Source organism: Alosa pseudoharengus, unplaced genomic scaffold, assembly GCF_046254945.1.
Source record: "Alosa pseudoharengus isolate Yale_2024_CS ecotype anadromous, Long Island Sound unplaced genomic scaffold, YU_APseudo_1.1 YU_APseudo_1.1_scf_9, whole genome shotgun sequence".
Taxonomy (NCBI): Eukaryota; Metazoa; Chordata; class Actinopteri; order Clupeiformes; family Clupeidae; genus Alosa; species Alosa pseudoharengus.
Genome location: NW_027468881.1, coordinates 36,741,964 through 36,886,142, shown reverse-complemented (window position 1 = coordinate 36,886,142; position 144,179 = coordinate 36,741,964). Strand labels below are relative to the sequence as shown.

Here is a 144,179-nt window from a genome sequence, read left to right as displayed (position 1 = left end):
TGCCTGCTTAGGAGCCTTGCTCAAGAGTACTTCAGACATTCCTACTGGTCGGGGTTCGAACCAGCAACCCTCCGGTTAGTCCGAAGCGCTAACCAGTAGGCCACGACTGCCCCAAGACGAGACAGTCCTGACCTCTACAGAATGTCCATCCTTAACTGGAAGTAAAAGTTGCCAATTATTCCAGGTACACTTCCACTGACAACTTAGCTGTTGTAACATATAGTGTTATGGTCTGGCTTTTTGATAGTACAGCTATAACAACTCTTAATTCTGAACACCAATTAATGAATACAACGTCCTTCAGTTTATCCCACAGATCTGGAAGAAGACCCTGCCAAATCCATCCTACATCACTGCAACTCCTACTATGCAAATCCATCCTACATCACTGCAACTCCTACTATGCAAATCCATCCTACATCACTGCAACTCCTACTATGCAAACATCACTGCAGCTCCTACTATGCAAATCTATCCTACATCACTGCAGCTCCTACTGTGCAAATCCATCCTACATTATTGTGAAGAGACAAAAAGCTGGCGACAGCTGGTACATTACCATAATCATCATTAATATTCATTATCAAATAAATATTATTATCTACTGCAACCTTTCTGTGTGTGAGGATGTTTGTGTGTGTGTGTGTGTGTGTGTGTGTGTGTGTGTGTGTGTGTGTGTGTATGTTTGTGTGTGTGTGTGTGTGTGTGTGTGTGTGTGTGTGTGTCTATAAAGGCCCATATTAAAGACAACAAAAAACACAAAAACACAAACCTGACAAAACCTGCATTCACAATGAGACTCTTATAGTAGAGCAGAGCTACTGACCAGCCACAGGGCTGAACAAATCACTTCATGTGTACATGACTGTGCCTCACTGGACATTGCTCCTGGGGGTTGCCACAACATATCTATAGTGTAGTATAAATGATGTAGCATATCTATAGTATAGTATAACATATCTATAGTATAGTATAAATGATATTCAAGCATCACAATAAATCTAAAAGAACCTTCTTTTTCTCACTTATACTGACTGATCAGATCGCAATACTGCAATAACAGCAACCTATTAAGCTACTGTAATTTTACACAACATGTTTTTGATGTATATTTTATTTGAACTCATTTAAGCAATCATGAAAACTAGCCTAATATAAACATTTATTTAAGCAAATATAGGCTACTGTTCATCCATTATGAAATGTTCACATAAGAAAAACAAAATAGATGCAGTAGTATGGAGGATGGTGTGCAGATATAGTGGACACACAAACTCTGGTTTTGTGATTTGTGAAATTAATTGATTGCTGAATTCAAATAGGCTCAACAGCCTATGCCCAGAACAGCACACTACCTCTAACCTTTACCAGTGAAATAAACACAACAAATGAACAAGAGACTTAAAAACATATAACTTATGCACAGTATGCTCACTGGCTAGAATTCCTGCCACACGGTAACTGTGAATCTTGTGCACAAAATCAATGCACAGCACCATACAGTATGATAAGTCCGTTGGTAATGAACATTTCACCAATGAATGCCATATTAATGTCATGCTATCCGGTAAGATCCAGCCATTACGGTCAGTTCAATCTACTTGCTTCTCCTCAATCCTATCCTATCTGGATCCCACATACTAGTAATTGTCTACTCCATGGGGTTCCAGTCTAGACTTTCTCAAGGTCTGCAGGTTCAAGCCTTGGTCATTTACAGTTCAACTTGAGTTCCAGTTTTAGCTGTCTCGTGGTGCAGCTGGGTCCTCTTCAGCTTCCTATGACACATAAAGCTCTGACCTCTGCCACCGCAGCAAGTTTAACTGCTAAGATCTCAAAGCCAAAACTGCTAAGCAAGTGCTAAGCAAACTTAATACAAATCTAAAGTTTACAAGATTGTTGAAAAACAAATATGTTAATGTAGGCTATGTGTGAATTATCAGAATGGCATAGTGACACTGTGTACTTTTGAGCTGCTGGTGTCTGGTTTTCTTTGTGACAAGGGACTGAAAACAGAATGATTTTCAATTCAGTTTGTTCTGAGTAATTATTTTTTGTGCCTGTTCCAGTGTTCTAAGGCCTCTCCTCTAAATGGTAACCGGTTAGAACGTTATAGAACAACGGTTAATAACGTTCCTTTAAAAATAACATTGTCTTTACAAATTGATTTATGGCCTGTGGTACAATACTAACAGCCTTAACGCTTAAATCAAAGCACATTAGATATCAAGGCCAACTGTTAAAAAAATGTGCTTGTATTCAGGAGTGGGGCAAGATTTAAAAGTAGGCAAGGAGGCCTATAATAATAGATCTTAAATGTCTGATAGGCACAGAAAATGCCCTTGCTATAAGCCCTGTAATAGCCTAACCTATGTGGGGTGCTACCAACTGCATGACAGGCCTATAGATATGTTCCTAGTGTCTCTGGTAGCCTATGTTATTTCACACAATGTTTCAGTAAATTAGGCTACAAACCGGTACTTGGAAAAGGCAGTTAGATAGTGTTGGATATGAAAATCCTTTTTTATCAATTAGTTCTAGCCTATTATACAGGGGAGACTAAATTCAACCTATAAGGGGTCTGGGGAACACTTCGTGTGCTTTTCAAGCCTATGGACTTTTGAATAATATTCAAACAAAGTTATAATCGGGAATTGAAAAAAAAAATAATAAAACTGAAATTAATGTTTTTACTCCGGAACAAGTAAAATTGGTTTTGTTGACGTTTTTGGTTAAGTTCATCCAAAAATTGTGTTTGTTTTCTGGTTTTTTGTTTTCGTTATTTGAACTGTTTCTAATCCCTGTTTGTGACGTCTAAGCATTTCTCAAAAGACGTCTTTAAACATTTCACTGAATTGTTCCAATTTCATTGCCGCCATTTGGGACACCTGCAGTCTGAGGTAAAATGGAAGAGACTGTTACCCACAGTCACAAAGCTATTACAGGAAACTCTTTTTAACAGTGTAGTATTATTGTGCATTCACACACACACACACACACACACACACACACACACACAGCTTCTCCTGGCATCTGACATCGTTCTTACTAAAACGAAACAGAAGAGCAGGAAATTAGAGAGGAAGGGAAAAGAAGGAGAGGAATAGAGTAGGAGCAGAAGAGAGGAATCTCCACACCCCGTGCTCCTAAATAACACAGATCAACCAAAAGAAATCCAACGACAACTTATCAAATATCAGCGTGCACAAAGACTTCCATTTAAACACGTGCACACATGTATATGCCTTCTTTTCAAGCTTTTTGTGTACTTTCCCGTGCATGGAAATACCTGACAAGCACAAGCTGCGCACACACACATACACACACACACACACACACACACACACACACACACACACACACACAGTTTCCTGAAACCTAGCACTGCTTGCTATAAAAAAGTCCCAAAGTCTGGAGGACAGCACTCTCTCTGTCCTCACACTCTCATCACTAAATGATCCTTCACTCTACAGTACATGTGTCACCCTCTCTCACCTACCTACCCATGCACACGCACACGCACCATCCTATGGCCCTGACACACTTGTGAGCTAACAGGAAATATGCTGCAATATCTACTGCAGACAAAATAGCACTGACCTCCTCCTTCTCCACACACACAACTCATTCATCACACACACACACACACACACATACACAAAACACACTTCTATTGTGAGACTGACGAGATGGCACTGTGTAAACATGCTGCTTCAGTTGAATCATTAATCAGAGAGGAAATGGGAGTTAAGACATGCTGACACACCCTTCACACACACACACACACACACACACACACACACACACACACACACACACACACACACACACACACACACACACACACACACACCCTTCACACACACACACACACACACACACACACACACACACACACACACTTCCATGGAAACCCACCCTGGCCTTAGCACAGGTGACTAGGTTCGTTGCTCTTGTATCGGACTCACATATTGAATCAGACTCGCCCCGGCACACATACCACTCTTTGGTGCTTATTACACGTTTTCATAGCCTCCATTTCTGGACAGCCACATGTCCTCTGTGTGTCCAGGCAGGTGGAGGGTTCCAGGTAACTTAGTGACCAACCAAGTTAGTCACTCAAATCAACCTTATCATTATCCTTTGCATTACTGAGTGCACTATGCTGTTTTGAAAGTTAGGGGCCTCCCTGGTACACCCAAAAGTGATCTGATTCCTCAAAATCCCTTTTTTTTTTTGTTGTGAAACATAGCTTAGTTGTAAGTATGCTAAGAGATGAGGACATTGATTAAAAATCATTTCTGGATCTGTGTGTGACGCAGGGGTGAGACACCATGCATGTGTCTCAGAAGCGTGAGATAGAGGGTGGGGGAAAACCAAGGAAGGAATTTCATAAAAAGGGCCTTCCCACACTCCCTGTATGAACACAAAGATCCTGTCATGGCACTGCGGTCCACTTTAGCACACACACTTTCTGACACACACACACACACACACATTCACGCACATATACACATGCACACAAAGAGGCTAGCTTATTCATTCATTCAAAAACATTACTGGTGAAAAATGAGAGACTTCAACATTTTTAGGTTATGAATTACTTCTGTCCAGAAGCGCCTTATCCTAGATGTGAAAGCATCAAAAAGCACATATCACTCAACTGAAGGGGAAGTACTGCAGTCGCAGAAATAAAATATACATATTCATGATTGACTTGATCAAAAAATTCTAAATTTGCTGAACATGCAAATATAAAAATTGCTGACCATATTTTGCATTTACATTTTCCCAAGTAGACCTACATGTGGTGGATATTTGGCAGATGCTTCAGTATAAAAATTGAGTTAGGTCTAAGTTCATTTAAGAAAGATGACCTAGAAAAGATGTGTTCTTTTTTGCTTTAAAGTAAACTCTGAACTGCGTAGGAGTTAGAAGATCAAATGAATGTACCACACACATAGCTCAAGACAAGACTGAGCACACAAGCCCTCCGCTGCACACCAACTTCACTGGAGCCTCACCCTGTCCTCCTTTCATCCTTCCCTCTCTCTGAGCGGCCTCTGTCTCCCTCGGCCTCTCTGAAGGTTAAAAGATGCACCTGTTTCTACAATGCTAGCAAAGAAAAACAGCAGCCTTATTGAAAGGCATTGAGCAGATACCCCCTCTTCACTCACACACGCACACACAAAGCAATATTCCTATTTTCCATTGCGTACAGTCATAATTCATCAGTCAGCGCTAAAGAACAGAGGGCACATCTGAGAACGGAACACACAGAGAGAACACACCCCTGGAGCTTCCTCCCAGCACACACTGTGATGGATCTGCTGCCATAGTAGTCATTTGTTACCCTACGTTCCTTGTACGTACCAAATCCGTCCACACTCAGTGAGGACTTCTGAACCAAATGTAAACCCATAAGATGGTAGCGATGCCTTTAATGTTAGTGTTCAGACATTAGTGGTCTTTGAAGCATGTCGCTCTTGTCTGCATAGTCTTGCCTGAGAGATGCCTACAGTCATGTCTAAACAGGCCCAGGGTCATTGACCAGTCTCTAGGATGCCCAACCCTTAAAGGTCAAATTGGCTGCCTTTTGCTCCACTGCAGTAGCACTTTACGAAGAGCTAGGTTTCTTCAGGGGACCTATTGTGTGGTTCAGCCTGGAATGGAGCCATCTCCATTCATTGGCTGTGTTTGACTATTGCAGCCTTCCTAGACCTCAAATCAGAATTAAATTCTAACCAATCCGATTTTTGGAGGTGACTAACTACATTTGATAAATGGCAGTTGAGGCTTTTCAAAAAAGGCAAAGAAATATAGCTGGGGCACTATACCAGAAAGACCCCAACATCTCACACAAGTAGACTTGCTAACTAAGATCTATTCAGACCACAACCTGGTGCTAACCACTAAGGTCAGTTCATAATGTTGCTAAATGGACAAGTGTCAAACTCATACACTAACCCAGTACAACGACTCTTTGTGCTCTTACTGTGCCTCCATAGGATCCCACTGTCCACTTAACCAGCTTTCCCACCAAGAGATGGACAGTCCACACACACACACACACGCAATGACTTCACCCCACATCCGCTGGCCACATCACCGTGACCTCACCAGGGTCTGGCTGGAACAGTGTGAGACAGGAGAGCGCCTGCCCACAGTATTCTATTCCTCACAGAATGAGTCTTTCTCTCCTTCCGCCTCCTCTGTCGCTCTCTCTTTCTCTTTGGGTACAACTGTTCCGTTTTTTTATCTTTAGAGATAAATGAATTCTTGGTGGGTTAGCAGACAGTGGGACACAATGGGACTTGTTTATTGTGTGAGAATAAAGGCACCCAAGATGCACTGAGTCAAGAGAAGAACAAAACAGGAAGAAAAGATGGAGCGCACAGAGTCCTTGGTTCAGACTCCCCCAGAAGACTTATCATGGAAAGGCAAAAGGAAACAATCTCTGACCTGCTTTTTTCCTCTCTCATCTAAGCCAACGCTAAGAGGTCAAAGCTATAACTTGGGGTAACTAAATCTGGCTAGACTAACCCTAGGCCTAGAGAGGAGGAGGTGAGAGTTAAGCTAAAATGTATTGGGTAATTGGCTATTGAGCCCCTTAGACTGTCACTGACATACAAAGCCTTGGATAAATGCTATTATTTCTTTTAGGTCATCAGTTAGAATACCTTAGTTTTAGTGTAAAGCCTGTGATAGCAGTTGCTTGTCCACACTGTTTCTGCCATCATGTGGCCAGTTGGTGTATTACGGTCACCATCTGACTCCAGCTATGTAGTTTCTGAACACACACACACACACACAAATCTACATTCAATAGTCTTTTATATTTGTTCAATAAAAGCCAACTAAATTATTAATGATAAAGGCCTATTTTGTTATAAATGCCAGGCATATAACACTATAGATAGTTAATCATAAATGTCTTTATAATTTTTTGGCTCTGATCATATCAATTACAAAATTGGCAGTTCTAAGAAGAATTATGGCTACAATAACTTTCCTTATAGTATACAGTATGTTAAGGCTTTTTGCCCTCATTCAGACAGGGCCGTGAAGAGTGGCACTCAAAGAAAGTAGGGGGAGAGAGCCCACAATAACGTTGCAAGTGTGTTCACAGCAGTATACCCATTGTTACCTTGCCTTAACCAGACACAGTGCCTGAACCCTTCTAGCACACCACCAAAGCCAGGTCCATGTCTCGCAAGGCAACCTTTTCCAGTATTTTCTTGGACATTTAATGTCATTAAAAAAAAAATTAAAAAAAATGAACAGCTTTCAAAACATTCCATTCTTCTTAAGACTTTCATGTGCTTTCATAGACCAAACCTTAAATCCAAACCTGTTGGGAGCTGCTGTTCAGGCTCATTGTTGTGTTGAAGTGTGTGGCTTTAACACTCGTCTCCTGACTAGTGCATTTCCCCTTGGTTCCCTCAAAAAACATCTACAGAAACAGAGGCATGTTATCCTATGCATCTATTCTCTACAAAACCGAATCAGCAGAAGTGACAGATGTGGATAGAAAGGGCATACTAACTAACGGAGCATAACAAACTCTTTGGACCTGAGGGGTACCCCAGACAGTGTGATAAGCTAGCCTGGCATAAACCCCTGATCTTGTGGATGAGTGAATCTGTCACAACTTGCTCGGAGTTAAATTACCATTAGCCATAGTTATATTCAGAGTGTAGGTGTCCATGGGCACCATCCTAGCCCGTATAGGCTTACCACTTACAGCAAGTCAACATTACAGGTTAGTGACTAAAGCAGCTTTCTGAAATACCCCTCTGGTTTGTATGAAGTCCATCCGCATTGAAATATTCCAAAAGGAAGCGTTGAGAGTGTGAGAGCTACAGGTCAACTAAGTGTTGGAACAAATGAATGGATGGTGGATCAGGGTGTGAAAGAACAACACTTTCAAAGCCTCTGCATTTGCTAACAAGTTTTATTTTATAGTAAATGAGAAGTGTGCCAGTCAGAGGTGGCATGGACAGGGGGGTCCAAGTGCTGATTATCTGGAGCCAATGAAAGTGAAGGAGGCACCAGGTAAGGGTGTGGTCAGGTAGAGGCGTTGGGGACGGGCTTATGCAGGTAAGGTTGTGGTCAGGTAGAGGCGTTGGGGATGGGCTTATGTCTTTGGTCCATACTTGGTGGAAATGGGACAGGGTGGGTGAAAAGTAGGGGACAAGAAGGCACTTGAGTTTACAGTTGTCTCAGGAAAAAAAAAAGATGATCTGAACCACAGAGGAAAGAGTTGATCTAAACTACTTCTGTAAGGTCCAGAGTTCAATGGGCCTGATGACACAGCTTCATACATAAATTAGCCACCAGGGGGCAACCAAACAAACGTACAGTTACATATGTACACACTTCAGGAGACGAGAGAAGATGAGAGCAGTGAGCAGTAAATATCATTAACCTGTTGTTCATTCTGGTTTTCCCCGGTCAGAGGACAACTGTTTAAAAAGACTAGAACTAAAAGCTTCAAAAAGGCAGTACAAATGAAAAAGAACATAACAGTCTCTTTGGTGAACACCTTTACAGAAAGAGAATAAATGTCCAAAAACAGACAAAAACACTGAAGAATTTGAGAGGGAGAAAAAAAACCCTACAAAACAACAGGCAAGCTGAAAATCAGTCTCGAACCTTGTGAGAGAAGGCTGCTCTGCTGAACATGTCTGTGGAGGACGGTGTGGGGTGTAAGGCTACATTGGCAGTGCAAATGTGGGCCGAGGCATGAGTGAGTCCAAGTTATGACTGACCGCTAAACGAGCCCTGCACAAACAGCTGGACACAGAGCTCTGTGGGAAGCAGCTCCAGTTAAGTCATTTCACTGAAAGCTCTCATTGCTTTTAAGAAACGTGTGGGCCAAATCCTTCATCGGGTCAAATCCACCATCCTACACCTAACGCTGACCGTTAGCACTAGCCCACGCCTATCCTGCACCAGTGGGGATGAGAATGAGTACATGGTTCTCACTGCTTTTAGGAAATACTGGGGTGGGGGGGGCGTGGAATCTAAAGGGAAAGAAAAACTACGGCCGTCCATAAGAAAAGGAGTTGAAAGCATTTGAACTGAAGAGCACAGTTTAGGAGTTCAGGGTTGTTTTCAGAAGAAGCCATGTCGGCATGTAGTGAATTCTGCACAGGCGTAAACGGCATGGTAGTGTTTGAAGTGACCGGCTCTCTTCACCGAGGTCCAGACGATTGAGGAGATAGCACTCCTGATAGCACTCACTGCCTTTGGGGGGTGGTCTCATGGCTGGAGGTGATAGAAGCTCAAATGCCCCCATGGAATTTGACTCTCCCCAGGTTGGCCAGCGGTTGGGGGAAACTGCCGCAGCAAGGTGGCTACAATGAGGTATATGGCCTAGAGTTTGTTCAGACATTAAAGATGTACATTAATGTGGAGGATTCTCTTCAGCACCTCTTCAGAACATGCGCAGACACACACACACACACACACACACACAGAAAAAACATGGAGGAGAGGTGGAGGCTGAGAACTTATTCCCAAAGGGGGCTACATCGAGGAAGAATGTCAACCTGTGTGTGGGTACATGTGAGGCTTGCTCAGAACGGACTGCACACACAGTGCTCACTCCATGCTCTGTGACGCATGTTACACATATCCAGATTTTGGAACAGCAATAGATCCTTTCAGTTCTACATGCATGTGGACAACTCACAGTGCGGGTGTGGCTACACCTCCACAATGAAGACCAGCGGGAAAGTTAACACATCTGAGAAACGCCAATCTGGTCTCTAGCTCTCTAAATTCATGCAGACACACAGACAAACACGCATACACACACACGGTAAGAAGTCAGATGATTTTGTTTGTGCAGCCACGCACATCTGCACAGACAGCTGGACGGTGTAAGAAGAGAGAACACACACACACACACACACACACACACACACACACACACACACACACACACACACACACACACACACACACACACACACACACACACACACACACACACACACACACACAGATGAGCGGCCCTTGTGGATCCACGTGGCAGAGGAGGAGGAAGAAGAGGAGGAGGGATCTTGGCTGTGTGAGAGCATCTGAGCCAGGAAGAGTGAGGGTTTGGCAGCTCAGCCTGTTAGCCCATCCCAGCCACAACGGCAGAACTTGGGCTCCAGTTCTACACAGCCCAAATCAGAAAACCAGATCAACGACTTCAAAAAACTAACTAAAACAGTCAAGAAATCAGAAATCAAGAGGAATATAGAACACAAATTAAACAGATTTTTTAAAAACAAAAACAAATTCTCAAATTAAAGCTTACACATATTGTTGATGCCCTTACATAGTGCACTAACACAAATACAAATTTAGACTAGATGGTTTGCTAATAGTCTCTGGAATGAACGTATAGGTGTGCGAACGACACCAAAAAAATGTAAAAGTTTAAAACAAAAAAGGAGGCATTTGGAAAGCGCCTGGGTAACGGGGAGAAAAGGATGGATGGAGAGTTCTAGTGAAGGAGAGAGAGAGAACGTCCACAAAGCGCCTGGGTAACGGGGAGAAAAGGATGGATGGAGAGTTCTAGTGAAGGAGAAAGAGAGAACGTCCACATTCCTTCATGAGCGGCCCGAGAGAAACAGGGCAGGGGAGCTTGTACAGATGGCACTGGAGCTCAGCAGAGAACATGTAAACTTGAGTTTGATTCTTCATGGACAAGGGGATGTAGGGGCAAATAGGGGATGTAGGCGTGGGCAAATAGGGCAACGAGTGGTGAAGGGGAGAGGGGTGGGGGTGGGTGGGAGGGGGACTGCGGAGACCCGACTGGCCAATCATGACACATTACAGTGGCCTGGTCCTTCTCTAATGTGCGCCGGCTGTACTGCTCAGCTGCTCTGAGGACTTCAGCTAGTTTTAACGCTGTGTGCCACTGGTGTGTGTGTGTGTGTGTGAGTGTGTGAGTGAGTGTGTGTACAAGATGGCCAGGCTTGGGGTGGTGGGAGGGCGAGGCGGGAGGCTATGTGCTGTGACCGTGCACGGTGTGCGTGTGTCAGGGGCAGTGGGTTCGGGGGGGCCTCTGAGGAAGGCCGTTATGAGCTGGATGAGCTGGATGAGCTGGAAGAGTTGGATGAGCTGGACCATCGTGACGACTGTAAGAGGAAGAGTAGGCCGGGCCCCGGCTGTGGGCAGAGTTAGTGCCGTCGCCGTGATGGCGGTCGCCATGGTAGCGTTCACCCTGGTACCGATCTCCTTGGTAACGATAGCCACCACGCCCAGGGTTCCTGTCGTGGTAGGAGCCATTAAACCGCTGACCTCCGCGCCTGTTACCCTGGTAAACCTGAGCAAGAACACACAAAACAAACAAACAAATAAACAATAGATCACCCTACTCGTACCAAGGTAAGATGGGGTCAGCCCTCTATCAGTCGAACAACATACACTGCCGTTGGGTGTTACTTAGAAATGTCCATTCCACTCCATTATAGACAGAATACCAGCTGAGATCAGTTGCATTGTTTTTTTAATCAGGGCAGCAGTTTTCAGATTATATTATGCGCTTACATAATTGCAAGAGGGTTCTCCAATGTTTTCTCAGTTAGCCTTTTAAAATGATATCAGATTAGTAAACAGAATGTGCCTCTGGATCATTGGATGAAGGGCTGCTGATAATGGGCAATGTAGATATTGCATTAAAGATCAGCCATTTCTTTCTACAACAGTCATTTACAACATTAATGACGAAAACAAGGACATTTGTAAGTGACTCCAAACTTTTGAACGGTAGTTGTGTTGTATGCACAAATCAGCACACGGGTCCTCAGTGAGCTGGAGCTGAGGCTCTGGGGGGCGTTGCCCTGCCTAGCTGTCTGTGTGGCGTTGCCCTGCTCACCTGTCTGTGTGGTGTTGCCCTGCTCACCTGTCTGTGTGGTGTTGCCCTGCTCACCTGTCTGTGTGGTGTTGCCCTGCTCACCTGTCTGTGTGGTGTTGCCCTGCTCACCTGTCTGTGTGGTGTTGCCCTGCTCACCTGTCTGTGTGGCTGGTTGGGGGGCGTTGCCCTGCTCACCTGTCTGTGCGGCTGGTTGGGGCGACCTCCGGGGGGCGGAGCCTGGGTCTGGGGGGCGCTAGCAGAAGCTGCTGACGGAGCCGACACTGCTGGGCCAATCAGGGAGGAGGAGGAGGAGCTACAGCGAGAGCGGCTAGAATAGCCCGTCTGAGGGTGGTACACTGGCAACAGAGAAACACACACAGTTTACCTTGCGCTCAATACAGCCGGCCATCACAGAGCTCAATACAGCCGGCCATCACAGAGCTCAGTGCAGACAGGACTGCGCGCACGCACGCACGCGCACGCGCACGCGCACACACACACACACACACACACACACACACACACACACGAGTGTCCTCACCATCTCCAAAAGACGTGATGTTGGCCTTGAGGGGCTCCAGTTCGTAGGTGAACTTCACAGCTTTCCCCAAATCCTCGTCATACTTGCGCTCGCTAACAAAGTGCTGTGCGCCAGAACACATCCATTAGAGCACATTCCTCAGTGTGACAGCGTATGAAGATACAGTGGGATGCAATCACATGAGATGGGCACATGTGTGGTACCTTTATGTCTGCGCGGAGTTCGCTCAGCTGGTCTTCAGACATGGAGGCTGACTTATCGGTCAAGCGTCGGAGTTCTTCTGCTCGCTTCTGCCTGCCATCCAGAATAGCCACTGCAACACAAGGCAGTTCCATCAAAACACAGGCACACTCACATGCACACTCACAGAGCATGAAATCACTGCACAGAGGAGACTGGGGTTGGGGGGGGGGGGGGGGGTATCTATGACTTAGAATTGCGAATAACCAATATTTGGCCGATATTCTGAGCCTATATTCATTGATCTGTTGCAATAACAACATTACATACTGAATTTGATTTGAATACCGGTACTTCTATGAGACAAAAGGGCAAAATACAGAGTTAAGGATGGTTTATTGAGTAAATGTTTATCCTTTTACATCTTAAACGTACTAATAGTAGGCTACAAATACAGGCTGATACGGGTTAGGCTTCTAGGCTATTCTCCACACTGACAGGCTGCAGAGAAGAGGCATGCACTCTCTGGGAAACACGCACAACCTTGAATGCTCACAGCTGACTCGTTTTGTAAGAGAAGTGCAGGAAATGGCGTGAGAAACATCAATGTAATGCTACTGCAAGTATTCAAATTAGGCTACGAAACAAACAAGTAATTTATAAAAAATAAAAATGAGTCACAGTAAATTTGAACCAGCTGCATGTTGGATTAAACACAAAAAGGCACATTTGGACAAATATCGGCAAAACCGTTGGCCGATATCGATATGCACCGATAAGTTTAAAAATGGCAGAGATATCGTCTAGAGCAGTGTTTCCCAAACTTCCCAAACTTTTTAAAAATGACAGACCATCGCGACCCATATTGTTTTAGGCCACAGGTTCTCAAACTTTTAAATAGCATATAGCACATAACTCAAGTCGTTATATTAGCCTATTTCTGGAGGTTTCTTTGGAAAGTCGAATACATATTTTTCTCTGGAGTTAAACGTTTGCTTGTTTGTAGGCCTTATACTAAGGCTGTGTATTGATGTTGTGACAATTGGCTATGTTGTAAGAATGTGAAATGAATAAATATCAAAACAAGAGGCTTTTGCGCAATAGCCAAAAGATAATGTGCCTTTACTGTAGCCTAGTATAGTTTGCGAAGTGGAAAACGAGAGGAAATAATAGCTTTTAAAATGTCAATTTAAATTGTAGCCTAATAATTGTAGCCGTGGCCCACTGGTTAGCACTCTGGACTTGTAACCGGAGGGTTGCCGGTTCGAGCCCCGACCAGTGGGCCGCGGCTGAAGTGCCCTTGAGCAAGGCACCTAACCCCTCACTGCTCCCAGAGCGCCGCCGTTGTAGCAGGCAGCTCACTGCGCCGGGATTAGTGTGTGCTTCACCTCACTGTGTGTACACTGTGTGCTGTTTGTGTTTCACTAATTCACCGATTGGGTTAAATGCAGAGACCAAATTTCCCCTCACGGGATCAAAAAAGTATATATACTTATATTAAGTATACTTATACTTAATATAATGCACTGTTGTACGTTTTAAATCCGAAATAATAAGGAATGTGAGGAAGTTGCTGTTAACTTTAAAGAGTGCATCTCGAAACTATACAGCCTATGACTCAAATTGAATATGTCCAGTAGGCTACACAGATGTCTGCTTGACAGCACGGTAACTAGATTTTAAATCAGTCAACGGAAGCAGCTGTCCGTTAATGTTCGTGCTGATTCATGTCCCTTGCATTTTGCAACTGCGAGGTCCATGGCAGGTGCCCCACAGAAATGTTCCATTTTGCGAGTGAGATGTCCATGCTGTCCCCTCTGCGATGCGTTCGCCCCCCCCCCCCAGTTTCAGAGCTATTCTAAGTGCAAAATTGCACATAGGCCCTTTCCTGGTCAAATGGTATAAGCTAGGCCTATTAGACAACATAAATTGTGCTGGAGACCCAAATAAAATCTCCTGCGACCCACCTGTGGGTCGCGACCCAGTCTTTGGGAACCAATGGTCTAGAGGAGACTCTTCTGCAATGTCATCTGCAATGCTGTACATGAAAAGCCATCACCTCCATTATCTCAAATTAACTGTAATGGCAGTTACAGAATGTAATATGCTCATGCTATTCAGTGATTATTATATCAATAGCATTATCACTACTACCTTGTTATGGCTTCACCATAAAGCCATCCCTTCAAACCTAAGTCGGTCAGCTTGATTTGGAGGTCTGTATTCCTGAAGCCTGTACACTGTGTGACTGAGCCGAAGTGGCAACTTTGAGCCTCAGGAGTTTCCAAGAGACTCCAGTCAAGCAAGTGAACGCAGAAAAAGCTTAGATTCAGAGTCCCCGTTTTAGATCAACTATGCAGACCAGTGACCAGACAACACAAACCAAACTTGGGACAAGTTTATCACTGAGGCTAGTGTTTCAGACCAAACCTGAGTCATGTCAGCCTTGAAACTGTGACGCAAGTGGCTTTCATATAGAGTAAGTATCATAAGCATACACAGTAAATACATTGATAATAGGAGGAAAGTAGTGTCCCTCTTCCAACAGGCAGATGCTACCATTTACTTATTTGGTAAGTGCTTGTTTTTGTCTTTTTAGAGGAAAGCAGGAATTTTTGGAATTTCTTGGTCTCGATGTTGCTCTACTGTGTTCTCAAACACACACAGAACTACATGCACTCAAACAGGACAAAGGTCTCATTCAAGGATGGGACAAATTTGATACTCTTCCACCCTTAAGACAGACACACAGAGGTATTCATACTCACTGGCTTCAGCTTTCACTTTATCCATCTCACCCAACAGTGCCACCTCTCTGTCCATTAGACTAGAGAGAGAGAGAGAGAGAGAGAGAGAGAGAGAGAGAGAGAGAGAGAGAGAGAGAGAGAGAGAGAGAGAGAGAGAGTTACTCAACACGTATTAGGGAACAGAGACCACATCCTGACTGCCGGTGTGGTGTAAACATGATCCATGTCCCACATTTTGTGAGCTCTGCAGGAAGAAAGGTGGGAGAAGGGGAGCGCGAGTACCAGCTCTGAAGCTCCGCAAACGTCTGCTTCATGCGCTTGATGGAGGTGTCCATCTCATCCTTCACCAGTACGCGGTAGCGCGTCAGAGACGCCGTGCACCTCTGCAGGTCCTTCACCGAGCGGTCGATATTGGAAGCTGAGACAAACAAACAAAAAACGTGAGAAAAAAAAAGTGTACATCTCAGAGACTAGAGTAGATATACACACAACGTGAAACACATCTCAGAGACTAGAGTAGATATACACACAACGTGAAACACATCTCAGAGACTGGAGTAGATATATATACACACAACGTGAAACACATCTCAGAGACTGGAGTAGATATATATACACGGTGAAACACATCTCAGAGACTGGAGTAGATATAGACAAGGTGAAAACACATCCCAAGAGACTGGAGAAGGCTACACACTTCTGCACAATCTGTATGAGGTTAGCAAAGCTTAGATGTTGAGATGGGTTCAGGCATGTGTGTATTTCTCATAGAGGATTCCAGGTCATTCAGCTGGTTCTAATTCACCTCAGATCAACCGAGTGCATCCCTTCAGTGACTTAACTCCATCTGCTCTTTATTTCTCTTCAGAAGCTCACGCTATACTGCAAGCCGTTAGGCCCCGACACACACACACACAGACACACACTCTCTTTAAGGAGGGTGGAAACATCACACACACGTGGAGGACTTTATTAATGACATGTTGGCAGCGGATTGTAAAATGGCTGCGTTGGCCTTGCTCCAGGGGACACTTTGCAGAGCGCACCCTTGTCCTTCCTGTTGGCTGGGTGCTGGGAGCCTTGATGACGTGCTGGGATCTGACACAGCACTTTTATTTATTCATCCCCTGACCCGGGCTTCCTCCTCACGTGGCTGCAGGCCTGTCGTGTCACTACTGCCCTGCCTCAAGCACTGGGGAGAGGAAGTACTCATTCTCAGAAGAGGGTCGGTTGCACGGTTGCTGGAAGTCATAGCAATTTAACAGGCTCATTTTGAGCAGTGTGAAATGTCAAAAGATATTTTTGCGCTTTGCCATCCTGGCCCATTGGTCGCCCACAAGTATGCGAAAAACAAACAACAAAAACAAACAAACAACAAAAACAAACAAACAACAAAAACAAACAAACAACAAAGGTGATTCCAACCATACTGTCCACCTAACAATGACCGACTCTGTTAGTTCTTCTCATCTAATGCTGTTATGATACTGAGGTGGGTGAGGGGTTGTAGAAGCCAAGATTTAGGAAAATCTCACCAATTTTTTTTGCACCTGTGTGGTCATTTGGGTGTGACGAGCTGGAGCTGGAACCAGGTCTGGGACGCGACTTGTTGCTACGGGAACCATGTTGATGGAGTCCAGGGCTTAAAGAATGTTGCTCTGCTTCAGGTGCTAAATTCAGATAGAGACACACACAGACACACACATTACCTTCTGTACAAAGTAGAAATGTATCACATGGAGAGAAGTTCACATGAGATATGTATACAACAAAATTGAGGCCACATTTAGAATATGGTTATAGAATGTGGCAAGTGAAACAGAGAGTGGTTAGTGGTGTAATCCAACACACACACACACACACACTTGCTTTTGACACAGAAGGGAGGAGCAGTCAGGCAGAAGGGAGTGTAACTTTACATATCTCTACTTTCAATTCCATCTTTTGACTACTTGTGGCAGAACACTGTATGTTTGAGCACTGGGGGAAATACAATACGCTCTTACGGCTTAAGTATCCATTACTACACTGGTGGCTTTGGGCTGGGGTTGCAAGCAGAGCTTAACCAAACTACTAATTAGTGGACACTGACCTAACAGACACAACACATAAAGAACGGAAGTGGAGGGACATGATCAAATGAGCACATGCCTTGTGCTATACGCGAGAGCAAAAGATAATTGTCAGCTTTGTGTGTTAATAAAGTCACATGTATGGCTCCACAGATATCCTGTTAAAATCCCCCACTTCATACCGATCAGGTAAGTATTGACTGTAATGCCAATCAGGTCTGGGTTGGAAGCCATCAATAAGAAGCAGCATGTTTGGTTGGCATGAGAGTGTGGTTGTATGAGAGAGTGGTTGTGACAGAAGCCTCTGAGCGCCGTCACCTGTGAGGTCGGCATGAGTGTGGTTGTGACAGAAGTGTCTGAGCGCCGTTACCTGTGAGGTCGGGCAGGTCTGGCGTGGCGGGCTCGGAATCCAGCTCGGCGTCCAGTGACACAGAGTCTAGCTGCTCGCTCAGGGAGTCCAGAGACTCACCCTCAGCGGCCAGCGAACCGTTGGCATGGAAACCGTTGTGCGCGTCGGGCTCCTCGGGAAGCAGGGTGGACTCAGATGGGGTGGGCTCAGGCTCGGGGTCTGCCTCCTTGACCTGGGGTTTAGGCTTCTTCTTTTTTTTGGGCTGGAGGGAGAGGAGAGGAGAGGAGAGAAGAGGAGGAGAGGAGAGGAGAGGAGAGATGAGGTGAAGGACCAAGCAGAGGAGGACAAATGAACATCACCACCAGCACTGACGCTAAAGTCATTTCCAATGCTGAGACGGGATATGAATGTGGCTACGCTTGCCAAAAGGGCCATTAAAAATCATTTCTCCAATTTGGCACAATTTTGCCTTCAGATGAACCATTTCAGTCAGTCCAACTGTCTGCTCCAGAGAGCTTGGTGGCAGGGTGAGGAGTAAGAGGACAGCTGCACAAGTCTCAACTCAAAGTATGTCATGTATAGACCCTTTCAGAGGAGTTCCATTATCAGCATCATAGTTGGCCCCACAAGGCTTCCGTTTTAACATTCCATATGTTATCTTAATGCAAAGTAGATTGGAAACCAAATAGAACGTTCAAGCATTGTTTTTGTTTTTATTGTTGAAAGGGTCAAAGGGTGAAAGGGTTGGTGAAGGGGCCCATGGGGCCGGGGAACATGTTGAGGCATGCCATAGCTCGAGGGCCTGGATCATTCCACAAAGAGACTTCAAGTCCTGAGGTAGATTTTTGTGATATTGAGGAAATACAGCTTACTATTAGAACCCTGGAACACTATTTGTGTTTCAGGTTTCACATTTAGAATAATAATGCCAACCTGCACCACCCCATGATCTAATGATGACACTGCAGGATTTACAGTAGAATCAGCACAACTAAAAAAAAAACACTCTGGTTTAAAACACTCATACAACCATTACTATTGTAAGTGGAATTCTTCACCATGTACTGTAGGTGCCTAAGAACAATATGCTGCAGAGCGGTTTTAAATCATTCGTGTTCAGGCAAGCTTCCTGTGGCTAAAATCATAGAGCTGAACCTGATTGATTTGGCACAAAAAGTGGTGACAGAAAATATGTGCGTGTGTGTGTGTGTGTGTGTGTGTGTTAGGGCTGCAACAATTAATCGATTTGTTGTCAACTATTAAATTGCCAACTATTTTGGTAATCGGTTAAATTTCTGATTGCAGCTTCTTAAACTTGAATATCTTCAGCTTTACTTATTTAGGAGTAACAATAGGACTAAGGTTATTTGAGGCCATAATTTTAGGCTTTGGTAAACAATGATCAACATTTTTTTTTCTTCAATATTTTAGCGATCAATCAAGTACATAATCTACAGTTCCTCAAACAATGAAAATAATAGTTAGTTAGTATTGTAAGTGGAATTCTTCACCATGTACTGTAGATGCCATATCTTAGAACAATATGTTGCAGAGCTGTTTTAAATCATTCGTGTTCAGGCAAGCTCCCTGTGGCTAAAATCAGAGCTGAACCTGATTGATTTGGCACAAAAAGTGGAGAGAGAGAAAGAGAAAATGTGTGTGTGTGTGTGTGTGTATGTATGTGTTAGGGCTGCAACAATTAATCGATTCGTTGTCAACTATTAAATTGCCAACTATTTTGGTAATTGGTAAAAATTCTGATGGCAGCTTCTTAAACTTGAATATGTTCAGTTCCTTCAATTTAGGAGTAACAATAGGACTAAGATTATTTGAGGCCATAATTTTAGGCTTTGGTAAACAATGATCAACATTTGTGTGTGCACAAAAGTCTGTGGAATGCAGCACTTCAGACAACAATTTTGATCAGGAATGTGACACCCAGAGGAAGTGTCAATCATCTTGGAGCATACCTTTTTTTTCCCAGTGACATTCCATTCCTTCAGGATCTCCACAGCACTTCCTGCCAGAGTTCAAAAGCAGTCGGTCAGTCAGGGAGGGCAAACACAGGCCACTTGCTTGCATGCACGCACGTACACACACACACAAACTCACTCACTAAGCATACAAGCCCCACTTCATTGGGCAACATCTGTGAAGAGGCCCATCCAGAGTGCTCTGCAGCTACATTGTGACGTCTGTCTGTACGTGTGCCACCTGGGGGTGTTTACAGAGGCTCAATCAACCATTCTAGCGTGTGTGTGTGTGTGTGTGTGTGTGTCACATTCAACTAGAGACTAGCTGAACAATCTCATGAGTGTAGTAATCTCCCAGTTGTGGTAAGCTGGCAAACATGCAACCATAACAACAGAAATGTACCAGAGCACAAAAGTGCACTTTAGCTTGGCACACACACACACACACACACACACACACACACACACACACGTAGGTCCAAACATGCAGAGGCACATACACCCACACACACCCCTGTGCCTCCAAACTAACCATGCACTCCTCCCCTTGTTCACACATGTGTACGTGTGCTTAAATGAGTGCTTTTCTGGTCTGGCATCCACTTGTACTACCGTACCTTCCACAAACGCGTGCACAGCGCGGTCCACGCAGTTCTCAAAGTGCTGCAGCACCAGGGCAATCTCGTTGTTGCTCTTGTTGGGGACCACCGCACGCACAGCGTTTATCTGCACAGACCAGACCAAGGAGGGGAGAGAGGGAAAGAGGGCAAAAAAAAAAGAGAGAGAGAGAGAGAGAGAGAGAAAGAGGCAGTCAATCTGGAAAAGATCTTAACCAAAGTCAGCCAAAGCACCCCAACCCACTCTCCCCGCACCTCACCTTCCCTCTGGATGTTTACGATGGTAGTATGAAGCCCAGTTAAACATACTAGTCAAGAAAAAAAAATTCTACCAGAATGGCAGACTGCACAGTATAATAACAGTGTGGCTTCATACTTCAGATAGGAAGACATTAAGTTGGCATGCATGAGAATTAAGCCTGGATAAATACGCTTAGAAATCCGAGAAGAAAAATGCAAAGTGGCCCACCTTCTCCTTCATCCGATCAAATGTTCCTCCCTGGGACATCACCATTTTGGAATGAGTGTCAAAAACGACACCCGACGTATCTGTAAGTGATAATGACAAAGCAGAAAAGAAAATCTTAAACCCACAAGCTTGGGAAAGAGAGCTTGCTGTCTGAGAGGCACTAAGGTAGAGCGCTGCTCTGAAGCACCAGGAGATTGGGCTGCTTTCTGTGGAGCTGGCAGGAGCCTCAGGAGGACCTCCCCCTAAAATGTAGGTCAAGAGGAACTCATCCAAACTGGAAAGGGGGGTGTCCTACAGCAGAGGCCCATGCACTGCTCATTTTTTTCCCCCTTCGTCTTCCTTCTCTTCTTGCTGTGGTATGCCACATATGTCAGCTGGGATGGTTGGCCTGTCTCTCTCTCGCTCTCTCTCTGTGACAAGGGATGCCAACTACTTTTGAAAAGAAAGAGTTGAAGATGACCAGAAACATCGGTTGGTTGTTCTTTATTTAACAAAACTCCATAACGTTGTTTTATGTACACCCGTAAATAAATTACATTTCTGGGGGAGGAAATCTGTAGCCTAACTTAGCAGAGTTTATGTCTTCAACCGCAGAAGTTAGCCTATCTGTGACACCAGCATGTTCGATATCTATCTTGTTAATACGCTGTCATTATAGCAGTCACATGATGATCACATTGCTACCTACAAAAAATTATCTCCTGAAATATATTCAAATTAATCTTTCCTTTACACGATTTAGACAAATCAACATGCCAAACTCAGAAGTTTACTATAGGCTACATCAGGGCATTAGAAGTTTACCATAGGCTAAATCGGGGCATTAGAAGTCTTCTACTGGAAGCCAAATGCCCCATTTTTAGGCATCACGCTGGTGTATGCAAATAAGAGGTCTAGTAAACGGCCTATAGTACAACATACTAATAATTAGGGCTGCACGATATTAGGAAAACATGCGATATGCGATACCATTATTGAGTACTGCGATAACGATATAATTTGCGATATTTAAATATACTGCTCAATAAAGGTTTTCCACACATATTTTGAAACCTTCCACCCTTTTCTCCATTCTCAAACTACATTCACAGAATGTCTGACAGTTCTTGCAAAATAAAACACTCGCCTCAAAAGTTTTACTTGTGCTCAGAACCAAACAGTGACAGAGTGATTCAGTGTATGATTGAAGTGTTCCCTTGAGCAGTATATTTAATGTTTTTTTTTTCATTCTGCTTGCTGCAAACATACACTGTAGGGTTGGGGGGGGGGGGGGGTAAATGTATAATTACAGAAATAAATGTATAATTTTTAAATAATATAAAATATCATGTAGCCTATATGGCCTGATGAAAGTGGACAGCTAAGAGACCTACTGACTAGGCTATCGAAGTTGTGTGGAAGATCGATCTGCTCCTAATCCTCATAAAAGACGGGTGGACAGCCAATCTGAACACTTGTGCACCAACCAGCGGAATATTCCACATTGCCAGCCTTCGATGGGCCTAGCAAAGAAGCTAGGCCTACTTAAGCTATATCGCGGCAATCATCTCAGTCTGTAACCTCATACAGTACGCTGCGCATCCCACGTTATTAGGCTACCGGCATGCCGACTACGAGGGCAGCGGAAAGTGAAAGTAATTGGGCTGCAATCGCACAGTCCAGAAGTAGGTTAAACAACTTTTACAAATAACGAATCCTGATTACCTCTGTGCTGCTGTCTGGGGCTTTTGCTAAATGCAAATCATGAAATACAAGTCTTACAGACAGTGAAAGACAACTTCTGATATAACGATAACGAAAGAAATTGTTTATTTTAACACGGTGGAGAAGGACGCATTTGCGCTGTGTTTGTAACACGGCATCCTTCATAAAACCAAAATATTCCCATATAACAGACGTGCTTTTCCTTTTAGTCACTAATTCCTCTTCACCCAAGTGTAGCCTACCTCGCTCGACTCACTATTTTCAGCCATCACGACTTAGCTCCCGCTTTAACACCTAAAACACCACACACCTAAACTGGTAGGGGACGGGCTTCTTGGGCTGCATGACCGCATCAGTTTGGTAAAATATTTTGACATTCAGAATGTGAATACACCATAGACTGTATGGAATGCGCACGGCACAGAAAATGTATCGAATTTATCGAAAATTAAGTAATCTTTGCGGTATGTCCATCGCAAGTGTTGATATCGCGATAACGATAGATTTTAGATATATCGTGCAGCCCTACTAATAATCTCTTTAATTATTAATTTTATGGAGGGGTGAAATATATGCGTTATTTTTTGATCATATCTGAACTCCTCATCAGAGTTTTGCGAGTGTGACCTTTTTGCATTCGGCTCATCATCATTCATATTCCGATCACCTTTCATATAATGGAGATAGCGCTTTGAAACCAAACTCTTCAAATATTTGATCTTAATTTGATGTCAAAGTTCATTCGACTGATGCTTTTACTTAGTTAGCCGAGTTACAAACTTCCCTTTTCTCATTGACAAAGTATGACCACTACTTGACTTGAGCCTATATGACTTGTTCATCAGATTTTTATGAAACTCTCTCATATTGACAATTACACTCCATGCTAAAAGGCCCTTTGTTCTCAACAACCATTACAAAGTTTACTGCCCATCTCATTATTCCAGGTAGTCCCTCTGTCTATTTGAAATGCAAATACAGTCATCCTCGACACACATGCTTGTGTAAACATACTTATACATGTGCAAACACATGCACATGCCAAAATAGAAGGATGGGGCGGGGAGCAAACATGTTTGTCTACTTCTCCACGCATGCTGCTTTTCCATGGCCTAGTAAAGTCCCAGGGCAGTGACTCAGGAGCCCTGGGACCTGTGGCAGTGCTGGCACAGATATAAACACTCACACCCTGGAGGACAACAGAGGCGCCACAAGAAGAAACAGCTCAACGTGGCCAGCACACAGCCGGGAGCTCACAAGCTGACGCCCTGGCTCTGGGCTTGGTAAGACGACAAAGACGGGTACATCTAGGACGCCCAAAATAATGTGAAGCGTCGGACTAACTCCACAACTAAGCCAGCTCAGATGGTCCCAAATCATTTGGTTTGCAAAACCTGGCCACACAGATTCCAGCTCAACAACACACATCTACTGGTTCCCTGAGAGGGATAAATTATTCAGAGAGGTGATTGTTCACTGTTAGGCCACTAATAGGCCAAAAGCACAAGCTCATCTTTGAGCTGAAATAAAAATCGTTAAGGCCTTACAAATGTGTCACCTGTTTCACAAACCAAACGGTGGTTCAGATCAGCTGCTATTCCTTGGCCTATGTCAAAGATCTTCAGTCATTCCATATATTTAAAACGTCAAAACATGACACCATACAGTGTTACAAAGTTAACATTGTTTGTTCTTTTCCATATAGTTGAACAAATTATGAATTCCAAGTAGTTGATTCAAACATTAGTCATCACCTTTCTCAAATACTGCCCTGAAGCTACTTGGGTGATTTCTATTAAAGGAACTAAGCTAGAGCAGTTAATAGAAGAAGGAATCTTGCCAGTCAGCAATCCCCAACAGCAAAAAGAGTTACAGAAATAGCCCAACAGGTTACACAAGCATCTCAGAACTGACGTCACAACACGTCGTACAAATACAATTAGGTGATACGGCTAGGTGACACTGGCTCTGTGCAAATTGAGCCAGACACTCTTGAACTCTGGATCAAGTTCACTAAGACAGGCAAGAGTGATAAGGAAGTTGTGCAGCCTAGCAACTCATTGATTCCATAAAGCAATACAAACATTCTAGCACATACAGCTGTTCTGTTACTGGGTCAAATGCCATCAAGAGAGAGAGTGTGTACACAGTAGGCCTACACAATTATTTGACCATTTCAAGGTTTACAATTAATACATATAATAATTTTCAAAATACACTGTTTAGAAACATATTCCTAAAAAGTTACCAAAATATCTGGGATTATCCATAACCAGTCTCTCACACTATTCAAAGCTCAAAACAAACATGATACTTTGTTCATCACCTGCTCGTCACCACACCTGTGCTCTAGGAAATTTTTAGAAACTGAAACCAATCTGTTCTTCTTCAACTATTTCATTAAATTGTAGGCTATTATTTGTTCGCTCCTTTCCCAATGTTCTCACATTTGATGATTATCAAAGAAAATGGGGTTCAACTCTTACTTCAATTTTACTTAACTGTCTGAGCAAAGATAAAGCTAACCTTGACACTCATTTAGACTTTAGACCAAGGCTAAACGCTCATAGTGTGCAAGTGCCTTAGGCTTGCGTTACGGACACAACTCATGTGGCGGCATCAGACTAGAAGACACAACGATGCAGACTTTCCTTAACAAAACAGCACAACAGTAGGCAAAGCGGCCACAGGGCCAGGTGTTTGAACCTTTAGCTCGCATCCACACCCTCCCAGCCCATATGATGGCATCTATGCAAACTGCACCAATCCCAACTCCCTTTTAGCACAAGCCTCATTAGTCGGGCAGGTTGCTATGTCTACAGCCAGAGCAAAATACCAACACACCCAAAATTACGCGCTGTGCGATTAACATTCAAAGACAATCAGAGAAAAAAAAGCACATCTTCTCTTTCATCAGCCTGTATGTTTATGCCGAGTATGCTTCTCATAATGCCAGTTCAATTTTGAGGCAGATGCTGTGCACTGTACCTCACATAGATTTGTTTGAACAAAGCATACAGTAGCCTACAGCCGGCACTAAGATGTACTAGATGGACAATGGGATTCTTCAAAATGGCTACTGCAACGTTAAAACATTAATACTTTCTTCACAAACATTACATACATTTCAATGTATTAGGTTAACACTTTTACCTCCTTAAAAAAATTCAAACGAGTTCACTACTTTCACATTAAGTCCTAAGTACTGTCTGGATAATTCTACTACGAACACACTACTTAGAATTCTTTACTAGTGCGGATGCAGTACTGTCGGTCATACTGCCCAGCCTAAATGTGCCTTCATTAACTGATAATACATGATAAGGTTTGCATGAATAATCTGAGTCGGGGTTTAAGAGCAAATCATTTTATAAAAAGAGGCACATCCCAAGTCCTGCTCCTCCCATTTGATCTTGGAGGAGCACGTTTGTGGCGGAGTGTGTCCATGGGTGTGTGTGACCGTGCAGACGTGGCCACGCAGGCGCAAGAGCAGAGTTTGGGATGGAGGAACGCCAGAGCGGCCTCTCTCCTCTCCCCGGGGCCACATGTGTTTCAAGCAAACACTTTCATACTAAAGAAGGCAATAAATACAGGATTATGTCCATAAAGTTATGCAGCATGCGCAACTCAACCAGCTATCCATTTCCGTCTAAATGTGTGTGTATGTGTGTGTGTATAGCGCAGAATTTAACAACCATGTGGTGATTCAGGAAAAGGTGGAACTTTAGGTACTAATGACACACCTCACTGGTATCCCATTCTTTCTCCCGCAAAGAACAAAAGGCTTTTAGACACAGATTTTTTTTATTAGTCGAACGCCCCTAATTCAAACCTTACTAATACTTCACTAGATGTAAAATGTGGTGTATTATCACTCCAATGACTGAGGGAGACCACAATAATGCAAGTGGCGGCCAATGATATGGCTGGTGTGGCCTGAGGTGAGGTTTGGCAGACTGGATAACTTGTGGTGAGTGAGGTAAGATGGTTTACAGTGGGCATAACTCAGGGGATTTGCCTGACAGCAGTTAGGTACGTGTGCCGTGATGGATGGGATGTGTATGGAGAGAAGTGAGTGGGGCCAGGAGTGAACAAGAGAAGATGGTGGGTGTGTGTGTGTGTGTGTGTGTGTGTGTGTGTGTGTGTGTAGGGCTTACCTTTAGGGATGTTTTTCCGGGCCATGCTGTAGTCCACTTGTTGCTTGTCCTAGGTGAAGACTCAGCTCTTACCTTTGTTCAGAAACTAGAGTGGGTGACAGGTAGAGAAACAGGGAAAGAGAGGGTGAGATAAAGAGGAAAAAAAGATCAGCAAAATCTCAGCGTGCTAGGTCCCTCAGCCTAGTGGATGAAGTCTGTTCTTAAGCAGTTTCTGCTGTCTCTATAAGCTCTGTCTGCTCCTGCTGGAGGAGGCCAGCAACGGCTCAGATGACAGCCTGGGGAGGTGCAGGAGCCGGGTCAGCCCAGGACAAACCGAGTGGAGGAAAGCCCAGCATCCACATGTGCACATAAACGCTCTCCCCTCCTCTCACAACTCAGTCATTCTCTCCCCTCCCTCCCTCCCCACCCACTCGACACTTAAAAAGCTTTTCCGTCAATTAATTAGTCTTCTCTCCCTTTCCTACACCTAAACAAATATACTTCACATGAAAACTTCACGGCCCACCTTGTGACTTCCATCAAGCCAAGCCTTTCAAACGGCAGTATGAGAGTCCAAAGTGCCTAGCAATGCATTGGTCTTCACAATTACTACAACCCTCAAAAACAAATGGTTGGACAACATCCATGACCTCCATGTAATGGCCTCTCCAGATGTAGGCCTACACCACACAGAAAAACTTAAGTCACATTGGTTGAGAGTATTCTAGTCCCATTCCCTCTTCAAACCTAACAGTTTGGTGGTGGGGGCAATATGTTCTGAAGAGTTTTCTGTTCAGTACTGCACATCCCTTATGCTTATGAAGCCCATTTCCTCTGCTCATAAACTCATCTGATGAAAAACACATTTGGATGAATGAACATCTGTCTGGCATACAGTTGCAGAATCTGCATTCAATATTGGGCTTGGCGGCGGCGACGACGGCCTGGCCAGGACTGGACTGCGGATCACGGCTCACAGGAGCCATTCCTGCTGATGCAGCTCCACTCCTGTACTTCACTGCCCGTTTTTCTCCAGTTGGAAAAAGGCAACCTGATATACGGACAACCACTCTCCGCTCAAGACGCACTAATCCTACCTTTGCAACTGCAGAAGTGGCGGAACAACAATGCCACATTGTCACAGATGAGGACAGCCACACGTAAAATGAACATACCCTAATCAAATCTGCAGTTCTAGTGATCACCACACTGCCAATCTCAGACACTTCATTCCAGTCAGTTCTCTCCTTAGCCTGCAGTTTGTTGTGGAAAGTACAACATACCCAAGTCCTGTCTGCTCTATTGTGCTGGCTGTCAGCAGGACAAACTACGTCAAACCCCACACAGTTTCTTAACAGCTGACGCACAGATCCTTCAGGGCTTAGAAATACGTTCCAGCTGTTTGCCAAAGAGGAGGGAGAACCTTCAACCCTGTGCTCTTGTCAAGCAGGTTGGGCGTTGTTCAAGTCAATCTCAACAATGCTTGAATATGCCCCACGGGCTCCATTCATATAGGTATGATATCGGTAGAAATCTCATCTTGAACCATTCTTGAAATAGGATACATCTAGGGCCTATCTTTGTCACAGCACATGTCAGAGCCATTGTAGTGAAATCATAGAAAGGGAATTAAGCATGGGGCCAACATATGAATGTATGATTTTATGGGGTGATCCAGCTATGGCCAACAGTAGTGATCGGTGAGGCAGTAAATCTTTGAAAGTCCTGTTGAATTCCACAGAGGAAGGCAGAGCGAGGACTATTGCTCAGTAGATAATAGTCATCTGCCTGGCCAATATGTAGTTTTAAGCTGTTCACCGAATTCAAACTCGCACTGAGCTGCCAACCAATTTTACCTCAGAATATAGTTCTAATTCATTCATTCGAACTCACACAACAGGGGAATTCTACACAAACAGGTGGTGTTTCAAGATATCTTGCAAGCGGACTAAATGCCTGACGGACTGCATGAAGGAATGGGTGGAAATAAGCAGGCAAACATTACTTGAACATTCGGGTTTTAACTGTAGCTTTTAAACTTGACATACGTGTCATACAAATAAAACAATGAAACACGTAAGGGATAATGTATAGAACGCCGGTCATTATTGGGAAAATAAGTCCCGACAGGGTGAACCGGACCCCGACACGCAGCGGAGGGGTCTTGTTCCGCCCTGAAGGGACTTATTTTCCCATAATGACTGGCGTTCTATACATTATCCCGCTTATTATACGGCTACTTGCCAAAACGAAAAAATAAACTCCACGATATGTCTCTTTACACTTATTTGTTACCGTTTCGTCGTGGCTTTTGCTGAGAAACAAATAGTTCGCAACACACACTGAACTTGAATCAAACATTCTTTAAACACAGCTGATCAACCGTCTGCTTTCACTTTTGAATGAAGTTCCAATGCAAGAAGTGACTGGAATACTTGCGGAGTGATATGATCAGCAGCACAAAACCAGTTGCCATTGACATTGGTAATTATATGTTTGCAGCCGAAATCACATTCAAGTCAATGGAGCGTTCTACTAGCATTGTGAAGAGCCGTATAATAATGTTACATAATGTTCTATACTAATTGTACATCAGTTAGCTACATTGAGCTGTTTAAGCAGTTTTGCTGGAGCTGCACGTTCATGGTCTATCAACATCAATTAAACCATGTTAACCTAACAACCAACATGATTACCATAGCAACCACCACTTTCCCCTACAACAGCCTAGCAACCATCTTAATTACCCTCACAACCACCACTATAATATCAACCTAGCAACCACCATAGTAACCAACATTATTACCCTAGCAAACAGCATCGCAACCGCTTTATTCAGCATAGCAACCACCATATGTACCCTAGCAACAACCTAGCAACCATCTTAATTACCCTAGCAACAACCTAGCAACCACCACTACAATGTCAACCTAGCAACCACCATAGCAACTAACTACCCTAGCAATAGTCTAGCAACCATCTTAATTACCCTAGCAACAACCACTACGATGTTAACCTAGCAACCACCACAGCAACCAACATGATTACAACTACAACTACATGATTACAACTATGTCTACCTCTTTGTTTAAGAGGTGTCTAAAGACATTCCTGTTCAACATGCACTTAGTTGTTTAAGCGCTTCTTATGCGTTATGGTTTGTATAATATTGTTTTATTTTCATTAGGCTGTTGATTAATTTGACATTATTGTTTATTATTGATATTCTCCTTAATGTAGCCTTACCATGTCATTGTTTTTATATTATTGATTGAATGGACATTATTGTTTCATTATTGCTTTTTCCCTAATTTTCATTGCTTATTTTATTAGGCTATTGATGGAATTGATATTGTTGTTTATTATTACTATTCTCCTTATTTTAGTTTGACCAACATTCTAATCTGTATTTGTGTGTCGCTTTGGACAAAGGCGTCTGCCAAATCCAGAACCATAACCATAACAAGCAAAACCATTGTAACCATCTTTAATTGATCTGTTTTAACGCTGTATATTTTACATCATATGCATTGCATTTTCATGCAGTGGTCCTTGGAATTGAATTTCTAGTTCATATCCATTGTATTGCTCCCTCTTGTACCTCAGTCACAAACTATAGTGATACCCGAAACTTAATAACACTAACGTGTCAAATCATTGGGGCAAATTATTCTTCAGTTAAACATCTTTATAACCTTTATTTCACTTTCCACTTCCACACTTTTTATTTCAACGAACGGTCTCTCCAGATAGCTGCCTTAACTTGATGCGAATAGCCCATCTAATGCCAGCTGGCTAACGTAAAGATCAAAGGCCACTCATTCACTGGGTCGGACAAGAGTGCATTCCTAAGATAAATGTACCTGATGACAAACCACTGTAAAGTTATCCAATAAGGTTTTTTAGTAAGTAACTTGATTGCTAACCAACTGTTATATGAATGGCAAGCGCCGGTAACATTAACGTTAACGTTACGACTTAGAAGGACTGTGGTTTAACGTTAACGTTAGTATCGTAACTCCCCCTATTACCGTCGGTCCCGTATTTCCACCGTCTTGCGTATATGTGTCACTTAATATCCATTTCTATACAAACCAAGACAGCGGAGTCCTAAAGAAACGCAACCACCCACACCATAGGTGTATCTAAATTAGCTATGTACCAAAAATGACATTTTACCGTGACTCGAAGAGCTGTAAACAGTGTTGTAAGGCTGCGTGTACACAACCGCTTGGAGCTCCAGAGGAATTTTAATTTCATGACGAGAATTCTCGGTCTAACCGTTCATGTGCCGTTGAAACGGTGTAAATAGGCGACCAATCAGGCCAGCACTATAACTCCGAGCGTGGTAAACAAAATCGGATATTTCAGGCAGTAAATGCTCCCGTTAAGAACCAAACCAGATTTGTTTCAAATCTACACATCTATGGCTAATGAAAAATGTAAGGTTAATTTAGTAAATGTTATTTTGAAGTGTTAAAAAACATCGTTGTTTTAGAATTTCTGAACAAAAGTGGTGATAATTGGGGGTGTTGATAGCACTATCGCTAACTGGGATAAATTAACGGTAACGGTAACCAAGTTTGCCGACAACAAATTTCAATGGAAAGATTGCATCTAACTTACCCCGAGAACTTGCAGCCTTTACCACAGTCATATCTAATGACCACGGGATCCATCTAACGCGAACGTTAACGGGCACGTTACACTAACGTTATCTAATGATAGTTTCATTTCATTTCAAGTGAAAGTTAACGTTGCTACCTGGCATTGGATTATTCACTTAACGTTAGCGTTAGATGTTTAAAATCACACCTTCATGCACGATCTGGCTAGCTATTTATAACACCAACTTTCTATCTACAGCTAACGTGATCGAATATGCAAACATTTAACGTATTAATAAACACAAACAGCCTAGAAGCTAGGTTGTTACGAGAGAGACGTCTGGTTAGGAATGCTAACGTAACACTGGATAACGTAGCTGAACAAAAGATCACTAACTTTAACGTTAAAAATCAGGGTTGCCTATCGCACACACAGCCGTAATGATGCCTGCAAAATTGCACATGACGTCAAAGACAACTCATGAGTTATTCTCGACATTTCGTCTCCAATGCTTATAATAATATGATAACTAGTGATCCAACTTGCATGCTGAAGCTTGGGCTTTATAGCTAGCTAACTTCGCATGATGTATGTGGCAGTATCTTAGCAACGCTCAATAGCTAGCCAGCTAGATAGGTAATGTTAGCTTCGCAAGCTAACAGTGGCGACACCTACTAAGGGTTGACTTAACTTGTTCAATTACATATGGTGGTCTGAAATATTAACGTTAGCTGTATAGTTGGTCACCTTCTTTAAATACACCAATGCAAGTAGAATGCTAATGCATGCAATACAATGACAGGAAGACAAACTAACACTATGGCTTTACGTAGAGGTACTCTATTACAATATTAGCTTAGTTAACGTTAGCTAAATGCGCACAAATTCTCCCATATATTTCTGATTTGGATAGGTTGACTAGCCAGCATGAACATTAGCTAACGTTATTTCACTAACGTTAGATTCTAGCTGTTGGGTGGCTAGCTGGAAATTATACTATCTTCATTGCACGTACCGTGCACTTCACTGCCCAACCTGTTCACTATGAGTCAAATTTGAGTTAAATTCCAATATCGTTTCTTCTCCTTTTCTTTAGTAAAAACCCAATGTTGATGCATCTGAGGCTCACCTGTGCCTGTAGGGAAGTCCGCTGAATAACGTTACCGTATGAACTGAGCGCTCTGTCCAGCCAGCGTCTCTCAAGCTCTCAACCCGGTTTTAAGTGATATGGCGTCACTTCCGAGCAACATAGCAAACCTGCGATGCGATGCAGTGGCGATGTCAAACGCATGCAAGTGCTGTTGTGCAACACTTGATAATAAAGGCCCTGTTTTGAAACTATTTAATGTAACGTTACATCGGACTAGCTGTTTCACACTTTGTCAGTTATACTTCACTATGTTTATGCTATGTGATGTTCCGATTTATGATGAGTGGAATGACCCAACATTCAACACTTTCTGTGGCAATTATTAATAGGATTTAGAGACCAACATTAAGCTTCCTTTTTGACACGACTGAGATGAGTTGAGGTTGCTGGATGGGCTTGTATCACATCATGTGGTCCATGGCTAAAAATTAGGCTACTGATAGGATTTGAGATAGTATAGGCCCTAGGCTATCAGATACACAGGCAAAGGAAGAAGATTAACAAAAAAAACCTGTTCTGTCGTCAAATATTAATTACAGCAAGTTTCATGTAGAATAAGTTGTTGGTTTTGTGGGTAGAGAACCCATCATGAGTGATGACGGGGGTGGGTCTAGGCCGCCAGACACCAGATGACACCAGATGACTGAAAGGGCTAATGAAACAAGGAAGGTGCCTGCTTGATAACCCCCAGTGAAATGCTCTGGGCTGCTTTGTTGGTCCATATTGCTTTGTCTATATTTGGGGGCCAAGCAGCGAAGCTGCGAAGGCACCCATTGAGTTACTAGCTTTTCCTATTATACTTCTGCCATTGGAGTCTATGGCAGCCCATAGAACGCCTGGCTAAAAAGTGCTGAAATTTGGCAGAAAGTTTCGGGACACTCCACTGACCACTCACACTCATTTACGGATCTCTAAACCCAGCCATCTAGCGCCACCAACAGGTCAAAATTTGGCCGAAAATTGAACCGCTGGGTCTAAAGTTATGAAATTTGGTACACTGATTCAGCACTGTCCCATGGTCACTCTCACCAATTTACAGAACTCTATGCCCAACACTCTAGCGCCACCAATGGGTCGAACCTGGATTGCATTCACACATGTGACAATTGAACGGTGCGTCCGATTTTCACATATCAGGCACTGTTGGAATCCCTGGACTTTCAATGACCCCTACTACGTCACTTTTCGCCATATTGGACCTCCACACTTGGTACAGGGACTTGGTATCTGATTGTGAGGACGCACTACAAAATTGGCATCATGTGGCCTCTATAGGGGGCGCTGTAATACAGGAAATGAGCTTGTATCTCAGCAACGCTTTGGTGTAAAAAGTCCAAACTTGGTATAAGGACCTGTTACCTGATTATGATGACGCACTAGGAAATTGGAATCATTTGGCATCTATAGGGGGCGCTGCAATACAGGAAGTGAGCTCCTATCTTAGCAACGCTTTGATGTATGAAGTCCAAACTTGGTACAGGGACTTGGTACCTCATTGTGAGGACACAGTAGGAAATTGGCATCATTTGGCCTCTATAGGGGGCGCTGTAATACAAGAAGTAGGCTCATACCTCAGCAACGCTTAGTTGTATGAAGTCCAAACTTGATACATGGACATATTAGCTGATTGTGAGGACATGCAAGGAAAGTGGTCTCATTTGACCTCTAGGGGTGCTGTAATAAAGAAAGTGAGCTCATATCTCAGCAACACTTTGGTGTATGAAGTCCAAACTTGGTAGAGGGACATGGTAGCTTAATGTGATAACGCACAAGGACATTGGTGTAATTTGGCCTCTAGGGGCGCTGTAACAAAGTAAATGAGCTTATTTCTCAGTCATTCTTTATCCAATTGCAATCAAACTTGCTGTGAGTGCTTGCTCATGGCATGGCAATGCCATTCCTGCTATAGCGCACTGCTTGGCCCCCGCATTGCTGCTTGCAGCTATACTTACCTATAGTGTTTGGGAGCCACAATTGTAAGTAATGTAAGCCATTCAATTCAGTCATTACGAATGAGAGTAATATGAAGGAAATGTAGGATTTCCCTGTCTGGTCTGCAAACAAGGAAGATGCAAGGAAAGACTTACACCCGTGTTGCCTTGTCATGTCAAAGGAGGCCAGGTAAGTGGACCACTGAGGTGCTAATGTAGAGTGCTAGACGACACACAGAAATGTGCTGAAAACTCAGCTTTACAAGACCACTATCTGAATTGAGTCTGAGAATATCCTCACAGACAGGACAAGGAAAACACTCACAACACTATACTCTTATACATAGCCTATGTGTACTTGCCAAATAAAACCTTGGGGCAATTTCAAGCTGAAATTCATAGTGTTTTTCTTGCTCTGTATGAGTCATATAAGCTACTGGGTGCCTAAATGTCCCTCAGAATAAACAGTATATCTATCTATCTATCTATCTATCTATCTATCTATCTATACAGTGCCTATAAAAAGAGTATTTCACACCCCCCCCCCCCCCTTGGATATTTCCACTTTTACTGCTTTTAGAAATGGAATCTTGATCAATTTAATTTTGCCTTTTTTACAATAATTTACTAGCCTGAAAAATCTTTTTGAAAATATCACTGCATGCAATTGAATAACACTACGACCAATGTTTACTGACTGATTCTGGACTTCGACGTTGCAACGCTGTCGTCATCTGTTTAGCTCGCCTCTGGCCTGCCTATATCAGATACACCGATGTGATTGATGCAGCTCAGCTCCATGTGCATATGAGCATCATTAGAAGATTTCTGTCATAGTAGTGTGTTCTACTGTAGTGCTTACACTGTTTGTTCTACTGTAGTGCTTACACAGTTTGTTCTACTGTAGTGCTTACACAGTTTGTTCTACTGTAGTGCTTACACTGTTTGGTCTACTGTAGTGCTTACACAGTTTGTTCTACTGTAGTGCTTACACTGTGTGTTCTACTGTAGTGCTTACACTGTTTGGTCTACTGTAGTGCTTACACTGTTTGTTCTACTGTAGTGCTTACACTGTGTGTTCTACTGTAGTGCTTACACTGTTTGGTCTACTGTAGTGCTTACACAGTTTGGTCTACTGTAGTGCTTACACTGTTTGGTCTACTGTAGTGCTTACACTGTTTGTTCTACTGTAGTGCTTACACTGTTTGTTCTACTGTAGTGCTTACACTGTGTGTTCTACTGTAGTGCTTACACTGTGTGTTCTACTGTAGTGCTTACACTGTTTGGTCTACTGTAGTGCTTACACTGTTTGTTCTACTGTAGTGCTTACACTGTTTGGTCTACTGTAGTGCTTACACTGTGTGTTCTACTGTAGTGCTTACACTGTGTGTTCTACTGTAGTGCTTACACTGTGTGTTCTACTGTAGTGCTTACACTGTTTGGTCTACTGTAGTGCTTACACTGTTTGGTCTACTGTAGTGCTTACACTGTTTGGTCTACTGTAGTGCTTACACTGTTTGGTCTACTGTAGTGCTTACACTGTTTGGTCTACTGTAGTGCTTACACTGTTTGGTCTACTGTAGTGCTTACACTGTGTGTTCTACTGTAGTGCTTACACTGTTTGTTCTACTGTAGTGCTTACACTGTGTGGTCTACTGTAGTGCTTACACTGTGTGTTCTACTGTAGTGCTTACACTGTGTGTTCTACTGTAGTGCTTACACTGTTTGGTCTACTGTAGTGCTTACACTGTTTGGTCTACTGTAGTGCTTACACTGTGTGTTCTACTGTAGTGCTTACACTGTGTGTTCTACTGTAGTGCTTACACTGTGTGTTCTACTGTAGTGCTTACACTGTTTGGTCTACTGTAGTGCTTACACTGTGTGTTCTACTGTAGTGCTTACACTGTGTGTTCTACTGTAGTTCTTACACTGTGTGTTCTACTGTAGTGCTTACACTGTGTGTTCTACTGTAGTTCTTACACTGTTTGTTCTACTGTAGTGCTTACACTGTGTGTTCTACTGTAGTTCTTACACTGTTTGGTCTACTGTAGTGCTTACACTGTGTGTTCTACTGTAGTTCTTACACTGTTTGTTCTACTGTAGTGCTTACACTGTGTGTTCTACTGTAGTGCTTACACTGTGTGTTCTACTGTAGTGCTTACACTGTGTGTTCTACTGTAGTGCTTACACTGTGTGTTCTACTGTAGTGCTTACACTGTGTGTTCTACTGTAGTGCTTACACTGTGTGTTCTACTGTAGTGCTTACACTGTGTGTTCTACTGTAGTGCTTACACTGTGTGTTCTAGTTCTTACACTGTGTGTTCTAGTTCTTACACTGTGTGTTCTACTGTAGTGCTTACACTGTGTGTTCTAGTTCTTACACTGTGTGTTCTAGTTCTTACACTGTGTGTTCTAGTTCTTACACTGTGTGTTCTACTGTAGTGCTTACACTGTGTGTTCTAGTTCTTACACTGTGTGTTCTAGTTCTTACACTGTGTGTTCTAGTGCTTACACTGTGTGTTCTAGTTCTTACACTGTTTGTCATTCCGTTTCTTTCTTCTTTTCTATTTCTTTACATTTATATTGTTTGGATACTTTTGTTGAGGCTTTTGTTGTTATGTTACTTTTTAAGCCAGTCTGGGCTTACTGCCTCTTCCTGCACTGATTTCTTTTCTTTGTTTCGTCTTTGACTCTGTCTTTTTACAAGTGCTAAATAAAATACAAAAATACAATTACTCATCGCCAGAGTCACTCGCTGAGCAAATTGAAATTGTGCTCTTGCGAGAACTCTGGATTTCCAGGGTAATAATTAAAAATATATAATGCAAAATATTCTATTGTATAAATATTCATTCCTTCGTCAGCATTTAGTAGATGCCACTTTGGCCACAATTAAAGCATGGAGCCTGTGTGGACAGATCTCAGTTAGGCTTGCACATCTTGATACTGCAATTTTACTCCATTTGTCTTTGCAAAACTGCTCAAGCTCTGTGAGGTTGGAAGAAGATCGGGTGTGAACAGCACTTTTCAAGTCCAGCCACAGATTTTCTATAGGATTGAGGTCTAAGGTTTGACTCTGCCTCTCCAGAACATTCACCTTGTTGTTTTTAAACCATTTCTGTGTAGTTTTCGCTGTGTGCTTCGGTATATTGTCTTGCTGAAAAGTAAATAATCTCCCAAGTCGTAGTTCTTTTGCAGACTGAATCAGATTGTCCTCCAGGATTTTCATATATTTTGCTGAATTCAGTTTACTTTTACCTTTACAAGCCTTCCAGGGCCTGCTGTCAAGAAAAATCTCTACAGCATGATGCTACTACCACCATGCTTCAAATTAGGGATGGTGCGTTTTTGGTGATGTGTAGTGTTTGGTGTCCGCCAAAAATAGCATCCCATATGTCTTTGGGCGAACTTTACTCGAGATTTAATAAGAGCTTTGCCACTCACCAATAGAGCTTTGACTGGTGAAGAATTTAAAAAAGTTGCTGTATGCATAGTTTCTCCCATCTCAGCTGCTGAAGCTTTTAACTTCTTCAGAGTTGTCATAGGTGCCTTGGTGGCCTCACCCACCATTCTTCTTCTTGAACGGTCACTTAGTTTATGATGACGGCCTGCTATAGGCCTGCTGTTTACACATTTGCCATATTCCTTACATTCCTTAATGATGGATTTCACTATAAGCTCCAGGGGATGTTCAGTGGTTTGAATGTTTTTTGTATCCATCCCCTCCCTTATGCTTTTCAATAACCTTTTCTTTGAGTTGTTTGGAGTGTTCTTTTGTCTTCACGGTGGAATTATAGCCAGGAATACTGATTGACCAGTGGCTGGACCTTCCAGACACAGGTGTCTCTATATTACTATGCTATACACATTCACTGCACTCAGGCGATCTCCATTTCACTAATTGTGAGACTATTAGCACCAATTGGCAGGACCGCTGTTGATTTGGGTCAGTCACTTTAAGGGGAGTGAATATTTATGCAATCGCTTATTTTTAATTAATTAACATTACTTTGTAGAAATTTGCTTTCACTTTGACATTAAAGAGGGGATTTTTGTAAATGATTGTAAAAAAATGGCAAATTAAAATAACAAAGATTCCATTTATTAAAGCAATAAAAAGGGGAAATATTCAAGGGGGGGTGAATACTTTTTTATAGGCACGGTATCAATCAATCAATCAATCAATCAATAAAAATAATAAAATAAATAAGCAGGCAAGTGGGGCAGCTGTGGCCTACTGGTTAGCGCTTCAGACTTGTAATCCGGAGGGTTTCCGGTTCGAACCCCGACCAGTAGGGACGGCTGAAGTACCCTTGGGCAAGGCACCTAACCCCTCACTGCTCCCCGAGTGCCGCTGTTGTTGCAGGCAGCTCACTGCGCCGGGATTAGTGTGTGCTTTACCTCACTGTGTGCTCACTGTGTGCTGAGTGTGTTTCACTAATTCACTGATTGGGATAAATGCAGAGACCAAATTTCCCTCACGGGATCAAAAGAGTACTTATACTTACAGAAAAGATGGGTCTTTTTAATGCTAAATCATGGCAGGACTTAAAGGTTGTATCAGTGATTGCAGGCCCAAAAAAGGCCCAGACATAAATGATCACATTCATTTGATCTTTCCTAACGATCCGCTAGCTGTCTGCCCCATAAGCAGGCCGTCAAAAAAACGTGTCTCTGTAGGCAGCCTAGGCTCCAAAATCTGTACGCAAAAACAATTGCTACCAACAGGGGTTGGCAACCCACTCAAAGGCAAAATAAAGTGTTTCAACCAATAACCAACGAGATGGGCGCTTAGAAGAGTTTTAATTGCACGGGAGGGAGGGGGAGGGAGTAGCGAGCTAGCTCTCTGTTTTGTTTGAACATCAACAGAAGTGACGTATCCCTGCTATCGCTAATACAACCTTTAATCTTGGACATGAACATGAAGGCAGCAACAGGAAAAACCTACCTTTGATTTTTAGGGCATGGGACAGGAAAGGAGTTTCGGGGAGGATGGCCTAATCTTAGGGAGCAGAATGTGGAATTAGCAGATCCATATAATATGCATTGTGGAGCTTACCCATTGAGGGCTTTTAAAGTTCAAGTTCAAAGTTCAAAGTGTTTATGGTCATATACAGCAAGGAAAACAAGTTTTCTCTGTGCAATGAAATTATTTTTATTGCTGTCCACACTGATGCAGAGTTTATAAAAGAGTACAAATACTGTACATACAATAAATACAATACAATAAGTAATAAGTGCAATGGCAAAAGTATCAAAGTATGAAAAGTATCTGATATGTACAAAAAGTGTCAGTAGTGCATGTGCAATGAATGCAATGAATGTTGTGCAAAATGCAGGTGGGTGCGGTGCGGGGGGTTGTGAAAGTACAAAAGGTATGTTGTCAGGGTGGGTCAACTGTTAAGCAGTCTGATTGCAGAGGGGAAGAAAGAGTTTTTTAGGCGTGATGTTCTGCATTTCACACTTCTGTACCTCCGGCCTGAGGGTAGAAGTGTGAACAGTCTGTGTTGTGGGTGGGTGAAGTCTTTGAGCATGAAGGCAGCTCTCCTGTGGACACTGCCATGGTAGATGCTCTGCAGAGTGGAGTCCTGGTAGTCCTTCCAGCAGTCTTAACCACTCCCTGCAGGTGACTGCGATCCGCAGCAGTAGTGTTGCCGTACCACGCTGTGGTGCAGCTGGTTAAGGTGCTCTCAACAACGCAGCAGTAGAAGTTGCTGAGGATCTTGGGTGACATGCGAAACTTCCCAGCCTCCTCAGGAAATACAGCCGTTGTTGGGCCTTCTTAACCAGCTGTGAGGTGTTCAGTGTCCAGGTGAGGTCTTCACTGATGTGAACATCCAGGTATTTAAAACTGCTCACCCTCTCCACTTCAAGCTCCCAGATAAACAGTGGTTGATGAGGTCTCCTCTTCTTCCTCATGTCCACTATCATCTCCTTTGTCTTGTCTGTGTTGAGGGAGAGGTTGTTGTCCTCACACCATGCCACTAGACCGGCCACCTCTCTCCTGTAGGCCGCTTCATCACCCCCAATGATGCGACCGATCACTGCAGTGTCATCCGCGAACTTCAGGATTATGTTGTCCTTGTGGGAGGCGACGCAGTCATGAGTAAACAGGGTGTAGAGGATGGGGCTGAGGGCACATCCCTGTGGGGTGCCAGTGTTGGTGATGATGCTGGCTGAGGTCTTATTGCCAATCCTGACAGTCTGAGGCCTGCCAGTCAAGAAGTCTAGGAGCCAGTCACAGAGGGTGGGGTGCAGGCCAAGTGTGAGCAGTTTGTGGAGGATGACCGTGTTGAAGGCCGAGCTATAGTCAACAAAGAGTATCCTGACGTAGGAGTCTTTGTTTTCCAGGTGGGAGAGGGAATAGTGGAGTGCAGCAGTGATGGCATCCGTTGGGCCGGTATGCATATTGCAGGGGGTCCAGTATGTCTGGTATGCTGCTCTGAATGTGGGCCATCACCACTCTCTCAAAACACTCTGTGATGATTGGAGTGACTGCTATTGGCCTATAATCATTCAGACAGGTGGGTGGACTTTTCTTGGGGAGAGGTCTTGAAGCAGGTGGGAGGGTTGAGGGAGAGGTTTAATAGGGAGGTGAGGACGTCAGCCAGCTGATTGGCATATGCTATGAGGGCCCGCCCTGGGATGTTGTCCGATCCTACTGCCTTGCGGGGGTTGATCTTCCTCAGTGCTCTGTGCACCTGGCCTGTTGAAACTGTTGGGGGAGGGAAGGAGTGTTGAGTGGTCTGGGGTGTGCAGGCCTCCTCTCTGTGCTGGGGCCTGGGGCTGGAGTGAAAACCGGGTGTAAAAAGTGTTGAGATCATCCAGCAGGTTGCCTGTGGAGCTGATAGTGCTGGTGGTGGGCCTGTAGTCAGTGATGTGCTGCAGGCCTTGCCACATCCACCCTGGGTCCGCAGTAGTGTAGAAGCTAACCAGCTTCTCCCTGTACTGCCTCTTGGCCGCTGTGATGGCTTTCCTTAGTCTGTACTTTGCAGCTTTGCAGTTTGTTCTTTACAGCATAATCCTGTATGCTGACAGAGGAGTCCTCCAGAATGGCTGCAGCTTTGAAAACATCCCAGTATGTCTGAGCAAAACAATTTGTTTTAAAAACAAATAGTGACATTTTAAAATCAATTCTGTATTCCATAGATCAGGTAGCTAATGTTGATCAGACGAGGAGTGATGTTGGTTTGTCTGATGTGCTGCATTCTGAACCAGTTGTAATATTGATACAGTATAGACCAGTCATGCGGTGATAAAAGCATGGAGACGTGTTTCCATAGGTCCTTGTGAGATAAAAAAAATGTCTTTAGTTCGGCTATAATTCTATGATAGCTGCCTTTCACCAACCACACTGACTTGTTTGTTCAAATTCAAAGAAGTGTCCAACAAAACACAAAGACATTTAGGCCTATGTTTTAAAAGTTTGCTGACAGTGGAAACCAAGTGAAATGTTTAGGCTTAGGCCCAATTCACACCAAAGATTTGCAACGAGACGAAACCGTTGCAAAAAGAGTTGCAGCGGTGTTAAATTAAATGTTGCACATCATTGCCAGCTGTTGCAAGCAGTCACAAAGCATTCACCATGTCTAGTCGCAGTTGCAAGGTTTTAGAACGTCGCAGCTCATCTTGTCGCGATTCTTTGGTTTGAACCCCCCTTAAGAGCTAGAGCTACTTAAGTCCTATTTCAATTTAGTTCCTCATCATCCAGTATTAAGTAATCCAGAGAATGCTAAAAAAAAACATAGGAGCAGAGACACAATAAGCATTCAGCATATTTGACCTTAACCCAGAATACAGAGTGCGCACATGCCAAGAACATTCCGCTTCTCTGAACTACAACTAAAGTGTCATATGGAAGTGGTTTACAACTCTTTAAATTAAACTCTGATTTCGTTTCTATTTCATTCTTACTCACATTTTTTGCAACCAGGAATCAACATTCCTGAACTGGGCTGTTTATGAGCATGACCATTTTATAAATATGCTCCCTATACTGCTGATATGAAACAGTACATTGCCAGCAGTTAGGCATTGTGTAGCCAATCTGAAACCCACATACCACCTACCACCAGCCTGTGTTTGTCCAGAACTGCCAAAAACCTTAACAGTAAGCTTTATAGCTTTATTTTTCATATTGCAAGGAAATGGTGACCGTATGAGGTCAATTATTCCTGAATGTTTCTGAAGTTTAAAGCTGGTGATACACAAAGCAACTTTTTGAGCAATGTTGCAGGGCAATGTTCCTGGACATTTTCATTGTGGCATTTTTTTATGGAGAATTTTAATCATCAAATTATCACAACCATCCAATCAGAACACAATGAGCTGGTTATGTGGTTTCTCAGAAACATGCTCAAAAAGTTGCCCTCACCTTGCTCTCATATGTGCAGCTTTCATGCCTACAAGTATATGTGAGGCAATATTATAAGCTACTGAGTGGATATGGAAACATTAAAGCAGGTTCAGACACTAAACTAGACACATTTACAAAATCTAGGCATACACTTTCCCAAATTCCCTCATCACCGCACAAAAGCATTTTGGATCAATTTGATCCCAATCTGAATACCAATCTGCATCCTCCAATTTACAATAGGCTTATTCCCATCTGGCTAGGCAACAATAATGATGTCATGGTCGCTATTTGTTATATGTATAAAAATTATGTATAAATGTGTTATATGTATAAAAAAACGTGAACTAAGCAGGGCTGGTTCTAGCCAACTATTTGGGTGGGCTGGTAGAAATTTTGGTGGGCAACAGCAAAGTGGTCAAATTGGATCAAAATTGACATAAACAAAACAAAACAAAAATTGCTACAGCCAACAGCTAGGGATATGCAGTATTTCTGATACAAAATAGTATGTTGTCATTTGTATTTTATTTTGTTGAAGAAATATTTGCAAAATATTTTTGGTAAAACCAGTAGCCTACTTTTTTTTTGCCCAGAGTTTTTTGCCCAGAGTTGTTGTGGAACATGGAATCGCGTGGTTGCCCTGCAACAAGTTGCCCCATTTATCGGCTAAAGCAACACAATGAAACATTAATTTAATTAATAATTTGCCCATACTTATTGTGATCATAATATTGATAGTCAGGAAGATGATCCAGTGCCAGATAACTTGTAGGTTGCTCACACACATGCATTGACGATGTCAGAGACTTGTTTCCACTTTGTACCTTGACAAGTTCAGTTGTGACTTTTTGAGTGCATCTCTGATACATTATTTAGGCTATGACATCAGCATATTGATCTGTTGACTGTGTGCAGGTTATGGCATGTCTCGTATGCCGAGAAAAGCTGTTTCTCTCAAACACTGTATATTTGTTTATTTAAAGGTGCTCTAAGCGATGCTGGGTAACGTCACTTCTGTTGACTTTCAAACAAAACAGAGAGCTACTTCCTCCCCCTCCCTCCTGTGCTGCTCCCATGCAATTGAAATTCACCTAAACGTGCATCTCTTCTGTGATTTGCTCGAACAGTTGGTTATGTTTTTATGGGCTAGGTTTGCCCAGGTTATTTTTGTTGCCGTTCTTGGAACCTGGGCTGTCCACAGAGATCGTGTTTTTTTTTACAGTGTATTCAGGACACCGACAGCTAGCGGTTGGTTAGGTGAGGTTTGCAGTAAGTGACATAATATGTTTTAGCGTTAAAAAATGTGTGGCATCGCTTAGAGCACCTTTAAAAGGGACAACGCATCAATTGACATTTTTTATTTACACTTATGTGTGCCAGAGTTAGCAAAAAGGCTAATTTTCATCTGTAGATCCTTGGCAGAGCCATTATCACATTACATTAATAAAAAAAAGAATGCAAGAAAAATAGAAAGCAAATTAAGAAAGAAGAGAAAAAGAGAATGACAATAAAATAAATAAAACATAAGTACATCGAAGGGCAGTGCCTAGGATGAGGTAACACAGCTATTGATGATTGCAGTTTTGATTGTTAATATTGAGTGTGGTTTTAAATGATTTAATGTGTAGTCCACTTAATCAACTGTCAACTTAATCAGTCAGTGTAGTGATGAAGGAATAGATTAAATAGACATATATGGAAGGTTTGCAAAGTGATATCATGCTTATTTTAAAGAGTATTTTATGTTTTAGTACTTTCAAAATACAAAAAAATACAGTATTTTATTATATTTTGTTTTAAAATGCATTTTGATATATTTTTGCCTATCCCTGCAAACAGCTAGAGCAGCCAGGAAGCTACCGTGCTACACTCTGGGGGGATATTTAAATAAGTAGGCCTACAGTAGCACTGTAGCTGCCTGGCTATTCTAGCTGTTGGCTGCAGCAGCTAGGTATCGGGTTTTTTTTCTCATACTGACAACACTCAGTGACTTCGAGAAACAGATATCTAAGTGAAAAATGGCCAGAATTTTCCTTTAAAGGGAAACGTGGCAGGATTAGCTCCCCCTCTGCTGGATAAGTTGTGCATTATGCTATTTCAAACTGGAAAAAGGTAACCATAAAGCACATGGATTTGTTTACAAGCTAGCTAAAAAGGTTACCATAAGTTCGGCAGAACAATGTGAATGTTACAAGGTAAGAAACATGATTTAAAACAAGTTTCTTGTTTCTCACTTCTCTATTACCGGATGGTAGTCCCAATGTTGCAAGGTTAGTTTTCCATCCAACCATCCAAATGATTTCTAAACGGGTTGAAATAGTTGCTAAGTTCTCCTTTAAGGCATTGGAGGGAGTGGGGGCTATACTGCACAGAGTACCAGCTAGCTACTATACACTCGACACCAACTCATCTAGGCATCCAAGCTGTTTTTTGAGACTGCACAGAACAGATGCACAACTGAAAAAAACAAACAACAACAACTGATTATTGACTTTGTTTGGGTGGGCAAGACACTACAGTATGCTTGGGTGGGCCACCCTGGCCCCTGCCTAAAGCCGGCCCTGAAACCAAGACATCTTTCCGTTTTTCATAAAGAAATGGACCTGTTAGAAAGCTCTATTTTGAATGCGGGTTATGTAGTATCCGCACGCTACAAAGGGTGGCAGTAATGTTCCAAATATCAGTTAGCCGCCCTTAAAATACAAAAGAAGAAGGGGGAGAACTATTCTTCAAGATGGCGACTCCCTATGTCACAGATGAATCGGGTAAGGCTACTTTAAGAAACGTTGGCCTCCACATCCGATTCTTGTTGCATACAGATCGATTAGTCCAGAAGAACGTGGTCTCTCAAATGGCATACTTGAAGCAACCCAATTATATCCTAGTCACAATCAGATCCTGAGCGATTGATTAGCGAGCTAGCATAACAAGTTCAGCAGCATGAACAGTTGGTTTGCTAACTGTGGCTACTAAGCGATACTATTCCCCCTTAATATAAATGTTCTGCTCAGTAACGTTAAATATGTTTTCATATGGCTTTTAGATACATTTGAGCCACGCTGCCTGCTTGTATTTTTGTCAACGATAGTTTGACACCCGGTTTGCTTGGTGCATTATCCGGGACCTAGCTTGCATGCTTAAATGTTACTCGATGTGTAGCAAACTTCCATGATCCGTAAAGATGTAGTCTGCTAACCAGCAAACTCTTAACTTAAACCATGTATAGGTTTAGTCACTGAAACATTTTGATTTGAGTTGTGGAAGTCTGATGCTTCGAGTTTAATCAGCCTCCCATATAGATAAACTATGACCGTACAACTATGAAATTATCCAGAAATTACTACGTTACCTGTTGGACTACGGGATGGCCCTCTCCTAGCGCAACTTCCTCTGTTAGAAGTTGGACTGAGCCAGAAAGTTTGCTAATAAGTTGATTCGCGGTTATTTTAGGATATTTGGATTGCTGCCTCTGACCACCTATCTGTCTTGTAGGTAGAAGCGTCTAACCCACTGTTTAATTGTCATATCGTGTTCTGTAATGTTTAGCCATTTTCATTCCACACCTCGTATTTTATACCTGACCGTTTGTAACCCTTCATGTCTGTGCCCTATCCTGTTCTACCACAGGCAAATACATTGCTGCCACTCAGAGGCCCGATGGGACCTGGCGAAAGCCCCGACGAGTGAAGGACGGTTATGTTCCCCAGGAAGAAGTCCCAGTGTGAGTGTCTGTCAGCTGAGCAAATTAAGCAAATTATTTAGTCACGGTTGAGTAAAAGTTTATTTGGGTCATGGCGGATATGTTGGCTACATACATGACACGGATAATAGTGTCATCATACAGTCCTGGCATAGGACCATTTTGTGCATCCTGCATTTGTTTACAAAATGTATCCCTAATTCTAAGCAGAATTATCAATCTGATTGATTTGCACAGCATCTTCCTCTCTGGTAGGTGACATGTTGTAGAACAGCATAGATAGAACATTCTGACATGTATTGTCATAGATAAGTAATGATGAAATAACTCAAATGTTAATATTTTTTTATCCGCCCTCAGGTATGAAAATAAGTATGTGAAGTTCTTTAAGAGTAAGCCAGACCTTCCTCCTGGCATGAGTCCAGAGGATGCAGCTCAGCCCAAGCAGCAACAGGTTGCCAAAGGACAAGGGGACCAGGATTCAGAGACTGGCGGTATGTCCAAGGCAGCCAAACGCAACATGAAGCGCAGGGAAAAACGCAAGCAGCAACAGCAGCAGGAGCAACCAGAGCAAGGAGACGAGGTGGAGGAAGCCACTGAAGGCACGGAGAAACTCCAGATTGCCACAGAGACCAGCAGTGCTGAAACTGTAGCCACAGAGAAGGCCAAAAAAATCAAGAACCTAAAGAAGAAGCTGCGGCAGATTGAAGACCTTCAACAGAAAGTAGATTCAGGTGAGCTCAAGAGCCTCGGCCAGGAGCAGAAAGAGAAGCTGGGCCGGGCGGAAGCTTTGCGTAAGGAGCTCCAACAGCTGGAGGAATCCTAAGCCTTTGGAGGGGTGCAGTGGGGGTGGTTTTTTGAGCTGAGGAGACACTGGTGGGACTGGGCGGATATAGTGGAGTATGGACCTCTGACCACGTCCTTTAACTCCACACCTGTGTACACAACAAACTCCTCAACACCCCTCCATCCCACTGGTGGTGGAGTTCTGCCCATCGGCCTGAACATTTGCTCTAGGATGTGAGCTGAGCAGAACCTGTCCACTTACTGACTGACCTTTCATGCAGTATGCCACCCCACCCCGTCCCATAGCTACTGAACATTTCCGTTCTCATTTTAAATGGCTGTAGAAATGTTTACCACTTTAGACCTTTTCACAATGTAGAAAAAGTGGCTGTGCTAGGGACTGGACAATGGCAGGTAATACATTTTCTCCCCCAAACAATCTTATTCCATATTGTGCTTTTTTTTTTTTAACCTTGGTAGATATGATGCCACATACGCTGTAGATGAGGTTTCGTACATTTATATACTCTGATGTGTAGGGAAGAAAATATACATCAAAATGGATCTACGACAGGATCCTTATTTGAAAGAGGCCACAGACATGTCATTATCCATCAGCTGTTGTAATATCTGTATTGTTTGATAAATAAGTGAACGAGTTAAAGCATCGCAATAGAGTTTTAGACATTTAATGATGAGCATTATTAGTCAACAGGTCCTAGTTTTGTGATGTCTGAATGAACTTATCTTTGAAACTCCGTTCATAAGGCACTTGTATTGTGTGAGAAGTCCAGTATTACTGCCATCAGTGATGACTACAAATGTTAACAATTTGAAAATAAATGAAACTACTTAATTGGTTCTAGATAAAGTTTTCTGCAAAGAAACCTGTTCATCACTTTGGTATAACCATATCATTTGTAGAAACAAATGCAAGTGTAGGAACAAAAGCAATGTTGACATCAGACACACCGAAAGCTGGAAGATTGCAATGTTTATTATTAGCAACAGTTTAAAATAAATGGGGGGATATGACTCCACCCAGATACTGAATAAACAAAACTAGCACCACCAACAGATTAATGTTGCCTGAGTAACAACACATTGTAAATGTGGTATTTACAAGAGATATCGGTACATTTGTTGTTGGGCTTTTATGGACCCTTTCAACAAGGTAAACAAAAACAATGCTTGAACATTCTATTTGGGCCCCAATCTACTTCCTCTGCATTAAGATAACATATGGAATGTTAAAAAGGAAGTCTTGTGGGGCCAACTATGATGCTGATAATGGAACTCTCTTGAAAGGGTCCATACTCTGGAAGCAGTGCAGAAAACATGCTAGGCAATAATTACAACCACATGAGACCACTGAAGGAGTCGTACAGTTTTATCAGCAGCTGCTCAGACACCAAAGTTATTTTGCCAGCACGTAATACAGGAGCGTGTTCATATGTAAAGTGGCTTGCAAATTGCTGTGAGAACATTACAACAGATATGGGTTAAATCACAATATCAATCAATATTTTATGAAGCTACAGGAAAAGAAAGTTGAGCTGTGGCTGAAGTGGCATTGTGATCACGTTCAGGTTCCTGCAGAGACCTGGGTTTGATTCTAACCTGCAGTTGTTTCCTAATTTCATCCCATCTTTCTCTCCTTGTTTCCAGTCATTCCTGGCTGTCCACTCTACATAAAGGACAACCCCCACCCCCTCCAAAAAAGACAAAAATAAATACATGTAAACAAAAAAGACCAGATGTACAGCATATCATAGTGTACATATCTCCGGCCCCCCCCCCCCTTGTCTTCTGGTGAATTCTTCTTGGCTGATGTAGGATTTGACAGCAGTGCCATTTTCTCACAGCTTCCTTGAGACATGTGCTCTGTTGCTGGGGTTAAGCTTGGCCATGTGCTCTGTTGCTGGGGTTAAGCTTGAACCATGTGCTCTGTTGCTGGGGTTAAGCTTGAACCATGTGCTCTGTTGCTGGGGTTACGCTTGGCCATGTGCTCTGTTGCTGGGGTTAAGCTTGAACCATGTGCTCTGTTGCTGGGGTTACGCTTGAACCATGTGCTCTGTTGCTGGGGTTAAGCTTGAACCATGTGCTCTGTTGCTGGGGTTACGCTTGGCCATGTGCTCTGTTGCTGGGGTTACGCTTGGCCATGTGCTCTGTTGCTGGGGTTAAGCTTGAACCATGTGCTCTGTTGCTGGGGTTAAGCTTGAACCATGTGCTCTGTTGCTGGGGTTAAGCTTGAACCATGTGCTCTGTTGCTGGGGTTAAGCTTGAACCATGTGCTCTGTTGCTGGGGTTACGCTTGGCCATGTGCTCTGTTGCTGGGGTTAAGCTTGGCCATGTGATCTTCCCATTGCTCTTCTTGGGTCTTTATTTTCTTGGGAGGATTCTTCCTGGACTCCATTTCTGTCACACGTCCCCTTCCCTTTACTCCCCATCACATTGCTGCTGCTATCACTGCTGCCCATGTGACCTCTGCACTTACATTCTGTTCCTTTTCTGTTGTGCATTTAGCTCCACTTAGCATTTTACTTTTCTCTGTCCCCCAACTTATGCAGCTGTGGTTTCTCAACCATTACCTGGCCTTAGCCCCCATCTCCTTATACACCAGGATGCCCAGAGAGCTATTTGGACCTGGATGTGGATGCATGTGGTTGCTGGCTTCAGTGGCCTGCTGACCTAGCCTGACAAATCAGACCCACATCAAGATGTAGGGTCTGGAAACTCACCATTGGCAGTGCTCAATCCGAGGGGCGGGATAAACAGTTGTCTTTCAAATTCCCTCTGCACGCAATAGGATAGTACTACAACTCATGAGTCCCATGCATTTTCCCACCAGCGGAGCTAGTTGATCAAACTTTTGCCAATTTAAAAAAAAGCTTAACTTAAACTCAAAGGCTGTTTAAAGGCCGACAGCAGCAGCATCCATCTTCTTTGTTTTCAAGTAGCAAGGAATTCATGCGGAATTTGTCACAACTCTGTTGTCATTATGTTAAGCCCGTCCACCGACTCTATACACGATGTGATTGGCCTGACTGAAGTTTGTTTTTTCCAGCTCGTAAGCCAACAGAGTTGCTAGACTACCCTGGCTGCAAATTACATTTGCTGCTGCTAGGGTGCGTCTAGATTTCTAGGCTACTGCTGACCCTCCATGCTAGCCGTGTCTCGAATGGCCACACAGTGGGGAAAGGTAAAGAAGAGACAAGCACACTGCAGTGCAGGCCATTTATCCTTGCAGCCTCCTGTCTCCTGCTACTGCGTCTTAGTGACATACTAGTGGACACCATGACTCCCACTGCCTGTGGCCACGAGCAACCTACCAGGGCTTCATTCACTCAGCCTCACTCCTACACAGCCCACATTTTGCCATTTATGAACACCGATGTGAGCACATCCGCTGCCCACCAAAGCAGTTAAACGGAAATTAAAACAGAAAGCTGTAAAAATGAAACAGAATTAATGTGTCTGTGTAAGCTCAAACCGCTGTGAATCTTGAAACCTAACCTTGCTTTTTAAAACAGCCCAATATACTGTACATTTGGCGAACTAAAGATGCCCTGGTGAGGTCATGTGGGTTCTGGGGTTGAGAAACCACATGAGCCATGTTTTAATTAACAGCAAAAGTAAACCCCCTTCTTCTGTTGAACGGACATTCCACAGATAATTGGCAAACCAAACTGTAAAACTGATCTGTGAGTCCCCTGCTGATACCTTTCATTTTTAATGTGAAATCATCGAGATCAACACTCAAACTTGATATTCTGCCATCTGCATACACTTGCTGTTTTTTACTGAACACGTTTGACGAGTATTGAACGAAATATTGAGAAGTTCTGGCATGTACATCCATGACATTGTGGTTTTAAGTTAGTCTCCAGCTGTAAGCTGTAAGTGCGGTATCATTGTTTTGTTTATGTGGCACTCATAAATAAAAATGTTGGAATGTTACTTGGTTAGAAGTAGGCCTGCTCTGGGCCAGAATTGTAATGTCAAGAAATGCCAGAGTTCAAGGAAATAATTCAGCTGAAGGTATTAACTTGGATCATATAAAAGAAAACAGTGACAAAAAGAGATGACTGATTCAGTAATGGCTATGTGTAACAAATGAGAACATATTTGTAGAATTTTACACTGGAAAGCCATGATTCATAAAAGTGACAAGCTGGCTTGATATTGGGTCCTTTACTGCCATAATTACGGTACCACTACTTACTAGCACATAATTGCTTCCGTTTACACAATGTGGTATACAAATATAATTGTCCTTTAAAGGGGTTAAAGGTATATAGCTCTTAAATGTCATGAATGCTCACCAATAGGGTTTTCCTGACCAGGGTAATGTGCTGAGATTCTTCATTTTCATGAGAAGGAGAGCTGGGGCAAAGTTGTCTGGGGCTTACGCTATAAAAGAATGATGTTGATCTGGAGGTGGGTTGAAGTTGACCATGTGCTATGGGATGCTTTGTGTATAATTTTGCAAGGTGTTGTAGCAGTTTGGATTTATAAAGCCTGTTACTGATACAAACAGCTCACATTTACAGATGCATTTCCATTCCGTCATGGTCGTAACAGTGGACCAGGACACTGTGAGTGGGCTTTCACAGATGGGCTGTTAAACCTCCCAGCCTCCCATCACTCCTCTCTCATGGGTACTGCTGTGGTTGAGGTCGGAGCCCACTCCTTGGTGGCATCAGCCGATATAAAAGCAACCCAGGGCCAGAGAGGAAAACAAGGCGTCTGGAATTCACTCACTCAGGAGAGACACAAAGGCACTTTTATATTTGGAATAACCCAGACACACCACAGACTAGTCTTGTCAGAAGCAACAATACGCTGGTTATGAAATAACTGTATGTCTCCAAAACGTGCAGTTGAGCAGTAAGGAACTTAGGTGACGACCAGTAGGACGTAGTTTGTGTCCGGAGCTTTTTATCTTCACAAAAAGAATGGAGTCGCCACTGATGGTGCTGGTGCTGATGCTGACGATGACACTGACCTCAGCTGTGGAGCCCAGTGTCCTGAGAGAAGCCATGGTGAGTGAGCCTGCACAAAATCCTTTCCATGCACTCTCACTCTACAGCTGGGTACACCCTGTGCTAACACACAGAGCTCTTGTGTACCTGTTCTAACACACAGAGAGCTCTTGTGTACCTGTGCTAACACAGAGCTCTTGTGTACCTGTGCTAACACACAGAGCTCTTGTGTACCTGTGCTAACACACAGAGCTCTTGTGTACCTGTACGAAAAACATGTGACTCCTAACACATGTATTTGTTTTAATAATTTGTAGGATACTATATAGCCTATATTTTGTCTTATTTGGCACTTATCAAAATTCTAATTCTCTTTCTCTGTATCTCATTCTTTATTTGTGTCTTTCTCTAGGCTTATCTAAAGCAATATGGATATCTCCACACAACACTTTTGAACTCCGAATCAACCAGGCAGCAGCTGGAGGAGCTGAGTGAATCTTTGAGGTGACTTACACTCACATTTTGTGAAAAGGAAAAAGTGTGTGCACATCCAAAACTTGTCAGGCGTCAGACAAACAATTCTTTAAAAAGAAAGTCTGCACACTGTGGCTCCACAAAATATTTATTTTATATCCTCTTTAAAAGGGCAATGTTTCGATCCCCAGGATCTTCTACAGGCAACTGACACTCACATGCAAAACCAACGATTAACTCATTCCTTGATAATCCTGAAAATGGCAAGCATACATATCACTGACTGTGGATATTGAGATTTCAAATCTTGGTCTAATAGGACTTTTCAAAGGGTCACTGAGCTGCCAATCACAGGCAGATTGGATCAGGCTACTCTGGCAATGATGCGGCAGCCCCGCTGTGGTATACAGGACGCTTTCAACAACAGGACCCTTAAATATCGCCTTTTGGGTAAGAAAACCTGTGCAGCTGCTCCCAGCATTGGCAAGAGTTGGAAATAAATACATGGAAATAAAGTGCAGAATAAACTATAGAATTCAGTTTTGTTTCTCACTGATGAGTGTCTACTACATTGTATTACAATGACAACCATATTGCACTACTAAGCCTTCTTGAATGTAAACTTAATGTTACAGAACCAGTTTACAGTGCTCTGGAAATAATCATTAGGAAATCATGACACATTTAACACAGGTTTCAAAGAACTTAAGAAATATTTTCAACAGTATGTTGAATGTGTCTGATTGAACATATGAATATGAAATAACAACCAATTGGGCCATTTTTCACTCAGTTTCCCTCAACGCAGCCTAAACTCTATCTTTGCAATGCACTTGCATTTCCCTGCATTCATTATCTATGTGATTATGGTAATAATTATAAATCAATGAAAATACTGTATAATTACATTATAAGTAATTATGGTAATAATTCTTCATTTTAAACCACACGTAATTCAATAGGCCACTGGAAGAAGAAGAGGCTTACCTATCGAATCTACAACTACGCACCCAACATGAGCGGAGCCAAAACCCGTGCTGCCATCCAGAGGGCCTTCCGCTACTGGAGCGATGTCTCACCGCTGACGTTTCAGGAAGTGACACAAGGACCGGCAGACATTAAAATCTCCTTCCACAAGAGGGTCAGCACATGCCCAGTACCCTTTGATGGACCAGGTGAGACACAAAGACTCCTGTAACTCCTGTAAGTGTCCTCTTGAGCCTGACTTCTCCATGATGTCTAAGTATGTATAAGTATATATACTTTTTTGATCCCGTGAGGGAAATTTGGTCTCTGAATTTATCCCAATCCGTGAATTAGTGAAACACACACAGCACACAGTGAAGACACAATGAGGTGGAGCACACACTAATCCCGGCGCAGTGAGCTGCCTGCAACAACAGCGGCGCTCGGGGAGCAGTGAGGGGTTAGATGCCTTGCTCAAGGGCACTTCAGCCGTGCCTACTGGTCGGGGTTCGAACCGGCAACCCTCCGGGTACAAGTCCGAGGTGCTAACCAGTAGGCCACGGCTGCCCCTATCACGTATCCATGATGTCTACATTGAACTTTTTTTGGATATGTAATTAAATGCCTAGATTTGTGTGTGTGATGTGTTTTTTTATGGTGAATTTAAGTATTATGCTGCTGGCATGTCCATCTACCGTATATTACATTGATGGTGGTTAAGTGTGAATGGTGTGAGTATCTATTCAATTTCAATTTCAATTTAATTGTAAGAGACAGTGTGCAAATAAAACATAAATGTAACCATTTGATGCATTGCACCAGAGTTAGCCTTGGGCTAATTTACATCTGTGGTCCCACAGGAAGCACAAATACAAATACAACATTTTAAAAAACATCGCTCAATAAGTAAAAAATTAGGGGTGTGTGTTTGTCATGTGTCATGTAGGAGGTGTCCTGGCACATGCCGATGCTCCAGAGTCAGGGCTGGTGCACTTTGACGTGTCAGAGCACTGGACTGAGGGGACATCGCGTGGGGCTAACCTCCGCATTGTGGCAGCTCATGAGATAGGCCATGCCCTTGGGCTCGGTCATTCTCAGCACCTCAGAGCTCTCATGGCACCTGTGTACACTGGCTACAAGGAGGACTTTAAGCTGCACCCTGATGACGTTCTTGGCATCCAAGTTCTATATGGTCAGTTAACTTCCTTAAGATGAGCTGTGTTATTTGACATCCAGTACTCATAATAATATCATAATAATAATGTAATAATATGTAATGTAATGTAATAGTAATGATGGAGTTATGTTAAGGTTAACCAACTACCCCACATCTCAGGTAAACCCAACTCGAATCCAAGAGAGCCTTCCCCATCTAAGCCAGCCTCCAGCTCTCCCAACCCCTGCAAGGCTGCTCTAGATGCCATCATGCTAGGTTTGCTGTTTCTCTCCTGTCCACTATTAAGCCACAAACGTCTTTACTGTGTCTCTGCATGAGGCAGTCATTTCCGGTAATGTAAGTTTTATTCAGCTTGTCTGTCAGTCTGACTTTCTCTGGTTCTTGGAACAGGGCCTTATGGTAAAACATATGCGTTCAGTGGACAGCATGTGTGGACAGTTACTGACACTGGTTACACTGCACCCATTCGCATCAGTTCTCTGTGGAAAGACCTACCTGGAGATCTCTCTGCAGCCGTTCATTCTTCCAGGACCAACAAATCTTACTTCCTAAAAGGTGATCTACCTTGATGAGGCAATATTTCTGGTAGCCTTTGTAACCCTGTTTTAAATCTACTGAGAACCACTGAGCTTTTTCATTTGGTATGTAGCCTACATTAGTTCATATCAGCAGCCTGTAACAGAATGTAACCCTTTCTGTTACCCAGGAGGAAAAGTCTGGAGGTACACAGGGTTCCGGCTTGACAGAGGATTTCCTAGACAACTGACTGGGATTCCCTCTGATGTTGATTGTGCTTTCTACCTCAACATAAATAAGAGACTGGTGTTTATTAAGGTGATTATGTTCTCTTTCTATAACATTTGATAGTTTCCCATTGATGAAAAGGTGTGGAATGAGTAGCCATACATATATTTCTGCTTTACAGGGATCAGAGTACTGGCAGTGGGATGAGTTTGGGTCTGTTGACCTCAAGTCGTACCCCAAGGCTCTGTCACATCTTGTCAAAGGCCTTCCTTCCCATCCCGATGCTGGCCTCACCTGGACTAATGGTCACATGTACGTGTTCAAGGAGGACAAGTACTGGCGTGTGAACCCTCGGCTCACCATAGACAAGGGCTATCCTCTGAGCAAAAAAGAGCGCTGGATGAGGTGTTCCAACTAAGTGTCAAGAAGCCAAGGGATTTCAGAAGTACACAAACTTACAAACAAAACACAGAGAAATGCCCAATGTTTGTTGCTCTTTCCTCTTCCAGACAGTGCTGTCCATCAAAAAAGAAAAAAAAAAAGATTTGTAGGCATCAACAATAAACTATTGCATACGCTGCTCTGGTTTGTAATCATTTACATAAGCTGTTGTCTTTAAATAATTTTGGTCATACACCACTGACAGTAAGGAAAAACATGTAAAGGCTTATTAAACAGAAATAAGATTTAAAAAAAAAACTGAAAATAAGATTAGTGCTACATTTTATAGGCCCTACACACAAAAAAGAAACGATTGAGATCATGTAAAATTATGACTTTGCTGCTGAAGGAGCTGAATTCAGGGAAACAACCTCATGTTTGTTATTTGTAATGTTTGTTTGTAATGTATTTTTTATTGTTAACTTGTTGTTATGTGAAAATTTTCACCTGTAGGCTAGCCTAGGTTCAGTGAGAGAGGACTTAAAATGCAACACTACAATTCCCATGATTCTCTATTGTAGCCTCCTACACAACCCTACAATATCCATTTTCATTGGATCTTGACAATCAGATTCACCAATGCTGTAACAGGATATTAGCCTGAATCTGACAAGCCGTGTCGAGACCAAGCTGTCAACGCAGAAGCTGTGTGTTATCACTAGTAAATCAAACAATACTACACTTCAGTGTCTCCCTTAAACATATCCTGCACCGAGGCGTCATTTCTGTCTGTTAACATAGTGGATGATGGGATCTGCAGAGAGTACAACACGGAAAGTGTCTTTCGGCCTGGATGATGGGGACACGGTCCGAATTTTGCGAGGAGTGAAGGTAACGTTTTGGATCTGAAGCTAACATTAGGCATCACGTTAACATTAGCTGTCTATGGTACAGAGTTTCAGAAGTAATGTGAACGATAACAGAAATATTATTTTGTGTTCAGTGGGTTAAAGATATTCTTACCAGTGTAGACGCAGGGGTTGACCTAAAATGAACTGGGCGAGGTTTAACGTAACCAGCAGCCACGCCAACATCATTCATCACTCATGGAAATCATCAGGAATAGGCTATCTACGCTACTGTGGTTAGCTAGTTAGCTGTTTTGGTTGGTGGTGGTCCTCAGTCCTCAGTGCGTCTTTTCGCTATGCGTTCTGGGTATTTGGACATTAGATTTTTGTCTATTTTGAGGGGTTGAATTGGTTATCACAAATTAGCCTTCATAGTGGTATGTTGTGCCACATGAGCAGTAAAGAAAAGAAGCTAACTGACAAAGTGTTTAGTTTTACGTAAAATATATTTGACATAACAGAACGTTCATTTGAATATTGACACAGGCCTGCTTCCAAGTCGAATACGGACCTAAAGTTGCCGACTGTCTTGCAAATAACCTGCAATAGGGAGGGAGAAACTGACTTTATTATGGGGGTCTGAGCAGTAAGCAGAGACTGTAGGCTTATAGCATTAACACTTTTCTAACGATAGCCAGTGTGGGAATAATAGTCTAGTCTCTGGTTCTGGCCAACATCACGTCTTCTCATGAAAAATTAGTTAAGAGGACATCAAAGAAATTTGCGCTGTCATCAGTGGATAGCACAAGCGATAATGACCTTGAACACATTCTTGCCAATGAGATTCTTTGAGTCGTCTTGCTCTCGGAAGCCCGCCAAGTTAGATTAGGCATACTGTAGTAGGCCTAGTTTTGAAGACTAGAAAGGCAACAACATATTTTGGACTATAACGACTCAATACATTCTGTTAAACTAGAGTATGTTACCACGTACACCATCCTCAAATGACAGTCACGTTTATCCTCATAATCTCCTTGTCCGCTGGCCTTATGCCGATTGTCTGAGGTCGAACGTGTCATTAGGCCTACAGGAGATCTGTAGTGTAGTTGTGTACACTACTAAATCTTAGTACATTAATTTTAAACGTTAGTTATAAGTAGTTTCTGAAATCCTGGTGAGGCACCACTTAATGCAAAGTAGGAAACCTATCCTATCTGCATATCTTTTCCCCTTATTGTTTTTTTTTTAAAAATCTAGTGTGGACTTGGACTTTGGAATTAAAACACATTGAAATGTATATCACTCATTATTGTCAAAGAACACTTTTAGATTAAGTAGCCTAATCCAATAATGACCTCTACAGGTCCAATGCTCAATAGCACCAGGTATGTTTAGAAATGACTCATGTTGTTTGTCTATTTTAAAGCTGCAGTTGGGAAGTCTGACAGATTGAGGGGACTTAGCCAAAATGTTGAATGTTTACAACTCTCATGCCCCTCAGCCACTACCACTGAGCACCCTCTCATCGAGCTCGTCAGTGAGGACCAGACTGTGATTGACAGTCAGATATCACACAGTCCTGCTCTGATTGGATCAGAAGAACCGGGAGCTGTGGATTTTTGCAAAACAAATAACAGGCTCTAGGTGGAGGTAGAAGTGCGGGTTTTTTTCTAAAAATGCTGTTCTCAAAAAAGTCTTGCCAACTGCAGCTTTAAATTGTCATAGATTATCTTCATTCTTTCATTCTTGTCATGATGTATGGTCCAGTTTCCAATGTCTGAGGGTTAAACAAGTGAACATTATCTCACAAAATGTGTCATGTTTGAGGCCTGTGTAGCTGAGGTAGCATGAATGTGTTCTTTTTCCTCTCTTTGTTAAGCTCTCAGAGGATGTTCTCCAAAGAATGAGGGGTGCTAATGAATTTGCCAAATCTCAGACCAAAACCACTCTTGGCAACAAAGAGAACACAGGTGAGACACTGTAACTATTACAGTCTTGATAAGTAGAGCCTTTCTCTGATGCCATTTGCACAAAAGTATAACTCTGCTCGTTTTCCACGGCAGAGCCACATCTTCAGTCATCCTCTCAACAACAGTCACAGTCACAGCCACAACCTCAACCACAGCCCCAGCCCCAGGCAACCAGTGGGTCCACAGCAGCAGACGTGAGCGAGGAGCTGAAGAGAAGGTACTGTGGGCTGGAGGGGGGCTGAGAGTGGGCCGGCAGCTCAGGTGGTGTCTGCAGTCTGGGCTTTTCCAGTGACAGAAATGTTCGGACCATAATAATAATAATAAAATTGACAAATGGACTGCAGATGCACGGCCATGGCCATCTTCGTTGGCTTTTCACTGACTGGATGTACCAGTACATTACATGTAGAAATAACTCATTTTGTTTGTCATCTTCAAAATAATTTTGATGGCAGGTTAAATCGTTTTTTTTATGCAGATTAAACTGGTGGTCCTCAGTGAAGGTGTGTTGTTAGTGATGCCAGAGGCACAACATGACAAAAACATCAACGACACATCAGAGTTAACACTGATTGTGGCCCACAGTTCATCTGCACAGTTAATTTCTTTTGCATGATTATTGAGCTGGGCTAGCACATCATTCTGAGTTTGTCCAGTGTGTGCTGCTGACCGTAGTGGACATTAGAGACGTAAGCTGGCTCTGATTATGTGCATGCATTGGTCAGGTACGAGCGTCAGCAGAGCATCATCCAGGAGGAGCTGGCCCGTATCGCCCGTCGAGAGAGGGAGGCCAGCCGCCAGGACCTGAGTCGAGCAATGCAGCGCGAGAGAGCGCAGACCAGACAGGAGGCGGACAAAGCCCAGTCGCTGGTCAGTCTCTCTCTCACACACACACACACACACACACACACACACACATTCTATAGCTGATGTTTTTAGTAAGGTCCCACCTTTGAAGGTTTTAGAATATCTTACTAGCAACTAGATTTTACTAGCTTACTAGATTTTAAAAAACATATTTAAGTTTCTAAAACACACAATGCTCTGGCCATTAAATAGCCTTAGTTGCGGAAATGGCCTTAAATTAAACAAACACACACACAAATCATTTTATAACTCTTATTTGCTATCCACTTCTCACTGGTGCTTCAGTCACGGTGACCCCTTCTGTCCTCACCTCAAGGTGGACTTCAGCTGAAACTGCTTCCCCATTTCTGTTGCAACTACGCTTTACTTCGCCTGCTCAGATTAACATCTCTCACTGGCACTAATCTTGCACAGTATATTATGGCAGACAGCTGTTATTCTAGCAGCCACTGCGTAGCTCAGCTACCTCAGAAGAAAGTGCTGCGGCTGGTTACAGAGAGATTCTGAATGAACAGGTTTCAGTCTCCTCATGTTCTATTGTTTTATCTGACTACACTTCTCAGTCTTTCATATAGTTTTAAACCTACAGTGTTGTTCTTGCCAAAGTGACTTTTTACTTGATTTGGCTGTTTAAGGTGTACACTTAAGAAAGGCAGTTATGGTTTGATTTGAGCATATGATGTTATCTCTATGCACTGTATTTTGTCACATTGAGCTCCAGGTTGTTGTAGGAGCAACAAGGTCAGTCACAAAGCTTGTCTGAGGGGCCATCCACACGGAGACGCTTTTTGGTTTAAACGCACATGTTTTGCATCGTCTTGGCCGATCGTCCAAACGAATCCTGTAAGCGCACTGCCCGAAACCGCACTTTTTTGAAACCTGGTCCCAGGGTGGAAAAATTCGAAACCGTAGCCCTTGCGAGTTCGTTTGGACGGCAAAACCGCATCCTTGCGTATCAATGATGTCATTGCCACACCTCAGCTGCCTTGGACTTGACATGTATTGCCTAACAATACTAGCTCTTCTCATAGGCTACATGACATTACCTACAATTACACTCAGTAGGATAAATATCACAACTGGTGCTGCGTAGCGCCAATAGCTTATCATGTCTTGGTGGACTGAACAGTATTTTTCCTATGTGTTTTCTTGATGCATTCTAGCTATTGTCAGTGACTGACGCGAGATAACTAGTCAGAAGTTATTAGGGAAGTGCGTTGTAAGTTTAAATTAATTTGTGCGTAGTGCGGGTGTCATTAATTTATTTTACATGTCTTACAACATAAATAAATGCATTCATAGTCTAGTGAAGTCAAACAATCACTACACAGCAGGCACATAGGCATACAGTCTTAAATGATATTTCTCTTTGCATGCCACTTCAGAACACTAGGGGGAGACAAAGAACTTCTGTGCATGTTAATATCATCCTCCCAACTTGTTCATGCAAAGGCTTAATGAGTTGCTTTATATATTCAGCATGACTATATGCTGTCCATCATACACAGGATTCATTCATGCTAGTCCATGTCCATGGGTGCCACAGGAGATTTGATGACAAACATACAAGCATGCTGTTTCATATGCAGCAGACACAGAGGAACTTAATAAGTTTAAAAATTAATAAACGGCAGTCTTATCTTTTTTTAATTAAATAGTTTTAACGGGTGCCTTAAAATCAGGCCCTTCAGGCAGGCAAGGTCATTGTCAAATGAAGCCCTCAAGATGGAAATTGCATTCTAACTGTTCTGATGGACACAAAATTGCTTCTTTGAGCCACCACCATCCTCTCCCTTTGCCCCTCTTCACCCCTCAGGGACCGCCTTATCTTCTCTGTAGGAGTGGCCGACTGCACCCAGAGTTACCCAGGGGTATTACGAAACATGGACACACACACACACACACACAAACACGAATGCACATACGTGTACATGTGTGTGCACACACATACACACACAAGTATGTGTCCAGACTTGGAGCCGGTGGTCTTATCTGTCTGAAGACATATGTTTGTATTAATAGAAATTTCCAGAGAAAATGTGACGAATTGCAATGCTCAGGTGGTAATTAGCACGTCCGTGCACTCTGTCTCTGTCCCTCTTCCCTCTCCTCTCGTCATTAGTTCCTGCTGCCTTAGCGGGCTGCTGCCTTGTCATTCTCTGCCTCAGTATCTCATTTCATGAGTGGGCACACTCATAAGTCAAATACTAAACCACAGGTAGAGTTTAATCAAGGGCAAGAGTATAAACAATAGCTAATAAACATGAATATGCTCCCTACCACTCAGACCCTGCGCTAACACAAACCTGGTCCTTATCCACCTTGAGAATCCGCTGCTGTAAAAGCCAGAGCAGGGAGGGCTTTGTTTTTTTTTTTACCCCTTTTTATACACTGTGTCATTCCAGAGACTCATTCCGGTGAGTGATATTGGCTGAGTCTGAAAAGCAAACAAGATTTAAGATGGATGGTGGGGGTGCATGTCATTCTCCAAATGAGAATGACTCCGACAAATGTTTGCTCTGTACTGTTGCTTTGGCAGCTGTGAGTGCGTTTGCATGTGAGCGGTGAAGGAACGGAATTGAGATCAGAGAGCTGTGACTGATTACCTCCACCAAGGAGGTTATGTTTTCATTGCGGCTTGTTTGTCGGTCTGTCAGTGTGTCAGAGGGAAAATGCAAAAACTACCTGCCTGGTTTTCATCAAACTTGGTGGAGGATTGTTGCATGGGTCAAGGAGGACCCATTGCATCAGGAGTCGACCCAAATCTCAGGGCGGAACACTTTTTCATGAACTATTTTTCACTTTCATTAAAATGGCAAAAATGGGGCCCTTGGCAATAGTATCACTGTATTATTGTAATTATTTCTTATTAAACAAGAAATCCTTAGACAAAGCCATCTCTGAAAAATTGCATTTAGTAGCTAGAAAGACGAGAAAAACACACTGAACTGAACTCTACCAAAAGATGTATATGTTTGTGAAGTCTGAAGTGAAGTGAAGTCTCTTTTCAGTTTTGTGGTACATTGCTGTTTTGTAGAAGTGAAGCTGTGGCTGGAGAGCGGCCTCGTCTCCCCATTCTCCTCCATTAGGACCCCACCTGTGTCCTTATGAGCCACCAGTGCACCTCATGTGACTATATGGCCTATTTCCGCTATATTTATCAAAATATGAAAATACTGGTGAAAAGGCTGTTAAGGCAGTCACAATGCAGCCCTTTGAATCCAGGTCTGCAAAGCGTTCTGCAAATGGACTGGCTAGCCCCTCTTCCCTACCCATGAGAGATAGCTTTCTTCTCCCGCTAAACTCTCTCTCCCTCCCTCTCTTTCCTTTCGCTCCATCTTTCTCTCGGGCCTCCTCTCTTCCCTATCTCCTCTGGCCCCTCTGAATGCTCATTGTTAGAGGCTGGTCTTCGGCAGATAAATTTCAGAGAGTGAGAGGAGCGGGAATAAAGAGGAGAGAGATAGAGGGAGAAAGGGACCAAGGGGATTTCCCCCCCCTCCATCTCTTCCCTTTCCCTTTTAAAATGCATTAATGCCATTTTGCAGGCTGTCGGCAGCAATAGGTGATAAGTCACATTTGCATATGGCACTTACCCCCCCCCCCTCCACCACCTCCACCACCTCCACCACCACCACCACCACCACCCCCCGCCCCCAGTCGCACTCCTCCGCCCATCTCCTGCTGTGTAATTAAAACGCTCTTTTCATTAACACGCTTTCAGCCTTGGAAACGGAGGCCAAGGCCATTCATGGATCTTTGTGCTCGCCGATGCGTTCTCAGATATTCCACATCTGCTGCAGACTGTGTGAAATGCTGTGCCTTTAGTGTGCATATCTCTGGCAGGTACTCTGTGTACATGGAAGAAACAATAGGAGATGACATGTTAGAGTGTTGTTATACTTGTGAGATATCTATGGCAGAAAAAAAGAGTAGAAGTCGTACCTAATCACGCCACAGGTATCATGGCATTTTGGGAATGCTTTTTCTTAAACATTCTCAGCATTCTGATTTTTCTTGCATCACAGGTGAATTGAGCCTCTTGAAATAAGAGCCTCAAGTGGCCTGCAATTCCTCTTTCTTTCACTAGATGGCAGAAAGAGATCTGATGTGATTAAGCTCGTTGTACATTTGTGATTGGCTCCTGCTATCTTGTCCTGTGATCATGGTGTGCATCCTTGCTTTAGGAGCTGTCAACAAATGTTATAATGGTAGAGAACAAAATGCACTTCATTTGCAAGTCCATCCTCTAGGGGTAAGGCAAGGAGAGAAAGTGAGTGAGTGAGTGAGAGGGGTTGAGTGAGACACATACGTTGAGCGAACTCAAAACACGAAAGCTGCTGTTAACACTCTTTTTCATCAATAGGGAACATTCCAAGAAACAAATGGCCTCTATCAGAATCAGAATCAGCTTTATTGGCCAGGTTTGCGTACACAAACCAGGACTCCGCTTGACTCAGGTTAATCTTTGCTCATATGTGTAGGAGCACGGTACAGAACATGAGGTGTACACAAAGGTACACACTGCATACCTGGGACACTCTCTCTCTCACAGTCCTCATTGCCTCGCTCCTTGCCCAAAGTAATCTCACTCGCACACATTTGGTGCTCCTGGGGTGGCGGTGGTCTTATTGAGGATCCCAGCAGCTGTGTGCTGTGCTACTGGAGATGCCCCACTGTTCCAGCACAAGATCTGGCCCGATGCCCTCAGCCTGAAGAGACGGACGGCGCAGCGCTTCATCAGACCTGGCAACAATCCACGGCTGATCCGCCCTCATCCGGTGAGAGAGCACTTTGGTTGGGTTTGGGAGAAAGCCCTATTAACCATTGTGCCAGTCGAGCTTTTCACACCTTGCAAGCATTAAATCAGTTGTTTGTCTCTGTGCAGTTTGTGTTTATGTGCCATGGCTTTTCTTTAATGGAAATTCACAGGTGATTTTGCAGGCAGTGGCCGAGAGCTTACGGTCTATCAAGCTGCATGTGGACACAAGCTGAGCTGTAGATGATGGCTTCACTTTTGTTTGTCCTCAGGTCACTTAGCCATGTCATTTCCTCTCCTTAATGATCTGGGCAATTTACATCACTTAATTGTTTCATTGGTTTCCTCTTATGAAGCCTGTGAAATGTATGTGTGTTTTAGGTTTAGGTATTTTGGTCAGCCTAGGTTGTGGATGTAGCTGGAGTGATTTCTTTCTTTCTTTGCTTCAGAGTCTCTGTAGACAAGGGTACGCATGGATGCTTGCACGTATCAGGCACTCCTTTCATAGCCTCCCTCAGCCCACTGAACACCTTTAGTCCCTCAAAACAAACTCACTCATCTTCAATGGCTTTCTGGATTTGGACTTTAACCGTGTTTTCATCTCCCGTGGAAGACTGTGTGTTTTCCTCGCCTCCATTTAATGGGAACTCACTCAGGGGGATCAGGCTGATCTCACCTTACCTTTCCACCTTCCTTCAGCCCTCTCTCTCCACTTTATCAAAGCGAGCCGGCGAGAGTAATCCAGGCCGGCGTGGAGTGAGCTGCAGCCTGGTGATAACTGGGCCCTATCACTAAATGTAATCTCAGAGCTGACATCTTTCTGCATGTAAAGCCATTAAGGCTCAGCTCGCTGCGCTCACATCGGGCCCAAGAGCCTGTAATTGCCAGACAGTTGACTGCAAGCTGGGCGGAGGGGAGATTCCTATCCCCTGGGAGCTCGATGCTGGAATCTCTGCCATCTTTGATCCAACCTGATGCAGGTAGAAGGGGAGATGAGAGCAATTTAGAAGCCAAATTAAGGATGTTTTGGTTGCTATCTCCTGTGTATCTTCAAGCTTGGGGCGCTTGTCTTGTTTGTTCTCTGTGCTGTTTTCTGTGAGTTTTTAGAACAATAGAGAAACCTTTTAGTTTAAGTGTGTTTTCTTTTGCCAAGGACTTACTTGAATGGAGCTTGCATGTTTTAGATCGATTAAAATTCTGCCTGTTTTGAGTTCTGCAGATGCTGGAACGTTTGGCTTCTTCTTCTGCAACTTAGTGCTGAAACATTGTGGTGTTCTGGTTGTGTCTTCCTTCTCATGTGAGCAAAGCTCATTCCATTGTACTCTCTGGCTCATTCCATTGCACTCTCTGGCTTAAAAACATTCAAATGAAACCCACAGTAAACTGCTACTCTGTGGGTGCTCAGCATGGTAGCATTCTTCATTTTGGAGAGTCAGAACAGCTGGTTACAAAAGCAAGCTTTTTTCTGCCTTTTCAACCTGACTAAATTGTCATTTGGATTTGGGTATTTTGATTGTGTGCAGTTTCATTCTAATTGAAGTATTATTAACGGAATATCAGGCAGTAGGTGAGTAGGGAGTGACCCTGGAAACTGACTTTTTTAGAGTTTCCCTTATGTCCTGTTCATTCCAAACACAAAGAGCAGGTCACTTAAGCTGCAGTATATGTGGAGCTTTGTCAAATGGAGGTCCGACCCTTCGGGTGCATCAAATATGATGCTAACATGCTGACATTACGCGGTCATATGTGTGAACGGCAGAATCTATGCATGTTCTTTGCTTCGTTCAGACATGAGCTAATTTACATAATGTCTACAAATACTAGGATGGAAGTAGTGTAAGTTCGGAATTCCAAAAGGCCGGTTATGTTGTTCAGATATACGCCCCAACCGCTTGACATCCACAGAACATGCGGACTTACACGCAGCTCTGAAAGCAGCTTTAGTCTTGTTGTTGATACTGCATCATTGCCATTGCTAATGTTTTCTTAGATAGATAGATAGATAGATACTTTATTGATCCCCAGGGGAAATTCAAGACAGTCAATGCATAAAGTAAAATGATGCAAAGTACATTACAAAGAGACATTATTGTTACTGTTTGTGCATCCTGAGTTGTCAAGAGAAGATTGGGTATAATATAAATCTTATAAATATAAAAACATTGAGTATTATTGAGATACTCATTCTAGGGCAACAAATCATTTCAGTCACTGTAGTGTAGACTTTATTTGTATGGTTAATCTGAGATATTTATATGTTTAAGGTAATTTGTAGAAAAATTGTACTGTTACGCCCCACTCTTGGGTTTCCCTATTGGGGCGAACAACAACCCACCACTGACCCAAATTAAAATGCAGTGCCCGTTCAAACATGCCATTCCTGTAGAAAACACATATAGCCCAATTACATGACTGCAGGTATGCCTGCTTTAAAAATAGTATGATAGGGAAAAACATCATTCCTGCTAAGCATTCAATAATGAATATTGAATATTATATTATAATATATTAATCTATAATTAATGTGCAGTAAGCAGAATTTAGATTTACAGATCAAAATGACATAAGCCTAACATCTATAGGTTTATTGTTAAGCCTATTGAATAACTTAATGATATAGAAGACAAACCATTTTGTAGAAAGATGCATCATCATATGAGATTTGCAACAATGTGACTCAAAAACTTTGGTAGCATAAGTGACATGTTGCTCTGTCTGCCACTTGTTGTCTAGCTGTGTGGCATTCGGAAACATCCTTAAATTCGGGACCATTAGCCTGTCGCTCGTTTCAATTTGGGACCTTGCAGTCAGAATTGTTGTTGGTTTATTCAAAGGCTAAAGTCCAAAGTAGCGTGGGCTATTCGAAGTGTCAGTTTATTACATATAATTTTGAATAGCCACTGCATACCTGTGTTTGTTGCCGTGTTGTTGCAAAATCCACGGAATCGTTTTATGCAAGCAAACTGCATACAGGGAGTCTTTATTGTTGATGTCAGACATGATAATCATCCAAACATCTTGCATCTTGACCCCTGATTCAAACAAACAGACGCACAGACGTTCCTGTAATTTGTAGATGGATAACTCCATTAGAATGTAGCAGTCCCCACCCAAGAAGCCTCTCACAGCAACAGGAATCTGGCTCCTTTAACTGGTGCTCACCTCATCAGGCAATCACACGCATCACACCTGGGGCAGAGGTAGAGCGAACCGATGGGGAAAAGGGACAAACAGTACTGGGAACTCAACACTGGGAACTCAACACTGGGAACTCAACACCGGGAACTCAACACTGGGAACTCAACACTGGGAACTCAACACTGGGAACTCAACACTGGGAACTCAACACCGGGAACTCAACACCGGGAACTCAACACTGGGAACTCAACACTGGGAACTCAACACCGGGAACTCAACACTGGGAACTCAACACCGGGAACACGTACAGCTGTAACAGTACTGGGAACTTAACACCATACAGCTGTAACAGTACTGGGAACTTAACACCATACAGCTGTAACAGTACTGGGAACTCAACACCGGGAACACAACACCATACAGCTGTAACAGTACTGGGAACTCAACACTGGGAACTCAACACCGGGAACTCAACACTGGGAACTCAACACTGGGAACTCAACACTGGGAACTCAACACCGGGAACACGTACAGCTGTAACAGTACTGGGAACTTAACACCATACAGCTGTAACAGTACTGGGAACTTAACACCATACAGCTGTAACAGTACTGGGAACTCAACACCGGGAACACAACACCATACAGCTGTAACAGTACTGGGAACTCAACACCTAGAACACAACACCATACAGCTGTAACAGTACTGGGAACTCAACACCGGGAACACATACTGGGAACACATACTGGGAACTCAACACTGGGAACTCAACACCAGGAACACATACTGGGAACACATACTGGGAACTCAACACTGGGAACTCAACACCGGGAACACATACAGCTGTAACAGTACTGGGAACTCAACACCGGGAACACATACAGCTGTCACAGTCAGCATTTAGAGTTAGGTAGGGCAAATAAGCAAAAGCTGTATTCCAGTAGAAGTTCCAGTAATGACTCAAGTAAACTCAAGGGAAAATTATAATTTGTTTAACCACATGCTTTGTGGTTAACCTTAGTAGTGTTGTCACGATACCAAAATTATGACTTCGATACGATACCTGCCATAAATATCACGATGCTCGATACTGAAACGATACTACGGCAAAATCCTAAGATATCTGGAAAAGAAAGGACTCATACCTCCTCCAAGTGTATTGAGTCATTTGTGTTGAATTCGGTACACTTTTGTAGTGTGCAGGTCAATTCTGGGTTCTAAACTTCCTACATAATTATATTTTTATAGTCAGTAAAATAGTAGGCCTACTTTGTGTGATTAAGTCCTTTATTTTTTGTTATAGTTCATTACATTGTGTTGTGTATTGCCAATAAAGTAGCTTTAAATAGCCAAACTAGGCTAGATCAAGGTCAGTGTTGAAATTACTGCATGCAAATCACTGAATGCTATGCAGAGGGGCCTAATCTTTAGGCCATCTGACGTACAGTAAAGGCTTCCCTAGGCCTTCCCGTGTTCATGGGATTTCTTTGACAGTTAAGGGAAAAATGTGAGGAAAGTCTTCTTTGCGCCCAGTGTACAAGTACGACGTTCCAACCACTCAGGTCTTCGTCAGATAGGCCTACACCATTACCTGTTGCAATATGTCTGTGTGCATTCCTACATTAGCCTACGTCTATATTTTTGATAACATGATTTGCTACCACGTAACAATAACCCGCTATTATTATTAGGACTCAACACGCTTTGGTGGTATTATATGCTGTGGGCTTTAATTAGCGCATTTCGGGTAGCCTATCCGACATCTGGGCAATACTTATTGAACAAATTGCAGTCTACATGCCATGACAAATATTACCAGTAGTACTGACCGAACATGAAATAGATTGTTTACAAGTTATGGTAATGTTATTCTGGCATAAACATTGCGCTTTCATCACGTTAGCACCCTATGATTACAGCTCGTTATGTCTCGTCAAAATGATTACAGCTCGTTATGTCTCGTCAAAATTCATTGATGAAGGAAGGTTCGCTTTATCCCAGAGAACCATACTCGTTTCACTTAGGCTAGACTAAAACAGAAGAGAAGAACTTGGCACTAACCATGTAGTCGTGTTTTCTATAGCATATTCGTTAACCTGTCGTTCTTTGAACAAAAATGTTGAGATATGTCTGCGAGGTGTTTAGCCAAGTTCCATGCGTAGCCTACTGCTTTTAAATGACTTTGAAACATATTTCACAAACGGGCCTCTGTGTACCTGATGGCTTGCCTTTACTATTCGCGATGTATCCGAAATAGTTGCAGATTTCACTTCACATTTTGTTTTATCTACAAGGCCGAGGACGGTCGGCAAAGAACTACTGTATGTTGACGTTGGCTGCGCACTCACTCACTCAGAGCTGCCTGCTTGACACGCCCACTTGCCTAGATGCGTGCAGAGCAGTGAGAGCAGCAGTTCACGCAGACACAGAACGCTAATTTTAATAAAGTATCGATTCTAAAAACGTCGGAAATCGTATCGTTTTTGTGTGAAGGTATCGTGATACCTTTTTAGTATCGATACACCGTGCAACACTAAACCTTACACTATCCCACACCCCTCGCCCATCTGGACGAGGAGGTGGGACGGGCCTGCTGAACTCCAACAAATGGAAATTCACCCCGCTACTGCCTTCAAACAAATATGTCTCATTCGAATTCCATGCCATCACAGTGATCGCCCCAGCAAAACTCTACGTGCTGGTCATCTACCGCCCTCCAGGCCAACTAAGCGACTTTATGGACGAACTTGACACTCTGCTGTCCTCCATCCCTGAGCATGACTGTCCGCTTCTTGTTCTCGGCGATATGAACATCCACTTAGATCCCCCAGGCTCAGCGGACTTTTTGGCCCTGATCCACTCCTTTGACCTCAAACTGGTTCAAAGCCCACTGACTCACAAAGCTGGCAAAGAGCTTGACTTGATCTTTACTCGGAACTGCAGCACAGACACCCTCATGGTGACGCCTCTCCATCTTTCTGACCACTTCTTCATCAAGTTCAACGTCAGCCTGACAGAACAGCCTCCGGCTCCTCAGCCGATGGTCACGTTCCGCCGCAACATCCGGAACCTGTCTCCAACGCACTTTTCCTCTGTGGTCGCCTCCGGTCTACCTCCACTCAACACCTTCTCCTTTTTGGAGGTTAATGAGGCCGCAGACTCGCTCTGCTCCACACTGAGCTCGTGTCTAGACGAGCTGTGCCCTCTTACCACAAGGCCAGCTCGATCCAAACACTCTCATCCATGGCTAAATGATACCCTCAGATCGCAGCGCACCAAACTCAGATCCGCGGAGAGGAAATGGCACAAATCCAAACTAACTGATGACCTCAAAAACTACCAGACACTCCTGACCTCCTTCTCAGCCAACATCACTGCTGCTAAGACGGCTTTCTACAATGACAAAATCAACAGCGCTACAGACACTCAAAAACTTTTCTCAACCTTCAAATCGCTACTCAACCCTCAGCTGCCTCCTCCTCCACCAGCCTTACTGCAGATACCCTCGCCTCATTTTTTACAAACAAAGTGGCGGCAATCAGCAGTCAATTCTCTACATGCCCACTCAACGCATCTGACTCAGATACCGCACTCCTACAACCTCTAGGGACTGCTGGAACATCTTTTTCAGCATTCACGCCTCTCTCCGAGAGTGAAGTATCCAGACTCCTGTCATGCAGCCGTCCTACCACATGCTCGCTGGACCCTATACCTACGAGCCTACTTCAGTCCATCAGCCCGACCATCGCACCAGTTATCACACATGTGATCAATGCCTAACTAACCTCCGGCACATTTCCAACAGCGTTCAAAATGGCCCGGGTAACACCGTTACTTAAGAAAGCTTCTTTCAACCCTGCTCAAGTCGAGAACTACCGCCCTGTCTCACTCCTGCCTTTCCTATCCAAAGGCATTGAACGAGCAGTCTCCAAACAGGTCTCTGACTTCCTTTCACAGAACAACCTTCTGGATTCAAATCAGTCTGGGTTCAAAAGCGGCCACTCTACCGAAACGGCTCTGCTGTCTGTAACAGAAGTCTTAAAAGAAGCCAGGGCTCGGTCATCAGTACTCATTCTGCTTGACTTATCGGCTGCCTTTGACACGGTTAATCACCGCATCCTTCTCTCTATACTCGCTAACATGGGAATCTCCAGTTCTGCTCTGTCCTGGTTTGAATCCTACCTCACAGGACGCTCGTTTAACGTATCATGGCTTGGTCAGCTATCTGCACCTCACCATCTCACCACAGGAGTCCCCCAGGGTTCAGTGCTGGGCCCCCTTCTCTTTGCTATCTACACCACCTCCTTGGGACAGATTATCTGTTCGCATGGCTTCTCATACCACTGCTATGCAGACGACACACAGCTCTATCTGTCCTTTCCACCTGATGACCCCTTGGTTTCAGCACGGATATCGGATTGCCTCTCAGACATAGCTACATGGATGAAGGCACACCACCTCCAGCTGAACCTCTCAAAGACTGAACTGCTGGTCCTCCCAGCTAAACCTACCATACACAACAACATCAACATCAAATTTGACTCCCTGTCTGTTTCACCTACCAGGACTGCAAGAAATCTAGGAGTTGTTCTCGACAACCAACTAAACTTCTCAGATCATGTTGCCTCAGTCGCCCGGTCATGCCGTTTCGCACTCTACAACATACGGAAAATCAGGACTTACTTGACTCAAGATGCTACCCAACTTCTGGTTCAGGCAATAGTCACCTCACGACTCGACTACTGCAACGCCCTCCTGACAGGTCTCCCAGCATGCGCAGTGAAACCACTTCAGATGATCCAGAACACGGTGGCGTGCCTGGTCTACAACCAACCCAAAAGGGCACATGTTACCCCGCTGCTCATCCAGCTACACTGGCTACCTATGGCGGCCCGCATCAAATTCAAGGCTCTAACGTTGCCTACAAAGTAGTCTCCGGTTCTGCTCCCACCTACTTGAATGCCCTCATACAGACATACGCTACCTCCAGACCCCTGCGCTCCTCAGACGAACGACGTCTAGCTCTACCACCGGTACGCTCAGGCTAATCCAAACTTTTATCATCTGTTGTTCCTCGCTGGTGGAACACACTGCCAGTTCCTACAAGGGCAGGGACATCCCTCTCCATTTTCAAAAAACTCCTGAAGACCCAGCTCTTTAGAGAACATCTCCTCTCATAGCAACACTTACAACAAGTCTTGCTGATCCTAGCACTCACCAGCCGTCTTAAACTGACAAGTAACTGTTAAAAACAGCACTCACTGATGCACTTATTCTTACTGTACTCTAATGCTTTTTAAATTGTCCTAAAATTGTTTAGAATTGCTCTAAAACTTAAACTGTTTACCATGTTGTAAGTCGCTTTGGCTAAAAATGCGTCAGCCAAATGTAATGTAATGTAATGTAATGTAATGGTTAATTCATCTATTAGTTGCATGTATCATTTGCTCTGAGAAGCCAATCTGTCAGGTTTGCAATTGATGTTTGCCGCAACTGTTGGGTTTAAATGACGTTATGACTTCCAGGTCAATAGGAAGTGACCTGGAGTTTGAGTATTTCATTTATTAGCTGTCAGTATATCTTGTGGATTTGCCAGATGTGAGCTTGAACCATAAGAATAATATTCTGCAATATTCTAGCTGTATAGATATGAATTTTGGCTGTTTTAAGTTTTTATTGTCTACTCACCTGAGCACAGGGGTGTATTGTCGAATAGTGATTTGTTAAAAGGTCACTTTCAACTTTATTTAATTGAAAGTATTTTCTTTCTTTAATTTTGTTAATTTTTATATTTAATTGGGGTAAATAAAAAAAAAATCCAATCTTTTCAACCTCATCTCCGACTTCTGAGTGTTTACACCTGCTCACTTCTCATCCACATCTTGCCCTCAACATTCTTATTGCATACATTTAATCTGTTTTGTCAGAAAGTGTTTTGTATTCATTGGGGACGGAGCATAATTTTAGTTCACTTCATCTACCGCGTTTGTTCAAATCATGTCCATTAAGTAAACATGATAAGTTTGGGGTCCTAAATTCTGTATGGTTTTACATGGGAATACTTGAAAGACCTTCATCTCTGTAACAAGTCAGTATAGATCCATTTTGAAACCCGCACGTCTACATTAAATGTTGTGAAACTACAGCTCTACAGTCGTGAGCTTTACATGGCCAAGTTGGCACTTTTCTTTGTTGCTCTTGCCAAAACTTCTTAACCCCAAATTGTTTAAAGCTCAGGTGAGTATACGCCAGTATTTACTTATGATTTACTCTTATAACTTGTGATTTCATTAAGTTTCCCCTGGTTTATCATTGCTTGTTATAAGTATTAGATTTTATTTCTAAATATAGTTTGACAATATGGCTAAGTGTGAGGTTTGTGTACACATTAAAACTAGGTTTAACTAAGTTTGTTAAAAAGGTCCAATGCAGTGTCTCATATCTTCACTTGTTTTTATAATCTAACAAATAAATGTGGGACTTTTGAGATGTTCAGTACAAGTCTGAGGAGTTTGTGTTGTCGTCATTGTACAGACATCATGGTCACGTGCCTTTAAATTTGATTAGTGTTTGCTGTTTCTTCTGTACCCTTCCCAACACAGCTTTTTTGAGTTGCACAAGTAATTCCTGAGAGAAAGTATTTTGTTACAATTATGGTCTATTGCAAAAGTGGTTTGAAAACATTTTTGCAATAAACACAATTTGTAATAACATTATTTTTAAAGTTCGTAGAATGTATCCAGATGTCCCTTTTTATGTTACTGGCTATTTACAGTTGTGTAGGACAGTAAATATGAAAAACAGATCCAATTAAAACAATCATAATGATACAATGAGATGATTTAAATAGATTCCCTATATGATCCACCTAATGATTTCTAACTTATACCTAATTTCTTTACCTGTCCATTAAAAATATTTTGTTACAATACTGGTTTATTACAAAACTGGTTGGAAAACGTGTTTTTATAAACATATTGAAATAATACTACTTCTGCAAGTACATGTCATGGAGTTCATGTTTGCCGTTGCTAATGATTCTCTGTTATCGGTACATTGTTGACTAGTTTGGATCTACTATGGCATTCCCTGGACTTGTGTGTGTAAATATAGAAATGCTGGCGAGGTTGGCCATTTCACAAGACCTCATTAAGCTAGAGGATGTGTGTGTGATACATAGCCTGAAGTCAATTGCTCAGAAATCACTGTTTATTTTGGTGTGGTGACAGGCCATGGCCAGTGATTTAAGATCATTGTCAGGACAGAATATTTAGATCATTTTCATGCGGCACACACATTTGATTAGTTTAAGTGGTTTTGCTATAAAATAGAGCTTTCAATATGTATTAGCTTATATGACAACAGCATAATGTAACCTTTAGAAAGTTATCAATTTGGCATTTAGATTGCAATGTTTATATGACAACAAATATGAGTCAGTCCACAGCAGTTTTAAATTATATTGCTGTACTGATTTAGGTGCCAAACCAATCACATTTAGCGTTGACATCTCACATATTGTTATTTGCTGTCAAACTAGCAAACAGTTCTGTGCAGCCTTCCGCGTCTCTGTACCTGGACATTGTACACTCTGACCATGGGGCCAGACGATGTGCTAAATACATGTATGCACTTGCTGCTCAGTACATGTGTGCACTTGCTGCCAGTGTTCCCATGTTATTCTGAGCAGTCATGGATTCCCTGTGAATAAAGGCAGCGGTGGTGCTCCGTGTAGGAGCGGAGGAGCGGAATAATTCACTGTGTGGAAGTTGGAGAGGCCGGTGGCCCACATTCTCCTCCCCAGACGGCTCGCACGCAGGGTAATCAGTTTGATTATTAAGTACTAATTTATTGCCAGGCCTGAAGCTATGTGTTAAATAAATGCACTGGAGTAAATAAACAGCATCGGCAGGGATGAGATACTACCGATAGATCAGATGGTTGCACAACACTTCCTAGTCAGGGGGGGGGGGGGGTGTTATGTATACTTATGCCGAGCAGGACTGAGTGTGTTCTGGGTGTGTGCATGTAGGTGTTTCATGAATTGGACAGAAGCGTCTGCTAATTTCCATAACCATAACCATAGAATTAGGTTGCTGTAGATTTGTTGTTAAGGTATTTGTAAACATATATCAACATATCTTCAAAAATATAGATATGTGTATGGGATACGGCCGTGGGGTTTGGTAACATTGTAACTTATATTTTCTTTTGTCTACATTGTAGTATTATTGGTAAAATTGAGGATACATGGGATTCTAATTCATTTTTCTTCAGTATTCTTCCCCTCAGTTGTTTTCCTGCCAGTAGACAGGAGTGGTCGGTCTAATCCATGTTTCATCTAGTTTTCGCTCTTTGGGGTTTGCAGATCTTTCATTACACAGGAAGTTTAAAAACAGCCAACAGCTTCCTCCTTCATGCATGTGAAAATGATTCATCCCGATGACTGACTCCAGTCTTCAGCCTCTGTCCCCTCCCCATTCAGCCCCAATTCTCCCACAATCCTCCCTCCTCCAGCCCTCCAGACTTGTCCGACTCCTCTTTTCCGCCTCCGCCAGAGTTCGGGCCCTTAATTCTGGCTGGTGGGGTCTTTTCCTGTCACCAGCCACCACACACATCCATCCCGCCTCCTGTTTGTGGTGACGGAGCCCAACTGATAAGCAGACACAAACTCAGGGCTTATTTATGTGAGAAAGCGCCTCTGGAGCAGGCTTCATTTTGGGACTTATCTGTGTAATTCATGCTTGGCTGGGCATTATCTACTCGCTCCAGATCCCGGGTGCAGAGCACGTTAGCCGACGCCACCGCACCCATCAGATCGCCTTTGTTTCCTCCCGGAAAATTAAACGGGAATAAATAAAGAAATGACAAGGGCTTGTGTGTGGTCAGGAGGAAAAACCTGATTAAGGGAAGGGATGCGAGTTCATGGCTAGGATGTGTGTTGCCTCTTCGTCTCTTCCTCTGCCCGCTCTCTGAATCACTCTCTCTTTGCTGTCAGTTGTGTTCCATGGTTGTGATTGAATTTCAAAGGTGGTCGCTGGGCTTGTCCAACAAACATCTGTTTTTGTGTTTTGAGATTGGTTGTCATTAGCAACCTCACATTCTGCTAGCATGCATGCAAGAACCCAATTACACCTATAAGACATACAGTATGTTCTGCTGATCTGCTGATTATTATGTTCCTAAAAAACATTGTTAGACTGAAGAATAAAGGCACTACTAGATTGTGCATCAATCATTTGCACGCTTTTGCTAACTTATAAACTAATGAAATTAAATTGCTTCATGCTGTTATAATACTGAATAAGACATAAGCAGTAAATGGTTAATTCTTTTGGTAGCACAAAGTGTACACTCTGAAGTGGTCCTTCAAGGTTATGGACAGTTCTCATGCAGCAGTTATCATTATCAATAATATTTATATATCAATAATAATATGTAATAATATACATCAATACATTAATAATAATATATCAATAATTAGTATATCAATTATGGTGTGCTGCTAAAATACCTGTTGCTTCTATAAGGTTCTTGACTTGCTGTGGTAGAACCCATGCATTCCATTTGGCCATTGAGTGTTGTCATTGTCTTGTCAGAGTTGTTCAGAGATGCTGTCTAGCTGCCATTCTCGCCTAAATGAATGAAAGAATGAACTCTAGTCACCTGCTAATCTACTGCTGTTACCCAGCAACCTGTAGACATTTCCTCTCTGATTTTCGTCCTATTGAATTTCATCCACGACTGGTGTGATAATGTGTCCTGCATGCAATGCTTGGTTAGGCAAGCGCAGCCTCCAGCACAACTCGATTATTCAAGACACACGTGCGTTGCATTCGCTGGTGTTTTCAATTATGAGGAGCAACTCCACCCTTCGGCACCCCCACCCCTGCCCAACACCCTCCACCCCCCACCCCCAGCTCCCCTCAGGGGGTGCGTCCACACAGGACTGTGGCACTTTCTCCCCCTGTGACTGAACTGTACTTTGCCTCTTTCTTTGTCTTTCCTTCTCTCTCTCTGACCCCTGTAGCTTCCCCAAGCAATTGAGGAGTGGGTAAGCAACGCCCGTTTCCTCTTTCTCTCATTCTTTTGTTCTCGCTCTGTCTCTCTCTCATTTTATTCCATCATCATTTAACCACGATATTTTAGCTTTTCTACATTAAGCCAGATTGTAAGTGCACAGCCGCCGTCACCTCGTTTGCTTACATGTTTCCGTAGTTACCCAGCTAGAAAATTGCATATGATCTGCGTGTTGATGGATGTTATTTTCTGAGCATGGAGGATGGGAGGGTGTGCTAAAAGCAGTGATTACTCCAGGGGGTTATTTGGGGGGGGGGGGGGGGTGCGCGTTGTTGCACTGCTGTTTGCTACACACTCCACTTCTGTGGTCAGCGCCACAGGGGGTTCCTTCACAACTCCGCCTCCCTCAAACATGTTCCTTGAGCATGCTGCCATTGTGTTTAGTGTGTTGGAGCATCTCTCTCTCTCTCTCTCTCTCTCTCTCTCTCTCTCTCTCTCTCTCGATGTTTCTGTGTGTGTGTGTGCTTTTTCTGGATGTCATGGGGTTTCTTCTGTTCATAGTACGCATTAGCGCAGCTGTTGTGTCTGGGGGGTGTGTTTTTGAATCAGTTTAGAACCTTACATGTATTTGCGTCTCTCCACATTTGCATTCCTGATGGCCCGGGCCTTTGTCTTTGGCCCAGTCACTTCAGTCGTAAAAAACTCATTAAGATACACTTTGAGCATTTAGGATGTGCTTGACGTGTCCTGTGTTGACCTCAAGTGGAAGTATGCTCGCTAACTGTTTCCTCTCCTCTGCAGCTGTGAAACGGTCTTGCATGTCTGGCTCTCAGGCTGTTTTTCATGCCTTCACTCACGCTTGTCACCCGCTTACTCCTCACACACACCAGCACTCATCTCATCTCACCGTGTCTGACCAAACTCATTTGTTGTCCTTGACGTCGTGATTTGTGTTATCCCACAATTTTGCTTGATTTGTAAGAACTCCTAATCCCCTTCTTGCTTCTGTTCTGGGGGAGTGCAAACACCAGATGTCCCCTTTTTACAAAGTTCTCACAGGCATGCCAAGATGATTAGGAAAATGATTTTGACAGAATTATTTATAGGACTGTTTGGGTGTTTTGTTGTATGATTCGTCAGTAAGGTATAATAGCTGATATTTATTTATATTTATATTTATATTTATAGTTTGGTTGAACATGTAGAATAATAATAATGAATAATAAATTATAATGTAGAATAATATCTCTGTAATACTCTGTTTATGTATGTATGTAGCTTTTATACTGTCAGTCTCACATGGTTCCCTTAAAGTTGTGTGTATCTTTTCTCTCATGCAGAGCAAACAGCTTGAGAAGAAAGAGGCAGAGCTCAAAGCCTTAGATGCCTTCTACAAGGAGCAGATAGCACAACTGGAAAAAAGGGTAGGTGCCACATGTCACAAAGAGCCCCTGTCATTAACATGTTATTTGTTGAAAAGTATTCTGTGTAATACTCAAGGACTGCTAATCATTACTTTTAATCAATCAATTTTTTTGTTACTCAGGTAATATACGTAATTATATAAATTATGTAAGGAAACACAAGTTAATCATATTTGTAAGTAGTCTCCATTTAGATCTGTCTTGTTATCTAATTATATCTGTCCTAATGGATCAGATGGCGATTCCAGAGTTAGCATATGAGATTTTGCATCCATTTCAAATTATATCATTATTATTGAAGCATGCTGTTCTCAATTTGCATGGGTTTAGAGTTAAAGGTGAAGTCTGTGATTCTATGGCAATACATTTTATGTCAAATTCAGTAAAACAAAAGACGCAGTACTTAAGAAGGGTGTTTAGTCTGCATTTTTCTAGTCCAAGGCTTAAACACTCATAAACATGGCTTGTACGTGGCATGCGTGAAGATAAATGCATATTAGGATTGATGATCAGCACTTGTTCATCTGGCCAGGCAGTGTGATCATCATGTGCTAGGGGTGTTTCTCTCTAGACGGGTACGAGCGATCGAACAAACCAGGTGATCATTATCTGCCTCGCTAGAAAAAGAATCAGTATCTTCATTATAGACCCTTTCAACAATAAAAACAAAAACAATACTTGAACGTTCTATTTGGTTTCCAATCTACTTCCTCTGCATTAAGATAACATATGGAATGTTAAAACGGAAGCCTTGTGGTGCCAACTATGATGCTGATAATGGAACTCTCTTGAAGGGTCTATAACATGAAAAGTCAAGGCTCCAGACTACCTTTTTTCACTAAGAGCACAGTGGCCCCCAAGTGAAAATTTTAGGGGCGCAACCAGAAAATTTAGGGGCACACACCGTAAATCAACATGCTAACAAATATTCATATAATTTCTACTAATTTCCACTGTATTACTAATAAATAATTTGATAATGGATGCAGAAATTACCATATGCTGTTTAAAATTCAATGTCAAATTTTATTGTGCACCTTTGAAGCTCTGATTTACAGCCTCTTGTCGCCTAAAAGCAACCGGCAGTGGCTTTTTCAATTATTAACATGTCACATACTCTATGCTTGAGGCTAAGGTTGTGTTTAACTAGTGTGTTGTGTTTAAACTGCGAAGTGCCTGCACTGTCGGAAAACTTTGTGTTCCCCGCAATTCTGGGATAGCGACTGCAACATTCGCAGTTCATGGAGTTTGTCTCCTTACGGTACCCCAAAAGGAGGCAAATTTACTGGTTGCACATGTGCAACTGGACGTAAAATTCAGTTGCACACTCTCAAATTTTGGTCGCAAAATGCGACCATTTGGTCCCAGTCTGGGGCCCTGAAAGTTTAGAATGTTAAGATGTATTTCACATTTTAAGAAGATATTTTATTATAACATTAAAACCTTTCCCATTATAATGAAACCTATATAAGATGACAACATGCATGTGAAAAATGTAAAGGGGTCTGAATGCTTTCTAAATGCACTGTTTTAATGCAGTATGCATCATAGTATATTACACTTCCCAGAAAACCAGCAGAGACACATCACATAACACATAATATGTAACAGAATACATAAAGATTGATAGATTTAGAACATCATATTATTAAATTGTGACTTACCATTATTGGATATTTATGAATTCATTTATTAGAATTAACTTATTAGATACTTCAAATAAATCAAATTGCAGTATCAACAGTACTGACTATATGTCAAGGAATCTAAGGAAAATGGATTCTCATGCATGGCAATAAAAGGCGAAAACCTCTATGATCATTCATTGTGACATTGTGTCATAGCTTGCTGCTTTTGACATGAGAAATTAAACAGGTAATGGAAACGCTTATCCTGTAGAAATAACCTTGAAAGCCAATTTGTCCACCAAGTTATTACAAATGTGTACGCCATTAAAGCTGTGTGTAATTATATTATTAAGCAAGAAAAAAATAAATTGAAAACGAATAAGCCTTTTGATGTAGATTGACCCTTTCACACTACCATTTAATCTCACATTGCAATGTATTCTCTTGGCCTTGATGGACAACATATTTTTCCTATCTATTGAATAAACATGGCAGTTGGAAAAAATGGTGAAAATGTCACTTATCTGGAAGTGAAGTCAGAACATGTCTGTCACAGGGTATTGGTAGGTCCTCCTCCGAGGGGGTTTGAATCATCTCTAGTGTTTTCTCCCTCATTTTCTCCTAACAGGGTGAAACCAGTGTACACACACACACACACACACACACACACACACACAGGTCTGTACAGCTCCCACATCATTATGCCCATTTTTGAGTGCAGGCTGCATGCTGGAAAGTTTTCTGAGACCTCTCATTTCTCCTCATTTCCCCTTCTGAATCCCTGACATTTCACACAAATGAAAACCTTCGGTGGTGCCAACCAGTAATCAAGGTTTGTGCAAAAAGTGAGGATGACTTGGAGAAACTTCTAGAAGCACAGATGTAGCAGCAAGCTCTGCTATGAATAAACAAGACACAGCAGTTGAAGATGAGTTTATTTAACAATTTCTGTTGTTATAACTCCTTTGGATGGGTTTTCCATTGGGCTTGCACCTGATAAATTCAGATTCTCTGTGTAAAGACCTCGTGATCATATTTTGACTGTAGAATGGAGTTCCATGTCAAAACATTTTTTTTCTATGGGAATATATCATTGGATTTTGAAAGTACTGTGAGAGTAATCAAGTAGTCTGAAATGCTCCTGTTTTGCCCAATGAAGAGAATGCATGAACAACAGTGAGACAAAGAGCACGAAGAAAAGCTGCACAACACTGTTGAACATTCACTCAGAGCAGAGAGAGGATTCTCCATCCGAGGTGGCTGTGGGCTGAGAGGCACCAAGGACAAGATTAGGAAACCTGGACGTTACAAATTGGTGAGGCATGGCATTATTGGGTCAAACGGAGGGAAATGGCTAAGAATTATTACATATTAAAAGAAGCTGTTATTCACTTCTGATTTCAGAAACTATAAGCCAAGCTCTGATTAGAGGCAGAAGGCAATACCCAATTCTTGTCGGCGATTCTCATATCAGGCCTTTGCTGAACTTGGAGACAGGCTAAAAGGATGACATTCACACTTGACCTAAGATACAGGATCTGAAAGCCACTCAAGCACTTCATACTATACCCTATTTGGGCACCTCACAAATACTAAACAATCACAGACTTAATGACCCTGTTTACAGATGTTTTCAAAATGCATTTTAGGTGATAAGATCACAAGTGGTCAGGGACGCATGTGGCCACATATCTTTTGTACTGTAAACGCTGATGTGTGTTAAAGTTAATAGATTAATAGTTGTTACAGCTCTTAGTAGTTTGCCTCCGTTAGTTTCCATATTGCAAAAAAAAGTTTACTCTCTTAACGGCATTGAAGATAAATCTATAGAGGGCAAAATGGGAATAGTTCAGACTAATGTGTTACCAACAGTTTGGTCGGTGTGATTATTCAAAATCTCAATTTTATTTTCTCATAGGGAAAGGATGGGGCAGCTGTAGCCTACTGGTTAGCGCTTCAGACTTATAACCAGAGGGTTGTCGGTTCGAACCCTGACCAGTAGGCACGGCTGAAGTGCCCTTGAGCAAGGCACCTAACCCCTCACTGCTCCCCGAGCGCCGCTGTTGTTGCAGGCAGCTCACTGCGCCGGGATTAGTGTGTGCTTCACCTCATTGTGTGTTCACTGTGTACTGAGTGTGTTTCACTAATTCACGGATTGGGATAAAGGCAGAGACCAAATTTCCCTCACGGGATCAAAAGAGTATATATACACTTACAGAAAAGATGGGTCTTTTTAATGCTAAATCATGGCAGGACTTAAAGGTTGTAAAGCTTATACTATAACGGGCATTTTGATGCTATGTCCAGCCCACCACAGGAGATTGCTATTGCTGCTTTTGACCAGTTAGATTTCCAGAGAGAGCACATTATGACAATCTTTAAATTCACAAACGCAGGGGGCAACTCTTCTCTTCAATTTCCCTTCCAAATGACTTTTTATTGTCTGAAGACATCGATCGCAAGAATCTAACATTCTAAGCAACAGCAAAGCAACTTCACTTAAATTTGTAGGGTACTACAAATGCAAGCTAACCAAAGTGCAGTCTGTTCTCCCGCCATGGCTTTGGAAATCACACACCTGCTGCATCTTAAAGCCCACGCATAATAAGGCCTACGACTATCACTCTACACGTCACATTTTTAATTTGCTAGCTGATCCTGCCTCCTGGCTCCCCAAAATGCAGCATCATGTGAACAGATCAGCAGGCCGGCAAATTTTTACCTCGTTTTCAGACACACGATGCTGCAAAAAGATGTCTCCTCTTCCCGCAAATTTTGCATGATCTCTGTGTGAAAAGGGCTTCTGATAAAGATTTTATCATGGCTTGTTTTAGATTTACCTGTTTCAAGCGCCTATGTGTTATGGCTCAAAGTGTTTAGATTAAGATGGCTTCTAACAATGAAAAGTACTTTATTCAGTGGACTGATTGACCCCATTGGATTGAAAGAGAAAGGGTAAAAAGCCAATCAATGGAAAGGGCTTGCTTTGCAGTGTGCGATGCAATGGTGCAGAAAGTGCTTCAGCACAAGCCACAGTGCCCCCTGACTACTGGCAAATGGAGTCAGAATGCTTCTCGAAGATTTGTGATTTTCAGTCGCTGTCCCTCTGTCTTGCTTACTCGGCCGCTCTTTGTGCTCTTATCATCCACATACAGCAGGCAAATAGCAGCCTTTTTTCTGGCTTGCCGCAGGAAATGAGGCCCAGCATGTTATTGTGTTAATGCTGAAAGAGAGAGGCTGATTGCAAGTGGGCTGTGTTTGTTCTGAGTTCCCCTACCAGTTATCCCAGAATGTCAACCTAAATGTGAGAAAAAGGGAAAAAAGATGCAAGATCATTATTACTGTAGTAAACTAATAGTAGTGCCCCAAGGACACTCAGTGATGTCATTTTAAGGTGTTGTGTTTGCAGGTTCCACATTATGTCTGGCTGGAAAAGTCCATCGTCTCCACAGTTTAACTAGATGTACCGCAGAGCGGTACAAAATATGACCGCCGCCCAGTCCAGCACATTTTTTCCACAAAAAGAAATCACGCTGAAAGGCCTATATGATTCTAACTGTCTCACTAAATTGCATTATCCACACTCAATTCTCACTGGTATCTGCTAGACAACAAGTACCAAAACATGATTAGTTCATAGATTTCACATGTAAAATTAATTTTATACAACCCCACCTCCATCTTGCCTGTTCATAATTCTGAGAAATTCTTGATTGTTTGTGTTATGTTTATGTTATGTGTGTGGGTGTGTGTGTGTGTGAGTGTGTGTGTGTGTGTGTGTGTGTGCGTGCTTGTGTGTGTGCCTGCTGTGTGCCTGTGCATGCAAGCGTACATATGTCTACTGTGTGAGTATGTGTCATACGTATGATTACTGTGAATGTATGTGTGTGTGTGTGTGTGTATCTGTTTGTGCACATGTGTGCACATGAAATGGGTTAACATGACCCCTGGAGGCAAACATACGGAAAAAAATGGTCATCCTAGGCCCTACAGTTCTCAAGATATTCACAGAGAACTGTGTCTGCCCTACCCTCCTTTCGGGGGGTCCAGTCCAGCGGGGGGGCTACAGATCAAAACGAAAAATGACGGTTCCATGCTATCCATGTGGGGGTACATGCCCACCAAGTTTTGTGTACCCCGGTCTTTCAGTGTCCCGGGAATCCTTGTTGGTGTACGTCACTAAATGTACACATAAATTATTTTATTGTAAGGCCCCCCATGAACGAAAGTACACAAAACTTGGCATGCATTCGGAGGGTGTCATAATGATCCTACACTTTTAATTTCGTGCAGTTTTGACCTTGTCAGCCAGATATATTGTGATGAAAACACCTACTTTTTTGCTTTTTAATTTTTAACTAGGTGGCGCTATACATGAAATAAGTGGTAATGGGATGGGTTGACATGCCCCCTTAAGACCAACAACATACATAAAAAAGGTGGACCTCCTAGGCCCTACGGTTCTCGAGATATTCACAGAAAACTGTGTCTGCCCTACCCTCCTTTCGGGGGGTCCAGTCCAGCGGTTCCATGCTATCCATGTGGGGTTACATGCCCACCAAGTTTCGTGTACCCCGGTCTTTCAGTGTCCCGGGACTCATTGACGGAAATTTGGGCATGCGAAAAAGAAAAAAAAAAGAAAAAAAATCTGACTAAACCTATATATACGCTGCGCGGCGGTCATAATAATAACCACCAACCAAAAACAAATGCTATTACGATCCTAGTCCTTTTTTTGACTCTCTGTTGAACACCAATTTCATGAGAAATGTTTGCGTCTCTATCATGCCAACCCTTTCAGAGAGAACCTAGTTAGCATAGCTCACCTGGCTTCCCTCCAGAGGTAATTCCTCTGCATTGTGTTTGCCTTTTTGTCCTCTCTGAGCTGTGGTAAGAGGATAGAATAATGTTTGCTCACTGGCTTGAGGAATTGCATCTTTGTTCACTTTTGGACCCACTGCATTGCACTGGGTGGATCTCTGGGTACTAGTGATGTAATGGTGTGAAAACAAAAGGCTTTCAGAAGGAAATATTAACAATACAATGAGCTTCATGGTGGCTTTACTGCTCTAATGGTTTGGTCCCTCTGTCTTTCTGGGTGGGAATTTGTTCCACACCCTTTGGTAAACAATTTCACGATCCAACATTTTGAAGTGTAGACCATCCATACACATCCAGTGGAAACGATTTAATTTAAGTCGTAAATTAGTTTATCCTAGCAGTTCAGTAGTTTTCTGTCAGGATTTTCAAAATATTCAAAATAAAACCAGCACAATGTCCCAGTGTTGCAGATTTATGACCCTGTTTGTTTTGCAAGTTTTAAATTCAAGCCTTTCTCTGAAGCCTATTCAGTAGCACCTAGAGATCTGAGCAGAGACAATTAAAAGCCATTGTTACCAGGCTCTGTAGGCATATCTACCTCCATTGTGTGTTTTTACTAGAGCCGTAGCATTTGATTGTGTCAGTCTCTCCTGTTGGCTTGGAGCAGGAACCGGCTGCCTGGATTAGCCGAGACAAAGTGCTAATTACAAAGCTATCATTATAAACATTCTACAGCAGGGCCTTTTTTTCTCTCTCACCCAAGCCACAAATGTGCTTCTCTCCATGTGACAGTGAGGCACAGAGGATGTGTGTGTGTGTCAGATGTCCTGCTATTTATGTTTACCTCATTACAAGAATCTTGCCGTTTGCCAAAGGGATCAGAGTCTGGCAGCGCCGTGGCATCCCGAGTGTTTGCCATCGGGATTGAGTTGCCATGTGACTACAGCCAGAGCAGAGCTATGGATAATGTGGTTGGTTGGCATTGTCTATCCCATCTGCTGTCACATGGGCGAGGAGGAGGGATTGGTGGCAGTTGTGACAGACCCTCTCAGCCTAACCTGTTTCAAGCCTATACTGCAGTGCTCACACCGAAGTGGATGTGAAACATTTATGGGAAGCAGTCTATCTGCCAGGCCCAGGTAGTGTACAGAGGGGACCGCTCTCAGGGACCGAGCTGGCGAGGGACTCTTATCAGGGGGGGAAACGTGTTTTTCAGGAGACGCCACACATAATCGCCTCATGTCTGTAAAGTCTCCTGAAGACGCAGAACCGTGGAAGGGGGGAAAAAAAATTGCACGGTCACAAACAGCCACATACTGCCACTGTTTGAATTAGGGGTCTCTGTAATCCTTCTAAAGCCTTCCACTGGCTTCCCCACTCAAGTCTGCCTGCCTCCTCTTTTGCTCCGTGCTCAGACTCTCCCCAGCCTCCCTCCCTCCACCCCCACCCCACACCACCCCACCCCTCTTATTTCTTGTCACCGGTTGCAAAACACTTTGAAGCACTTCAGCGTGGGTACGAGATAATAATCCTCCCTGAAATGCTGACAGGCACACTGACATGCTGTTGGTGAGGGCTTCTCTCTGGAAATATCTACGTGCATTCGGCTTTGAATCGGCTGCAGCAGCCTTTACCTGGACTGAGTGGGAGCGAATGCTGCAGCAAGCACCACTTGCCTCAGGCTCGCTGGGTCTAACAAATCTCAAATTCATTTACTTCAAAGCTTAAGGGAGGCAAACGAATGCATTTTAATTTGAGGGGAAAAAAACTTTCAGATTATTATTTTTTTCCCCAGTGTGCCGAGAGGATGAAGACACATGTCAGGGGCTCGGGGGGTGTAATGCCTCTGCTCTGCTTAAACTGCAGGGGCAGCATAAGCTCTGCAAGGGGTGGAGAAACCCCACAATCAGAATGCTGTACCAGACACTTTCTGCATGAAAATGCACTTTTTGCTGTGCAGGGATTTTATATGGAAATATGAAAGTGAACTTTCAAAGGAGAAGTTTTGTTATTATTGAGAGGCTGTAGTAATTTAATGATGCATTACACTCACTGTCAAGTTTACTACTATAGGCTACTAACTTTCACCTTGGAAGTCTGCATGTAATATAAACAGTGGAGCACAAGTCTTTCAGCTGGAGTTTGAACAGCCATCTGGTAGAAAGGCTACTATCAAGACCTTAGGCAATTAGGCTACTGTGCCCCAGCATACCAAAATAAACTTTTTGAGAGACTACGGCAAGTCGTAATTTTCTCAGAGATCCTGTTCACCTGTTGTCACCAAGGCTAGGAATCTGTTTACATCATCCATAATGTAGACTGAAATGTTAAAAATATGCATGAAAAATAAATTGGTGCTTAGTCTAGGTTAGTATGGTGATGGCAATTGCTTAAAGAGATAGTTCTGGATGTATGTAACATCTGTCCACCCTTGTCCAATCAGAGGAGGACTAAATCAAGAACATAGCTATTGCATTTAAAGAATGAGCTGATGTAGGATGTACTGGATGTTTATTCTTTACAGTAATATTGAGCATGAGTTTCACAAAAAAATGACGCCATTGTGAAGCATTGCAGCATGTCATCAGTGTCAGATTCTGTGCATTTCAGGGAGTGGAGCCCCTAGTGGAGGTGTGAAGTATGACATGTATCTTGTAATGTGTGCAGAGTATTCCGGAACAGATTAACATATCGATTGGATTAGAGCCATAGCACTCCCAGGGGGTATAAGGGCAGAGAAGTACACCAGGTGCCAGTTGCAGATTTAGCACTGGCAAAGCCAACTATGCTAATACATTGCCACGCCACTGAGTTCTCACAGAGGATTGTTCTCTGTGTCCCTTCCAGTCGTCTTTGCTCAAGCTACTGGTCTTTCTATAGTCTACTACATTGATCTCAATCTGCTTCTATAATATGTGACTTGCCCTAATGTCACATGCCAAATGGTATAGGGAAACGTTTTTTATTTTTTATATGAATTAACGCAAATCGTCACAGGTCCTTATAGGTTTTTACAATTACATAATTTGTCTCCTTTTCAGCCCTATTTATGTTAAATGTTCAGAAGATCTGTAGAGGTGGGTGAACTAAGTTAAATGTTTAGAATGTCTGTAGAGGTGGGTGAACTAAGTTAAATGTTCAGAAGATCTGTAGAGGTGGGTGAACTAAGTTAAATGTTTAGAATGTATGTAGAATGTCTGTAGAGGTGGGTGAACTAAGTTAAATGTTCAGAATGCCTGTAGAGGTGGGTGAACTAAGTTAAATGTTCAGAATGCCTGTAGAAGTGGGTGAACTAAGTTAAATGTTCAGAAGATCTGTAGAGGTGGGTGAACTAAGTTAAATGTTCAGAAGGTCTGTAGAGGTGGGTGAACTAAGTTAAATGTTCAGAATGTCTGTAGAGGTGGGTGAACTAAGTTAAATGTTCAGAATGTCTGTAGAGGTGGGTGAACTAAGTTAAATGTTCAGAAGATCTGTAGAGGTGGGTGAACTAAGTTTTTGTTTTACAGCATTCATTTTTGCTGCTTCTTTGGCTGGATATGAAAAGCTGTCAGCTGGCTCTTTGGAAAGGCAAGGCAATTTAGGAGATATATTTGGGCCAGTGTGTCAGCAGGTTCCACCAGCCTCTTTAGCAGCAGCCTTTGCAGCAAATATATAGAAATGTACAAACTCATATGTTGTAGTTTGGTCTGAAATGCAGTGCACACAGTCCCTGCAGGACATGCAAGTCACAGCATAGGTTATAGCTGGATTTACCGGAGGGTTGCCGGTTCGAAAGGTTCGGGAAAGAAATAACTTGAAACTTTGCAGGATATCAATTAATCCTGTTAAGAAGTTAAGACCTGGAAAGCAGCACCATTTAAAACAAACACACACACTTGGGGTAGCCGTGGCCTACTGGTTAGCGCTTCGGACTTGTAACCGGAGGGTTGCCGGTTCGAACCCTGACCAGTAGGCACGGCTGAAGTGCCCAAGGCACCTAACCCCTCACTGCTCCCCGAGCACCGCTGTTGTTGCAGGCAGCTCACTGCGCTGGGATTAGTGTGCTTCACCTCACTGTGTGTTCACTGTGTGCTGAGTGTGTTTTACTAATTCACGGATTGGGATAAATGCAGAGACCAAATTTCCCTCACGGGATCAACAGAGTATACTGTATATACTTATACTTACTTATACTTACTTATACTTATATACTCCAGTGGCAAAACAGTGAGACACTTCAGTTTCTGATGTTCTGGATGAATGGATTCATCTTTTGCCATTTAATGGATATTAGACTGGCACAGGTGGAGATGGTGAGCCGTGGTCATCTCTGCTCCTCTTTAGGGATGTCCAATTTGGCGATGGGTTCAGATTATGTTAAATGCGGAAGCCTCGAACTCCCTCTGGTCCTCTGTGTGAATTGATGAGGGTCTGTTTGGATTGTGCAGTTTCTATCATTCACCTGACTGACTTTCTTAATTTACACCAGGACCATCAGCCTCCACTCATCCACCTAAATCTTCATCCCTATACCCCCCCCCCCCCCCTGCACTGGGGGAGGTCAGAAATAATTAACGGGAACCCAGGCTTCCAGTGCTTACCTCATTAAACAGAGGGGTTTTTTTTCCTTCTCTGAGACCGTTCATCTGGAAATCCTTCTGAGTGTGGAAAGATGACAGTCAGTTTCATATATTGCACAGCATGGGAGCAGAATATCGTTGGAGCTTTACATTTTTCTTCAGGCTTAGTATTTCATAGAATCTGCTTTCAAAGGTGATTCTGGTGCAGTGTGTGGCTGCAAGATCATGTATATGTTTCAATATCTCTATGTTTTCATATGGATTTCAATACATACCCGCATGCTGTTGGATGTAGGGCTTGTTCTGAAAGCTAACTGATAACACCATCTTCTGGTGATGCAGACGCCATACTCCTGTGCATTTGATTTCTCAGCTCTCTCGTGCCTGCGCCATATTTTTTTCAGCAGTAAAATATGAGAAATCTGACATATTGTGTCAACCATCACATGAGCCAGCCAATGTTCAAACGTAACAAGTTCTTCATGCTCACTTCTCCTGAAGCATTGGAGGACAAACATGATTTTCCACGTAATAGATATCACACAGCTTTAAAAGCTATTTGATTGATGCCATATGAAATTAAAAACAGACCAATATAATTTTGTCATCAATTGTACAACATAATTTAAATTTGCTGTCCAAAATCTGTGAAAAACAGTAGGTGATTGCATGTGTCTCTTTTCTCCTCAGTGATTTTATCTGCCTGTTACTGAAACAGTGATCGGCTTGTGTGAATACCATATATTATGCATCAGTGTGCTTTAATGTATCATGGTTATTTTCTCTTCAGAACAATGTTTTGATGTCCCGTGATTGTTGTTTTCATTTCAGAATGTGGAGCGGTACAAGGCCACCCATGAGCAGTTCCGTTCTGCTGCCACCAAGTCAGAGTCCCATGTGAGGTAAGTGGCCAAGCTCATGAAAAAGGGAAGCGACTGCAAAATTGGTCTAATCAGTGCTGCCGCATTTCCCAAAGACATTGACTCCCCATTTACCAAAATGTCTCAGTGGGGAGTAGAGCAGTATTTTGACTTGACTGATGTTGGAACATAATCAAGAACTATCGCTGGGTTTTGCATCAGCCATATCAATGGAGTCACTCTGGTAGGATTGTGTGCTTTTGGCAATGGGGTATAACATTCTTCAGCATTAGATCAATATTGTGATTTTCATCACAAGGTCATTTTATCTGATATGAAATCTCTGACTTTGCCACCTAAAGTGTATAACATTTCAATTGTCTGGGGACCATTTTGTTTTGTTTTGTTGTTGTCATATCCGTGCTCTCAGTTTTGTCATACAAGCATTTATTGTTGTAGTCAGAGTTTGGCGCAATTGCAGTGGTACACAGTTATTGCTAGAACTTTCTTCCTGGTGTCAGTAATGCATTTTCTGTCAGACATCAATAATCCACACGTGGTGATCCACACACCAGAGCGGGGTGAATGAAATGAGCTGGGGGAAAGCGCAACGGAAGGCTCCTATCACCCGAGGCTCTCCCAGGGCTAGCTGTGAATATGGAGAGTGGTTTGCAGTTGTTAACCTCTATGGCAGTCCCTGAGAGAAAAACCCACATAGCAGCCCTCCACAGCCTTTTTATAAACATGCACACACACGCACACACACACACGCACACACACACACACACACACACACACACACACACACACACACACACACACACACACACACACACAAAGAAAGCCATAGAAGGACACCAGTGAAATGGCAATTGAAATTCATTAGTCTCAATTCATTTCCTCCCTGTGTGGGAGACTCCCTCAGCATCCCAATATCTGAGGCCCTTGTAATTAATGCAGATTGTTTGGAAGCTTAAAATAAACAGACTAAAATCCCTTTTTTAACAAATACATGCCTATCTGTATATGTTTCAAGTATGCGTAGTGTTGTATAATGTAAATGGAATGATGTAGTGTAGTGTATGCATTAATAATTATAAAATGAATGTCCTTACAATTTACATATGGTTAAAACCTTTAATCTAATCCAATGTATGCTGGTCCTTCACACATGGTAAGGTGGCGTTCCCCTTCTAGAAAATGTCTCAAAAGTAAAATTGCATTGTTAATCTACACCATCATTGTAGGCTCCTTTGACATGAATGTGTGGTGTATTACATAGGTAATATTTAACTGGGTCTATCTAATTGTGTTACTGTTTGGTACAAGCTAAAAGAGACAGCCTGCAGTTACAGGGAAAGAAATGACTTGAAACTTTGCAGGATATCAATTAATCCTGTTAAGACGTTAAGACCTGGAAAGCAGCACCATTTAAAACAAACACACACACTTGGGGTAGCCGTGGCCTACTGGTTAGCGCTTCGGACTTGTAACCGGAGGGTCGCCGGTTCGAACCCCGACCAGTAGGCACGGCTGAAGTGCCCTTGAGCAAGGCACCTAACCCCTCACTGCTCCCCGAGCACCGCTGTTGTTGCAGGCAGCTCACTGCGCCGGGATTAGTGTGTGCTTCACCTCACTGTGTGTTCACTGTGGGCTGAGTGTGTTTCACTAATTCACAGATTGGGATAAATGCAGAGACCAAATTTCCCTCACAGAATCAAAAGAGTATATATACTTATACTTACTTACTGTACTTAATCAAGCCTCCTCAGTCAGCTGGAGCCTATCCAGGCAAGTTTCACCAGTGAGGTAAAGACAAGAGTGATGTGAGTGTGAGGAAGCGCAGATGTGTGGAACACAGGACGCAGCCTCTGTCAACCCGCTCTGTGCTGAGTTTGATTAAGCTCACAGCGCAGGCCAGGCCCACTGTCTGCTAATCAGGGATTTTACTAGCTAATCTCATGTGTGTGCATCGGGAACATGACTTGTCAAGCTGTCGCATAGTCATCGAAAAGGAGGCAGGAAATATGGCAATGCGTTCTGAGATCCTGCGACCAGAGCTAGCCAATGTGCGCATGTAAGTGGGTGTGGTGTGTGTGTGTGTGCCTGTGTGTGTACATTTCTCTTTTCTTCCAAAACTTTCTTTCTGGCATTGTTCCACTGACGGCTATTCAGTTAGCCTAGCCTGTGGGATCAATAAGGAGATTATGCAGGAGATGTAGATACCAACACAAGCAAATGTGTTTTGTGGATTGTTTGCTATCGACAGGGAATGTTTAGATTGTAGAGCAAAGCAGCTGATTCCCTCAGACCGCACCAGTCCTGCACTGCTAACTGCTAGTCGATACTAACAAATCTGACTCAGGCATATCTATAATTTGTTATGGTTTTGCTGTTGACATTATGAGTGATCTTTCATAGCTTCAACTATATACCATCCTGATGAGGAAGAGAGAAGCACATCAGTCGCTCCCTATATTATTGCTGCCCAGGTCATCATTATTTATTTTTGTTATTCTTGTCAGAAACTCTGCACAAACGCACAGAATTGCATTTTTTGACATGATGTAGCAAGGTATTTCACCATCAGCAAGGTAACTAGCTTTTATATTTTTTCAATTCTGCTGTTGATGGTTTTTATAACGGAAGTTTGGTGGCTGTTAACTACTTAGGTCAATGGTTTTAGACCTTTAGTGCCTTACACACCTTAGCCCTGCATTTCTCAAACTATAGACTACAATCTGGCATGTGTGGACTGGCAGATTCCTAATCATGGACATAAGTGAGACAGAATGAGACAGAGTCTTTTCACTTCTGTTCAAATTATGCTTGGTGCTTCTGTTACTCTCTGGATATTTTGCAGCACAATTAAATGGAATGAAGGAACGGCTAACTGCTGAAGAGGATAGCAAAAGTTCAGCAGGGACTAACAGGGGCAGCACATGGGTATTAGGGGCATAGTGGTCATAGTGGGTGGGATTTATAACCCCAAACTCTGAAATCAGAAAGGCTCAGGACAAAGATGTTTGATCTGCTTTAGCCTATACTATAAGTGGAGAAAATGTATTCACTGTTCAGTACCTTGTATGACTCAATATGACTCCAGCTAGTATACTTTAAAATTCTTTCAGTTCTCTCATCAAACGGCTTTACCCTCCTGTTGGAAACTTGAGTCAGTAAAACGTGGGTTACAACTGGCTGCACTCTTGTGGGACAGGAACAGCAGTTGTAGAGCCTGCAGGCGCACCGCACACCAGCAGCTGATATTTGTATTCCCTGCGTGTCGCACCACAGCCCTCGCCTGCACTTCCCCCCCCCCCCCTTGCTCTCTTCTCGTACCTGATGTTTTAATCCCTTGCTTTTTAATCCTTGACTTGGAGGGGTGCGGATAGAGACGCAGCTCATCTTGCCTGTGTTGCCATGCCTGCGAGAGACCCAGACTCGTGGACCATGGCGAGGCCCAGCGCTAATCTCTCCGTTTGCCCAGTTGCTACCTCTCTGGCTGAATCGCAGCTCAGCCTGCCTCAACATTCCCCCCTCGGTGTTTGTGCATCTGACTCACTTTAAGCTCTCCACTGCCTCTAGCATCAGGTGCCAAAGTCTTGCATCCATTTCCCCAAGAGAAAATGTTAATGTGAAATATACTATTGCTAAAGACACAGCTGTTTCTTTTGGGGTTTTAGTTAGAATGAGAAACAAAATAGCTTTTTTTTTTAAAGGTGAGGCTAACTGGATTAATGAGTACATTCAGTCTTAAAAGAGAAAGAGTCCCTTAGTCTTTATCAGTTTGTCACAGTAGTATACCATATGTCATAATGTCATTTCATCCCCATTATGCAAGCACTACAATGTAAACAAATAATTTGCTCACAGCTTTGTTTAGAACATAACAGCATTGAAGGCCTAGCTCAGAACGAAAATAGACGTGCAAAAAACGAACAAAAGTGTGATTTTGTTAGTCATCTGCAAAACAGTGTATGTACTGCAAAGAGGTAGTTAATACATGGGGATACCCTGTCTGCACCTACGGTAAAAAAACATGTATATGAGGGAGTGTGTGCATACTATTCCCAAACTGTCATAACAATGAGGATTTTCCTTCCGTAAAGACTCTGTCCTTTCAAATCAATGTCACTGGGATGCTGTTTTTCTTGATGACAGGAATTATGCAGCACAATGTAGCCTTGTCTGGAGGGCTGTATCTAATGAGGACATGCAGCTACACCCCCTGGTGCTGCCCTGAACCCTATTATAGCTGAAGGTGACATGAAATGTCGCCTGAGCTGTAGATTGACATTGCTACTTCTCTGTCAAACTGTCTGAGATAGGTCAGGATTTGATGTTATGCATCAGAGTTGGGTGCCTGGAAAAGAAAAGGGGAAACAAAGAAGATGAAATGTTGTCTGGTCAGCATGGCTTCCCAACCTGGTGAAATTCAGCAAAAAATAGCAGCCAATTAGACCTTTCGTCAAGGCATCTCTACTTTTTTGTATTTTTTTTCTTCAGAGCATTGGTACCTCATTATAGAGAAGCAGTGCCCTGTCTGGACAGAAGAAAATCACATAGGGGTATCTCAAAATGGCTGAATTCTGTAAACTAGTAAAAACAGTAAAAAACTATAACTGCAAGAGGTGATTATCCAGATCTAAATAGAGATGAAGCAACCCCTAGTGAGGAAAGGTTGAACAATTTGCCAGGTTCAACAGGTTGAATTGGGACATACTTTCCCAATTGAATTGGGACAAATTTCACACTGTTAGTTGTTCTGTAGATATTGTGCCAATTGTATAGCTCCGTTTTGACCGATTTGTGTCAGATGAATGAACCTATGAAGTTTCATGAGCATTGGTCATTTATAATGTCATATATTGACTGCTGAAAATTTTTTGAAGAGTGATGTAGTAAGAGTAATGAATACTGTGAGATTGAGTCTTACCTGCAACTGTTCACAGCTGTGCATTCCTGAAAAGAATATTTTTAGATTTATTTTTATCTTTAGAACACAAAGTCCTGCAATCATTTTGCATAAATACATACATTATGTGCAACACTTTCAAATTTGATTGATGCACAATTTTGAAATGATTTGAAAAGTCAAGAATTTCAAAAGGCTATTTTGACAACGATGATGAGTGAAATAGATTTTAGTCTCTGGAGGAATCAGAGATGTAGCGATCCCTATGGGCGAAATTTGGTGTGATTCGACATTTTTGTCAGCACAGATGGTAGGTAATCTATACCAATTAATTTATGTTATATTTGGCACATAGCTTCTATGTGTTATTATGAAAGAACCTATTAAAAGTTGCATTAGGATATATAATTTACAATGGCATATATTGACAGCTAATATGTGATCAAATGAGATCAGGTATAAGTGCAATGGACATTTTTACATCAAGCAGGTCTTGAGATCTGGCAGCTATAGTGCTATGGACATTCCTATGGACAGAATTTCACGAAATGTGGGTGTGCACACAATTTAGAGATTTTTAAATTGAAATCACAATTTCAACTAATGCAATTAGCTAATTGCGAAGGTTGATATCAATCGTGCTGCTCGCAACTCTGTCCCAACTGTGATTTATATATTCATGTCATCCTCCTTGTATGACAGACAGTGACCCTCACTTAGCAGGACTGCATGCAGACCAACTTAATATTGAACTGAGGCTTGCGTTTCAAAAATTATATCACAATTCACAAATCAAATCAATTGCAATATCTGTCAAAAAAATCGCAATTAGATATATTCCCCAAATCTTGCAGCCCTAATATCTAGATTGGGCCATTTCACAAAAAGATAAAAGCAATAGAATCATAACTGAAATTGTATTAAAACAGAGCAACAAATCAAAAAGCCCCCAAAAAGTTGATTTATGTCTACGTGGTCTGAAGATTTGGATGAATGGCCTTGGAGGAGATAAATTAGTTTCATTTCATGAGTTTTTCGGAATTGGCTAATTTTTCAAAATGCTCCCAAGAGATGAGCAAAAAATGTAAACATGCCGATATGAGGTCGACTGATAGGGAAAGCTTCAGTTTTGTGAGATCATGCATTGATTTGGGACTGTGGTTTGGTGTCTGTGCATTTTATGTTTTTTTTTTGTTTTTTTGCAGAAAATGAAGAATCAAAACAAAAAATAGGCATCCAGCAGCTTTACTGCTTGGAGCCCTAATAATAAATCAGGACGTGCCTGTCATTTAAATTGGAAAAATCCTTGATTAGACGACAAAAGCGGTCTCTAGCTGAAATTCTGTATACATGTGCAAAAATTGAACTGTGTTGCCCATAATGAATGATGTACCTTACACCATTTTAACGCCAGGAGAAATTAGGACAGTCAAGTAACTACAGGACAAGTTGAAGACCTCAATAAGTCTTCGGCCTTCAATAAGTTTAAGAAGAAGATACCTCTTGACAGAAGTTTTAATTGCTGCTATGTGAGAAGGAGCACAGTGACAGATCCTCCGTTTTGTGGGACCATAACAACAGACCCAGCCAAACATGCCTCTTATCCTCCTTGTTTTCTCCTCCTCACTCAATGGGGCAGACAACATCTCTACTACACCTGTCTCCATGTAGCTGGACTAGGTAAACAAGGTAGTCTTGATGGTGCGAGGCATGAGACAAAAGGAAGCGTTTCGTTTCAGGGTCAGAGACGGATACACGCAGGCAGACGGGGGAACTCTTAACCCTAGGTCTAACAAGCCAAGTCTGGACCTGCATTAATTACCACCATTGTCAGTTTCCTCCCTCTGAGCGCAACTCCTGTGCGCTCCTCCATACCCAGCTCCTCCAGGGCTGACAGGTCTAAGTGGTTCCCCCATCGTGGGGAGAGAGGAGGCTGCAGGTAAGATGGGGGGAGGGGGAGGGGCAGCTGAAACCCCGTGCTCAGTCAATTGAAAAGCTGTCAGACCGCAGGCCTTCAGAAGCAGCCGAGGCAGATAAGGCAGGGGAAACTCGCGTCTGCCAGCCCGGCGCAGTGCTCGGCCGAGGTCAAGGAAAATGCGCCTCTAATCTAGTTAATTTTAGACCCTCCGTTTCAGGGAACCTGTCAAGTGAACTCGTCGAACTGATAAAGCCCCATGGCTTGCACTACACATCAGAGGGTTTTTTTCCCCCTACCATTTCCCTCCCTTTGATTATTTATTTATTTCCCTTGTGCAGTCTGCTCAGGCAGGGATTTCAACAGATCTTGATAGGGTTGCACCTATCTGAGATGTGTGGGCGCGCTGGCTGTACAACACGACCCTGTGGTAATCACAGCATCTCTCTTTCTTATTACCAACTGCACAGACTCTCAAGATTCAACAGGAGTTTGTTTCTCAGGGTTGTGTCATCACTATTGCTTACACTCTCTTGTAACATTTCAAGAATGGCAGGCAATCAAATTATGGTGTTTGTAGTTTTTTATTCAATTACAGTTTCTTGTTTTACATTGCTTATTTGAGCCTGCTGAGATTTCAGAAGTGGAATTTTGTTCAGTAGTGTAGTGTTCAGTTGCGGGGATTAGAATTAATGAGGGAACTGTGGTAATTAGCACTTAATCTTAAACTGTTATGTTATTTGCTCATCAATGTATACCAGGGAGAGAAATCACCGCTCACATGTGCAGGGCCTCTCCTCCTCAAAGCAGTGTGTAAGCAGCTCAGCTAATATTTTTATTAAAGACCTCACCTTCAATTTGGTTCAATTTAGTTCAGCTTTGGCTCAGGCAAGCCAATTTTCTGCTTCAGGCTCTTTTAATAAACCTCTTGCACTATCAGAAGCCTTTTCCTTCCCCTGATGAAGGCAGTTTATTTTAAATTAAAGGAGAGTTTCTTATCTGCCAGAGCAAGAAAGGAACGTGGCCACTGTAGTCTCTTGCTCCCTCAGGGGTAATTAAACCCCCAAAAAACGGCTTCGGTGTCGGATAAAACAGAGGGATCTGATATGCGTCACCCCTCCAATACATGGAGATGGGGTGTTGATGGAGGCTTATTTCCTCTCTCGCTCTCCTCCTCTCCTGTCGTATTGTTGGCACTGATAAGGCATTGCTCTCCAGAAGAGAGAAGGGGCTCCAGCCTATCATTTGGCGTGCGCTGCTACGGAGTGAGGTGGCGACGTTTTAATTGAAATGGCGGGGGCCATCCTGTGAACGAAAAAATCAAAGTTGGAGCAGCGCTTTAATTCGTCTTTCAATTAAACACAGTGTCAAGCGATCCTCTGAGGACAAGCGCTCATTTTGCACGCGGGGGAGGGGAGGGGCGGGAGGAAGCAGCACTTGCATCTCCTCACTTAATCAATGGAACGTCATTTGCCATAGCACTGTGCAAGTGAAGCTGCCCTGGCAACCTGCGCGCTGACAGTGATAGGTGTGCAAGGTTCAATTATATCTCTAACCATGATACAATGCTTAATTTAATCGCAGCATTCAATTATTCCTGCTTCACCCGAGAGATTTGTTTGATTAGACACTTAAACCAATCTCTCTTGAGCGTTGTGGGCTCAGTTTAGAGAGCCCAGTGTATTCCGTTATTTTCACAGGTCAATGGCACTTTAATATAAATCATGCCTACCTACCATACCTAAATCAAATGCATTTATTGGAAACTATAGTTATTTGTCAGAAACATGTTTTCATAAGGACCATTAAGTATTTGTGTCGTCAAACAGCAAAACTAAAATATTTGAGCAGAGGTGTTTTAAGATACAGCAAAAATAGTCAACTTTATGGACCCTCTGATTGCAGCTGAAGGTAAACTACAGTAAGGCATATCACTCAGCACAGATCTACAGAGTGACTGAAGCACTGAAGGGCTCCTCCTGGTCTCTTGGCTGCTGTGTGAAGCAGCCATACCGCGATCCACTCCCCTGCTGACATGAGGAGAGGTCGCCAGGGTTTCCACACCCCACCCCAGCCCAGCCCCTCCACCCATTACTCCTGTAGCACCGAGTTATTTATCATAGTTGTGTTAGTCGCTGCCTCACTTGTCACCAGCAATATTAATGAATATCCTCTTGGCCGGTAATCCAGTTTAACCTGTCTCCCTGCATTCATTCATTCTACTAAAGCTGCATCCGCAGGCCACAGGGTGAGGAAGGGCGGGGGAATGGGTGGGATAGAGGGGGAACGAGGAGAGAGGGATAGGGAAAAAGAAGGAGAGGAAGTATTCATTTTCTGGGTTACTGTAGAATACTGTTTCTTTCTATCCTAGAGTAAATAATGGAATATACTGTAACGGTGTGATCAGCTAATGCTGAGATCAGCTAGTTTTTAAAAAGCATCACACTGGGTGCTCATACCAGTAACATCAGGAATGGAGAAAAGCAATTCATGCAAACTGTTACTTATCTCTATGTTGTATCAAATAAATGTATGCATGTATTACGATATAAACAGCCTTCTGCCAACCATGATCAGAGTGTTCAAATCTGATAGTGACTATTGAGTCAGTGTGGTTGGGTGAGAAGAACAGAGTGGCAAGTGTCAGGCTCACATCCATCAAAGGACTCTTCAGGTGCATGTTTTCTTCCTGAGATTTCTATAAATCTTCTCAATACTAGTGAAATTGAAATAATGATTAAAAAAAATGACAAAATGTCCCATTTTGCTGTCCCCAGGCCTCGTAACACAGAGGCTGTGTGCACCAGCCTCCAAGCCCAGATCCTGCACTGCTACCGGGAGAACCGGGACCAGACTCTCCGCTGCTCGGACCTGGCCAAGGAGTACATGCAGTGTATTGACGCAGCTAAGAAGGTACGGCAGGCACCTTTCACCTCATTGTCTTGAGGCCAAAATGACCAGAATTTGTAAGTCCATATGAAATCTGTATGGTTATCATCCCAAAGTGATCTGAAGCCTAGACTGGATTACAAACACACATCTAGTTGTATTGATGATATTTACTTATGTGATATATGTGATTTCCAGTTGCAACTTGGAGTCAACAACAGAGGGTTGGTTTAGGGAAAGACCTAGTCTATACTTTCAACAGTCAAGTAAAATTAGTTTCTATTAGTTTGCCATTTAACAGAATGAACTTATAAACTGCCCAAATCCACATAAGCTTGTTAATCCGTGATCCAAATGAATGAACTGCATATAGGCATGCTCCTAACACGATTCAAAGTGGTTCAACCGTGCAGTGGTCACGAGTCAGAGTCGGCGTCTGTTCAATATTCCATATGAAATCGCACCAAATACTTGAGAGAATCTGGGCGTGCAAACATCTGCATGGTGCCTCTGGGCTGCAAACATCTGCATGGTGCCTCTGGGCTGCAAACATCTGCATGGTGCCTCTGGGCTGAAGGGCTGCTGGACTGCAGCATGACCGAGCCTTCCCAATCACTCGGCCTTCGCGCGTAATCTTGAGCTCAAGGGCACTCTGCGTTTCGCAACTGCGCTCACAGGCCAACACTGATCAGTGCTATGGCAACCAACTGCGGCCCTGCAACGTGATTCTAGGGTGTCCAGCACAGCAGTAACACACAGGGAAAACTTATTGATGATGTTCCTCTGGCAGCTTTTCACCATGCTTGCTTTAACAGGATACCGTAGAAAAAAAAAAAGGTTGAATACAACTTTTAAAAGTCTTGCTCACAGTTTTCTTGATTACTAACACACTTTCACCCAGAGAGAAGAAATACTCTTTTTTGATTGGGGTGGCTATTAATTCTGTATAACGGAACGCCTATAAAGTAGATATGGTAAAGTTGGTTACACTTTACTTGACAGTATCGACATAAGAGTGACATGACACTGTCATGAACGTGTCATAAATAAGTCATAAACGTTTGACATAACGCTTCTGTTATTAAGTGACATTCGGTTTTTGTCATAACAAGTTAGAGTTAGGGTTAGGATTAGGGTTCATGTGTCATGGTAACTATAACAATAGAGTTATAACTCGGCAGAGGAAACTCCACTCTGCTGGGTATCGTGGAGTTCTATTGTGGCTTGTTAAGTGGCTTGATGGCACCAAGAAATAAAAAGTCAGTATTTGATGCCAGGGAGAGAGCAGAGTGAGATGTTTGTTACAGTTATCAGAGCCACAGTCTCACCATGGTGACCGCACAACAACTTCCACTAAAGTGCCTGGGTTTTGTTACTGAAAAAAGATTTGTTTATGTCTTCTAAATCCTGGCAAGATGAAAGGTTGTCGTCTTTGCCATCACCCACATTTTTTGTGTTACTTTTTCTCTCTCCAGCTCTCTCTGTCTTCAATTGTGTTCATCTCACCAATTGTACCTGGTGTCCTTCTGTCCATTATGAAAAGCTGTAGTGAGTCACGACTGCTGGTTATTTCTTGCCTTTTGAAAAACACAAAGGCTAAAGCAGTAAACAGAAAATCAATGGAATTTGTTCAGCTAATCGCTCAGTACCAGAGAGCATTGCTCTTCATAGAGATCCAAGGACACCATGTGGGAAGTTTGGACCATAAGCAGAGGCATAGTGTTTTATCAGATCTTAGAGCCTATTTATTCCCTCCCCTGTGAACGTGTGGGTTTGTGTGACAGTTGTATTCTGATCATATTTTTCAGATTATTGTATGCAAGGACAATATTTTTCATACCTGAATGATAGTTTAATGCCAAGCATTTTCTTGTAATGTTTTAATATAGTCAAGTCAAGTCAAGTCAAGTCAAGTTTATTTATATAGCACATTTCATACACAGAGGTCATTCAATGTGCTTTACATAAACAAAACCAAACAATAATAACAAATAAAAGCATAGAAGGGCAATATAGTCAAAGAATAGTTAAAAGGTAAAGATCATAATAAAAAGAAAACATAAAACACAAGGTAAAATCATTTAAAAATAAAGAATAATTAGTAAGCAAAAACAAAGGCAAAAGTAGTAAAAAAAAGTAATAAAAGACAAAGTAGAATAATTATCAAGGCAGATTCAGAATTTGTAACTCGGCACAGTTAGCAGAAAGCATCAAGTCTAGATTTAAAACTGGCTACAGTTGGGGCTTTTTTAATGTCATCCGAAAGTTGGTTCCACAGCTGAGCCGCATAGCAGCTAAAAGCTGCTTCACCATGTTTAGTTCTAACTGTAGGTTTTACTAGCAGGTTTTTCACCTGGGACCTGAGAGGACGAGAAGGTGTGTACTGCTGAAGCATGTCTGACAAGTATTTAGGTCCTGCTCCATTTACTGATTTATAAACAAGCAATAGTGCTTTAAAGTCAATTCTGTGACTTACTGGAAGCCAGTGCAAGGACTTAAGAATTGGAGTAATGCGGTCAGTTCTTTTAGTTTTTGTTAGAGTCCTAGCTGCTGCATTTTGTATCACCTGAAGCTGTTTAATAGTCTTTTTAGGAAGGCCTGTGAACAGTCCATTGCAGTAATCAACCCTGCTGGAGATAAATGCATGAATGAGTTTTTCTAAGTAATGTTTTGACATCAGCCCTCTGAGTTTGGCAATATTTTTGAGGTGGTAAAAGGCTGGTTTAGTTATCGCTTTCATGTGGCTGTTGAAATTTAGATCACTGTCAATTAATACACCAAGATTTTTAACAGTATCCTTTGCCTTCAACCCTTTTGTGTCAAGGAGAGTGGCAACCCTAAGTCTTTCCTCATTTTTATCAAATATAATTACTTCAGTTTTTTCTTTGTTCAGCTGAAGAAAATTTTGAGACATCCAGGTGTTGATTTGTTCTATACACTGACACATAGATTCAAGAGGACCATAGTCGTTTGGTGATAGAGCTAAGTAAATTTGGACCCAGAATATGACAACTTCATTGCAGATGTTATTTTAAGGAATTATGAAGCTAGATTTCTCTGAGATGGTGATTGGATACTGTGGATTAGTGCAGTACCATGTGTGGTTGATAGAATTCATTGTCCAGTGAAGTATTTGCATTAGGGCTCCGTTTGAAGAAATACTGTAGCTGAGCTAGAACTTGGCTGTTCATAGATGTCTAAAATGGTAAAATATTAGAAACTCATCATGATTAGATCATCTCACACTGACATACTCAGTATCTCACTCGCAGGGAAACCATCCACAGCATGGGGTGTATTTAGGGAAGCCAGGGAGAGATAGAGTGGCTGTTAATGCTGGCATGTCCGATCTGGCTCAGGAGGCGCCCCATCTCACCTCACTGCTGTCTGCCGTAATGACTCGAGATTGACCATGAAGAAAATCTCCAGTCGTTTGTAGTGGGAGAAGGGAGTTTGACTTTGATGGTGATAGATGTTTTGAGCTGCCTTACATTTAGCATGAAGAAACAGTGCAAGGGACTCTCTCTCTCCATCTCTCTCTCTCTCTCTCTCTCTCTCTCTCTCTCTCTCTCTGTGTATATGTGTGTGTGTTTGAGAGAGAGAATGAGGGAGGGAGAGACAGAGATTGGAGAGTGCCTAGGGTAGCGTGTCTGACTCTCAATTGATGTTGGAGTGCAATGCAGGGCTGTTCTCTGAAGAAGCCCCAAGAATATTTTTGGGGCCTCAAAAGAAACTTCTAGCTGTCTTCCCCCCCTGGCTCTAGCAATAGGCCCTAAAGTATGAACTTTCTCCACAACATACACTTCACTTCATCAGTGTTCACACTGATGATTCCTGCACAGTACTCACTGCATTCCTCATTGGATCTTGGGATCATGGTTCCACACCGTATATTTCATGATACCATTTTTTAATTGATCCCATCAGACATTTCAGCCCATGTACCATGTTTGCTGTTCATCTCTGAATGAATTTAAATGAATGTTAAAACTTGTCTTGCCTTCCTTGGATGGTGACTGGGATGTGTTATTTTCATTTGAGAGCTTTGTTTTATTGTGATGTCTACTTGTCAGATCTGTCAACACATACACACACACACACACACACACACACACACACACACACACACACACCTGTCACAGGCACCCTCTCAGCCTTCTCCTGCTCCTGTATTAAATGCTGGCAGTGCTGTCTGTCAAGACTCCCTTTGTCAAATTACTGAGTGCATTAGGTTCGATCCGCTCCACTGGTGAGGGGCTGTGGCTGGGCCTCTAATGAGGCTGTGACTCGCTGGGCTTCTCCAGCAGCAGGAACTGGAGGGAGACGAGGGAAGTGTGGGGTGTGTAGGGTCCAGAGGAACTGGAGGGAGACGAGGGAAGTGTGGGGTCCAGAGGAACTGGAGGGAGACGAGGGAAGTGTGGGGTGTGTGGGGTCCAGGGTAACTGGAGGAAGACAAGGGAAGTGTGGGGTGTGTGGGGTCCAGAGGAACTGGAGGGAGACAAGGGAAGTGTGGGGTGTGTGGGGTCCAGAGACAAGGGAAGTGTTGTGTGTGGGGTCCAGAGACAAGGGAAGTGTGAAGTGTGTGGGGTCCAGAGGAACTGGAGGGAGACAAGGGAAGTGTGGGGTGTGGGGGGTCCAGAGGAACTGGAGGGAGACGAGGGAAGTGTGGGGTGTGTAGGGTCCAGAGGAACTGGAGGGAGACGAGGGAAGTGTGGGGTGTGGGGGGTCCAGAGGAACTGGAGGGAGACGAGGGAAGTGTGGGGTGTGTAGGGTCCAGAGGAACTGGAGGGAGACAAGGGAAGTGTGGGGTGTGGGGGGTCCAGAGAAACTGGAGGGAGACGAGGGAAGTGTGGGGTGTGTAGGGTCCAGAGACAAGGGAAGTGTGGGGTGTGTGGGGTCCAGAGACGAGGGAAGTGTGGGGTGTGTAGGGTCCAGAGACAAGGGAAGTGTGGGGTGTGTAGGGTCCAGAGACGAGGGAAGTGTGGGGTGTGTAGGGTCCAGAGACGAGGGAAGTGTGGGGTGTGTGGGGTCCAGAGAGCAGAGCGGAGGGCTAGAGACGGAGCAAACACAAGGAATGCTGCAGTGTAGAATTGTACAGAAATGACAAACCATGAAATATAGCGGTTATTATTGCAAACTGTGTCGCATTAAATATACACATTGTGAGAGATTCATTTTTGAACAGAGAACTTTGTGATTGCAGAAGTGTTCAGCTCGCTCACTAATGGATGACCATGGAGACACAATGTACAATGTCTTGAGAGGAAATATACATCAAACTAATTTAATTCTGTTTCGGGCACTGTGTTGAATGGAAAAAGTAGAGGGACACATGGGAGAAATAAGGAGGAAAGTGAACTTTCTAATCACCCACCACTGCCACTTCACAGACCACTGAGCCAGGAACGCAGAGTTGAATAAGTCTGCTTAATTTTAATACAAATCCTGTAGCTTGGGAGCTTGAGTGAAGTCTCATGTGACAGCTGCACACGAGGCTGGACCTTAAGCATGTTGTCTCACAGAAACTTTGGACAGATTGGGTAGGTAGCCTGAAGTGCACCATCTTACTCTACCTACTGCCTGTTCAGACTGTTATCAATGTTAGATGTTGCCTGAGTTACAGTAAATAGAGGAGGAGTTTTCTTAAAAGAGTACCTCAACCCATGCTTGTGGGCAATTGCCCAATTGATAATTAACTGTATATTCAGTTACATTTTGGTTCAGCCAATCTGACTTTGATTTGATTCAATTTCAATCAGTTTTCAAATGGGTATCGTTTGTTTTTTTACGCAGCCTCAGCTTAGTTCAGTGACATAAATCAGCTCAGTTCAGTGACATAAGGTAAGAATGCTATCAAACAGCTAATAATGTCATGCATTTTTGGAAGTCTGCAAAACTGTCTTGTTTCCATCAACTGGCTTGAGCAAATAAATTTCACCTGTTTCATCAAAAGATGGTGGTGCCCCTATACCCCTACCATATCATGATTTTAGTAGAATAAGTGGGATAGAGGTAATAAACCAGAAACAAAATACCTATCTCCTTGACAACATGCCCAAGCAACATGGAGACCACATGCCCAAGCAATATGGAGGCATCAGTGGAGGAACTACAATCAATATGGAGGCATCAGTGGAGGAACTACAATCAATTGGTACAGTGGAGGAACTACAATCAATTGGCATCAGTGGAGGAACTACAATCAATTGGCATCAGTAAAGGAACTACAATCAATTGGCCAGTATGGAGGCATCAGTGGAGGAACTACAATCAATATGGAGGCATCAGTGGAGGAATTACAATCAATTGGCCTGGTTGTAATTTAGGAAAACATACAAAGAACATCTCAAGAGAGCTACTGTATTTGTAAACAGCTGGACAGTGTTTTATGCAAATGAAAATAAAAAGCATGTATTAACCGCACCCGTGTATTACCACAGTGCCCAATAGCCCAATGAATCACAATCAGATTGTACTTTCATCATAGTAAGAATGTAAAGAAGAAAGTACAATGACAAGAATAATGAAGGAAAGAAATGTATCCCCATGTATAGTTTGCCCCTCTGTGGTAACCTCATAGCTGAAGAAATTTAGCAAAATTAATATACTTTTTTTGCTAATTAGGGAAAGGTTTTATTTTTTATTTTGCTGTTTTGCTGACCATCAAATCTTTTTTAAATGATGATACTTCAACGTGCAAATAAAAATAGGTTGAGGGAAACATGACTATTGTCTTATTCTGTTCATGATAACACAACAATAACACGACATGTTAAGCTTAAAAAGCACTCATTGGAGGGGGACTAGTTTTACTATGCCCATCATTAAAAGTTCTATAGAAACAGAAAGTGAAACTGAAACCTAGACAGTGTTTTATTGAGGTGTACAGATACATACCGGTATGTATCTCTGTAGGGATGTAGGGATAACATTTACATTGTAACATTAACGAGTGGTTTAGCTTGACATGCATACTTGCCCCATGGGATTTCATGACAGTTATAACATTGTACGCTGCTATATCAGTACTGCAAACATATCAATACTGCTTGACCCTAACGTAACACTGGCCTGAATTTAATAGTTTTTGTCGCTACTAAAAATTTGGATCTAAAAACATCAAAATGGGCCTAGGTTGAAAGATCCCAAATCCTTCAAATTATGTCCCTTTGTGTATTCACTTTAGAATATGTTGTATTTGTACTAATTATAGGTAATAATGTAAAACAGGGGTCTCCAACCTTTTTGGGAATGAGGGCTACCTGAAGACCAAAATCATATGGAGGGCTACTCAACAGAAACAAACAGACCCTCACCCCTTTTTTGCGAGGGTAGTCCTCATAAATAATAGGCCTATGTTATTTTTACTTTTAAATTATCAATATTGTGTAGGCCTATAAGTATATATTAAGCAACTGTATTTTCATCTGATTCTTCAATACTTTAATATCAATATGCAACCCTACCAACATTTTTGTTCAGTTTGTTCATTTCAAAGTTTGCATGGGGAATCTAATCTATTTTTTTTTTTAACACAAAAAAAACAAACAATCTTTTTGTGCAATTAATCATTTGGGTTACAATTTGTACCCATTATACCCACCCACCATTATGAATTCAGGGGTTGTTTAAGTTCTGATTTCAGTGGACAATTCGGTTTTAACATTTCAATAGTAATGGCCCACACCACCCTAACATATGAAAACTCCTTTTAAAGTTATTGCACACCTGAAATCTCTCCATGATCTGACAAAAAAGGTAATGCACGGTCCTGCTCAGTCATGCATCCCACAAAAATTTCAGTGCTATTATACAGCAGTAGCCTACGGAGGAGAAAAGGCCTGTGAGCTAAGTGAGCTGAGTGTCCATTGGCTACACCAGACAAGCAAGTTTTCCCCCCCCTTTACTGTCTATGCGTGCGAGCAGCGTGTATGCGCTCCGCTTCCGTTGTTGTTTAAAGATTGAATGGGAAACGGATTTGGAGCCAAAGGCTAAAATTTAACGCAGCTACAATTTGTAAGGTATCACCAATATCAATTTAATGTTACAGATGTATGGCTACATACATTCTTAAAATGGTTCTGGTCTAGACTTAAATATCTATTGAAAACTTCACAATGGAGCGTGTTTTTAGAGCGTGATCGATCTGCAGGCGACCTGTTGGCTATTTTTAGAAGGTGCGCTGGGGGCGCCTCATAGCCGTCCCGCGGGCTACCTGGTGCCCGCGGGCACCGTGTTGGAGACCACTGATGTAAAATATATTTATATGTGTCAGAATAATGTAATTATTCTCTTTGTAGGAGGTAAACACGTATGGGAACCCTGAAGTTAGTGGTTTGCGGTTCTGGAACACTGGACTACTAGACCCCTCTCTTTTAATCAGTTTATTCAGAGCTCAGAGCTTCTGGCTTTTCTCCGTCTGTCATTCTTATTTACACTCTTTCCTGCCATGATACTCCATCCCGTTTTCCTCTCCCTCCTCGTCCTTCTCACATTTCACCCTCTCTATTGTTCTGCTTTTAAAAGCAACAATTCACACATGCTGCACCTCAGCTGTCCGTCAATGCCCAGCATGCTACTATTATTATCATCAGTATTGATTTCATTCCATAGTTTTGTTGCCTGTTGTCAAAACCAGCTTTCTTCACACAAGATCATTGATCTGCTTCTTTGCCCATACGGGTCCAGACCAATCAGAGTGAGAGGCGATTATGCTTCCTTTCTCTGGGCTTTGTTTGTCCAAATAATGGTGCTGTAAGAGGCTGAAATAGGAATAAGCTTAACAAGACATGTTGCCAGCAGAACTCAAAACAACTCTTACCACCAGACTTGGATGTGGTTTGAAAGCACAGTGATTGTTCAATTGTCATTTTTTTTGCCATGATTGTTGTTAGAGAGTCTTCTCCCACTATGAAGACTACATTGAAAAGGACTTTGGCAGTTAGGGCTAGCAAGTGGATGAAAGTCTATTTTACTCTTGTTTGTTAGTTTGTGAACTTGTACTGGACTTAGTCTGTGGGGTTTTTTTTGACAAGCTCATTGATAATTTTTTTCTGCTTGGGGAGAGTTTAAATTAAGAGTTGAAATTACAAGAAGGCATCGTTTGGACAAACCTATAGTACCTCCAAAGCACAGCAAGATTTCTTCCTTTGTATAAATGCATGGAGCCAAAATCTGCTTATTTCAAAATAGCATACAAGAACATTAAACTGACCTTACCCTCTTCTCTTTGCACTTGTTAAAACCGTAATTAGCTGGACTTGTTGATGTTCATGAACAGAACAAAGATGGCTTTATTAGTCCTGGTTTTGTTTCCTACCTCGGTCTGCACTAGTGAAGCGAATTATGTGTGAAATGAGGTCCAATGAAGAACAAGAGGAGCGCTAAACTCATTCTGTTTGCCTCTTGATGACTCTCCCAACTACTCTGTTCAGGTGCACAGACTCTCCACCTCACCACACCGCGTATTTATGATGTAATTAATTTGCCCAAAATGGGACAATAGACTAATTTAGATATGGGTTTAATTTATTTTTGTTGTTGTTTAAATTTAGTGTAGATATATGTGTGTAGAGTAGATAATATTGCTATTGTGAATCATTTTGGAGACAAACAGTAGTCCCTCTTCTTTAACTTCTGCTTCTTTGTTAGTTTCCCTGTTTTTGCTGGCTTTCTACAGCTTCCCACCTCCTATCCCCTCCTCTCCCACCAGAGAATTTGGCTTAGCCTCGTCAGCCCACAGCCTGCTAAGCCCCTCGTTACAGTCTGAGCAGACCTGGACCCTCGCTCTGATAGATCCATCAACCACAACCATGGCAAGCATACTAGAGGGATATTCCCAAGGGATTACGGTTTTCAGTGTTAGCCTGTGCCCAGCTAAGACATGTGTCCATTTTCAAGCTATTTCTGAGGTGACAAGAAAGATAAAGCGCTAAAGAGAAGCTAAATGTCTTTTTAAAAGGAAGTCCCCAGAGCCACTCTTGCTTTGTCTCTTCTTCATTCCTGATGTATTGACAAACTTGGTGGAATTGGATGGAATTAACTTGGAGTAAATCTACAGTGGAAGTAATCTGATAGTAATGGTAAGAAATGGAAGCATAGAATGACAGCATATAAAATGTGTCACCTATTACAAAAAAAATACTTATAGTTATTTGCATGATTTCAACGATGGGACGCTTTTCTTTTTCAAATTTCAACCTAGTATTTTCATGTGGCTAGAAGGGCCAATATTTTTCAAAATTATATGAAGAATCACAAAATACCTTTGAAAAACTAGAAGATTATGAGAAAAAGTCCTGATTTTATTTTTCATCATTACTCACATCCGATGAGATACGGACTCGCTCAGAGTGTCACACACTTGTGACATAAATTTGCTACAGTATGTGGTCGTGAATGTCTTTTTTTATGACATTTGTTGAATTTTGCACCTGTGTCTGTTCTTGACATACATTGTATTTATGATATTTGTTCTGTAATCTTGGTCAGGTAGTGTATTTAAGAACACAAGGCAATATTGATAGACATTTTCAAATGTATATTGATGTGTGAATTGATAGGCTACATGTGGACACCATTGTTCTGTCTGTCACTGGCATTGTGTTATGGCTGCACTCAACACTCCTATTCAAATCAGTGAGAGTGCTCGCTAGCACTCAGAGCCTACATAGCAGCACACCTGAGTAAGAACACAAGTAACGCACACCCCAATGCAACTGGGATTTTTTTTTGCTATTTGGCTGTCTTTTCCCTCAGAAATGTCTACTGACCATTCTTCCCTTCCCCATTGTCCTGGTTCCTGGGGTGCTATCAAACGCTACATCTAGCCAGGTCTGTTGAGTGCTGTTCGGCTGGGCCATCATGAGACAAAGGAACTCAAACAGGACAGCTCGCCACTCTGAACAATGGCCAAGCGGAGCCCCGCGGTGCGCTTCAGCAGTCCTGCCACCACGCGCTCTCTCTGCGATAGCCAAGATAATGACAGGGCCCACGCAAACAGCCATTTGTTATGAAATGCAACCAGGACAATGGGTGAGACGGAGCAGGAGACCTTTCTGTCCATTCCTCTCGTTGAAAAGCTTACTCTGTCCCCCAGCAGTGATGGAAGAAAGAAAGAAAAAAAATAACAAATATATGTGATGTTTTTTCAAGACCTGCTTTGTTTCCCAAAAATAACATTGCCACGGTCCCACTGACTGGCATTTAGCACAGGGCAGCACAGCCCAATCTGCCAGGCCCTTACCCAGAGCTCAGGTCCACACTCTTTGGAGGCAACAATGAAAAATGACCCCAAGCAGATATCTGTTTTATTTGGCCAGGCTTTTATTTATTTATTTATTTATCTATCTATCTATTCATCTTCTCCAAGTGCCACTATAAAGGCGAGGCTACTTTAATGTGCAGCCTCTGAGCAAACAAATTCATGGCTGTTATCATCAAAGGTAATAATGGCAAGAAAAATCGAAGTGTTCTGCCTGGTCCATTATTGGAGAATTCAGCGGAATATTGGTTTGAAAGATTCCATGCCAGGCGCTGGTTCATCCATCAACAGGCTGGTGTGCTGCTGGAAACAGCTTCACGGGAGGACAAAGATCCTGGCATTAAAAAACAAAAAGAAAGAAAAAGAAAAACCAAGAGCTCTCCGTCCTCATCACATCACATGAGGACATCCACCCCCCCCCCCCCACACACACACACACACACACACACACACACTCCCTCCTTTACTCCCCCCATCCTCCTCTCTCCAGCGGCACACGAGGAAAGCACTAGCTTTTGGAATCCTGATTGCCTGCCAGTCATCAGATAAGATGGATTTCCAATTCAGGGAGCGAGAGCCTGGGCTGATGGAAAGGGAGGGCTACAATGCACAAGGCAGATAGACCTGGAGCTGCTGCTGGAGCTGCTGCTGGAGCTGGTGCTGGGTGAAACCACTGAGACCACTCCAGTGCTCAGACTGAGCCTTTGTTTGGCCGGAGTGGAGAGGGTTAGGGTTCAACTCCGATTGTAGAAGATATTTCTAAGGAAAGTAGTTGTAGAATTTGTTTGTGTTTGAAGAGATGGCTCGATTTAAGTCATGAACCCGTTGTGTGTGTGTGTGTGTGTGTGTGTGTGTGTGTGCGCGTATTGGAATGTGTTGTGTATCTTGTGTGTCAGAGCCTTCATCTGCATAGTGATCAGTATTTCTTTGTGGTTGAATTTGGTATCTGAAAGGGACTTAGATTATTAAAGATAAAACAGATTTGAGTTGAAATCTTTCTCAAAGGGCTTTTATTAATTTATCAGAGCTCAAGTTGCAGTCTTTTTGAACCCCTAGTCCAATTATTTTTCTTTAGTAGGTCTTTCAGGACTTGAGTGTGTGAGTGCAAGTGTGAGTGTCTGTATTTCTTTGTTGATTTTTCATTTATTTAAAAATGGATGCTTAAGGAGTCATTCTGAAATGAGGTGAGATGACAGGAAGAAATGTAATCAGTATGCAGTTCCTCTCGGGTTGGGGAAAAACACCATGGATTAACAATCAACACTTCAGAGTCCAATTTTAGCTCTGTTCTGCACTGTAGTGATCATTCTACACTCACATTGCACCTTTGCTTTGATGAACCATGTCAAACAAAAACAGTCCATTGCTAAAGCTGATGTGCACTTGCAGAATCACTTGTGAATAAAGTTACGCCTAAAACCACACACACACAGACACACACACACACACAGAGACAGACACACACACAGAGACACACACAGACGCACGCACACACACACACACACCAGCTTAAGGTGGTCATCTCTCCATCATAGCCTTGTCCTTCATGCTGTAGGCCAAGTGGATCGGTTATGGTCCCAGTTGCGACAAGAGCTCTATTGATTTTTACTGTACTCCGGTTCTGTCATGAAACTGAGCGTGTGTGTGTGTGTTTGTGCGTGTTCGCATGTGTGTGTGTGTGTTTGCGTGTGTGTGTGTGTTTGCGTGTGTGTGTGTGCATGAGCAAGCGAGCGAGAGGGAGAAAATGTGTCCAATCTAACCTTGTGCTGCTGCCTCAAGGTTTCATGTCAATATCTTCTGTCTGACAGAGCTTGCTGAAGAAGAGAGAACTCAGCAACAGCAACAACAAGAAAGCACAGTGTCTTAGCCGTAATTATGGGTAGTACCTTCGTACTCCGTACCCTGCAATTACACCAGACCCCATTTTTTAAAAGAATGAATAGCTTAAATTCTAGCAGCTCTAGAACATGAGGAATGTTCCGTTGTTTAGCTCTAGTCCAGCTCTAGTGATGTTCTAATCTGGCAGGAGCTTGGAGTGGCTAGTGCAGCTGGCATCTCCTCTCTGTGTTCCTCTGCCTCCTCCTCTCCGTCCCCAGCGCTGACATGCAGAGGAGTTTGGGGTGTTAACTTCCGCCCACACAATGACTGAAATTAAGGAGTGTGACCTTTGCAGGCCCCTGATGGTAGTGGGAACAGCGGGCCCGCCCCTCTCGTCCGCTCCTCCGTGAGTGGGTGGGAGGTGGAACAGGAGCGAGCTCGGGCTCCCGTGAGCATTAGCCCAGCGGCAGAAAGGTCAGAGAGGCTGTGACATGCACGGCCCATTCCCTCGTCCCTTAACCTTTCAGGGGCTGAGCATGTCACCATGACACGCACCGTTGTGCTCAGGAGCTTAGCTTCTGTTTTTTTTTTTTTAATCCTGCACACACTTTTTGCAAACACCTGTGCCATCTCAACATTTGAATAGACCTGCATCACATCCTTAGCTGGGATTTGTTATTGGTCATGAAGCTAGATCAGAAGCCATGGTTAACAATAATCTGGCTTGCTATTATGCATGATTGGGATGATTGTTGCAGCTGTTTTTTGTTTGTGTAGGTGTGTGTGTTTGCTAGAAATTAGCTACTTTTGAAATTAGAAATTATGAAACCTTTCAGCCTTGACTAAAAAAACACTCTTTTAGATCCATGCTGGGAAAAATGAGCAACAGATGTTTTGTGTTGTATGTTGAATGCTAAAATTGTATGTTGAATGCTAAAATTGTATGTTGAATGCTGATTGTATGTTCAGTGTTGAAGATGTTCTGTCGAATTAAAATCCCCACTCCCACCTCAAACACATTTAAGAAAGAGTCATACCCTAAGGCAAAAAAGCTCTCCCAAAGAAGCTCACCAAAGAAATGGAATGAAATTCAAAATGATTTTGATTATTTGATTATTTTTTAACATTTTCTTCGAACACCAACACAAGGAGAGCATTATTGGACGCATAGATCTTCTGCTATGCCATGTCATTACTCCTCACGAACTGGGGGCTCTGAGACGTCAATCTACTGTCTGCAGTTTCACATTTCTTCCCTTTTGTGACCTACGCAGTGAGGCATCTGATAGTATGAGAAAAAAATGTCTGCACGTCTTATTGCACCAGTCAACAGATCCGTCAGTCAGTGTCTGATGTGCATATCTGCCGGTTCTGAACAAAAATGTATGGATGTAAATTTGGAATGACATGGTCATACCAGAATGTAAACACTCAAGCACTGTCGACCCAGTCTGCATTGTACATTACCTGTAATCAAAATTAGGCAAAATCAGACAAGCTTTTTCTGATGACTTTGCATACTTAAATGAGCTGTCCAGGGATGCAAAAAGAATTTCAGCACAAACTGACAAATAAAGTTGTATCGTATCGTATGCCTTACAACACTTGTGTTATTGTCATATCATAAGCAACGTCACATGCGGAGCTGCCAGTGACATGAGAGACAATGAGTGTGTTCAAAAGGTGATTACATTTGGATGGAGAGGTTCTGGCCCCGGCCGTGGCGTGACTGGTTGGGGCACCTGCACCGTATGGCCGGCGACCTGGGTTCGATTCCCGCCCAGTGGTCCTTTCTGGATCCCACCCTGACTCTCTCTCCCACTCGCTTCCTGTCACTCTCCACTGTCCTGTCGATTAAAGGCATAAAAAGCCCCAAAAATATACTTAAAAAAGAAAAAATAGTTCTGATATTCTGTTCTGTTTTTGGCTCCCCATATTGGTGTTTTTCTTCACTCATTCATACAATATACAAGGCATTTCACACTTTTATCCCCCCACTGATCTGAATTGGGGTAGAAGAAAACCTTCTGTGTTCACTCTTGAAATTCAGAACTCGTTAGAAATTGCAGCCTCATGAACCTGATTTGGTTGATTAAAATCTGAGCTCTGAAGCAGACTGCCCTGGCTGCACCCACACAGGGAAAAAGCACACCCTCTACAGCCTCATCGTCTATCTTTGCAATTCAGAACATCATTGTGTCTTACCTGAAGTTCAAATATTCATGCTGAATGTGTAACGAATGCTATAGCTGAGTCTCACATTGGATCATGACCAAATTTGGTGTATGGTTCTCTCATTCACAGAATTTGTTGGTGAACCATGGCTGAAGAGGACCACTCCAGCTAGCTGACCCGCCAGCAGAACCTGCCATCACGCACACACTTCCTCATCCGTGCACTGGAGGCATAGAGGGGCTTTGCCACATTAACGCCTTCGGTTATTATTATTATTATTTTTTTTTTTTTTCATTTTTATTAAATCATATTATATTAATTTTATGAAGTTGCACTAAAGCAGGCTACATTCAAAAGGCTTTAAGAAAATATTCAATATGTGAGAGTGGGTATAAAGTGGATTTTTAAGTGAGAGGCTTGGGTTTGTTTTTCTAAAATTATATTTACTCAGGAAGTCCTGGAATTGATTTATCAGGATCATATGTATGCATCGCTTTGTATTAAACCATATCCTCTCATGCAATACCTACACATGCCTGTTTATGTCATCATATCATTTTTACCCAGAACTCCAGAATGCATTGGTGGACAAATGTATGATTCAGCATTTAAAGACAGACTGGTATGTGTTATAAAGATGCATATGAAACCCATACACATAAAGTAGATAATTTATTTGAACATTACATCATTAGTATTGTTCGGTGGTAGACATTCCTGTTGCTCTAATATAAGCCCTGATCAGTGGAATATCTTAGCAACCATCTGAGAGGTATGTGCATTAGAGCAGAGCCATCTCATATTGTATTCAAAAATAGTATATCATGCACTCAGGTGCCATGAAAGCTCCACACACGTAGTGAAAACTAAGGAGCTCTTTTTATGCCCTGACCTGGCCTCTGCTAACCCAGTAGAGACTCCTTTATCATGGCCTCTGCAAACCCAGCAGAGACTCCTTTATCATGACTATAGAGGGCTGTTGGTTTAAACTTGCCACACTCATCATATTTGGAAAATAGCTTTGACATTTGCTGGAGAAGCTGCAGTGCATCAATTTATTCTTGTCAGCGTGTGAAAAAGCTGAGTGCAAGCCTGAGTGCAAGCCTGAGGGATCCTGTGACTGCGGGGGGACGTGGGGGTTTAATGCAGTGGCCAGAAGAATATGCACGCCTTTAAGCTAAATACAGATTTACACCTTTAAGTGACTGCTTATGGAAATAGCATTAAACTAAAATGTCCTACCTTTTTTATATTTGAGATAATATTGGTCTTAAACTTAAAGATATATTTAGAGCAGGCTATTAGCAATATAATGGTTACCAGGGAAACAAGAACAAATTAAATATTTGTTATTGAAGTAGATGCGACCAGTAAAGTTTTGCTGTTTAAAGTGAGGAAACGCTTGCAGGGAATTTATAATCTAAACTAGATAAATCAGCTAGCTTGATAGACAGATGAGGTATAGCCTATTTGATTCATAAAATTAATTCTTGAATTGATCTTCAATTGCTTAATGCTCCCTCTTCAAACAAAAAAAGTGTACAGATCTCATATATTTAGAAAGACAGTATATATCAACACCCTAAAATTGTTCAAATAGCAACAAGAGGTTCCAACAATTTTGCTGTATCAAGTATTTGTATGAAGTTCAAGTAAGCTTAGTTTTGTTGCAACATTAGGTAAAAAAATAAAAGCACACACACACCTCAGACCCCTTCTCCAAGCAGACACATGAAAACCCCATAAGGCAACAGAGACAGCCGTATGATTGATCTTGCTGTATCTAACTGCTCCACGCCCCTCCCCCCCCTGCTCAGTTGGTTACCTTTCTGACGCGGTGGGGGCACGCAGAGTGGGCCAGGCAATTACAGACCGACAGCACCAAAGACACAACCCTCAATTATGTAGGCCAGCCTATACAGTAGCTCCTGGCCGTAGCGGCGCACTGGGCCTTGTCAGGGCGGCGGGCCGGCCTGTCAGCAGGGCCTGCTCCACTGTCAGGCCTAATAAGCCTCTCAATCAGAACACACGCTGCCGCCGACTGCAGCGTGACCTCGCTGGGGAGGCTGAGGTGGGGGGCGGAGGGTGGTGGTGCAGCTGGTGGGATTTGGGCATTGGGGTGGGAGGCTGCTGTCGGGGTGGGGGGTTTGTTTACTCGAGGGTGGGCAGAGGGGTTGGGCTTGTAGGTGTGTGTGTGTGTGTGTGTGTGTGTGTCACAAACGAGACAGAACTGGCATGAAATAATAACAGCTCAGCTCGGGATGGCTCACCAAGTCCTCTAACACAAGACGAGAGCTGTGGCATAAAGAAAAGTGGTACTTTGTCCCCTCGGTGTCTGTAACAAAGAGGACGAAACAAACCCAAAGGTTTTGAGCGCGTGGACATCATAGCGTGTAGCCACGGGATATTTACTGCTCCTTCCTGTGCAGTCAGAAGCTGGTGGAGACGGGCACAGCCCCCAGAGTCGCAGAGGGGGATATGACAGGCAGTTGGTGAGGAGGAAGGGCAGAGGTTAACGCAATAAATGTTCCATCGCAGGGAAATGAGAGCTGACAGGGCTGGTAATACAAGGAGCACATTAGCTGGAGGGAGCTCCACTGCTGGGAGTCCCAAGTGTGAGGCTGCTCCAAGCCGCCCATCATCTCACTGGCTCCATACCACAAGCACACACACACACACACACACACGCACAAACACACACACACATACACACACACGCACACACAGACACACACACACAAAGGGAGAGAGAGAGAGAGATGTTCACTTTCACACTAACAACACACTCAATAATGTAGATGTTTGCATCAGTCCTCAGTTCCTTGTAGAGGTGTATATAGTGGATAGAGTCTGCCTGTCTGTCAGGGAGGTGGAAGTTAAGGCAAAGCACCTTCTAAGCGCTGTTTATGGAACCATGCAGTTAGAGGGAAACATTGTGGACAAGTGATGCATTTGTTGATTCGACAGTGTTTGTCAGTTCAGAAAAGCCAAGCTTCTAAGTCATAGAAGAGCACTGCATTTTTGCCATATGTCATAAAACTAGATGTACCGCGTAGCGGTACAAAATATGACCGCCGCTCAGTCCTGCACATCCATTCCGCGAAAATAAATCATATTAATGAATTTGTCTCCATCTTCTACTCCATCCCCCACTCTTGAAACTTTTGTGTGTATGCTTGTTTGGAATGTGTGTTTGCACACATTCCGCACACAAAGTAGCCTACTGGCGCTGCAAAGGTGAATAGATTTGTTTCTGGGCCAAAAAATCTGTAACATTGTTATAAAACCTTTAAAATCTCTAAACAATCACAAGTAGGGCAGTTCATCACAGTCCATCCATTGCAACTGGACTGATGAAAGGTACACCTGTAGGCTACATTGTATTTGGGAAAAGCAGAAGGTAGCAGCATAATGTATTTATTTATGTATTATTAAACAAAACAATCCCTGTCAGTTCCATGCAGTTTTCAACAGCTATCAAGAAGAGAGGTCATGTCATGGATTTTTGTGAATGTTTCTTCTTCTACATGTATGCATAAGTTTAGTCATCTAGTTCAAATGATATTCAGCTTTATTGTCAATGCACAAATTAAATACCAGTAGTCTAAAACAAAATGCCGTTTTACCCAGTGGTGCAAATAACTGACATGTCCAAAAGGGCCTTCATGAAATGCGTTGCGAGACTGTTCATACACATTTTAACGGGCAAAGTTGAAGAGCTACTGTCCATTATTGTTTGTGCAAATAATATGCTGATTCATGTTCCCTTGCATTTTGCAACCATGAGGTCCAAGGTTAAGCTCAATCTTTTGACGCAATCTTTTGATTTTCACCCAGCCTAGTCCATGGTAGGCGCCCGATAGAAATATTGTTTAATTTTGCGATTGAGATATCCACGTACTGGCAACCCCCCCCCCCCCCCCCCCCCCTGTGACGTGTTCGCTCCCCGGTTTTAGAGCTATTCTAAATGCAAAAATGCATAGAGGGAGTTATGACAAAACCGTGACTGTTAACAAACTAAGCATAAGGTAGGCCCTATATGCTAGGCCTATTACACAACACAAATTGTCACTAGGCTATGCTGGCGACCCAAATAAAATCTCCTTTGGAACCAATGGCTTACACCTTACAGTATCAAGCTGCCACCTCTTGGCGAAAAGTTAATAGTTTTGCATATCAGTAGTAATTAATTTAACGTAGCTGTGAATCACGGAAAGGGCGAATGAAGTGGACACTTCTAAATGGAACCCAACCCACTGTACAGAAGCTCAAGGTCTGTGGCTAAAGCAGCCATAATGAAAGCGTTATCATTGTTTGGATACTTCACACACACGTGTTTTTTAATCGCATAGACTACAACTACCAAGCTGGAATCAAAGCACATCGACTCCCCTCTCACACCCTAAACACGCACTTCGAACAAACAAAAAGCGCCTCAGTCTCACGGAATAGCCATAGGCAAAACTGTATCTGACCGGTGTAACGTTGGTACTAAATCATCCATCGCAAAGAATGATTTTTGTAGCACGTGCAACAAATATGTGTAGGTACAGCCCTGCCCTGAATACATCTCAACGTGCGCTCTAAAACATCTGGTTTAAATGGAGATGTAGATCGATCATCACGGGTGCGTTAATAAATCTACATTGCGGCGAGTTGACACAAATTATTCACTTTGACGAATTTATGTAGTTTCAGTTACTTTACTTTGAGCCATGCTCTTCCTTACTTGAATCACCTTTGAAAATAGAGGATTGAAGTAGCCTATATGGGTGTTTGGGAATGAACGTTGACTCAGGTGCTTTTTGAAACCTTGAGCAGAAATGTCCCAGCCCGGTGTTTAGGGTGCATCATAGACAGGTTATCTTTCAGGTAGCCTATATATTTTCCATTAAAAAACCATCACGTAGCGAACGTGTTGTGGTTAGCTCACAGCTCCTGTTAGTAGCCTAGGTTATGGTCATAAGCAAATGACATGACAGTCGAAAGATACAATTAGTGCTGTTATCGATTTGTTTGGTAGCCTATACACGCATTTATGGTTTTCTACAAATACATCAATAATCAAATTGGCCTCCATCACTCAACCATGCTAACGGTAACATTATTTTACCTATGTTCTGCTATAGGATTAACGTAGCCTACCTGCAGTAAAAAACAAGCATGTCCGATAAACATTCTCAGATTTATTTCGGCTTCAAGAGGAAATGGGAATTACATGTCATGCAGAAATCATCCTACCCTTAGACGTTCTCTGCGGTAAACTACTGTAGCCTACAGTCTTGTCCTTGTAGGAAGCATAGTGTCTTTCCAACCCACTTTAGATTAACTTCCAACAAAATTACGTCTCACTGCAACGATGCGCCATCTAGTGGACAAACGACTACTTATCGCCAATGCTGGAAATGCAGCCATGATGATAATGATGAATATTTATTTTGGCTTTCTTTTAATCCTACTGAATTTGTAATTATGTATCGGCCGTTCTAATACCGATAGTATGTGGGTGCCTGTGTGTGTGTGTGCATGTGTATATGTGTGCACCACCATCTACAGGCCAATGAGTGTACAGTCACTAAATGTACACATAACTTAATTTTTTAGACCCCCCCATGGATGAAATTCTACGAAACTTGGCATACCCCCAGAGAATGTCAGGTTAATCATACACATAAAATTTGGTGCAGTTCTGAACGTCTTTACTGAAGAGAGGGGCGATTAAAGCAGAATGATATTGCATTTTCATTTTTTACCGGGGGGGTGCAAATCACAAATGAGTGATTATGGGCTAGGTTGATGTGGGCCCTTGAGACCAACATACCAGTGTTGCGCGGTCTGCCCGAAATTAAGCGGTCGCCCGCGGATGACCGCGGTCACCCGCGGTTATGAGTCATAAACAAAATATTTTAATGATATTCGGGTCATTTGCGGGCGGGTCAGTTAAAATCAATTTAATATATATTTTCTACAAATAAGCCTACTTAAAATATCACGAGAAGGCTAGCATCAATACAGTAAAGGATCAATACAGTAAAGTCAACAGTAGCAACAAGCAAGACGCGAGTTAAAATAATAAAGACACCCCTTCAGGAAAAGCGATATAGGCTAGGCCTAGGCTATGGGAAATATTGGGAAAAGTTGTTAAAGAAGATGACAGTAGTACAAGTTATGGTCTAGGCCTACTTCTTGTGAAGCCATTTAAAAGTATGACAGCCAAAACGGGCAGCCTGCAGGAATAAATGTTATGGCACAGACTACACAGCCATATCTACCGGTATGTATAGGTTCGCGCATGCATAAAAGTTACCTTAGTTCGTTGTGTTTGTGACTTTAAACAGTGGACGTAGTAAAGCTGTGTGCTTCATTCAGCATTATAAACCAGTTCTTACGCTAACGTTTTGACCAGCAATGTATCTTGCCTACCTTGCCTCACCATTTCTGTTTTCGAAAGAAAGATGTATGTCCATGGCCTTCAAATCTTATCCTGTTCTAATCCTTGGTGGTTGCGTGCGTGCTTGCGCTCTTATTCTCATTCTCTCTCCTGCACAAACATTATGTCCTGCATGCCTACCGCGTGTAGTTCTACTGCATAAAGTTTCGCAAATAAATTCGTTTGTTTTACAGAAATGGCCTACTGTAACACTGCATGCAGGCTATAACCAAAAGCACACATTTTGTAAATAAGCGGGTCGGATCGCGGGTCGGGTATAATTTTGTCCTAATTAATATTCGCGGTCCGAGTTGCTGTCGGGTTGATTAAAATATCGGGCGACCGCGGGCCGCTTGTGACCAAACCCGCGCAACACTGCAACATACCATACAAATTTCTTCATCCTCGGTGCCACGGTTCAGGTAGTTATTTAGGAAAAACTGCATTTTTTGGGTTTCGGGGGGCCCAGCGCGGAGGGGGAGTGGCCCCCGGGGACCAAACGAAATTTTTCCGTAAAAGTCTAGTGGGGCTACATACCCACCAAATGTCATGTGCCCCGGTGTTTCGGTGCCCCGGGTATCGTTGACCAAAATTTCAGGAAGTAGATGAATAGAAAAAAAGAAAAAAAAAAAAGAAAAAAAAACTTTGACAATCCCATAATAATGTTGGTGTCAATAAGATAAGGAATTACATTGACATTAATCTGTCACACATGTCCATTCAAAAAACTCTGGACATGAATGCATGCACTATAGAGTGACCACTGTGTCCAAACATGCACCCCTCAACACTGGCACAGAGACTGCTGATGCTCTAACAGAAACATCAGGAGGCGTCCACGTTCATGTGGTGCTCTCTGTTTATCACACCTGCTCCGAGGTGTCCCGCCATAACGGTGGTCTGCCCACGCCACTGATATATACACGTCAACACGGCGGGCTGACAGTCCAGCACAGGGCCGCTGGTCTCCCTTATTAGCCTCCCGTGCTGTGGACGAGCACGCGCCTAATTAAAGGGCCTGGCGCCAGCACGCGTCTCCATGGCGCTTTTTTATTGCTTTCATCTTTCATACCCTTTCCATCAGCGCAGGGGTGTGGATCAGGTGGCGCATTGTCACCAACACACACACACACACACACACAAGCCAGTTCACACATGAGTTCACACATGCAGAAGGTATCTGAGTAAATGCCATGTGCCATATTAAAAGATGAGAAGAGTGGGTTAGGGATGTCCCCTAGTCAATATTTGTCTGATATAAGCTGGATGTAATATGGTTTTGGGGATGACTCCCCACCCCAGCCACCACACACACACAGTTCTACTGTGCAGTAAGTGGAACAGTCTATGTGATAACTGGCACAAGGAAACATGCTCGCCTGATCTCCTCAAGTGAGTGCCATGCTGCTCTGAAATCACAGAATTACAAACGCACAGTCGAATTATGGCCCAAGTATTCTTGATGCTTTCTGCTGTCATTTTCATAACCACAAATGTTTTTAAGACCAAACATCATGACTTTTTTATTAATGCAAATCAGGACAGCATTGAGTATTTATGGATTAACTATGCTAAATTTATGCAAAGCTGAGCATTTTTATTTCCCATTCTTGCTATATTTTGAAGGCTCCTCTTTAACTTAGTGTCAGGAAATATACTACACAAGTCATAAAATACTTTTTTTATGCATTGAAGTATTTTTCTCTGTATGTTGGCAGCTGGTTGTTGATTGCCTCTGCTGTTGATTGACAGGTCTCAATCAGAGATTTCTTACCTCAAGTCTCTTTAAATGGAAACCTGGTGCTCTTGAGAGCAACTCCGATGCCGCGTTGCATCTTAATATAAAAGAAATGCCCCCGAATATGTTTGCACGGAGGTTTCTACGGCAACCAGCACCTGAACAGTTGACAAGAGCAGGCTTTGAGGTATCGGGTTAGAAAATGACATCCTTGCATTCCGGCGTGTCCACACAGATCCCGTGTCGTACCCAATTACCGCCGAAGCCGCTGCACTTGCAGCACGCTCCATTCAGGCTGTGAAAGCCTCCTTTCAAATGACAAAATGTCTCCTGCCACAGACATATCAAGGGAGGTGCAATTTGCAAACTCTGATTTCCGCCCGGTTTCTTGGATGCATATGTATTCCGTGCGTGCTCCCTGGCAATTAGGCTGTTCCTATTGCAGTGTAAACAGGGAGCTATCTCCATGAGACGAAGCTGTGTAGCAGGAATCGACAACCATCTATACAGCCAAAACCTCAACTCTTCTATTACTCAAAAGTTCAAGGTGGTTGGTTGAATGCTAAAAACAACATTAAAAATCAGCACCACTACAAGTTATAACCTTCCACATTTCCAGAAGACAACTTTCATTGTTGCATCACCTCTTTTATAACACCGGCTTACTTGATGCTAGCAACAGACTTAATTTTGGATGTGTGCATGTTTTTAGTATTTCAGCTTAAATGATGATAATAATATTTAATTTAATTTAATTTAATTTAATTTAATTTAATTTAATTTAATAGTGTTTAGTTTTCAAGTAGTATAGATAGAAGATGCAATCGTGTATGTGCATTTTGAGTACAATGCTGAAAACATTTTCATCTTGACACAAACACGTTCCCACTGCACTCCATTTCTCCATGAAATACTACAATTTCGTTTCATGCACTAGAGGTGAGTAGTCTTGTGGCCTGGTGTAGGCAGCATGTCTGACCCAGAGGTTTTGTGTCTCTTTCAGTTGTCTAAGCCGATCTGAACCGCCTTCAGCCCCAGTGGTCTGTGGAAAGCTGGGCCCCCAACAATGAGTGGCTAATTAAGGCATGCCACTCCCTGACAAGACCAATTCTGGTGCCGCCACATTGGACTTACAGCACCCGGTGACTCGCGGGATAATTTACTCCCTGCCCATTCCCGCAGTAATTCCTAGTGGAACCTGGGCTCCTATAATTGAATTAGATCTTGTGTAGGGCAGCCCTGTATACTAAACTGTTACCAGCTAAACTTAATTTGCAGACAACTACCACAGTTCAAAGTGGCAAGACTGTGTTTAAAATATCAGCGGTATGCAAGCTTAATTTGACATTAAAACCCGCTGAAGAGAAATGGATTAGTGTTTATTGATTGCAGTCCAAAACCTTTGTACAGATCAAGTTATTTTCTTGTAATGTTATAGTCAGAGAGAGGGTAAGGCTTGATATTTTGTTGCTCTTATGCTAGACATGTGGGCTCACACCCTGGAGGTTAAAAATGTTGGCAAGTACATCAGCACCAGAATAATCTTTGGGCACACAGCTCGTCGAGACACTCACCGAAGTTTAACACTATCTAAATGTTAATACAGAGAGGCACATTAAGTTGAGAATGAGCCATAAAGTAAAAGGGCAGGGCTCACTCATGCCTCTCATCCGTAAGCACAGGGGAGGCGTGCCTCTGCTCTGCTCTTAAAGGCAGTCGAATAACTCAGCCTCCCACTCGCCGTTGGCCTCATCTCAAGTGGCGTGGTTTTATCTCCTCTGGAACTTTGCTTCATCCGACGGGAAACATGGCTGTGCAGTGCAGAGAACATCAACCAAAAAACAGCCACCTCACCTTGTCTCCCATCTTGGCTGAATCGATGTCCTTGCAATCGCTCTACCTCATGAGTCCCCCAACATCCTCCACAGGGGCGTAGGGGCGATGACCCCCCCACCGGGGCGATGACCCCCCATGTTCCTCAACCAGGTAAAATAAAATATATTCCAGACTTTTCAAGGGCCCTCTCTCCCCTTGGGCCCCTATAATCAATAGTGGTTTTACCCCCAGTCCGACGCCCCTGAAATCCCAACAATGAAAGGTTTGGCAAATAGGAAAAATTTTATAATTCGATCCGCAGTAGACTATTGCCTTGTAATAAGTGCATTTGGTGCTTTTCCCATTGACATTGCAATGTCCAGAAATGATTATCTGTGGTAGGAGATCCCCAGACAGTGCTTCTGATGACAGAAATGAACTGACACACCTATGGCAATGGCACTGTGGTGATTTAATATCCTGCACATTCTCTAACATCAGGATGTGTACAATGAAGACATTGGAGTGTGAATAGCGGGGGAAAACAAGGCATTGGTGTTAAATGAGGTAGAATGACTTGCCTTTTGACAGCAATGCAAGCACCAAGTCTTTGAATTTGTCCAGTAAGCCACATTAGAAATGGGTAATTCACCATGCTGACAGTTTAAAGAGCGTAAGAGGTTAACATCTGTTCAAGGATATAGATTGGACATGTTCAGATAGACTGATGGAATGCCTTAACATGGATAGATTGCCATTATATAATTTCAATCTTTGTCTGTCTGGCCATAATGGTAACCAACCTTGGATTAGCACAGACCATGTTTTGAATTCCACCACTTACTGGAATCCATTCAGGCAGCCTTCCTTTCACATCTTCTATTCTATACAAAATATTGTTGTATATAAGGTAATGTTTGTAGGAGTTGTGAGAATTTTGCAAGCCCCTGACATGCAATCGTCTCTGGCCTGAGTCTCAATAAGATCCTCTCTGAGTCTCATGGAGATGCTCTCTGGCCTGAGTCTCATGGAGATGCTCTCTGGGCTGAGTCTCATGGAGATGCTCTCTGGCCTGAGTCTCAATAAGATCCTCTCTGAGTCTCATGGAGATGCTCTCTGGCCTGAGTCTCATGGAGATGCTCTCTGGCCTGAGTCTCATGGAGATGCTCTCTGGGCTGAATGTCATCCATGTTTAGGTGATCCATGCCATTTGCATGATCACCTGCAGGTTCAGTAGTCTGAAGATGGTCTCCAGCCAGGCTGTCCTCCATGTTTAGGTCATCCCTGTTTTGTCTCCAGCCAGGCTGTCCTCCATGTTTAGGTCATCCCTGTTTTGTCTCCAGCCAGGCTGTCCTCCATGTTTAGGTCATCCCTGTTTTGTCTCCAGCCAGGCTGTCCTCCATGTTTAGGTCATCCCTGTTTTGTCTCCAGCCAGGCTGTCCTCCATGTTTAGGTCATCCCTGTTTTGTCTCCAGCCAGGCTGTCCTCCATGTTTAGGTCATCCCTGTTTTGTCTCCAGCCTCTCTGGAGCACCCAGCGGGGCTCGCACCTCTCTCAGAACGCCCTCAGAGCAGACGCCATTCTTTCCCAGAGGCCTCCTGGAGCTCCATCACTCCCCTTGTGTCCTTCTCTTACCACTGTCCGCTTCAGCTGTAACATGAGCCTGAGCTGAGGGGTTTCTCTTGTTCATCTCGGCCTTCCACCCAGATTTCACTTGCTTCTTCAGTTTTCTGTCTTTCACAGACTCAATTTTGGCTACGGCCAAATTTCGACAGATCCTGTAATTCTTGGTCCTCTGTCGTGTTCTCTGTTGTCTGATCCGGTTTTTGATGGTGGTGAAGAAGCCCCTACGCTCTGCTCTTACCTCTGCTCTCACCTCCATCTTCAGCCAGTAGAATTCTAAAGTCTAAAGGTGTCTTTTTGTTTCTGTCTTTTTGGAATAATATTGAGGAAACACAGAACAGGTGAATCGATAAATCAATGTCAAATTGTCAGCAGAAAGCTCCTTTCAATGTTCTCTCTGGTACAGCCAGGTCAAACTGACACAGACTGTGGAGTGAGACATCTGCTCAATGCATGCATATAATGTTAGATACTGTATCTAAATGTACAGCAGGACTCCTGATAGGGGAATATGAGCTAGCTCAGTGGATTGTTGTTGATGGTCCTCTAGTTGTCCATTCAGAGCCATACGCATAGAACAGAAGAGAGAGATGTAATCTTACTGGCTATTGAGCACAAATATCAACAACTATATGCGGAACAGAATCTTACAACTGGACTGCCCAAGGCACACAACTGAGAGCATGCTGTAGCCGTTAGCTTCCACTATAATCAATGGCACTGGATACACCAAACCTGAGAGTGCTACGTACATTTGAAAAAAAGACCATGTCTTCTAAAACTATTTTTACGCCCTGGGAACGGAATGCAACAGTTGTGCTCCCGGTGTAGCCTGGCTGTTAGACTGCATCTTCAAAGGACATGCTGGCCTACACATTGCTGTGGCTCAGTGACAGGTGCTCCTTTACCAGTTGGATCTCAGCTGAAGTGTCATTGTCCCTGTGTGTGATGACAGAGCTTGGTCCTCTTCAGCCTCCTGGCCAATCCCACCCACACCACTACACAGCAAGCAGCACAGAGACGGCGTTTGATGTGCAATTATGTACCATCTCTATGTGCAATCACCAAAGAGCTTCTGATTTCTTCTCCAATGTTTTTCTTCTTTAAACTGCCATTAATAGCAATCTTGCCTGGCCCTGGATATTCTGACTGAACTGCTGCTTGTACTTTTTTGACTCTGCCTTTGTGTCTAAAACAAGAGTGACAAAAGGTCTTTTCCAGTCTGTGGCCATGCTTAAGCTCTCTGGGCCCCAGGGAAGTCAGTTGGCAGACACTACGTGCTTTTATCACACCTGAGATGAGATCAGACGGAGGGGCAGCAGTCATAAAGCAGGATGGGCTCACACGGAACACTGTGAAGGACCAAACGCAACTTACTACCAATATTATTAGAGTCCGGCAGAGCTCCACTGACATTGCGGAGATTCATGGAACAGGCCCACGAAGAGAGTATGACCAGCTTAACCCTTGTGTCAAAGAAGTCAGCGAGGAGCTCACAACTTAATCCCTCGCTAGTTGTTGGGATTAAACCATAGTCTTATCGTTTTTCTCGTTTTCTTCTGTGGGCGGCATTGTCGTCTCTTTCTTCCTCCCCTTTCTCTCCGTGCCTGTAATGATCCCCACCGGCGGCTTAGCGCCTCATTATTTTTTATCACACCACTTCCTGTAAGAGCAGTAGGGGGCTCCATTCACTATAGCTATCAGAGAGCATTTTGGAGGCAGGCCTTTGATGATGCCTAATCCAACAGTCTCCCTACCACTAACCTCCTAGAGCAACCATAACCCAGCCAGGCCAGGACTTTTGTCAAGATTAACTTTTCCTGGTTGGCTTGGTTTTAGTGACTTCCTATTGCCTATTCCGGTAGGCTCCTAAATGGAGTATAGGACCATATTTTCACGTAGCAGATTGGTTGGGTGGAAACATGCTTAATGCAAATGCCAATTAATGTGAGCTGTCCTGATGTCATGAAGACACTGGCCCCAGAGTACACTGACAAGCATCTTGTGACCCTCCATTGTAAAAAAAAATGACAGCAATTCCAGGCTTAGTGATATAAAAAAGCATCGATTGGATCAACATTCTAGCTGTTAGGCCTTGTGTAGAAGTTCTATTTTCATTCAAAAGGTTTTGTACTGATAGAGCCATGTTAGAACCACGGGCCACTAACAGCATCAGAGATGGATATTTCACCCACTGGTATAAGTGTCTTTGTGTGTCAACATGACACTGGTATGAGATTTCAGCGGGAAATGTCAAAATACCTTCTCAGGGCAAAAAACACAAGATAAATGAGTCCATTCTCATTCATGGAGGAACACTGAAGGCTTTATCTAGTAGAAAGCTCTCTGTGGTGTTCCATCACACACACACACACACACACACACACACTCACTCACTCACTCACGCTGTAACACTGGAGAACTGAAGGCAAATTGTATTTGGTATCCCAAATGTTTTACAATGTCCTAAACTACAAATTGGATCAGTCAACTGTTGTTTGAATTGAACGTCTTATTTTCTTGACATGGGCCAGTGGTATATGTTTCACTTTAATATGAGTTTAATATGAGAATAGACTCCTTGGGTTGCCACATTTTTCTGATTGGCATTCTATAATGGTATTATTATTCAATAACATATCTGTTAATGTGTTATAATGTAATGTTATAATATAACCCTACAAAGTTTCTATATGTTGTAATCTATAATACAATATAGATTAATTATTGTTTTGCATTGTAAATCATATTTGAAAGCACTTGACTTTGCATCGTTGCATGTCTACATCAATCTCCATATGAACACATTGGCAGTTCATTGCTTGCTTCTATTCTTTCTGTATTCTGTTCATGTAGGTCAGACTAGGCCAGAGAATAGAAATGAGGAATGGACAATACAACTCTAACTGCTAGGCCTTGCAAACAGTGATTGCCAGTGACCATGTCTTGCTAAATAAACTTGGGGATCAAGTAGAAAATGTATATAAAAAAGGGCCGGTTCAGTGCTATACATATTACACATCTCTATACAAATCTCAACACAATCAAGTGTTCAAGCCCTACTGTATGTCAGAACTCAGATAATATACAGCTGATAATACAATAATAACAGTCACATTGACATGTCAAATGTGTAGTAGGCTAGGCGTTTTACTCTATTACAATATTGTACATGAAATATTTTATCACTGCTTGGTATCATGAACAAGCCCACAGCATCAAAGGCATTTCAAAAGAATATTTAACAATGGAAAAAGTTCACGTGCAACACAATTTGGTTCTACACATTTAAAATGTATAGAGTATAATGACATTTCAACTATATCCATGTTCTTTTCAGTGTTACAATATGTACCAAAGGGACCTTGTCTCACTAACAGCTTTCAAAACGCTTTGCTTGAAGTACCTGACATGGGCAATAGATGGCAGTGTAGCATTCAGAGATGTCGTCTGCCGCAGGGTCTCCTCCCATTGAGAGCTGCAGTTGCTGATTTTCATTTTGATTTATGGGGCTGTGCAGGAGTGCCCGGTGTATGTGTTTTTGAGCCTTTTTTCATCAAGTAGTGTAACAAGTTGGAGTGTATGGAGAGAGTCAGTTGTCTTACAGTGATAATAATGTTTGAAGGATTCCATAAATGCTTTCAGGTCCATAGCTCCCTGGAATAAATCTTGAGGTTTCAGAGCCGTGGGTCTACAGTCACTGACAAAAGCACTGCTGTACTCTTCCTGTTGTAGTTAGGAGCCTTTTCCCATTTTCAAACCTGGAACTGAATGGACTATCTGGTATTAGCGGACAGTCACTTGAGTTGGAAATATCATTAAGTGCCTTGTGTGTAAAACAAACAGACAGACATATATCTCCACCAGAGCTCTTGTTAGCATACCACTGAGATTTTCATACTGTCGCATTTAAATGTCCCCCTGCATATCAAGGCTGTATTTCATATTAAGAATGAGAACTTGGAGTTCAGATGAGTGTGTTGGCTTCTGTCTGACTGACTGGTACATGTCAAACCGTTTTTCATTTTTCTATTCAGCTGTTTTGTCAGGTGCCACAATGCCACAATTTAGCCATAGTCAAAGTAACAAAATGGACAACCCAATTTTATATATTAGATTCTACTGCACAGGCACATGGCCTGCATACAGATGGCTATGTTAGTATCACGTCAGACACAAATCATGTGCATTAAATGCATAAACCTAAGCTTGTAAGCAAGTAGCTCTTCTTCATAGACAGCTATTAACAATTAATATAATCTGCATTATCAGACCTCTGACATTCAAAATGACCTATTGACTGCAACCATGCCAGCAGGTTCTGCAATAAAATTGGCATCCACATTGGCTATTCATACATAAAAAGTCTCAATCGGTGCTGAGTCACACACGTTTCAATACTCATCAAGGCCATCAGACGCAATAAAATATAAATAAAATGCTGGCAAACAGAGATTTTCTCAGAGCATCTTTGGCTTAAAGTACACAGATATCAAAGGGTGTATCTAAGCGACTGTTGTGTTTTTATGTGTTTTTATGTGCTTCTGGCAGATCATTTCAGTGTACTGTGTCTAGACTGCTACTCTCATGATGTAGTGGAGTCAAGTCTGATATGTGAATAGTTTAGCCTGCTAATAGTTGCCTACTGGTTAAAGGGACTTGTTTCAATGCTGCTGTAAGGGACGGCACAATGGCTCCCAGGAGGAGAGGCCATCAGAGGTTTAAACGTGTATTGAACAGGACAGAACGATGAAGCAGTGGTGCATATTTCGACTTAAATGGAATGTGAAGTAAAACGATAGGTAAATATACTGTAACAAAGTAACAAAAGAACAAAGTAAGCTTAACCAAATAGCAAACTTAAATGTAAACTTAACAAGTTAACAAGTTAGAATGTCAAACACCAGATAAAACAATTAATCAAATAAAGAAAACAACAAACCCCAAAGTAAGGAAAGAGAAAGACAGGGAGGCTGAGAGGTCAGATAAAAGAGAGAGAGAGAGTGACCTCCAACCTTAGCTAATCTCCAAGAGCAACCCTGCTTTATCCCAAAGACCATCTGAATATGCACAACCCTCCCAACTGGCCTGCAGTTCATTGGTCATTTGGTGTGAAAACATAGGTGTGAGGTTCACATACAGACTACAGAGTAGCTCGTAGTCTTCAACCATGATGAAGCCATGATCAGACTGCTGCCCAAATTACAAGTGTTAATTTAAGACCAAACATGAATGTGTTATATTCACAACATACATTTACAGAGATTTCAGAAGTGACCGTCAAACAGTTACTCTCTTGGGCGAGTTTGACTGTATGATAAATAGCTCCCCCTGGATCCCCGTGTGGTGAGGAATGTCCTTTGTTTGAGATGGGGGGGGGGGGGGGGTCTGCTTTGGTCCAAACTCCTGGCCTTACACTGCTCCAGAATTAGTCTCAGTCACAGGAGGACAAGTTCAGCTTTCTTCAACGCTTGTAAAGAGAAAAAATGATATGGTATCTGCATGACAGTGTGTTTTTTTTTATCAAGCTGTCCTGTGTCTTTGGTCACAACGACAACAACAACAACAACACCTCAACAATTGCATTACACATAGTTTATTTACTTATTTGTATTTCCTCTTGTAAGTCATATGACTGAATCAAGGCTGTCATCACGCTTCGTATGGCAGCAGACCTTAAACTTTAGTATATTGCTTTGCCCCATAGCAAGCCAAGAGAGTTGCATGTCAAGTTGAACTGTGCAGTGAGTGTGCTATCCTTGCTACACTGGCACCATCTAGCACAGCTGAGGGCCTCCACGGACTGGCTGAGCTTTTCAGACCAGTGGCCTTTGGAGGACTGCACTCCTCATTTCACAGACATCATACGGTATCCATGCTAATGCCCCAGTCTCCGCGCAGTCATGGTTTTAAAACTGGGCAAACTCAAATGACACTTGCATGAGATTTCATTCAGACAAACCGAATCAGTAGCAGAAATGGCTATGGCTAAAGTATACTGTATAAGTGTACTTTCCATTCTTTCCCAGTACAGATACAAAAATGACCAGTATTGGGGAGTACTGATTTAATTTATTTACTCAAGTAAATGCACAGGCTCTGACCATATAAAAGTAAAAGTATCCAGCCTTTTTGAAGAACAATTTTACTTACTGGTTCTGTCAGTAAAATAGTAGCCGTGTGTAGCATATAAAGCAGACTGTAGCCATATAAAGCAGACTGTAGCCTATAAAGCAGACTGTAGCCTCTAATATCAAGATATTCCAATTTAACAACTGCATCTCCTTAACAACTATTTCACTGTCTCTACAGCATTTCACAAAAGATTCAGGCAAGCATGTTCCCCTTTATGAAGCCAAGGATGAACTTGCAGAAAAACAAACATACTTTTCTAGGTAAGATTGCTGGCTGCTGGGCCTAGTAGGAAAATGTCTAAATGCAAAGCAAAGAACAAAACAACATTTTGTTGTTGCAACAGTACGGTTGTTCCATCCATTTAGGCTGAAATCAGCCTTGATTTTGGAACAATGTGAAATAAATCGATAATTCCTCTGAGATGCATTAACACAACAATAACAAGCGTATTTTGAAAATGTCAGGAGTAGAAAGTACAGATATTTTTGTTCAGATGTGGGGGAGTAAAACTAACAAGTTGAATGCTCAAGTAAAGTACAGACACTTGAAAACATCACTGAAATACAGTAATGAAGGATTTGTACTTTGATGCCTCCCATCTCTGATCAGTAGAAGAGATACAATGAAGAGACAATGAAGGCAAAATTTCTGAATGCCTCGTTCTGATTAATGTGGTTAGAAGTGTGAAAATATTCTGCCGCTAAGCCAAAGTATTTTCACACCTCCTACCAACACACACCCTAGCACACACAGAGACAGACTAACCAGGCTTGTGCAAAATTCCAGAATTGAATTGAAACTGGCTCTTAAATTCCAATTAAATTCTTGAATTTCACTTGCATTTCAATTGAGGTAGCAAACAGGAAGCAGAATTGCAATTAGAATTGTGCACAACCCTGCACATAACAACACACAACTTAGCACACACAGACACACACACACACACACACACACACACACACACACACACACACACACATACAACCTAGCACACACAGAGACACATAACAACACACAACCTAGCACACACAGAGACACACACACACACACACACACACACACACACACACAACCTAGCACACACAGAGACACACACACACACACACACACACACACACACACAACCTAGCACACACAGAGACACATAACAACACACAACCTAGCACACACAGAGACACATACCAACACATCATCCTTGATGACTGGTTACCTTGTGAGCGCTCTGATGCTGATGATGGGTGCTGAGGAGTATGCTAACCAGTGCTAAGGGCCACTCTCCTCTCCTCTCCTCTTGGTTGCGGCCGCCTCCACCTACAGTATGCTGCTCTGTATGCAGCTGATTGCTGCCGAACCTTCGCCGGCACTGCTGGGCTCGGAGTCTGTCGTCTGTCATGCTCTGCAAATGAAAGGGGAGTGATGAGGCCTGGTGATTTACTGAGCTCACCACCGCAACCTGCTGCAGCCACATGGCGCGTCAGAACCATGTCTGTGCCTCTTTCCAGGCTGGACAGGAGCGTGATTCATGGTGTGTGTGTGTGTGTGTGTGTGTGTGTGCGCGCGCTCTTGGCTCTAGGTCTGACTCTCACTGTGCTGTCTCCTCCTCTTCAGAGATGCACCTGGAGAAGTGGCTGTTACAGGTTTACTGCATTCTATGTTGTTTTGTTTATTTGTTTTGCCATTAACATATAAAGTTACAATATGAAGGCAAATTATACAAGTCCCTCTTACGGAAGGTGTCTCAGTATAGTAGATGTGTAATTTGCACCAAGCAGTGTCATCATTTAAAGTGAAATAATGCCATGCAAATGGAATGCTGGCATCATGCGTTTTCACTTGCAGTCTAGGGATGGGGAAGTAAATCACTGAGGTCACACTTCCTGTGCCAACCCACCCCACCACAGTCTGCTTGAAGTTCCAACACGCTAAACAACTCATTTGGACTGGAGTCTGTTGGCCTGGAGCTGATTTACTGCTCTCTGGAAGCTTCTGTGTGTTTCTGTGTTCCTATGGTGTGTGATGTGTGTTAGGAGACATTCCTTAGTGGGAGCGTAGATTTGAATCTGTGCCATGTGCTTACATGCCAAATTCCCTCACATACTACTTGCACGCTAACAAGCGATGTGGCCCATCTCCTTCCGCTCACAGGGCTCCTCTGCATTTGCCTCCTTTGAAAAGGCACGCATGAGTGGCCAGAAGAAGTGGAGGCAGATGGGCCTTGGGCTGCATTATTAAGCACACTCAGGTAGGCTTACATCTCTGCCTTAAGTGGGAAACAGTGTCACTGTCTTTGGCTCTGTGTTCATTAGAGAGCCTGTATTGCAAAGAGGAGAATGGCAGGCAGAGTGGTCAATTTTAATTGTGAAAAAAAAACCTTACTCCATTTGGGTTTGAGCTATTGGCTCTCCAGAGCTAAAATGGCACAGGAAGGTGTATATTTGGAACTCTTTAGGCGGCCGCCAGCAGAGACCGCAGCTCAGGTAAGCTCAGGTAAGCTCCCACACTGTTTTGCTTTGACAGGGCGGCGCGCTGCTCCAGGTGGTCTGTGGCCTGCTATGGCGGTTTATCCATGCTTATCCGCGCGCGCCTCGTCTTGAGCCACCACAGCGCGCTTCAGTGGGCGCCCCCTGCTGCGGCGGAGTTTGGCGCCGCGTGGCACCGCATGGCACCGCATGGCACCGCATGGCGCGCGTCCACAGGCCACACTGCGGCGAGTGAGGAGAATCGCAATAGTTTTAGACAATACAGTCACTCAAGTGTAGCCAAGACCCTCTGCCTTTCCCCTTTCTGTTCTCTCTCCCCTCCACTCTCTCATTTTTATTTTCATGCCTTACCTTCTCTCTCTCTCTTTCCCTCTTCTTCTCTCTCTTTCCCTCCGGTGTCTCTCCAGGGAGGGACCATATAGACTGCCACCGAGCCACAGAGATAGTCCGAGACGAGTGGACTCCGGACAGGCTATACATCAACTGTCCTCTCCTTCGGAGTCTCTGTCTTTTCCCAGTGTGCTCAGCTAGACCTCTGGACAGAGCGCCTTCAGCATCTGACGTCTGGCTGTGCAATTAGACAGCCGAGCATCTGTGGTTTCTGCTCCGGTTCTGTTCTGGGGACGCGGCAGGCACGAGGGGGGACACGCCACGGATTTGTCTCCTTCAATAACATTTTTATTTCCACGCCCTAGTGAATTCTGAGGGCCACAGATATGGAAATTCTCTCCTCAAGTTAAACCAATATTCCCTGCCACTGAAGGAGAAGAAGGCTTACGTTTGCTACAGCTCTGACTTGCTTTAATGGCCACGGCCTCTTGATGAGATTACTCTCAATAAAAGCTTGTATCAACAGGACAAGACAACAGCATACATGGCTGCTTCTTTGGTCTTCTGATTCTTCGGTGCCTCTGAGTCTTTCTCTGTACTCTTCATAATGATGTGAAAAGAAACTAAGTAGACACAAATTGCTTTGGTGAGAGAATACCAATTGGCGACGGCATTCAATAGTATTAATCCATTTAAGTCCACTTTGAGAGACAATGAGATCAGCACTGTATTTACACTGCATACATCACTCATAAATAATTTAGTTAATCTCTCTTCACATAATAGCTTATTCTGCTTTCTTGTACCAATACTGGCATATTTTTAAATCTAAAATCAACTCAGCACCTTTTCTAAATCATCTTTCTCTATACTGAATATAAATACACTATGCCAGTTTGCATTTTCACACACACTCTTCTATTAAATAATTTGTAGAGAACGTGTTATGTGTTTTTATGCTCCTCCTCCCGTCCCCAGCACACAGTCGTCTCCTCGCGTGGTCTTGTGCCCTTTAGTGACCACAGCAGACTGTGCCCACCATGTAGGAGTGGCAGAGTTGAGTCATGCTTAGTGCCATGCTCAGTTTAAGACAGCCCATGCCATTGTGTAACACAGTGTATGTTGGAGGGCTGTGTTGCCTGTTGTTAGAGTCGACCTGTCTCAGGCTCGCTCTCAGCACATTTTCTCGACAGCGAAAGCTGCAGTCTCTGAGGGCATCTGAGTGTCTGACCTAATTCCTCTCTCTCGCTGTCGCTGTTTTCTCCTACATGTCGAGGTGTCTGTTCCGTTCTGGTGCTGGTGCTGGTGCTGCAGTGCCAAACCCCCCTGACCCCCCCCCCCCTCCCCCTCCTCCCCAGCCCCGTCCAGCCCCGTCCAGCCCCAGTCCGACAGATGCTCGCAGAGTCCCTAGCTAATTGCGCGTCCGTGACCCGCCGCGCCTCTCTAAAGCCTCCTCGTTCAAAGAGATGTGCATCATCAGATCCCCGCTCCGTCAGGGTGCCACGGAGGCATTAATGACCATGACCATGTCGCATCTGGATCATTTCCATGACAATCACAGAGCCAGTGGAGCGCTAAGGAGGCCAGCATCTGCTAATGGAGGCAGCAGGAGCGCACGAGACATCAGGGGGTTGGAACCTGTCACCACTCGTTGCCGGTGCTGTCGTTTGGGGGCCCCAAAGTCACTGTATTATTTAGAAAATGGCCCCCGGGGCCGGGCGGGTCAGAGGATTAGGGGCTCCAGAAAAGATGCCTCACGCTGCGCGCGGTCTCTAGATTACCTTTCATTTTTTCCCCCGCAATCCTCCTCTGGTCTGGCAACAGTGGGGAAGCTGGAGATGCATTCTCATACAGCAGTAATGATGGCTGTGCCTCGCGCCAGACAAGCCACTGATCAATTGCACTGTATGTGAGGGAGGGTAAACCGTATGATCTCGTCTCGTCTCGTCTGATCCCCCCTTTAACACCTCGGGGCTTCCCTCATTATCTGTTGTCTGGGGCCCTGGTTAAGACATGTGTGATGTTTTTCAAATGAATTCAGTGACCAAGATAACAACCCTTTGTCATGAATGCATTAATGTAAAACACATTTGTACAACAATGTTAAACATCACATATTTTAACTCAGTCTGCATCACTGATTTTGGATCAGTAGGCCTTTAGCACTGTTTTTGTCACTTAATTAGCTACACCAACACGCTTTCTTGGCTACCCTCAACCTTGTCATCACAAAGGATCTCAATGTCTCTACAACCGTTAAGGACTTGGCCTTGTCTGATCATATCTGCATGTTCTTTGATGTGTTCATGTCCCCACACATTCAGAACAGATCTATGATGGTAAGAAAGAGAATCCTAAATGATCATACAAGCGGTCTCTTTGAGCATGGACTTTCACAGACCTCAAGTCAACTGTCAGACTTAGTAGATGATTAACTGAATAATTTAATTTAAAAATGGCAAATATTATGGATGACATTGTCCCATTAAAATTCAAGACAGTCACTGACAAACAGAAAGCACCATGGAAACAAAATCCAGCATTTAAAATTATAAAAAGAGAATGTAGGAAGACTGAAAAAATACTGTATGGCAAAAAATACAAACTTCAGATCCTGTATGAAACCCATAAAAAGATGCAAAGCAAGACAGTAGAAGTATAAAAAACAGTATAAAAAAAACTGTCTAAAAGTTACAATCCCCTAAACGTACCTGATCTTCTTTCAGCTAATAAATAGTATGAGTTTGCATCCTTTTTCAAAGGTACAATTGGTAAAATCAGACTGAACATATCTTCTCAATAACTAACTCAACATCAGGAACCTTTACTTCTTAACCTTTACTTACTTTACTTTTTAAACTATTTTAGCTGTTGCCCTTCTATGATTTTACTTTCTATGGTTTACTAGTCTTTGCTTTTGTTTATGCAAAGCTCATTGAATTACCCTGTGGATGACTTTGGCTAATATAAATAAACTGGCCTTGCCTTGCCTAATTTAATTGTTGAAGCGTCATCTGTGTCTGTAATTTTGCATGAATTTAACACAGGAACAACCCTTGGTGGACATTCCATTGCAAATGAGCAAACTGTAGCTGAATCTTTCATCCTCTCTCCTTCAGCAACCAGTGTGTAATTTGCTTAGATTTCTGCGCTGCGAGCACCACCACTCACGCACCTGTGCCACGCCGAACGTGCTCAGCGAGAGCAGCTTTTGACTTCATACAGATGAAAATCTCGCCCGCTGGGGGATCTGTCAGCCACGTTCATGCACTGCCTCAATCTTCCCACTCTCTTTCTCCCCCCTTTCTTTCTGTCTCACTCTCTCTTTCTCTCCTCTCCCCTCTTTCTCTCTCAGAATTGTCTCTCTGGCTTTGGCGGGGATTAATTTCAGATGAAGTCAGGAGTAGCTATGGAGATTTCCCTGGTGGCCATCTGACAGCAGTGTGGGCTTTGCCCGGCTGATTAAGAGAGTGGAAGGCTCGTGTCCTGAGGAGGGTGGCGCTACTGTATGGAGGAGCGGTGGCGAGGCTGCTTTGGGGTAACTCGTACAGCTGGGCACGCAGCCACGGCAGTTTGGGATAAAGTCGGCCTCCTTGATTGCCTCCAAAGTGCGGTCAGAACGCGCGGGGCAGGCAGGAGTGAGGGATGGGGGGCCCTCTGGGAGGTTAAGCGCCGGCAGGAGCCAACGACAGGCCAAGCCAGAGATCCGTCATCCCCCAGCACGGACAGGTCGAGGCCAGCGAGGGCTCACGCCGAGTGTGACTGGCCGCCGCCCCCTGATTTAGCTGGGCTTCGGGGGCACCTGAAGGGAGTGAGGTTGCTCGTGCACACCTGTTCGATGAGCTCCCTCAGGGGACAGTCTTCCTGCTGTCTGCTCCAGTGGGAGGCTCCTCCACAAAGTCTGTATCTATTATTCATGACAGAGGTACTCATTACAATACACAATAAGAGCAACACAATCATTATAATGTTGCATATTTGACTTTTGCACATACACTGTATCATGCATGCAAATTGATTCATAGTTCAATACATTTCAAAACATTTCAAGGCAGATGTGTTTTGTTATATGTTAAGACTTTAATAAATGCACAGTGTTGTGCTATACAGGTACCTTAAGGTTGGTGCATGCTAATACTTCCTGAGGTTATCTACAGTTAGGTGAAACTGCTAGTTAATGAGGACATGCTGGCCTGGTAGCTGCAAGCAGCCTACTGTGGCCCTATGTGACTGTGGCTTTGTTGCTTCAGCACTTTAATGCTGTGTTCTCTCTCTCAAATTAGAGCTTGCTGTCAAGAGTCAGAAAAAGGGACATCCTCCCAGTGCACATTCAGCGGGGCCTGTGTGGAACCCAGGAAGGATCTGATTTAAAGGGGGACAAAGAGGTAATCCCTGGCTGCAGCTCTGTCCTGAGTGTCATGTCAACCTGTCACAGTGGAGCCTGCTTGCCAGTGATTCCCTCCATCTTTTCTCACTCCAGCTCCCTCTCTCTCTCTCTTTCTCTGTCTTTTACTCTCTCTCTCCCTGGCTGTTGCCCGGCTGCCTGTCACTCTGTCAGGGCTAATCGAATCAGCTCGTTCTTGGGGAGGAATATGGGGTGAAAAGAGAGCATCACAGAGCAGCAGAGTTGTTTGTCATTGCCGCCCAATCATGTTAGGAAATTTGTGCAATTACATTGGAGCGCGGGCCTTCGCGCCTGCACACGGCTCCACTGGGAGGGCGCTATGAGGGGGCTCGGGAAACGGCAGGAGGATGAAGGATCAAGCCATCTGGAGCCAAGCACTCCAGGTGGCGTCTGAAAAACAGCCGGAGGCAAGGAGGCCTTACCTGGACGTGTGGGTGATGAGGAGCTGAAAGGGAAGTTCCCACCAGTCACGCTCTCACTTTGTGTCTGGTCGCAGGGAGAAATTGCCTAACAGCTCACGTATTAGTAAATGCATTGTATTTTATCATTTCCTGAGACTTTGACCTTGAATTTCCTTTGTGTTTTTTTCATGCAGTGTTTTTCCGTTGCCAAATTCCACCTGTGAATATATTGTTTGTGCACTAGCCTTGCCAGAGGGGACTGCTAGCAGTTAGCCTCCAAGACCGTTAGAGGAGTCTGGGAGTGGAGCCAGCAATTAGCCCCAGAGAGAAGCTCTACAGCCGGGGGAGAGCCGGAGCAGCAGACCCCAGCCTGCTGGCAGGAAGATGGGTGCTGTGGTGGATCACGCCTGATGCCATCCCAGCGTTAGAGAGAAACCAATATAGGCTGCTGCCACACACAAATGGGCAGGATTGGGCTGTGGATTTATGCGCACATGGCAGAGAGACCTGAGGATTGCGGCAAGGCTGCCCATCACAACCGCTCCCCCAAAGAGATGCTGACAGAGTGGGCATGTATGGAGCACGTGGCCGCAGACAGGCAGCAGAGGACCGACCTGCACTGGCGCCAGGAGAATGCCACAACACTTTTTCAGCATGAATGCATTCGATGCCATCACTGTCAAGTCACGAGGGTAGATCTCTCCTTCCTTCTCCACAATTTCTCTCTCTCTCTCTCTCTCTCTCTCTCTCTCTCTCTCTCTCTTGCTGACCACTCAAGGAATAATGTAAATCTGAGAATTAAGGAATCATGACAGTCTGTACACGGAGACACAGAGATTCTGTCGTAGTCCCTGGCATAGTCACTGCACATTTTCTTTCAGGAGCACAGAAGGAACAGTATGAAAAGGATCTTTTCTGGTTCCCTCGTTCTCAGACATGATTGAAGAAAGGTATTTGTATCTTTCTCAACACAAAATGACATGACATGACAAAAACACAGCCAAGTCTTTATCAATGCTATACCTCGAGAAAGAGAGGCAGTAAGAAAAAAGAACGATTTGTTTGCAGATACTGGGGACACTGTTTCACCACCTTGTCTGTTGTCTTATAAGCCAGGAACATTGTGCGAGCGAGCACTGAAGCGGATGCCGCACACGCATGGCTTTTTACAGTTGGCTTATCCACAGCAACGACTCAGTGAATTCGCTGGGCTTAATAAGCTTATAAGTTGAGCATGTCGCGCCCTGTCCAACTCGTGCGCTGGGAGCGCAAGGCGGCAGCCACTTCACAACCGTAATCCCCTAAACCGCTGGCCGCATTTGCCGCCTCTCAAAACAGGTCAAAGGCGGCGGGCTTAATGACAGAACAAACAGATCAGCACGGCCATTTGCCTGCGGAGATATACAGCTCATTAGCTGTCACATCTTCATTGTTGAAATGTGGCAACACAGTGGACATTGTGGGAGATGGACAGTGGACGTCTTCAAGCAACAGTGGCTGTGGCACAGAGCAAGGACAGCAGAGTCTCTCCCACCGACAGAGGAAAGAGACGAGGGTTGATAAGCAGTTAGACGGCAGAGAAGGGAATAACTTATTATTCACAGTGGCATTTTATATTGCTCATTTCCCCATCTGGTCTTTGGAAATGAAATCTAACAATGGTCGGCAACATTTCTCATCACAGAGATTCTGATCATTTCTCTTGGGCCTCTCTTGGCCACCCCCACGTAAAAAGAAATGAGGATCTTTGTGAGCGAGCATCCAGCGTAACTAGGAAACAGTATTTCAAGTGTTTGAAGTGACTTTTGTGCGTCCACCACAGTCATGGCGACATGGTGCTGCTGAGCTAAGTGCTTGCGGTTTTCTTGTGCTTCCATGGAGGAGGTGTTGCATCCGCAGCTATTCACTGGACAGCCTAGCACTCTGCATGTTTTTAGTTAGGTCCTCATGGCTTGTTTTGTGACTCATACCACATTCCATCACCTTTTGCAATGTGTACAAAAGTGAGTTATTGTGTGTTTGTGTGCAGCAGGGACAGGGGGCATCCAGATGATCGCTTTGGAGACAGGACTGACCTTGCGTCGACCCCCAGCACTCCGCCAACTGCACACTGGCTGGACCATTCCAAGCAGAGATGTGGACGCGGGGGGCGGGGGCGGGGGATGGTGCCTGCGTCGCTATGGCCCAAACAGCCCCCATCGCCATCCACACTGGCGCCTGCCAACTCAAACACGCCAGCTGCGTGGCCAAACAAGCGGCGGCATTATGAGCCTCTTCAAAGCGCCGCACTCTGGAGCCCGTGTGCCCGCGAACATGGGCATGGGGACTGGCATTTGGGGGAGACGGACAGGTTCGTGCACATCACACGTCTGTGGGATGCCTTTTCACGGGCAAGCAAGACAAAACAAAATGAAGGGGTGAAGTAGTGAGTCATAGACAAATGTGTGTGTAATGAGAATGAGAAGAATGCGTTGTGCATGTGCACATGGGGAAATCAGATGTGGATCAGTGCAATTGCATAACTCACTTATTTAACCTGCACCAGCTCATGCTTTTATCTTCACAAAAGCCCCATCAAATCAGTCCCATTAGAAGTTAGTGTACAGCAATACATAGAAAATATAAAATGAATAGCAGTAATTTTTTAAAGATTTTTTTTAATGTAACACTGTCAAAACCAAAGTGCAAGTGTTGAATACAAAATTACAAAACGATGAACTCATGACAGCTCACTGATTAATTAAAGGAAGTGGAAAAGTGTTAGCTTTTAAAACATACCAGATCTGATCTCTATGGGGAGCTGGCTCCAGCAGTGGGCAGTATAATGGCTATTTCACCCTGTTTGGTTTTCACTCTGAGCACCAGCTGACCAGCTCCTGTAGATCTAGGAGACCTGCTGGGTTTATATTCAGAAAGTATCTCAGTGTATGTGTGTATTTACAGCCCTTACATGTAGTGGCTTATAGACAATAAGTAAGACTTTGATTCTGTGTCTAGGTATATCTGTATCTAACTGATTATACATCTATATTTGTATCTAATTGGGAGCCAGT

At 43.1% G+C, this 144,179-nt stretch overlaps 4 protein-coding genes across 6 annotated transcripts; 3 read left to right on the top strand and 1 right to left on the bottom strand.

Annotated features, from left to right (window-relative positions):
* Positions 1 to 7,933: 7,933 nt before the first annotated feature.
* spats2 (spermatogenesis associated serine rich 2) lies at positions 7,934 to 32,470 on the bottom strand. Of its 2 annotated transcripts, none has more exons than XM_076276170.1 (13): positions 32,380 to 32,470; positions 26,664 to 26,748; positions 20,803 to 20,882; positions 20,334 to 20,442; positions 19,714 to 19,763; positions 17,765 to 18,005; positions 16,858 to 16,992; positions 15,605 to 15,740; positions 15,344 to 15,402; positions 12,599 to 12,708; positions 12,396 to 12,498; positions 12,050 to 12,210; positions 7,934 to 11,323 (listed from the first exon to the last, which is right to left on the bottom strand). In XM_076276170.1, exons 2-13 carry the CDS (start codon positions 26,686 to 26,688, stop codon positions 11,036 to 11,038), a joined length of 1,497 nt encoding a protein of 498 aa, XP_076132285.1. In that variant the 5' UTR covers positions 26,689 to 26,748; positions 32,380 to 32,470; the 3' UTR covers positions 7,934 to 11,035. The 2 variants fall into 2 exon arrangements, with proteins under 2 accessions (XP_076132285.1, XP_076132286.1); XM_076276171.1 differs by lacking the exon at positions 32,380 to 32,470 and adding an exon at positions 31,269 to 31,428.
* A 12,939-nt stretch (positions 32,471 to 45,409) lies between these two features.
* On the top strand, positions 45,410 to 48,032 carry pym1 (PYM homolog 1, exon junction complex associated factor). Its single transcript, XM_076275690.1, has 3 exons — positions 45,410 to 45,455; positions 46,318 to 46,411; positions 46,751 to 48,032. The coding sequence occupies exons 1-3, from the start codon at positions 45,425 to 45,427 to the stop codon at positions 47,214 to 47,216; spliced, it is 591 nt and encodes a 196-aa protein (XP_076131805.1). The 5' UTR covers positions 45,410 to 45,424; the 3' UTR covers positions 47,217 to 48,032.
* Positions 48,033 to 52,134: 4,102 nt separating this feature from the next.
* On the top strand, positions 52,135 to 55,969 carry LOC143114727 (matrix metalloproteinase-19-like). Its single transcript, XM_076276468.1, has 9 exons — positions 52,135 to 52,221; positions 52,574 to 52,665; positions 52,955 to 53,085; positions 53,598 to 53,810; positions 54,548 to 54,793; positions 54,938 to 55,033; positions 55,169 to 55,333; positions 55,485 to 55,612; positions 55,704 to 55,969. Exons 1-9 carry the CDS (start codon positions 52,135 to 52,137, stop codon positions 55,938 to 55,940), a joined length of 1,395 nt encoding a protein of 464 aa, XP_076132583.1. The 3' UTR covers positions 55,941 to 55,969.
* Positions 55,970 to 56,568: 599 nt separating this feature from the next.
* On the top strand, positions 56,569 to 116,344 carry LOC143114773 (MICOS complex subunit mic25a-like). 2 transcript variants are annotated; one of them, XM_076276519.1, is made up of 9 exons: positions 56,569 to 56,794; positions 58,631 to 58,721; positions 58,815 to 58,938; positions 59,447 to 59,591; positions 77,513 to 77,536; positions 78,843 to 78,926; positions 90,766 to 90,836; positions 100,402 to 100,537; positions 115,899 to 116,344. In XM_076276519.1, exons 1-9 carry the CDS (start codon positions 56,708 to 56,710, stop codon positions 115,920 to 115,922), a joined length of 786 nt encoding a protein of 261 aa, XP_076132634.1. In that variant the 5' UTR covers positions 56,569 to 56,707; the 3' UTR covers positions 115,923 to 116,344. The 2 variants fall into 2 exon arrangements, with proteins under 2 accessions (XP_076132634.1, XP_076132635.1); XM_076276520.1 differs by lacking the exon at positions 77,513 to 77,536 and having other exon boundaries at positions 115,899 to 116,342.
* The last annotated feature ends 27,835 nt before the right edge of the window (positions 116,345 to 144,179 follow it).

Excerpts from the sequence above, each read along its gene's own strand:
- spats2 (XM_076276170.1), bottom strand. The coding sequence starts at position 26,688 with ATGGCCCGGAAAAACATCCCTAAAG. Across the intron at positions 20,443-20,802 it reads TTGATCGGATGAAGGAGAAG|ATAAACGCTGTGCGTGCGGT; the intron begins GTGGGCCACTTT and ends TGGTCTGTGCAG. Across the intron at positions 12,499-12,598 it reads AACTCCGCGCAGACATAAAG|CACTTTGTTAGCGAGCGCAA; the intron begins GTACCACACATG and ends TCTGGCGCACAG.
- pym1 (XM_076275690.1), top strand. The coding sequence starts at position 45,425 with ATGGCGACTCCCTATGTCACAGATGAATCGG. Across the intron at positions 45,456-46,317 it reads CTATGTCACAGATGAATCGG|GCAAATACATTGCTGCCACT; the intron begins GTAAGGCTACTT and ends GTTCTACCACAG. Across the intron at positions 46,412-46,750 it reads CCCCAGGAAGAAGTCCCAGT|GTATGAAAATAAGTATGTGA; the intron begins GTGAGTGTCTGT and ends ATCCGCCCTCAG.
- LOC143114727 (XM_076276468.1), top strand. The coding sequence starts at position 52,135 with ATGGAGTCGCCACTGATGGTGCTGGTGCTGATGCTGACGATGACACTG. Across the intron at positions 54,794-54,937 it reads TGGCATCCAAGTTCTATATG|GTAAACCCAACTCGAATCCA; the intron begins GTCAGTTAACTT and ends CCCACATCTCAG. Across the intron at positions 55,334-55,484 it reads CAAATCTTACTTCCTAAAAG|GAGGAAAAGTCTGGAGGTAC; the intron begins GTGATCTACCTT and ends TCTGTTACCCAG.
- LOC143114773 (XM_076276519.1), top strand. The coding sequence starts at position 56,708 with ATGATGGGATCTGCAGAGAGTACAACACGGAAAGTGTCTTTCGGCCTG. Across the intron at positions 59,592-77,512 it reads CGGACAAAGCCCAGTCGCTG|CTTCCCCAAGCAATTGAGGA; the intron begins GTCAGTCTCTCT and ends TGACCCCTGTAG. Across the intron at positions 90,837-100,401 it reads AAGTCAGAGTCCCATGTGAG|GCCTCGTAACACAGAGGCTG; the intron begins GTAAGTGGCCAA and ends TGCTGTCCCCAG.